The sequence below is a fragment of the Somniosus microcephalus genome, chromosome 12, assembly GCF_052327205.1.
Source record: "Somniosus microcephalus isolate GS21.2 chromosome 12, FLI_Smic_1.0, whole genome shotgun sequence".
Classification (NCBI taxonomy): domain Eukaryota; kingdom Metazoa; phylum Chordata; class Chondrichthyes; order Squaliformes; family Somniosidae; genus Somniosus; species Somniosus microcephalus.
In genome coordinates this window covers 77,747,913-77,892,091 of record NC_140998.1, presented here as the reverse complement: position 1 = coordinate 77,892,091, position 144,179 = coordinate 77,747,913, and the positions used below count along the sequence as shown (strand labels likewise).

Here is a 144,179-nt window from a genome sequence, read left to right as displayed (position 1 = left end):
GAATAATTAAGGACAATGTGCACAAAGCCTTGGGAGGTGAAATAAGAAGAACAGCAAACATTTGCATTATATAGCACCTTTAACATAGAAAAACATCTCAAGGCACTTCACAGAAGCATAATCGGACAAAAATCAACAGTGAGTCAAAGAAGATATTAGGGGGGGAAAATTCAGATGATTTGCCCCTAAGAGGGCACTAATGGGATGCAAAGCAACTAGCGCCTGGGTGCGGCATCACTAACGCCTCCCACGAAATTCAGCGGGAGGTTAACAGCAGCGGTAACCGTTAGTGCTGCGCCTCTGGTGATGACATCATCACCATGCGCAGCGCCTCGCTCACGCCCCAGCCGCGATCTTCGGTAGCGCCCCCTGACTTACCGCCGGACGCTATGTCCGACAGGGTGAAGGGGGCCTACCTGCGGCAGGGGCGGCGCAAAGTAAATGGAGGTGCTGGGTGGCCATTTTTGTTGCTGGCCGCCTGGCAGCACCTGCCCCCTCTGCCGTCTCCCCCTACGGGGTGCCGGCTGCCTTCCATGAGCCCGGCACGTCTCGAGTGCCGGGCTTGTTTGCCGGCACGCCGATCTCCTGTGGCCCAGCTGGGCCCCGGGTCATGCTGCGCCAGGCCCCTCCCCTTTAATAAGGGGACGAAGGCCTGCAGTACCGCGGCGTGGTGCTGCGGCACGTTGCGCCGTGATATTCACTCACAGCGCCCCAAGAGGGAGGCAGGGCGCTTCCAGTAGCACCCCGCCTCCCTCTTGGTGCGCTACCAATGAATTTCGGGCGCGGGGACGCTAACTTTTTCGGGGCGCTAAAAGTAGTGCCCTGGCGAAGTTAGCACCCCAAAGGGGGGTAACTAAAAGCTTGGTCTAAGAGGTGAGTTTTAAGGACAGTCTTAAATTAGGAGAGGTGGAGAGGCAGAAAAGTTTAGAGAGGTAATTCCAGAGCTTAGGGACCAGACAGCTGAAGGCACAGTCTCAAATGGTGGGACAAAGTGAGAGGGGGATGCACAAGAGGCCAGAGTTAGAGAAACACAGCGTTCTCAGAGGGCTGTAGAGTTGCAGAAGGTTACAGAAATAGAAAGGCGACAAGGCCAGGAAAGGGATTTAAACACAAGGAGGAGAGTTTTAAATTTGAGACTGGGAGCCACTACAGATCAGCGAGGACAGGGGTGATGGGTGAGTGGCACTTGGTGTGGGATAGAATACTGGCAGCAGAGTTTAACATGATCTGAATTTTATGGAAGGTGGAGAATGGGAGGCTAGCCTGGAAAACATCGGAAAAGTCGAGTCTGGAGGTGGCAAAGGCATGTATGAGGGTTTTAGCAGCAAATGGGCTAAGGCGGGGCGGAGATGGGTAATGTTACAGAGGTGGAAGCAGGCGGTCTTTGTGATAGAGAGCATATGGGGTTGCAAGCCCAGCTCAAGGTCAAATAGGTTGCAAATGGTCTGGTTCAACTTAACACAGTGGCCTGGGAAAGGGCTGGAAGCAAGGGTACGATGTTTAAGTAAAAAAAGAAATAACTTGTTTTTATATAGCGCCTTTAATTATCTCAGGACGTCCCAAAGTGCTTTACAACTAATGAAGCACTTTTGAAGTGTAGTCACTGTTGTAATGTAGGAAATGCTGCAGCCAATTAGCACACAGCAAGGTCATACAAACAGCAAGGAGATAAATGATCGGATAATCTATTTTACCGATATTGGTTGAGGGATAAATATTGGCCAGGACACTGAGGAGAACTCCCCTGCTTTTCTTTGAATCATACCATAAGATCTTTTACATCTGCCTGAGAGAGCAGACAGGGCCTCAGTTTAACATTTTATGTGAAAAATGGCATCTCTGATACTGCAGCACTGTCTCAGTACTGCAATGAAGTGTGAGCCTAGATTTATGTGTTCAGCTCTTAGAGTGGGACTTGAACCTACACCTTTTGACTCAGAGGTGAGAGTGCTACCACTGAACTGAGGCTGATAACTGATTATCTAGATAGTTATTGTTTCAACTGTATTTCTTTTCTATGCTTATGTAACTAAAACAGTTCTTCTAACTATTTCAAAAAGTAATGATCTGAATCACTTCCCTTTGTCATAAATCCATGGAACTCGGATTTGGACTCTACTAATTACTTTAGTTACATATTTAAAGCTTTGTTCCAGCGATTGCATCTAGACCATTGAATATAAGGATAATTATGAAAGATACAAAGAAACAAAATATCTGCTGTAGTTAATGGTGACAAGTGAGACTGAGTGAACTAATGGTACAGTAAAATTGTACAGTGCCATTAGAGTACCATTATTTTACTATCAGTGTATCATTAATGTAGTTTACTATTAATGTGCCATTATTGTACCATTAAAAAAAATGAAAAAATAGACTTGCATTTATATAACGCTTTTCACGACCTCAGGTCATCCCAAAGCACTTTACAGCCAATGAAGTACTTTTTGAAAGTGTAGTCACTTGTAATGTAGGAAACACAGCAGCCAATTTGCGCACAGCAAGCTCCCACAAACAACAATGAGATAATGACCAGATTACCTGCTTTAGTGATGTTGATTGAGGGATAAATATTGGCCAGGGCACCTGGGAGAATGCTCCTGCTCTTCTTCAAAATAGTGCAATGGGATCTTTAAAGTCCACCTGAAAGAGCATACAGGGCCTTCGGTTTAACACCTCATCCAAAAGATGGCACCTCCGACAGTGCAGCACTCCCTCAGTACTGCAACAGAGTGTCAACTTAGATTTTTGTGCTCAAGTTTCTGGAGTGGGACTTGAACCCATTACCTTCTGACGCAGAAGCAAGGGTGCTACCAACTGAGCCACAGCCGACACATGTACATTAGTCTATCATTAGTCTACCATTAGAGTACCATTAGTTCACAATGCTGATTTGCATGTGCAGAGCTTCTCGCCCATGATCAACCCAAAAAGTGTGAAGCTACCTTCTCCAGTGAGACTCCCACTTCTTATCGTCAGAGTCAGGTTGGACCTGACTCTAGTTATACTAAGCTAAGGACGCTGGGGAAATGGTGCTGGTAGCACTATCGATGAAAATAGGGGGAAAAGTCTTTCCCTGTGATTTTTGGGGCCCAACTGCTCAGTTTCTGCCAGGTGTGAGGCCTCAGAATACAGCCCTTGATATCTGTAGGGGGTTTCTCTTGCTTGTTCTGGTCTCCTGCCAGGTTTCGTGCAATAATTACCCTTGAGTGGTTCGACCCACTCCCCCCTACGGTTCTAGACCTTGGACTTAGATGCAGAGAACAGTAGTGCAGAGAAAGAACTCAATAGACCAGGTTAAATAGCACGAAATGGATGCTTTTATTTTTAAACAGTTTGAAGCATTACAAAATACCTGTCATAGGCACAGATTAAAGTTACTACAATCATACACAAATTTATGAACTTAACTCTATGGAAATGGGGAACACACGGCACATCGAAAAGGGGGAAACACATTACGATTACCCTTACTCCCTCCCCTATACCTAAACTAAGTTTCGACCTGGGGAACTTGGGATCATGCTCACCACTCTCGAAATCGCGAAAAAGGGGGTTCGCAGCCTTTTGGCACCGCTTTCGTCGTCACGTGATTTGGAAGCTTCTGGCGCAGTCGATGATTTTCTCTCCCTCGAGGCGGTGGGGTAGACACAGCCTTGATGAGCGCATGGTTGAATCAGCTTGATGAGCCTCGTCATGGTGAGATCTTTGGTCATGGCAGAGCTGCTGAAGAAGGCTGCTGATGCACATGGGAGAATCTTTTGGCCTGGATCGCCGGTCCTCCAGAGGGTTCCTTCTCCGTCGGCCTGGGTCGTCTTCTCGTCGTGGCCGAGCCTTGTTTGGCTGAACACCGACCACGTTGTCTTTTCACCGAAACCGTCCGTCTTTAAAAAGACGAAAACGTTTTCATCGATTCTGCATCTGCCGAAGTGGAAGAGGCGCCGATCCTGGCACCGTCCGTCCTTCGTTCGTTCCTTGTAGGAGAAGTCCTTGAAGAAAAGTCAAGTTCGAAGTTGTTCCGAGTAGAAGCGAAGTAACGTAGAAATCGAAGAAGTAGCCACGTAGATGGACTTTCAATCCATAGTTATACTCTTTTGGGACAGTCTTATCTCCCACCAAATCATAGTCCTGTCTTTGTATTAATTTTGGCGGGCAGAAATCTCTGCAGGGGCGCTTTGTCTTGTAACGGAGCCGGTGATAACTTAAACTGGCCTTCCTGGCCGATAATGTCTTTTAATGTCTTTTTCATTGTCACCGCGGCTCGGTTCGCATATTGATCGGTCCGGAGATTTTCCTTGATGGCTGCTAAACGGTTTTTCCTTTGTACAATAAATGGGTATAAGTGTTTTTGCATTGTCTGCCCATATCTTGATGGGCCCCATCCTGTACTTAGAATCCATTGAATATGTATGCTGTTTCTCTGAGTTTCAGTTCCCAGATACTGGCTTTCGCGGGCTTACTGTCTTCAATCCACAAGCCTGTCTGGCTTGCAGTAACAGAAATAAAATGGTTCAGAAACTGATCACGGGGCCTGGCGGCCATTTTGTATGCCCTTTTATCAAAGGTTTTTCTGTGCAAGCTTACTTTGGTCAATAAACAGTCTTATTTTATCCAGTTTTCTTGTGTGATTTTTGCTGAAAATTTCGAATCTTACATATCAGAGGTCAAGTATGAAAAGTGAGTTAAATTGGTTATGCTGAGACCTTAAGGTAAATCTGTGCTGTTCATGTATGAATAATTAACATACTTGTGCAGCATTCCTGTGTGCATTATTTTTATACAAGGCTCAACCTGTTTGAAGTAAACAGGTTAAGATTTGCATAAAAATAAGGTAATGCATGCACGTTAAGCATTTATACATGTATTTGCAGATCAGTTGATCTTACTGCTGCTGTGTCATAAACCCAAAAGCATCACTGTGTTGGACACAGATTAATAACGTGTTGAAATGATAAAACAAAAATCAAAATACTGCAGATGCTGGAAATCAGAAACAAAAATTGAAAATTCTGTAAACACACAAGAGTTTGGGCAGCATCTATGGAGAAAGGAAAAAAGTTAACGAAAGTGATCCCTTCGTCAAAGCTGAAAGCTTAGAAGAAGGAATAGAGCAAGGGAAGGAGGAAGATCACATACACATAAATGATTTTTAAAATGACAAAGTGATTAGATAGACAGCAGGAGATGATAATCACAGAAGTGATAATAACGTAAGACAAAAGGAGCCATAATGAGAGAAATTAGAGAAATAAAAGACATATTCGAGGCTCAGAGAAGGTGTGAATAGTTATACATATATCACAGTGAAATGATATATGATTGAGTGAAAGTTCAGAACAGTCTCAGGCAAACAACTATAGGGAACATTTTGATGTCAGCTGGTCTTAATTTGACTTTTTTTCAGTATGCACAGTTGTTTTGCTTCTGTGGAATTCCTCCCACAATATAAACAAGACAGTATTCATTGCACTGGGATCCTCAGGCAACATTGCAGCACTGCTTCATGAAGAGACCGTGGGACTGAATTTTCATGTGGGTTCTCCCGCTCATCCACACTGCAGTTTGCCCTCTATTGACTACACTCCTGAATGTAAATAGCTGAATGTTCAGAGAACCAGTATCAGCATAGATCCACAAAATCACAGGACTATGAATCTGCCATTGAGTTAATGATGTCCATTTCTGCACAGTAAACGTGGGCAGTCGGTCCCCAACATTTGCACGCAATCATATCTCCATATTACACAGCAGAGGCCAATAGCACTACACTGAATGGCACTGACTAAAATGTTTAAGCCAGGACAGCAGTACATGGAGGTGTCAGTTCCTATACAATTTAACCTACTTTTATATTTTGTTTAGTAGGGTATTTGGGCTGCTGGCTGAACAAAACCCATGCATTGGGAGATGGCAACAACTCCAGGTTAAACCGCAATGCATTTATTAAGACTGGATGCTGGGAAGACATGTTTTTTACCAGGTCTTCAGAGTGTCCAACCTTAGTGAATCTTGTAAGTTTACTCTGGGGTTGTCTCCCGCTGCGTAAGGCCTGTGTGTTGGGAGCCCGCGGCCAAAGCACTGAACAAATCTAATCTAAAGACAGTTTAGTAATAGGAAAGCTTAAAAGCATCTCAGAACTGCCCTCCATATGCAGTGCCCATTAAATTTGTTCAATAGTCTCTATCCCGGTACTTGTGTATTTGTACAGTTAAGATGGATTAAGAACAATGTAACAAAGGTCCCTTCCAGCTGCCAAGTAATGTAGTTTTACCATGGTTAATATCAACTCTGTAGATGGTTAAAGAGCGGAGATGTTTTCTGTTCTGGCTGACTGAAAAATAGAAATTCTATCTCATGAGAGAAGAGTGTCCTATTCCTGGGGCCCAATGAGAAAGATAAGAACATAAGAACATAAGAATTAGAAGCAGGAATAGGCCATACGGTCCCTCGAGCCTGCTCCGCCATACAATAAGATCATGGCTGATCTTCAACCTCAACTCCACTTTCTTGCCCGATCCCCATATCCCTTGATTCCTCTGGAGTCCAAAAATCTATCTATCTCAGACTTGAATATACTCAATGACTCAGCATCCACAGCACATTAGGGCAGAGAATTCCAAAGATTTACAACCCTCTGAGTGAAGAAATTCCTCCTCATCTCAGTCTTAAAAGGCCGGCCCCTTATCCTGAGACTATGGGGGAGGAATTCGGTACCTTAGCACCTCCAGTTAGTGCCTGGCGGGGGCGCTAACAGGGCGCTGAGGCAGTAGCATGTGGTGAGGTGAATCCAGCGCCACATGCCAAATTCGGCCTCCCCCGTAGCGCCGCCGCTACGAGTTAGCGCCGGGGACTTCAGCGCCAGGCAGATTGTGATGTCAGTGAACGTGCAACGCTCACTGGGCGCCCTATCTGCCAAATTGAGTATCGCCCCAGGTCGGTAGCTGGCTCCAAGGTGATATTTAAAGGGATCATGAGTAATGAGTTACAGCTGTCATGTTAATGCTGTTTCACTGCTTCCTTGTCAGTTTGACATTGATTTAAACTGTTGCACAGTCATTTAAAGATTGTTTAGTCTGCGGAGTGTTGTGGCTACTAAAAATTAGTTACATTTATTCTCACAAAATATCAAAGTGCTGCACTTCCTTACATTAATGGGGGCTGTACTGGCAGTCGACCTCGCCCTCCAGGATCTACAGCGGAGGGAGCGCAGGCAGCGAGAAAGATTGGAACATGTGGCCAGAGGGAGGAGGAGGGCCATCAGGGCTCTCAACAGGAAGCCTTACACTCCGAGGGTCTTCCGACAGCAATTCTCCTACCTCCAATTAAGCGAGGATCACTGTCTTAGAAGACTCCGCTTCAGCAAGGAGGTGGTCACAGAACTCTGCCACCTCCTGCAACCAGACCTTGAGCCTCAGATCAGGATGAGGACAGCTCTCTCAGTGGCAGTCAAGGTCACCGTCGCCCTCAATTTCTTCGCCAGCGGATCATTCCAGTCTGCAACAGGAGATATAGGTAACATCTCGCAGTTCGTCGTCCATCGCTGCATCCGGGAGGTCACAGAGGCTCTCTACAGTAGGAGAAGGGACTACATTTCCTTCCCCATCACCAGAGAGAAGCAGGACGAGCGTGCATGTGGCTTTGCAAGGATAGCGGGATTCCCCATGGTGCAGGGTGCCAATGAGTGCACTCACGTGGCTTTGCAGGCACCATATAACAATCCTGAGATCCTCTGTAACCGCAAAGGCTACCATTCACTTAATATCCAGTTGGTGTGCGACCACAGACAGCAAATCCTCAATGTGAATGCCCGTTATCCTGGCAGCAGCCACGATGCCTTCATCCTGCGCCAGGAAGAGTTCCAGCACTCTTCCAGCCACCATATCAAGCTTGCAGCTGGCTGGTCTAAAACTAGAGGTATCTGCTCTCCACCTGGCTCATGACTCCCCTCCGCAACCCCAACACTCCTGCCCAGCACTCATATAATGAGAGCCATGCTGCCACCAGGAACATCATTGAGCAGACCAGCGGGGTGCTCAAGCCACGGTTCCGCTGTCTTGACCGCTCAGGAGGAGCCCTCCAGTGCTCACTGGAGCGGGTGTCCCATTTCATCGTGGTCTGCATAATCTGGCTATCACGAGGGCCCAGCCCTTGCCAGCAGGGATTGCGGGACCACCTCAGGAGGTAGAAGAGGGAGAGGAGGAGGAGAAGGAGGAGGAACAGGAGCGAGGGAGGAGGAGGAGGAGGAACAGGAGCGAGGGAGGAGGAGGAGGAGGAGCGAGGGAGGAGGAGGAGGAGGAACAGGAGCGATGGAGGAGGAGGAGGAGGAGCGAGGGAGGAGGAGGAGGAACAGGAGCGAGGGAGGAGGAGGAGGAGGAGGAACAGGAGCGAGGGAGGAGGAGCGAGGGAGGAGGAGGAACAGGAGCAAGGGAGGAGGAGGAGTGAGGGAGGAGGAGCGAGGGAGGAGGAGGAACAGGAGCGAGGGAGGAGGAGGAGGAGGAACAGGAGCGAGGGAGGAGGAGGAGGAGGAGGAACAGGAGCGAGGGAGGAGGCAGCCACTCAATCGGCCTTCCGGAAGGGCGGTCCATGATCGCCTCATCAGACTGTGGTCCCAATAAATTCAACCCCAGATCCCCATTGTTCACCACATCCCCATCATTCCATCCCTGTCGCAGACCGTATCACAGCGCAAAGCTAAAATGAGAGACAGTACAAAATTTATCAATAATCAGTGAACACATCTTTACAACAACAATATTTACTATTCACCCTTGTGCAATCCCTTAGTGCCTCTTGTTACTGTGCCTTTGCCTACTCTAGCGCTCCTATGAAGTGTTGGCCCAGTGGCTGCAGCCGGGCTGGTGGAAGACTGCTGAGTGTCCGTGTGGGAGACTTCAGATGGCCTTGCAGGATGCCCTCGACCAGCTCTGGATCTGGAAGACCCGGCTGAAGACTGCACCACCTCAGCATGGGCGGCAGCAGTCTGGGCTGGCTGGGTGACAGGCAGCAACAAGGGCAATGGCGGAGTGCCAGTGGTGGGAGCAGGAATGCTGTCATCCTGAGAGAGGACAGCAGCTTCCTGCTTCACTGACCCACTGCCACTCCCCTGGGGCAGCACCTCAGCATCACTAGCAATCTGTTGGAGCACAGATTGCTGGCCTGCTGCGACACCGTGAAAGCCCCGGTTGGTGGTGGTAGACCCAGCCATGATGGCAGCAGTCAGAGCTTGTGTGGCATCAAGCTGAGACTGCATGAGAGCAGTCTGAGATTGAATGCCACCAACCATAGACTGCATTACAGCACTAAGACATTGCGTCACTTCTGCCTGTGCTGCAATGGAAGCTGCCAGATCGCCCATCACACGCAGCATCAGGTCTGGGTCACCACGGTCTCTCTGGGAGTCTACCATCCTTTGCAGCCTGCAAATGATGGGTTCCATGGTGTGCACAGAGCTTTGTGCAATGTTGGGGGTCGACCCCCTCCATTCTTCTTACCATTGCCGACAGGCTCTCGGGCACCCTTGCCATTGCACTCATGATCTCCGTGTGCATGCCCACCACCCTTCTTCTAAAGGCCTCCCTATCGAGGTCCTCATCTGAGTCCTGTGCAGCAGAATTCGCGTGCGAATTCGCCCTCCGGGGAGCTGGTCCCCGAGCTATCCATTCCCCCTGGCCTTGCTGCAGCCCACTCGTCCCCGGTGCACCACCCTGTGCAGATCCCGCTACTGTACTAGCCTCTAAAGAACGCGTAGTGCCAGTGTCTGAGCTGGTGCCTGTGGGTGAGACATGCGGTGACGCGGTGTGTTTCTCCTCCTCCTCTTCTCGCGCATTGCTCTCAACGGTGCCCTCAGGTACAGCCGCTCCGGTGCTTGCTCATTATCTGAAAGCATAAAGACACAAGAGTCGGGTTAAGGTGAGGTGAGGGAAGGGGGGCAGGAAGGGAGAAACGCATGCATACAGCATGATTAGCTGGAAAGTGCGAAAGGCTTGTGGGGTGAGGGGGGAAGTGGGATGTGAGAAGAAGGAATAGGAATGAACATACCGTTGTTGTCCCCAAGGGGGTCAATGTCGCCGGTGGACACGGCGCCCACCACCTGGCGCCCAGTGATTTGCAGCGCTCTATTCTCCAGCTCAGACAGTGGTTGGGTGTCGGCTTGTCCCCCGCCTGTGCGCTCCTGCTCCTTCATGTTGTGAGCCACCTTGGCCTGTAAGAGAAAGGAAAGTGTGTGAGTGAGGGTGGAGCAATGTGATTGGGTGATGTGCCTGCTATAATTGAATAGCTGTCGTTGTGTGCAAGGTGTGAGATGTGGGTGTGAGTTTTGGTAGGTAGAGATTGTTGGTGGGTGAGTGCTGGGCGTGTGGTGCTTTGGCCAGTGTGTGCAGACTGTGATTCAGACGGTGGTATGGAGCATTTGCTGAGGCATTGACTCACCCTGACCAACCGAGTGAGGTCATTAAACTTCTTCCTGCACTGTGTATGGGTCCTGGGGACCACGGTGCTGCCAGAGACCTGATGGGCTACCTCCCTCCACACGGCACGGAAGACTTGCGGCGAGGGCCTCCTGCCACTTGCCAGGTAGAGCACCGCCCGCCATCTCTCCACAGCAAACACCAACTCCTCCAATGCTTGGTCCGAAAATCTGCGGGCTCTCTCCCTGGGGCATGGATCTGCCATCATGAAACCTGCTTGAGTCATCTGGCTCCTTAGGCTAGGCCTGCTCCTGCTTGCTGACACAGGTTCACAGCCAGCAATGCTGAGAATGAGGTTCTGCAGCATGAATGAACCTCCCCTTTAAGAACTGGAAAGAGCCTGTGGCAATGATGACTTGCGATTAGACTGCACCTGATATTGGTTAGCGCTTTGAGTGTAACACTGAGCTAGGCCGTTAGCGCTTGATTTAATGCTCCCATCCTTTCTTTGAGTGATGACACTGAATTTTGCGTGCAGCGAGATTCATTAGCGCCTGGTGCTAAATCTCAAACTTTTCCAAAGTTAACGCCCACTCCTGGGCGATAATTACTTTCTCGCCCTATGCCCCCGAGTTCTAAACTCTCCAGCCAGAGGAAACAATCTCTCAGCATTTATCCTGTCAGAATCTTATATGTTTCAATGAGATCACCTCTCATTCATCTAAACTCCAGAGTATAGGCCCAATCTACTATATCTCTCCTCATAAGACAACCCTCTCATCCCAGGAATCAATCTAGTGAACCTTTGTTGCTCCACCTCTAAGGCAAGTATATCTTTCCTTAAATAAGGAGACCAAAAGTTTGCACAATACTCCAGGTGTGGTCTCACCAGAGCCCTGTACAATTGTAGCAAGACATCCTTACTCTTGTACTCCAACCCTCTAGCACTAAAGTCCAACATAAAGTCCAATTTGTCTTCCTAATTGCTTGCTCTACCTGCATGCTAACTCTCTGTTTCTTGTATGAGGACACCTAAATCTCTCTGAATACCAACATTTAATAGTTTCTCACCATTTAAAAAATATTCTGTTTTTCTATTCTTCCTACCAAAGTGAATAACCTCACATTTCCCCACATTATACTCTATCTGCCGCATTATTGCCTACTCACTTAGCCTGTCTATATCCCTTTGCAGGCTCTTTGTGTCCTCCTCACAGTTTACTTTTCCACCTAGCTTTGTATCATCAGCAAACTTGGATACATGGCACGCAGTCCCTTCATCTAAGTCATTAATATAGATTGTACATAGCTGAGGCCCAAGCACTGATCCTTGTGGCACTCCACAAGTTACAGCCTGCCAATCTGGAAATGGCCAGTTTATCCCTACTCTCTGTTTTCTGTCTGTTAACCAATCCTTTATCCATGCTATTACGTCACCTGCAAATTCATATGCCCTTATCTTGCTTAACAACCTTTTATGTGGCACCTTATCGAATGCCTTTTGGAAATCCAAATATACTACATCCACTGGTTCCCCTTTATCTACCCTGCTAGTTACATCCTCAGAAAACTCTAATAAATTTGTCAAACAAGATTTACCTTTCATAAAACCATGTTGGCTCTGCCTAATCATATTATGATTTTCTAAGTACAGTACCCTGTTACCACTTCCTTAATAATGGAGTTCAGCATTTTCTTAATGACTGATGTCAGACTAACTGGCCTGTAGTTCCCTGTTTTCTCTCTCCCTCCTTTCTTGAATAGCGGGGTTACATTTGCTACCTTCCAATCCGTTGGGACCATTCTTGAATCTAGGCAATTTTGGAAGATCACAACCAATGCATCCACTATCTCTGCTGCCACCTCTTTTAGAACCCTAGGATGCAGACTATCAGATCCAGGGGATTTGTCGGCTTTTAGTCCCATAAGTTTCTCAAGTACTTTTTCTCTACTGATATTAATTACTTTAAGTTCCTCGCTCTCATTAGCCCCTTGTTTCCCCACTATTTTTGGTATGCTTTTTGTGTCTTCCACTAGATGATGTTCTCATTAATATATTGGGAGGAAACAAGGCAGCTCTTTGAATCTGAATACAGCACACTTATTAAAAGCAAAATTAAACTTAGTAATGCTTCCCAGTAAAAAAGGTTTGAACCGTTTAAAACATGAGTGTCAAACTCATGTTACATGGTGGGGCTGTTCCAACCTCCTGGCACTTGGCGAGGGCCACATTAGCAAACTTTATTTGGACACATTAGCCCCGACATTAACTGTGAGATGTGTTGGGAGCGGGGCGGGGGGTCCAATGGGAAATTTGGAAGTTATTTCAGCACATCTGTCTGTAGTATAGCACAGGCAGCTTATTATAATGTTACATCCAGGTTTGGTGTTGAATGCATGGCAGCGGGCATGCTGCGGACCCACATGATGTAATCTCAACTGGTGTATTTAAAGGGCAAATCCTAAGATGGAATTTGGAGGAGTTGGGAGTTGGAAGCAAGAGAGGAAGAATTTTCAGAATGGATTCAGGATAGTCAACGGCTGTGCCCTGCTTTAATGATGCCTACCTTGATGTACTGCTGAGGGCAGTGAGGAGTCACAGATACTCTTCCCCAGCAACGGGAGGGAGAAACCTGCTGCTGCTACAAAGAAGGTGTGGCTGGAGGTGGCCCAGGAAGTCAGCAGCAGGAACATTGTACCACGCTCCTGGCTTCAGTGCAGGAAGTGCTTTAATGACCTAACCAGGTCAGGAAAGATAAGTACAGTTGTACTTTCACCTACATCCTGCTGTGCGCATCACCCCCCACTCTGCCTTGTCAAGCCTACTCCATCATATCACTCCTCACACCCACTTACTTTGCAAGTACAGCCATCCTTCACCTTCTATGCACTTCCTCACATCCCCATCTATCCATTCACCACTGCCACTCACCCTCATCCTTATGCAATTTCATCTCTCTCCCTGATAGTCACCCTCACCTAATTCAGTCCATCTATCGGGTGAACACATGCCATTACAGTCACTCATAGGTTTGCTCTTTCCCCCGTTGCAGGAGGAGAGCACAAAACACTAGGGAGAGGGAGAGAATCAGAGGTGGTCACCCACAGATCTCACAATGACAACTGGTGAGGAGGAAGTGCTGGAGCTCAGTGGCATCTTGGCGTCCCTGGCCATCGAAGCTGGGGAGATGGGGACCTCCCAGCTACCTGGTGACAGGATCAAATGTAATCTCATACACGCTCAGTCAGGTTGACTTGATTTCAGCAGCGAGTGAAATATGATCATTTTCATAATGATCAGTTGCAACATTCTTACTTTGCCAGTACTAATTCATATCTTTTCTCCCCACCACGGCCTTCACATGTACAGCAGTAGTCGATGGACCTTGCGGATGACAGCCAGAGCAGGGATCTGAGCAGCCTGCCTCTACATCTGCTAAAGCCACAGGGGTTGTACTATGTAAGAGCAGTAGGAAAAGAAAGAGTAAAGCTTTGTAGTTTACCAAGGGTATGCACATGGGTGTATGAGAAAATGTTATGTTGTGAAATTGCCATTCTTTAGGAGATTGAATCCCATTTGTACAAAAACATATTGGTCCTCACTGTTTTTAGACATACCTTGGTGGCTGCCTGAAATCATGGTTGGATCAAAGAAGGGTTATGCATGAAAAAACTAGGTGGAGCTTGCGTTGTGCAGCTCTACGGCGAGCTAAACTAAGAAATGGTAGGAATTTGTTTTTCTTTACTTCCTCTTCCGTGGAGCATGGTGGAGTAGGAGTGCTCCTCGCAGTTCCACAGGATTACTGTGGGCCGCTGCCAGCCTGTACTCAGCCCTCCTCCTGCATCTCACTCCTGCATGTATTGGAGCTTGCGATGTAAAATCAGGGCGTGCAGGGAGAGACTCCAGGTTTCACTCACCCCTTTACTGGATGCTCCTCTTTCGTCACCTCTTCCAATCACCATTGCTGCTGCTCCTGGCTCGGCAGGAAATGCTGGTCACAACACCCACACAACCCCACTCCATTTCCCAGTCCTCTTCCCCTGCCCAAGCCCCGATCCCCCAACCCCCAGTTTCCCTCTCACCCCCCAACCGAGCCGCAAGCCCCTGGCTTCCATTACATTGTTTCCTGTTCTCCCCTGAGCCTCCAACCCCAACTCCTATTCCCCAGTCTCCAAGCCCCTCTTCCCCAACACCCAGCCCCATCACCCTCGCCCTCTATCCCCTCGCCAGTCCCAGTCTCACCAATCTCCCTTCCCAAGCCCCAATCACCCGGCACCCACCTCCCTGAGTCCCAATCTCCTGACATCCCCCTCCCTGTCCTAATCTGCCCCCTTCCACCTCCCAGAGTCTCAATCTGCTGCCCTCGCCACCCCAGAGTCCCAATCTCCTGACATCCCCCTCCCTGTCCTAATCTGCCTGCCCTCCACCTCCCAGAGTCTCAATCTGCTGCCCTCGCCACCCCAGAGTCCCAATCTTCCGCACCTACCCAGTCCCTATCTGCTGCCCCCCACCCTGCTGTCCTATTTCTGGTCATTCCTGAGTGGAGGGGAGGCTGCATCTTTGTGCCAGTGGGAAGGGGCGCTGATGTCATGGAGTGGAGCGAAATCTAAAGGCCCAGGTTTGTAAGGAGAAGTACCCGGGAGACTCGCCATAGCTGAATAGAATGACTATGTATGTTTGATATGCCTGGTCTAAATATATGTAAACAGAAAAATCAAAAGTCATTTATTGTTTGTTTTCAAGTTGCTGAATTTATAAAGGAAGTAAATTGCTGATACATGGGTTTTTAAAAATGTATCTTCTGTACACTATGTGGACCTAAACATCTTCCCATGTAAGTATTTGCAGAAAGCCAGCTTTTATTGTGGCCCTTTTGACAGGCTTATGAATTACTAATAAAATTGACAACATAGTAAATGGAAAGGATGTCCCAAGATAGAACAATGGTCGGAAAATTCCTCAAAGCTGCTTCATCTCACCGGCATCACTTCGCCAGAAGTACGGCAGAAACCCCATTTATGGCCTAAACCGGGTTTCCGTTGCACTTCCAACAAAGTAACGCTGAGAGAGTGGGAGCAGCTCCGAGGAATTTCCCAGCCTATGAATCAGAAGAATAAAAAATACAAACGTTTCAAATCGAGATTATTTCTGTAACTAAAAAGCACTCAAAGCATTTACGATGAAATATTAAATAAGTTAAAGTAGAATTAAAATGAACTTGTTTCTGGCTGGGCTGCTTAAAGACATTTAATGGAAATAGGAAGAGTCTGATGATCAGTTATTCCATTAAGACTTTCCAAGAAATGACAAGAAAGGAAGTAGACAGTCTAATAAATTATTAGTATTACTATCTTTTCTAGCTTGACAGTGATGAAAGTGGTACAAATACTTTACAGAAGAGGTAAAATGCAACTTATGAAAGCACTTACATACTGAAACTGTCAGATCATATTTCAGAGTGCAGTGGTGGCACCTCAAGCTGTTTGATGTTTGAAAAATGTAGAATCTACTCATTGTACAGGATAGAAATTTGATTGAATAGTAAAATTGGGTTTGACAGAATGGTGGATTATAGGAGCCAGTTAAGGGGTCTCTGCAGGCACAGCGCTACAGGAGCACTGCTCTTTTGGCATTGCCTGTGCCCTTGCTTTACAGAGCTGAATGTGCACAATCAGCTCATTTAAATTTCCAGCCCTTCTGGACAACAGCATTTAAAAAAAATAAATCCTGGGATGTGGGCGTCGCTGGCAAGGCCAGCATTTATTGCCCATCCCTAATTGCCCTTGAGAAGGTGGTGGTGAGCCGCCTTCTTGAACCGCTGCAGTCCGTGTGGTGAAGGTACTCCCGCAGTGCTGTTAGGGAGGGAGTTCAAGGATTTTGACCCAGCGACGATGAAGGACCGGCGATATATTTCCAAGTCAGGATGGTGTGTGACTTGGAGGGGAACTTGGAGATACTGGTGTTCCCATGCGCCTGCTGCCCTTGACCTTCTAGGTGGTAGAGGTTGCGGGTTTGCCGAAGAAGCCTTGGTGAGTTGCTGCAATGCATCTTGTGAATGGTACACACTGCAGCCACGGTGCACTGGTGGTGGAGGGAGTGAATGTTTAAGGTGGCGGATGTGGTGCCAATCAAGCGGGCTGCTTTGTCTTGGATGGTGTCGAGCTTCTTGAGTGTTGTTGGAGCTGCACTCATCCAGGCAAGTAGAAATTATTCCATCACACTCCTGACTTGTGCCTTGTAGATGGCGGAGAGGCTTTGGGGAGTCAGGGGGTGAGACACTCGCCGCAGAATACCCAGCCTCTGACCTGCTCTTGTAGCCACAATATTTATGTGGCTGATCCAGTTAAGCTTCTGATCAATGGTGACTCCCAGGATGTTGAAGCTGGGGGATTCAGCGATGGTAATGCTGTTGAATGTCAAGGGGCGGTGGTTAGACCCTCGCTTGTTGGAGATAGTCATTGCCTGGCACTCGTATGGCGCAAATGTTACCTGCCACTTATCAGCCCAAGCCTGAATGTCATCCAGGTCTGCATTCAGGCATGGACTGATTCATTATGTGAGGAGTTGTGAATGGAACTGAACACTGCAATCATCAGTGAACATCCACACGTCTGCCCTTATGATGGCGGGAAGGTCATTGATGAAGCAGCTGGAGATGACTGGGCCTAGGACACTGCCCTGAGGAACTCCTGTAGCGATGTCCTCGGCTGAGATGATTGACCTCCCAACAACCACAACCATTTTCCTTTGTGCTAGTTATGACTCCATGCAGTGGAGAGTTTTTCCCCTGATTCCCATTGACTTCAGTTTTACTAGGGCTCCTTGATGCCAGACTCGGTCAAATGCTGCCTTGATGTCAAGGGCAGTCACTCTCACCTCACCTCTGGAATTCAGCTCTTTTGTCCATGTTCGGACCAAGGCTGTAATGAGCTGAGTGGTCCTGGCGGAACCCAAACTGAGCAACGGTGAGCAGGTTATTGGTGAGTAAGTGCTGCTGATAGCACTGTCGACAACACCTTCCATCGCTTTGCTGATGATTGAGAGTAGACTGATGGGGCGGTAATTGGCCGGCTTGGATTTGTCCGGCTTTTTTTGGACAGGACACACCTGAGAGGTTTTCCACATTGTTGGGTAGATGCCAGTGTTGTAGCTCTACTGGAACAGCTTGGCTAGAGGCACGGCTAGTTCTGGAGCACAAGTCTTGAGCACGACAGTCGGGATGTTGTCGGGGCTCATAGCCTTTGCTGAATCCAATGTGTTCAGCCATTTCTTGATATCACGTGGAGTGAATCAAATTGGCTGAAGACTGGCTTCTGTGATGTTGGGGACCTCAGGAGGAGGCCAATATAGATCATCCACTTAGCACTTCTTGCTGCAGATGGTTGCAAACGTTTCAGCCTTGTCTTTTGCACTCACGTGCTGGGCTCCACCATCATTAACGATGGTGATATTCATATATTCATGGCGCCTCCTCTTCCCATTAGTTGCTTAATGGTCCACCACCATTCACAACTGCATATGGCAGGACTGCAGAGCTTTGATCTGATGCATTGATTGTGGGATCGCTTAGCTCTATCTATAGCATGCTGCTTCTGCTGTTTAGCATGCATGTAGTCCTGTGCTATAACTTCCCCAGGTTGGCACCTCATTTTTAGGTATGCCTGGTGCTGCTCCTGGCCTGCTCTTCTGCACTCCTTATTGAACCAGGGTTGGTCCCCTGGCTTGTTGGTAATGGTAGAATAAGGGATATGCTGGGCCATGAGGTTACAGATTGTGGTGGAATACAATTCTGCTGCTGCTGATGGCCCACAGCGCCTCATGGATGTGCAGTTTTTAGCTGCTAGATCTGTACTGAATCTACCCCGTTTAGCACAGTGGTAGTGCCATACAACATGATGGAGGGTGTCCTCAGTGTGAAGACGGGATTTCATCTCCACAAGGACTGTGCGGTGGTCACTACTACCAATGTTGTCATGGACAGATGCATCTGTGACAGGGAGATTGGTGAGGACGCGGTCATGTAGGTTTTTCCCTCGTGTTGGTTCGCTCACCACCTGCCGTAGTCCTAGACTGGCAGCTAAGTCCTTCAGGACTCGGCCCGCTCGGTCAGTAGTGGTGCTACCGAGCCACTCTTGGTGATGGACATTGAAGTCCCCCACCCAGAGTACGTTCTGTGCCCTTGCTACTCTCAGTGCTTCTTCCAACTGGTGTTCAACATGGAGGACTATTGATTCATCAGCTGAGGGAGGGCGGTAGGTGGTAATCAGCAGGAGGTTTCCTTGCCCATACTTGACCTGAAGTCATGAGACTTCATGGAGTCTGGAGTCAATGTTGAGGAGCATATAATGCACTGAGAGAATGCAGGGGTCAGGGTTGGCTTTACTGGTACCAGTGGCTCTTAAAGAGCTTCTGGTCACTCTTAAAGCAAATATAAAAAATGGTCAAAGCAAGTATAGAAGTAGAACAACACCAGTCCAAGATGTTGGAAGTGCAGGAGGTGCTATAGAAGGACAGATGGAATCATAGGATGATACAGCACAGAAGGAGGCCTATATAATTCAATTAGTCCTAATTCCCTCGGGGGTCGAACTCCAAGCCATCGTCAACACCTTCGCCGAAGCGTACGAGAGCATGGGCCTTACACTAAACATCCGTAAGACAAAGGTCCTCTACCAACCTGCCCTCACCACACAGTACTGCCCCCTGATTATCAAAATCCATGACAAGGCCTTGGACAACGTGGACCACTTTCCATACCTCGGGAGCCTACTGTCAACAAGGGCAGACGTCGACGACGAAGTCCAACACCGCCTTCAGTGTGCCAGTGCAGCCTTCGGTCGCCTGAGGAAGAGAGTGTTTGAGGACCAGGACCTCAAACCTGGCACTAAGCTCATGGCCTACGGGGCAACAGTGATGCCCGCCCTGCTGTATGCCTCAGAGACATGGACCATGTACAGCAGGCACCTCAAAGCACTGGAGAGGTTCCACCAACGCTGCCTCCGCAAGATCCTGCAAATCCATTGGCAGGATAGGCGCACCAATGTTGGTGTTCTTGCTCAGGCCAACATCCCCAGCATCAAAGCTTTGGCCACGCTCAATCAGCTCCGATGGACGGGTCACATTGTCCGCATGCCCGATATGAGACTCCCAAAACAAGCACTCTACTCGGTGCTCCGGCATGACAAGAGAGCCCCAGGTGGGCAGAGGAATCGCTTCAGGGATACCCTCAAAGCCTCCTTGAAAAAGTGTAACATCCCCACCAACACCTGGGAATCCCTGGCCCAAGACCGCACAAAGTGGAGGAGAAGCATCTGGGAAGGCGCCGAACACCTCGAGTCTCTTCGCCGAGAGCAAGTGGAAGCCAAGCGCAGGAAGTGCAAGGAGCGCACGTCAACCCAAGCACCCCACCCACCCGCCCCTACAACCACCGTCTGCCCCACCTGTGACAGAGACTGTAGGTCCCACATTGGACTCATCAGTCACCTGCAAACTCATTTTTAATGTGGAAGCAAGTTATCCTCGGTTCCGAGGGTCTGCCTAAGAGAGAGAGAGAGAATTCCCTGCCCTTTCCCCATAGCCCTGCAAATTTTCCCCTTTCAAGTATTTATCCAAATCTCTTTTGAAAGTTACTATTGAATCTGCTTCCACCATCCTTTCAGGCAGAGCATTCCAGATCACAACAACTTGCTGCGTAAAGCAACATTCTCCTCATCTCACCTCTGGTTCTTTTGCCAATTATCTTAAATCTGTGTCCGATACTTCTGCCACTAGAAACAGTTTCTCCTTATTTACTCTACCAAAACCCTTCATGGTTTTGAACACCTCTCTTAAATCTCCCCTTAACCTTCTCTGCTCTAAGAAGAATATCCCTAGCTTCTCTAGTCTCTCCACATGATCTTTTGGGGTCCGAGGGGCAGTCTCTAGTCAAGCGTACTGTCAGAACAGCATGGCTGGAGGTGGCAGAGGGAGTAAGGCTGTGACCCTGAACCTGGTAGCAGATGAAGAAGAACTTTGCTGGGCTATGCATGTTTCCCAGCACATTTCCTTGTGCAAGCTGCCATCCATATCCTACCAATCCCCAAAACATTCAATTACCCTTACTCTTTGCTTTCTGTCCCCTGTCATCCCTCTATCCATGAAGTCAATGGAAAAGAAAATCTGATGGAGAGCACAGCGGGTTGCCAATTCACTATCGCCCCATTTGCACTACCGCCCAAAACAAATTTATACCCCAGTGTGCCTTAGTTTCACGACAAATCGCTTCGCATAATAAGTTTGCTAAGATGCACCTTAGCAAATTCCTTCTGATAATCCATTTATACAATATCCATTGTATTCCCTTTATTCCTTGGACCTGTCTCAATGCAGGCAATAAATGCAACTTCCAATCCAGGCTCTGATTAGCCTTTGCTGCACAGCTGCTGGTGCAAATCTAGCCCCAGGTGCAATAAGCTGGCTGCTCGCTATTTTCTGTCATCAGCTTATTTGAATAATTATTCATAACTGCCTGTGCAGATTTGACCTTTTGGATTGGTCTAACCTATTGGAGGAAGTATAACATTTGGCCATCAGCTCAGATTTAAAGAGTTGTGCACATTTAAAGATTCATACATGAAAATAGGAACAAATATTGTTTCAACCTATATAAAGCTCAAAAAGAATTTTAAATATGAGGCTCAGCACTATGTCTCTTCTTCTCTTCTTCTTAGGCAATAACTCGGAACTGAGGATGACTTGCTTCCACGTTAAAAATGAATTCGCAGGTGACTGGTGAGTCCTATGCGGGACCTACCTTCTCTGTCATAAGTGGGGCAGACAGTGGTTGAAGGGGCGGGTGGGTGGCGTGCTTGGGTTGACGTGCGCTCTTTCCGCTGTTTGCGCTTGGCTTCCGCTTGCTCCCGGCAAAGAGACTCAAGGGGCTGGATTTTCATTCGGCAGTTGGGAAGGAGGCGGGACTACAACTTTTGGGTTTTAGTCCCGCCTCCATCGACGTCCGGCCAATCGATGCAATTTTCCCTTGATTGACCTTGTTGAGCCCGCCCAGCGGGCTCAGCAGGCCAATTAAGGGCCAGCCGGCAACAGGTGACGTCACAGACTGAAATTTCATCTGTCAAGAGTTTTTGACAGATGAAATATCAGTGTTTCACAGCTGTTTGAAGCTGTCAAACACTGACAGTCTGACTTCTAACCTGAGTTCTTCTACGCAGACTCAGTTAGAACTGTCACCGGCACTGAAAGCTGAAGGCTGTCACTTTTGACAGTTCGCAGCCATTTTGCTTTCAGTGTCGGCTGAGTGATGGACTCCCGATGCCTAGAGGAAGAAAAGCTGTTAAGGTAAGTACAGGTAATTTAAACTTCTTTACACACTTTAGACACACCAAACACACTTACCTTTGCACTCATGCACCCATCACTCACCTGAACACCGACATTGCGACCCCTCCAAGTCCTTCAACCCGACGACCCGCCTGCTCTAACCTGGCATGGTTTGGAGCCGTCGGGAATCCCACACGACACCCCTCAAAATAGGGATTAGGCTAAAAACTGCCTGTTAACTACCTGTTAACAGGCAGTTAATTGGCACTAATCCCTTCCCGCCTCGTGTCGGCGGGTCCCAGTGCAGGGCGGGTACCCGCCTCCTCTGAAACTTACCTGGAGGCGGGTTTTGGGCGGGATGGTGTTGGGACCCCCGAATTCAGGATTTTTGCCCCCTGCACGCCTAAAAGCCCACCTCACGGCACACTGAAAATCTGGCTCAAGGTGTTTGGCGCCTTCCCGGATGCTACTCCTCCAATTTGTGCGGTCTTGGGCCAGGGATTCCCAGGTGTCGGTGTATGTACTTTACCTGCAGGACCTGGGAACAGATGCATAAGGAGACAGCACACTTTAAAGAATCTGGCAAGATTAGACTACCTGACAGTGTCATCCATCAGGTAGACTGTCAAGATTGCATGCCACAAATGTTGCCCGTCAATCTCTTCCACGTTCCAAATTTCAAGTCGTCACACAAATTTATGCATACCCATACCTCAATAGGACAAATGGTCAACATACAATTGAAAGCCTTGCCATACTTACATAGTTCAAGGATGAAACTCCTCAAGGCATTGTGAACCAACTAGCTGCATAATGTATAGTCACTTACTGACACCTGGGTGGGCCTGCAGGTTGTACACATTTCATAAAAACCCATCTGGTTCACTAATGTCCTTTAGGGAAGGAAATCTGCTGTCCTTACCTGGCCTATATGTGACTACAGACCCACAGCAATGTGGTAGACTCTTAACTGCCCTCTGAAATGGCCTAGCAAGCCACTCAGTTGTACCAAACTGCTACAAAGAAGTATACCAAAAATAAAACCAGACAGACCACCCGGCATTGACCTAGGCACCTGAAATGACGAAGGCATACCCAGCCCAGTCAACCCTGCAAAGTCCTCCTCTCTAACATCTGGGGACTTGTGCCAAAATTGGGAAAGCTATCCCACAGACTAGTCAAGTCACAGCCTGACATAGTCAAACTCACAGAATCATACCTTTCAGCCAACATCCCAGACTCATCCATCACCATTCCTGGGTATGTCCTGTCCCAACAGCAGGACAGACTCACCAGAGTGGCAGACTAATGGTATACAGTCGAGAGGGGTGGCCCTGGGAGTCCTCAACATTGACTCCAGACCCCATGAATTCTCATGGCATCAGGTCAAACATGGGCATGGAGACCTCCTGTTGATTACCACCTACCGCCCTCCCTCAGCTGATGATTCAGTACTCCTCCATGTTGAACACCAGTTGGAAGAAGCAAGGGCACAGAATTTACTCTGGGTTGGGGGCTTCAATGTCCATCACCAAGAGTGGCTCGGTAGCACCACTACTGACCAAGCTGGCCAAGTCCTGAAGGACATAGCTGCCAGACTAGGACTGCGGCAGGTGGTGAGAGAACCAACACGAGGGAAAAACCTACGTGACCTCGTCCTCCACAATCTACCTATCGCAGATGCATCTGTCCATGACAGCATTGGTAGCAGTGACCACCGTACAGTCCTTGAGGAGACGAAGTCCCATCTTCACACTGAGGACACTCTCCATCATGTTGTGTGGCTGCAGCTACTTGTAGCACGGAGCCTGGGAGGTGAGGAGCCCGGTATAAAAACCGGAGAGCAGCGAGGCCCGAGAGCAGTCGGAGCACGGAGCCAGGGAGGTGAGGAGCCGGTATAAAAACCGGAGAGCAGCGAGGCCCGAGAGCAGTTGGAGCACGGAGCCTGGGAGGTGAGGAGCCCGGTATAAAAACCGGAGAGCAGCGAGGCCCGAGAGCAGTCGGAGCATGGAGCCTGGGAGGTGAGGAGCCGGTATAAAAACCGGAGAGCAGTCGGAGCACGGAGCCTGGGAGGTGAGGAGCCCGGTATAAAAACCGGAGAGCAGCGAGGCCCGAGAGCAGTCGGAGCACGGAGCCTGGGAGGTGAGGAGCCGGTACAAAAACCGGAGAGCAGCGAGGCCCGAGAGCAGTCGGAGCATGGAGCCTGGGAGGTGAGGAGCCGGTATAAAAACCGGAGAGCAGCGAGGCCCGAGAGCAGTCGGAGCACGGAGCCTGGGAGGTGAGGAGCCCGGTATAAAAACCGGAGAGCAGCGAGGCCCGAGAGCAGTCGGAGCACGGAGCCAGGGAGGTGAGGAGCCGGTATAAAAACTGGAGAGCAGCGAGGCCCGAGAGCAGTCGGAGCACGGAGCCTGGGAGGTGAGGAGCCGGTATAAAAACTGGAGAGCAGCGAGGCCCGAGAGCAGTCGGAGCACGGAGCCTGGGAGGTGAGGAGCCCGGTATAAAAACCGGAGAGCAGCGAGGCACGCCAACTCAGCAGCGGGGAGAGAGGTAAAAAGTAATCAGTGTGTGACGTCACCAGGGAGCAGGTAAGTGATTGGTTGGTGAGTATTTCTCTCTTTTCAATACAAGCTTGACTTCTGTGGTGTTAAATTTCTAGGGTCTCTGGTGTAGTGGGGACAGTTGGTAAATAAAGTGCCCTAGAGTATACCTGTAACTGGGGTATTGAATAAATTTTTTAATTAATTAAAGGAGTAAGTCATGGCAGGAGAGTTCAGACCCGTGTTCTGCTCCTCTTGCTCCATGTGGGAAGTCAGGGACGCTGCCAGTGTCCCTGACGACCATGTGTGCGGGAAATGCATCCAGCTGCAGCTACTTGTAGACCGCATTACGGCGCTCGAGCTGCGGGTGGATGAATTTTGGAGCATGCGCGATGCTGAGAGGCTCGTGGATAGCATGTTTAGCGAGTTGTTCACGCCTCAGGGTAGGGCTGCACAGGGGGTGACCATCAGGCGGAGCAACAGAGGCAGGCAGGTAGTGCAGGGAACCCCTGCGGACATCCCCCTTTCAAACAAGTATACCAAGTTGGATACTGTTGAGGGGGATGACTTACCAGGGGAAGGCAGCAGCAGCCAGCTTCCTGGCACCAGGGAAGCTTCTGCTGCTCAGGAAGGGATGAAAAAGAGTGGGAGAGCAATAGTGGTAGGGAATTCTATCGTAAGGGGAACAGATAGGCGTTTCTGTGGCCGCAAACGTGACTCCAGGATGGTTTGTTGCCTCCCTGGGGCCAGGGTCAGGGATGTCACTGAGCGGCTGCAGGGCATTCTTAAGGGGGAGGGGGAGCAGGCAGAGGTCGTGGTCCACATTGGGACCAACGACATAGGAAGGAAGGGAGATGAGGTCCTGCATCAAGAATTTAGGGAGCTAGGTAACAGATTAAAGAGCAGGACCTCAAAGGCTGTAATCTCTGGATTACTCCCAGTGCCACGTGCTAGTGAGTATAGGAATGGGAGGATAGAGCAGATGAATGCGTGGCTAAGGAGCTGGTGTAGTGGGGAGGGTTTTACTTTCCTGGATCACTGGGCCTGCTTCTGGGAAAGGTGGGACTTGTACAAGTCGGACGGGTTGCACCTGAACCAGAGCGGGACAAATATCCTTGCGGGGAGGTTTGCTAGCACTGTTGGGGGGGATTTAAACTAACTTGGCAGGGGGATGGGATACAGAGGGGAGCTGAAATAGGGGGTGATGTGCTGCCAATTATAGAGAAAAAAACAAGTCAGCTTGGTAGACAGGGTAAACATATAAGGGCAAGGCTGGATGGCATCTATTTTAATGCAAGGAGTCTTGCAAATAAGGTGGATGAACTGAAGGTGTTGATAAACACATGGGAGTATGGTATTGTTGCTATCACGGAGACATGGTTGAGGGAGGGGCAAGACTGGCAGCTCAATATTCCGGGGTACAGAATCTTCAGGCGAGACAGAGGGGGAGGTATAAGAGGAGGGGGTGTCGCAATATTAATTAAGGAGTCAATTACTGCAGTAAGGAGGGATGATATATTAGCAGGTTCCTCTAATGAGGCCATATGGGTGGAGCTTAAAAACAAAAAGGGGGCAAGCACTTTGCTGGGAGTGTACTATAGGCCTCCAAACAGTCAGGGGGAGATAGAGGAACAGATATGTAGGCAAATCTCAGAGAAATGTGCAAATAATAGGGTAATAATAATGGGGGATTTCAACTTCCCCAATATTAACTGGGATAGTCAGAGTGTGAAAGGCTCAGAGGGTGTAGAGTTCTTAAAGTGCATCCAGGAGAGCTTTTTGAGCCAGCATGTAGAAAGTCCTACAAGAGAGGGGGCGGTACTGGACCTAATTCTAGGGAATGTGGCTGGCCAAGTGGAAAAAGTGCTAGTAGGTGAGCACTTTGGTGACAGTGACCATAATATGGTAAGATTTAAGGTGGTCATGGAAAAGGACATGGATGGGCCGGAAATAAAGGTTCTAAATTGGGGGGAGGCCGATTTTAATAGGATAAGGCAGGATCTGGCCAAAATGGACTGGGATCAGCTACTTGTAGGAAAATCCGCATCGGAGCAATGGGAGGCTTTCAGAAGGGAGATTGAGATCATACAATGGCAACATGTTCCCGTAAAGGTCAAGGGTGGTTCCAAAAACCACAGGGAACCTTGGATGTCAGGGGATATACGAGAATGGATTAGGAAAAAAAGGAGGGCTTTTGGTAGATACAAAAGGCTAAAGACGGAGGAAGCCCTAGAGGAGTACAAAAAGTGCAGGGGGATACTTAAAAAAGAAATTAGGAGATCAAGGAGGGGCCATGAAATAACACTGGCGAGCAAAATAAAGGAAAATCCTAAGATGTTTTATAAGTATATTAAGGGTAAGAGGATAACTGGGGAAAAAATAGGGCCCATTAGGGACAAAAGTGGCAATCTGTGTGTGGAGCCGGAAGATGTAGGAGGGGTTCTAAATGAATTTTTTGCATCTGTTTTCACTATGGAGAAGGACGATGTAGACATAGAAATAGGGCGGGGGGACTGTGATATGCTCGAACATATTAACATCGAGAGGGAGGAGGTATTGGCGGTTTTAGCTGGCCTAAAAATGGATAAATCCCCAGGCCCGGATGAAATGTATCCCAGGCTGCTGTGTGAAGCAAAGGAAGAAATTGCGGGGGCTCTAACACATATATTCAGGACCTCTCTGGCCACAGGGGATGTGCCAGAGGACTGGAGAACCGCTAATGTAGTACCATTATTCAAGAAGGGAAGTAGGGAAAAACCGGGGAACTACAGGCCAGTGAGCCTAACATCAGTGGTAGGAAAATTATTGGAAAAAATTCTGAGGGACAAAATTTGTCTCCACTTGGAGAGGCAAGGATTAATCAGGGATAGTCAACATGGCTTTGTCAAGGGAAGATCATGTCTGACTAATTTGATTGAATTTTTTGAGGGGGTGACTAGGTGTGTGGATGAGGGTAGCGCAGTGGATGTGGTATACATGGATTTCAGTAAGGCCTTCGATAAAGTCCCGCACAGGAGACTGGTCAAGAAGGTAAGAGCCCATGGAATCCAGGGTGCCTTGGCACATTGGATACAAAACTGGCTTAGTGGCAGAAGGCAGAGGGTGATGGTCGAAGGTTGTTTTTGTGACTGGAAGCCTGTGGCCAGTGGGGTACCACAGGGATCGGTGCTGGGTCCCTTGCTGTTTGTGGTCTACATTAATGACTTGGATATGAATGTAAAAGGTATGATCAGTAAGTTCGCGGATGAAGAGAGACTGGGCAGATTGGGTTTGTTTTCCTTGGAGCAGAGGAGGCTGAGGGGGGACATGATTGAGGTGTACAAAATTATGAGGGGCATAGATAGGATGGATGCTGAGGAGCTTTTTCCCTTAGTAGAGGGGTCAATAACTAGGGGGCATAGATTCAAGGTAAAGGGCGGGAGGTTTAGAGGGGATTTGAGAAAGAACTTTTTCACCCAGAGGGTGGTTGGAGTCTGGAACTCACTGCCTGAAAGGGTTGTGGAGGCAGGAACCCTCACAACATTTAAGAAGCATTTGGATGAGCACTTGAAATGCCACAGCATACAAGGCTACGGACCAAATGCTGGAATATGGGATTAGATTAGACAGGGCTTGATGGCCGGCGCGGACACGATGGGCCGAAGGGCCTCTATCCGTGCTGTATAACTCTATGACTCTATGACTACTACCGTGCTAAATGGGATGGATTCAGAACAGATCTATCAGGTCAAAACTGGGCATTCATGAGGCGCTGTGGGCCATCAGCAGCACAGAATTGTATTCCACTGCAATCTGTAACTTCATGGCCCAGTATATCCCTCACTCTACCATTACCATCAAGCAAGGCGACCAACCCTGATTCAATGTGGAGTGTAGAAGAGCATGCCAGCAGCAGCACCAGGCGTACTTAAAAATGAGGTGCCCCAACCCGGTGAAGTTACAACACAGGATTACATGCATGCTAGAAAGCGGAAACAGCATGCTATAGCCAGAGCTAAGTGATCCCACAACCAACGGATCAGATCAATGCTCTGCAATCCTGTCAGATCCAGTCATGAATAGTGGCGGACAAATAAAGAACGAACCTGACATCTGTCGTACTCCCCTTTTTTCTGCTTCATCTTACTCTCTATCTCTCTCGTCATCCAGGGAGCTCTGGCTTTGGTTGCCCTACCTTTCCCCCTCGACTGTACCTGAACCATCTCTTCTTTAAAGGCAGCTCATTGTTAAATCACAGTTTTGCCTGCCAATCTTTGATTCCAATTTACCCGGGCCAGATCCATTTTCAACCCACTGAAATTGGCCTTCCTTCAATTAAGTATTTTTACTCTGGATTGCTCCTTGTCCTTTTCCATAGCTAATCTGAACCTTATGATACTGTGATCACTGTTCCCTTAATGTTCCCCTACTGACACTTGCTCAACTTGACCCACCTCATTCCCCAGAACCAGATCCAGCAATGCCTCCTTCCTCGTTGGGCCGGAAACATACTGATCAAGAAAATTCTCCTGAACACACTTCAGAAATTCTTCCCCCTCTCTGCCCTTTATACTCTTACTTTCCCAGTCTATATTAGGATAGTTCAAGTCCCCCATTATCACTACTCTATAATTCTTGCACACCTCTATATTTTGGCTGCAAATTTGCTCTACTATATCGTTCGCACGAGTTGGCAGCCTATAAAATACACCTGTAGTGTATTGGCGCCTCTATTGTTTCTCAACTCTATCCAAATAGATTCTGTCCTTGACCCGTCCAGAACATTCTCTCTCTCCAGCACTGTAATATTCTCCATAATCAATACAGCCACCCCACCTCATTTCTTTCCTTCCCTATCTTTCCTGAACACCTTATCTAGGAATATATAGGGGGCTAAATTTGGTTGATTTGCGCCTCCCTAATCAACTAGCGCCTGGGCGTGGCACCGCTAATGCCTCCCACAAAATTCAGCAGGAGGTTAGCGGCGGCACTAACCGTTAGCACCGTAGGCGATGACATCATCGCCGTATGCAGCGCCCCGCTCACGCCCCGGTAATATTGGGTGGCTTCCCCCCGACTTACCGCTGGACGCTATGTCCGACAGGGTTAGGGGGGCCTACCTGCGGCTGGGGGTTTGCTAGTTAAAGGGGAAGTGATGGGCGGCCATTTTTGTTGCTGGCTGCCTGCCAGCACCTGCCCCCATTGCTGTCCCCGGCCCCCGTTGAAGCCCCCCTGTGGGGTGCCGGCTGCTCTCCGTGAGCCCGGCACTCCTCTTGAGTGCTGGGCTCGTTTACCAGCACTCCCAACCCCTGGTGGCCCAGCTGGGCTCTGGGACGTGCTGTGCCAGGACCCGTTATCACCATAATCTGGAATAAAAAGCTAGTATCAGTAATGGTAACCATGAAACTATCGGATTGTCGTAAAAACCCATCTGGTTCACCAATGTCCTTTAGGGAAGGAAATCTGCCATCCTTATCTGGTCTGGCCTATATGAGACTCCAGACCCACAGCAATGTGGTTGACTCTTAACTGCCCTCTGAAATGGTCTAGCAAGCCACTCAGTTGTAATAAACTGCTACGAAACACAATAATAAGATTGAAACCAGACAGACCACCCGGCATTGACCTCAGCACCAGCTATGGACACGGCAACGGCACACCCAGCCCAGTCAACCCTGCAAAGTCCTCCTCACCAACACCTGGGGACTTGTGCCAAAATTGGGTGAGCTGTCCCACAGACTAGTCAAGCAACAGCCTGACATAGTCATACTCACAGAATCATACCTTCCAGCTAATGTCCCAATCTCCTCCGTCACCATCCCTGGGTATGTCCTGTCCCACCGGAGGCACAGTGATATACAGTCAGGAAGGAGTGGCCCTGGGAGTCCTCAACATTGACTCCGGACTGCTCGAGGTCACCCTCCAAGTCCATCCGCAGTCTCCTCAATTGAAGGTCAGCAGCCTTCCATGCTGAAGCCACTGGGGAATCACATGGTAGGCGCACTAGGATAGGCGCACTAGGATAGGCAAAGGCACACAGAAGACAGGCACTAAGGGAGTGCACAAGGGCGATTAGTTTATTTTTGTATGCATTATGTAATGATTGCATTTATAAAATTGGATTAGAATGTGCATTTTCTGGTGGAGTTTATTTCTGTGTTGTCAGAAAGAGGACGACGTGATGGTCAGTGATAGAGGAAAGGTAAGGAGTGTGGGACTGCTGGTGAATGGGGAGGTGTAGTTGAGGTTACTCATATCACTCATGAATTATTTGGTCACGTAGAGCCTAGGCAGAAAGTGGCTGTCTATGTTGTAGCCTCCCTTCCTCTTCATGTTCATCCACTTCCTATTGCACTTCCTCCTCCTCCTCCTCCTTTTCCTCCTGCTCCTGCTCCTCAGCTTCTCACCTGATAGGTGGTGGCAAGGGCTGTTCCCTCATACTGGCCAGGTTGTGCAGCATGCAGCATACTACCACAAATAATGATACCCGCTCAACTGAGTTCTGCAGGACTCCTCCAGAGCAGTCCAGGCAGTGAAAGCATTGCTTGAGGCTGCCGATGGTGAGCTCTATAATGTTCCTTGTGGCAGCATAGCTCTCATTGTAGGCCTGCTGTGCACATGTGCATGGGTTCCAGACCGATGTCATGAGCCATGTCATGAGTGGATAACCTTTGTTGCCCAGTAGCCAGCCTTTGACTTGCCGTGCTGGGTCGTTAGAGTATGGGTGAAACCCCCTTTACCAAGATGGTGGCTGGCACACCTCCCATTGGAAGTGTGTGCGCACATCTCAGACTCCATTTTCAAGCGTTAGAAGGCTCTTAAAAAAACAGGCTCTACACAGCCCAATTTCACCCCAATTGACTTGTTGAATTACTGAAATATTCCCACAGTCCATAAAGGATTTGATTATGTATTTTGACTAAACAGACTGCCTGTTAGAGCCATTTTAGATTCCACCAGTTAGAGCAAAAATTGAAAGCAGTTAAATTATGCTGAATAAGGAGATTTTACCGTAACACTATTCTTCCACACCCTCTAGAGGTCAAGACCAGCATAAGGAGCCACTATTTTAGAACAGGTTTGTAGATTTGCAGTCCTTTGTACCATGAATAGCAATCCTAATCAACCTAAATCAATTTTCTAAAAATTATATTTTTTTAATCAAATGTACTGCTGCACCCTAAATTTTCTCCTTAGTTGTAGATTCTGTATTTGAGAACTTTTTTTAAATATCAAAATGCTTCCAGGATTACTGATCAAAGAAATCCTAAAGATGCTTAATTCGGTCTAAAGGTCTCTCCCTAAAGGAAAGGAACAGCCTGAAGATGTTACCGTCCTTCAGATAGCACTTTTAATAAGTTTAGCTAGACTGTAAGGTTCCGGATATTATGAGGGTTCGGAAAACTCCCCCAGAATTCTGCAACTCCTCACCAAAGAGTGTACAGAGATTGAGTTTGTGAGTTTGATACAGAAGTACTATGTGAGACAATTCTAAAAATATATAGATTTATTAAAGAACCAACATGTAATTTACAGTAAGTATTTCAATTGCAGCATTAACAGTTCCAAATACAAAAAGCTTTTACAATCTTATTATCAGAGATCCTTATTCTCAAATCTTAACTTCGTTACATTTTTACATTTCTTAATCTTATTCCAGGATATCCACCAAAATCAAATACAAGTACCTTGATCCCCGAGACTCAAAGAGTTGTAGACTTACAGAGCTTGCCTCTGAAGCCGAGAATCGCTTTGCCCCTTCACAGCGAATCTGTCTTCCCATTTGAAAGTCCAATTTTTATACCCTTTTTGCAGTGGTATTTCCTTTGAAGTTTTCTGCTGATGTAAGCTAATTATCTCTAGTCATTTTTCTGCTGACCCCTGCTATTTTTAGTCAGTTCAGCTGGTAACATTAAGAATCATATCTCTACCTTTAGGTGTTCGAAGCTTATCATAAAAAACGGTGTGGAGCAGATGTTTCTATTTGATGTCATTCTTACCAAAGTCTTCTGTTTGTATCTTTTTACAACGTGTAAATTAAAAACACCTCAACCGGATGCACCATTATCTTCTTAGTTACCTCAACTGGTTGTACACAGACTCGTGTCTCCGTGTTTCATTTGATGTTACTTTTACGAAGGCATATGTTTCTTTAATTTATTTGTTTCTTTCCGAAGTGTTGGTTTAAGACACTGTAACTGGGCGTACCATTGTGTTCTTTCCAAGCCTGCAGACTTTCTAGAACCTCTAACCTTCTGCTTCAATAAGGCTATTGATTCAGTGTCAACAACTTATCTTATCTCAATAGCTTATATGCTGTTTACAGCTTCTCCATTGTTGAGGCTTTTAGATTTTCAAACCTAGTATGTCATGTTTTAATAAAGTCAAAATCTTCATAGAATGGTGTATTTTTCTGAATGGGTATATTGCTTAGTCCTTCACACACTTCCCTTAGTAACCTGGGATGCAAGCCATCTGGACCAGGCGACTTGTCCACTCTAAGCATACCCAGCCTTTCTAGTACATCCTGTCTATCAATTTTCACCCCTTCCATTGCTTCTACCTTTTCTGCTTCTACTGATATTTTGTCAGCATTCACTTCCTTAGTAAACACCGATACAAAGTGCTGATTGAGTATTCTAGCCTTGCTCTGTGCTTCTAAGCATATATCACCTTCTTTGTCCCTAATAGGCCCCATCCCACCTCTTATTACCCGCTTACTGTTTACATGCTGGTAGAAAATTTTTGGGTTCCCTTTTATGTTAACTGCCATTCTACTCTCATATTCTCTCTTTGCCAATCTTATTTTCATCTTCACTTCCCTTTTCAACTTATTGTATTTGGTCTGGTTCTCACTTGAAGAATTTACCTGACATGCACCATACACCCTCTTTTTTGTTTCATCATCTTCTCTATCTCCCTCATCATCCAAGGAGCCCTTGCTTTGGTTCCCTTACCCTTCCCTCTTGTTGGAATGTACCTAGCCTGTACTTGGAACATCTCCTCCTTAAAGATCACCCATTGTTCCGTTACAGTTTTTTCTGTCAGTCTTTGGTTCCATTTTACCCTGGCTAGATACTTTTGCATCCCATTGAAGTTAGCCCTATTCCAGTTTAGAAGATCCACTTTAGATTGTTCCTTGCTCCTCTCCATTGCTAATCTAAATCTTATGATATGATGATCACTCGTACCCAAGTGTTCTCCCACAGACACTCGGTTGACCTGGCCCACCTCATTCCCCAGCACCAAATCCAGCAATGCCTCCTTCCTAGTTGGACCAAGAACATACTGGTCAAGGAAATTCTCCTGAACACATTTCCGAAATTCCTCCCCCTCCTTTCCCTTTACCCTAGCATTATTCCAATCGATATTTGGGTAATTAAAGTCCCCTACTATCATCACTCTATAGCTCTTGCATATCTCTGCGATTTCCCTGCAGATTTGCTCCTCTGACTCCCTCTCACTATTTGGAGGCCAATAGAATACCCCAATAGCGTCATCATACCTTTTTTGCTCCTCAACTCTAACCAAATGGATTCTGTCCTTGCCCCCTGAAGAGCATCCTCCCTTTCCAACACTACAATGTCTTCGTTAATCAGCACTGCCACCCCACCTCCCTTTTCAGGTTGAACCAGACTGTTTGCAACCTTGGGGGCAATTTTAAGCTGACTTTCCCGAGGAAACTGGGTTGGTGGACAGTAAAAATCAGCCAGGTTACTTACCCGCCAAAAAGCCACTGTTCTGAATGCTGACCTGTTCCACTGAGCTGGTGGTAAGGACACCCATCCAAAACTGGTGGCCTGAGTGGGGCTCTGGTTCTGCTACTTCCCATTAACTTCCTGCCCTGTTCTAGATGGGCAGCTGGCGGGATTTATTTAGTTAAAATAGGCCGAGTATCATTTCTCGAGCAGCAGGTGAGTTTCCAAATCACCTTGCTACTCACCCGCCCAAAACGCACTAGGATTCAAAATCTGGGCCCGAGTGATCTATTTGACCCAACGCAGAGCAGTCAGCCCCATAGTCCCTCCATCACAAAGGCTGCCTAATTCTACCTACATATCCTCGCCCGACTCCACCCCTGCCTCAGCCCATCTGCTGCCGAAACCCTCATCCATGCCTTTGACACCTTCAGTTTCAACTATTCCAATGCTCTCATGGCCGGCCTCCCATCCTTCAAGTAAAAAATATTACTTACCTTTTTGTCGGTTGCCTCCAGCGGCCCCTTCAAGGATAAGTTGGGCTGCAGTAGACCCAGAAAAACTGGTTGCCAGTTTCTGGCTAATCGGGGAGTGGGGTTAGAAAACAGGAGTTAAGCCTCTGATAAGCATATTCAAAGTGGCCTAACTTGTTTCAAGCAAGTGCCCTGGAAACTTGAAAGTTGCCGGCTTCCAATTTGGTAGTGGGCACACTTCTGTGAGAATTGGCCACAGTATACGGCAACCCGAAACTGATCCCCCAAACACTGACCCAGAAATCAGGAGTGACATGGGCCAATTTGTCCCCTGAATATATTTTAATGTAGCACACTGTGCTATAAAGGGACCCACTGTGAATCTTAAAGCTTGACAAGGCACTTATCTTCCTGCTCCCTTTCAATGCAGTTTACTTTAAAATTTACATTGTACGTTGCAATGATGTAAGGGTTTCGCAAAATTCCCCTGAAAACAAGAGAAACATTGGTCCACATCGTGGATGAAGATTTATGTGTTTTTGAATTGCCTCTGGGTCAGAGCAATGTTTTGAAGCATGTTCAGAGCCACGAAAGACTGCTGGACTAGACTACAACAGAGTCAAGGAAATTTGGGGAAGTATTCACACACATTGAGAAGGAACATCTTTTAAGGCTTGTGCTTTGGAGCCCGGTCAAACACAGAGGTTTACAGCTTGTAATGTGTTTGTGTGAAAGACCTGTCAATCAAACCAGGGAGGTCAGGAGTTGCCTACCTGACCCGAGGTCGATTATGGCTGGCTATGATTCAACAGCCAATCACAGTCCTTTTTTTGTGTACTGGTCAGACGGAGCGGCACCAGAATGAAAGACCTGTCAATCAAACCAGGGAGGTCAGGAGTTACCTACTTGACCCGAGGTCGATTATGGCTGGCTATGTTTAAACAAGCAATTCAGCGGCCAATCACAGTCCTTTTGTTTGTGTACTGGAACTTTAGGCGGGAATTTTTCCAGACAGAGCGGCAGCAGCAACAAGTATAAAAGATAGCTACTGAGAAGCTATCAGGTCTCTTCTCTTTTTACTTCGCTGGATCACAGGTAAGCAGAGTGTTCTGACTCCTCAAACAAGACAACCTAGCAAGGACTTTGGGGTGGTGATTTAAGGGAATTGCTAAGATTGTTTAAATAACATTGTAGCCACTGTATCCCTCGTTTTTGCCGTGTGTACCCCCTTGTTATATACTTTTGTTGCATTTACTATGTTCGTGTGGTATAGTTTATATTTGATATGGTTTCTTTAGTTTAATAAATTTTGACTTTCTCATATCCAAACCAATTGTCTGCTTTAACATCATTAATTGTAAGTCCTCCAGTCAGAACTGAAAGGTGGGGTAGCGATTCGGAACCACTGTTAAAATTGGTTTACAGTGCAGCAGGCAAAAAGGCTGCTGGCCAGGTATGTTACCATAAACCAGGTAATAGATGCCCCCCCTACAATGAACACGGAAGTACAGCATCAACATCACATTCCAATGAAAGGGACTCTTGAAAGGGGCGGGGCAGCTTTTTTCAAGATACTTCCTTATCACAGTAATGCCATCTGTTTTGATATGTAATGCTGTCAGCTTGGGCAGGAAGCCACATCAATGAGCAGTTTTGTTATGTCTGACATTGGTGATAGGTACTCGATTGCCTTGGCCTGAGCACATGGAGTTTGATAGTGCTGTTATCGTTGTATTGTGTCTAACATTGGATATAGGTATTCGATTGCTTTTGCCTGGGAGAGTGTGTTTGGCTCAGCCATTAAAAGCAACATGAACTGAGCTCTGCATACGGCCTCTGGATTATCTTTGCAAACGCAACATTTGGCGACGAGGATGGGATGAAATCTCTCTTCCGCCACCTCCTCCCTTCCTTGCACTACCCGGTGAGCCCCCGATCCCATGGGTTCGCTGGTTACAGTCCTTTGAAACCTACCTCATTGCTCTTGGACTAGAAAATGTGAGTACAGCATGGAAAAAGGCACTGTTATCCCATTGCTTGGGAGCGGAGGGCCAGCGTGTTCTTGGGACATTATGCACAGCAGACTCAATTCAAACGTATGATGTGGCTGTGGTTCTGTTAAGCATACACTTCTCTGCCCCACAAAGTGCCCTCCTGCGGCGATTCATTTTTAGACAGCGTCACCAACTCCCCGGTGAGTCGGTGCATCAATACGTGGCTAATTTGAGGGGGTTAGCTAGCTCGTGCAAGTTCAGTGCACTACAAGACGAGATGATGCGTGATCAACTAATAGAGCACACCAACAACGCGAGAGTGTGTGAAAGACTGTTACTCGAGTCCGACGATCTGTCGTTGTCACAGGCAGTTAACATTGCCTTTCAAGTGGAGTCTGCAGCCGAATGTGCAGCGAAACTAGCACACACACCCAGTGACGGCACCCTCGGCCCCGACAGCCCTGACACTGTAATGGTCGCGCGACGGCAGCATCGCGCGCTACCACGGCAACAGTGTGGAAACTGCGGATCTCGTTCACATGCTACCAGAGCGCAGAATTGCCCCGCGTGCGGCCAAGCCTGTCGCAATTGTGGAAAACAAAATCACTTTGCCAATGTCTGCTGCTCTGCCCCTGTTGCTACAGATGAACACTCTCAGTCCTCAAGCAGTTGGCCTATAATTCACAACGTGAGCTCTGGGCCAGTAGTGGCTTTCAAGTCATGCACAATTAACCTGAATGATGTGTGCATCCCTCTGTTGTTGGATACCGGTGCCAGCATCTCACTGCTGAATGTGGACACATTCAAACGCTTTTTCAGCTCCCTGCCACTCTCTGCGCCCTCCACTGCCCTTTGCGGGTATGGTCATTCGAAAATTGGACTAGTGGGCTCAGTCAACCTCACTGTACGCTATGGAACAAAAGTTTTGCCAGATTTTAGTTTTCATGTGGCACGCCAAGGAGCTAACCTGATGGGACTGGATCTTTTCACTGACCTGGGTTTTTCTTTCTTGGACACCAGCGGGTCTGCGATTCTGCACGTCTCCTCACCGTGGCGCCAAACATGGCCAGCACTTTGAGGGTCTGGGCTGCCTGACTGCCTTCACCCACCAGCCCATGGTTGACTCCACCGTTACCCCTGTCATTCAGCCACTGTGCCGCATCCCGCTTGCTCTCCGTGATGGGGTCACAGCTGAACTAAAGCAGCTACTGGAAGCTGGCATCATCGAACCAGTTGAGGCCTCCCCATGGGTCGCCAACCTGGTAGTCGCAATGAAAAAGTCAGGTGGTCTACGCGTCTGTGTCGATCTTCGAGCAGTGAATAAGGCCGTAATCCCTGACAAATATCCACTGCCCACGTCAGAGGAACTCACAGCGCAGTTCTATGGTTCCATCCTGTTCTCGAAACTGGACCTTCGACAGGGCTATCTACAGGTTCCCCTCCACCCCAGCAGCAGGGACCTCACTGCTTTTATGACACATGCTGGCGTCTTTCAGTACACCAGGATGCCATATGGACTTAGCTCTGCACCCAGCTGCTTCCAAAAGGTGATGTCCTCTGTGCTCACGGGCATTCCTGGGGTGGCCATCTACCTGGATGACATCGTCGTGCATGGGCCCTCGACCTCCACTCACGACGAACGCCTTCACAGAATTTTCACGGCTCTAGCAAAACACAAGCTCACACTGAATGGCGAAAAGTGTGTCTTTGCTGTTTCAGAGATCGAATTTGTGGGGTTTCGGTTGTCGGCTGACAGTATATCCCCACTCCAGTCAAACGTGGATGCCATTCACAGCATCCCAGAACCCAGCTCTGCAGCACAGGTTGCCTCCTTCCTTGGCATGACTGGGTACTACCTGGAGTTTTTGTCCCAGTACTCAGCCACCACAGCCCCACTGCGCCAGCTCCTGCGAAAGGATGAGCCCTGGGTGTGGTCACAAGCCTGTACGGAAGCTGTTCGCCTCCTCAAATCGCAGCTCACGTCGCCTCCAGTGTTGGCTCACTTTGACGTTGCCAGCCCCACCCTCGTCACCTGCGACGTGTCCGCTGCAGCTGTGGGGGCGGTGTTATCGCAGATACAGAATGGAGTGGAGAAACCAATCGCCTTTGCCTCCCGAGCCCTTAGCCCCACTGAACAGAAGTACTCAGTAGGCGAGCGTGAGGCGCTGGCGTGCGTCTGGGCATGTGAGCGGTGGCACCTGTACACGTATGGCCGTGCCTTCACCCTGCGAACCGATCACCAGGCTCTCACTGCCCTGCTGTCGACATCCAGCACGGGCCACAGACCACTGCGTCTACACCGCTGGTCTGACCGCCTCCGCCAATACAATTTCAGTCTCCAGTTCACACCAGGACATGACAATGTTGTTGCAGATCTGCTCTCCCGCACTGTCTCTGCCCCAGCCCCACTCGTCGGGTCTGAACATGTGGAACAGGATATCGTCCAGATGTTGCACACACCCCTCCAAACCACAGTCTCTCTCCAGGAGCTCAAAGAGGCCTCTGAACAGGATCCGGCCCTCTCCCAGCTGTGCACCTTCATCAGAGATGGCTGGCCTCGCAAGGTGCCTGAGGAACTGTCTACCTACTCCAGAGTTAAAGAGGAGCTCTCCTGCTGGAATGACTCCTGTGTTGCACGTGGGCTCTGCACTGTGGTCCCAAGTGCCCTTCGTGCGCGTGTTTTATCCATGGCGCACGAGGGCCACTTGGGCATAGTGAAGCTCAAACAACGATGCCGAGACCTAGTGTAGTGGCCGGGTATCGACAGGGAAATCGAGGCCCTGGTCAAGGACTGTGCAGCCTGCCTTGTAAGTGGCAAGACTGGCCACCAAGCTCCTCCACCCCTGCAACCCTTTGCCTGGCCCTCTCAGCCCTGGCAGCACCTGCAGCTGGACGTCTGCAGGGAGATCCATGGTGTCCCCCACCATCAACAGTTCCTAGTGGTGACCTATGACCTGCACTCAAAATGGCCAGATGTCACTGCCGTGGGCTCTGTCACCTCTCGGGTCATCATCAATATCCTTGAGTCCCTCTTCTCCCGCTGGGGGCATCCAAAGGCCATCACCACAATGGCCCCCAAATGGTCTCTTCGGAACTCTCCTCTTACCTTGAGAGCAAGGGCATCCGTCACATACGCACAGCGTACTACCACCCCGAGTCAAATGGGGGGGTGGAGCGTTTTAACCAGACACTGAAAAATGGCCTCAGAGCACACCTATCCCAGGGGTGTGTGTTTGACAAGGCCCTCCTCCACACACTGCTGCACTACAGAGCCTCCCAGCATTCCACTACAGGGGTCTCACCCGCATCCCTCATGCTAGGCCGTGAGCTCATGTTGCCCCTTGGCAGGCTTCGCCCTTCGCTAGCTCAGAGCCCTGCTCCATGGGCTCAAGCCACAGTCGCTAGACAGCAGGAGAAGATGAAACTCCAATTCGACCAGTCGAAGAGGGCCAAGGCGCCCAACATCTCAGTCTCCGATTGGGTCAGAGTCCGCAGGCCTCACCGCAACAATAAGATGGCCTCATTCTGGTCCTCCCCTCTCCAAATCAGCCACCAACTTGGACCAGCCACTTTCTGCCTCACTGACGGCTCTCGGTGGCATGCCAGCCGCCTTCGGAAGGTGCCAGCACCCCCTGATGCGGGATTATACGGACCTAATCCCCAAGCTTTATCCCCAGAGTGGCGGGATGCACATGTGGCTCAGCCAGCCAACCCTCAAGCAGATATTGTGCCTCAGCCTGCTCCTCACCAGTCCCCACTTCGGCCTGCTCTTCAGTCCGCACCTCGGCCTGTCTGTACACGTTCTCGCCCTGGACACCTACAGGACTTTGTCACTACATTTCATGTTTGAAATTCTGTTAGGGGGGAGGAAATGTTATGTCTGACATGGGTGATAGGTACTCAATTGCCTTGGCCTGAGCACATGGAGTTTGATAGTGCTGTTATTGTTGTATTGTGTCGGACATTGGATATAGGTATTCGATTGCCTTGGCCTGAGCACATGGAGTTTGATAGTGCTGTTATTGTTGTATTGTGTCGGACATTGGATATAGGTATTCGATTGCTTTTGCCTGGGAGAGTGTGTTTGGATCAGCCATTAAAAGCAACATGAACTGAGCTCTGCATACGGCCTCTGGATTATCTTTGCAAACGCAACAAGTTCATTATAACTGCTCAACACAATTAGACCTGTCCTGGACTCTTTGGGGGGGGGGGGGGAATTGGGTGTCGGCCCTTTTGGGGTGCTAACGTCACCGGGGCACTAATAATTTTCAAGGACACCCTCAAAGCCTCCTTGAAAAAGTGTAACATCCCCACCGACACCTGGGAATCCCTGGCCCAAGACTGCACAAAGTGGAGGAGAAGCATCCGGGAAGGCGCCGAACACCTCGAGTCTCTTCGCCGGGAGCAAGCGGAAGCCAAGCGCAGGTAGCGCAAGGAGTGCACGTCAACCCAAGCACCCCACCCACCCGCCCCTTCAACCACCGTCTGCCCCACCTGTGACAGAGACTGTAGGTCCCGCATTGGACTCATCAGTCACCTGCAAACTCATTTTTAATGTGGAAGCAAGTCATCCTCGGTTCTGAGGGACTGCTTAAGAAGAAGAAGAAGAATCTGGGCAGCACCAGCTCCTACACCAATAAACTTTGCAATGGTGTCAATGTCCTGCCTTGCAGCACTCATCTGGAACTCTGAGCACTTCTTGAGTAAATGGCCGGAATTCTCCCAGTCCCGAGTGTGCGGGTTTGGGGGTAGGTCAGCAGTAACAATCGCCGAAGTTGCCAGCGCGTTGGGAACCCGCCGTCATCCCGCCGACTTCCACATTTAACTCGGGCGCGTTTCCCAGCGTGCCACGGATCCGCTCGGCAGAGGCGGGCGACCTCATTAGATTACTTAAATGTTTATTGAGAGACCATTAAGAGACTTTTTAACAACAGCTTTTGGCTTTAACTTCTTGAGCATGGGATCCACGCACCTCGGGAACCTCGCCTGTGAAGGGGAGGCAGAAGCTCAGTGGCCATTGTGCGAGTCCATTAACTGACAGCCGAGGAAAACACATAAATGCTCCCACATTACTCTAATTTCTCTCCACGGATGTTGCCTGGCCTGCTGAGTTTTTCCAGCATTTTCTGTTGTTATTCCACATTACACCTGATTAGTTGACTAATGGAAAGGCTCTTGCTGACTCCATTTTGTGCAGAGATGTAGCTGTCAGGAGTTTGCAGGTCATTTCTGCAACCTCAGAAGCCATTCTCACCACATTGCTAGTCACTATCACAACATTGAGGGATTGGGCCTCTGATATCCACTTTACCTGCCATCTATTACATCAGCATGGGTGCTGCTTATGCTGTCTCACCTTGGACCTCAGAATCTGACCAAGATGAGCCCAACCACCAACAACACTAGCCACACCAGCAGCAGCAGCAGCAATCACAACAGCAGCCTTCTCCTCAACGACCTGATGCTCCACAGGAGAGAGGGGGTCAGCACAGGGCTACACCGCACTGGAGGCGATACCCCCAACACAGGGTATACAGGCAGAGGATGAGCTTCCTAGACATGACTGAGCAGCAGTGCTTCAGGAGGCTCAGGCTATCGCGCCAGGTCATCGCAGACATTTTTAGCTTGCTGGAACAAGACCTGCTGCCCAGATGGACATGCTTTACCAGTGGCTGTCAAAGTCATCACCATCCTCAACTTTTTTAAAAATTCATTCCTGCGATATGGGCGTCGCTGGCAAGGCCAGAATTTATTGCCCATCCCTAATTGCCCGTGAAAAGGTGGTGGTGAGCCGCCTTCTTGAACTGGTGCAGTCCTTGTGGTGAAGGTACTGTTAGGGAGGGAGTTCCAGGATTTCGAATCAGCGACGATGATGGAACAGCAATATATTTCCAAGTCAGGATGGTGTGTAACTTGGAGGGAAACTTGGGGGTGATGGGGTTCCCATGCGCCTGCTGCCCTTTCCTTCTAGGTGGTAGAGGTCGCATGTTTAGGAGGTGCTGCCGAAGAAGCCTTGGCGAGTTGCTGCAGTGCATCTTGTAGATGGTACACACTGTAGCCACGGCGTGCCGGTGGTGGAGGGAGTGAATGTTTAAGGTGGTGGATGGGGTGCCAATCAAGTGGGCTGCTTTGTCCTCGATGATGTCAAGCTTCTTGAGTGTTGTTGGAGCTGCACTCATCCAGGCAAGTGGAGAGTATTCTATCACACTCCTGACTTGTGCCTTGTAGATGGTGGAAAGGCTTTGGGGAGTCAGAAGGTGAGATACTCGCCACAGAATACCCAACCTCTGACCTGCTCTTGTAGCCACAACATTTATATGGCTGGTCCATTTAAGTTTCTGGTCATTGGTGACCCTCCCAGGACGTTGATGGTGGGGAATTTGGCAATGCTAATACCGTTGAATGTCAAGGGGTGGTGGTTAGACGCAGCGACTTTGCTTCTCCCAGGACGGTGCTATTTACGTTTAATGTTAATGTTATTTGTACTGGACTCATGGGAGCTTGCAAGATCACATTTAGTTGTTCATGTACTTGTGCATTGTACAATGACAATAAAGTTGAATTATTATTATTATTTTACTTGTTGGAGATAGTCATTGCCTGGCACTTGTGTGGCATGAATGTTACTTGCTACTCATCAGTCCAAGCTTGAATGTCATCCAGGTCTTGCTGCATTCGGGCATGGACTGCCTCATTATCTGAGGAGTTGCGAATGGCACTGAACACTGTGCAATCATCAGTGAACATCCCCACTTCTGACCTTATGATGGAGGAAAGGTTATTGATGAAGCAACTGAAGATGGTTGGTCCTAGGACACTGCCCTGTGGAACTCCTGCAGCGATGTCCTGGGGCTGTGATGATTGATCTCCAACAACCACAACCATCTTCCTTTGTGCTAGGTATGAGTCCAGCCAGTGGAGAGTTTTCCCCCTTATTGCCATTGACTTCAATTTTATTCGGGCTCCTTGGTGCCACACTTGGTCAAATGCTGCCTTGATGTCAAGGGCAGTCACTCTCACCACACATCTGGAATTTAGCTCTTTTGTCCATGTTTCGACTAAGGCTGTAATTAGGTCTGGAGCCAAGTGGTCCTGGCAGAACCCAAACTGAGCATCGGTGAGCAGGTTATTGGTGAGTAAGTGCCGCTTGATAGCACTGTCGATGACACCTTCCATCACTTTGCTGATGATTGAGTAGATTGATGGAGTTTGTCCTGCTTTTTGTGGACAGGACATACCTGGGCAGTTTTCTACATTGTCGGGTTGATGTCAGTGTTGTAGCTGTACTGGAACAGCTTGGCTAGAGGCGTGGCTAGTTCTGGAGCACAAGTCTTGAGCACGATAGCTGGGATGTTGTCGGGGCCCAGAGCCTTTGCTGTATCCAATGCACTCAGCCATTTCTTCACATCATGTGGAGTGAATCGAATTGGCTGTAGACTGGCTTCTGTGATAGTGGGGACCTCAGGAGGAGGCCAATATGAATCATCAGATCAGCACTTCTGGCTGAAGATGGTTGCAAACGCTTCAGTCTTGTCTTTTGCACTCACGTGCTGGGCTCCGTGTTCATTGAGGATAGAGCCTCCTCCTCCCGTTAGTTGTTTAATGGTCCACCTCCATTCATGACTGGATGTGGCAGGACTGCAGAGCTTTGATCTGATCCATTGATTGTGGGATCACTTAGCTCTATCTATAGCATGCTGCTTCTGCTGTTTAGCATGCATGTAGTCCTGTGTTGCAGCTTCCCCAGGTTGGCACCTCATTTTTAGGCATGCCTGGTGCTGCTCCTGTCATGCTCTTCTGCACTCCTCATTGAACCAGGGTTGGTCCCCTCGTTTGATGGTAATGGTGGAGTGAGGGATATGCCAAGCCATGAGTTTACAGATTGTGGTGGAATACAATTCTGCTGCAGCTGATGGCCCACAGCACCTCATGGATGCCGAGTTTTGAGCTGCTAGGTCTGTTCTGAATCTATCCCATTTAGCATGGTGGTAGTGCCACACAACATGTCCTCAGTGTAAAGATGAGATTTCGTCTCCACAAGGATTGTGCAGTGGTCATAGCTACCAATACTGTCATGGACAGATGCATGTGTGACAGGTAGATTGGTGAGGATGAGGTCAATAAGTTTTTTTCCTTGTGTTGGTTCTCTCACCACCAGCCGCAGTCCTAGTCTGGCAGCTATGTCCTTCAGGATTTGGCCAGCTCGGTCAGTAGTGGTGCTACTGAGCCACTCTTGGTGATGGACATTGAAGTCCCCCACCCAGAGTACATTCTGTGGCGTTGCTACCCTCAGTGCTTCTTCCAAGTGGTGTTCAACATAGAGGAGTACTGAATCATCAGCTGAGGGAGGGCGGTAGGTGGTAATCAGCAGGAAGTTGCCTTGCCCATGCTTGACCTGAAGCAATGAGACTTCATGAGGTCCGGAGTCAATGTTGAGGAGTCCCAGGGCCATGCCCTGCTGACTGTATACCACTGTGCTGCCACTCCTATTGGGTCTGTCCTGCCGGTGGGACAGGACATACCCAGCGATGGTGATGGAGGAGTCTGGGACATTAGCCCCTTCCAGGGATCTGCAGCAGACATTTTCAGGCTCTTGTAGTCGGCCGCCCACAGATGCATCACCCAGGTGACCGATGCCATGTTTCACAAGTCAGCCTATTATGTAAAGTTTGCCACTGATGAAGCCAGTGTTACTGAGCAGGCGCGCAGCTTTGCGGCTCTGGCTGGCTTCCCACAGGTGCAGGGCATCATCGACTGCACACATGTGGCCATCAAGGCACCCCCACATCACCCAGGAGTGTTTGTGATCATCATGCATCTGTGCGCCAGATTTCCTGGCAGCTGTCATGACCCTTTCGTGCTGTGCCAGGCCACCCTCCCTCAGCTCTTCACACCTTCAAACAGACTTACCGGCTGGCTGCTTGAAACAAGGGCTATCTGCTGATGACGTGGCTCATGACACCTTAAGAAGGAGAAGTACTGAGGTTCAGTAGCGTTATAATGAGAGTCACATGTCCACCAGATGTGTCATAGAGCATGCAATAGACATGCTGAAGATGCGCTTCAGATGCCTTGATAGATCTGGAGGAGCCCTTCAGTATGCACCAGCCAGGGTCTCCAGAATCATCATCGTATGCTGCGCGCTGCACAACATAGTGCAGCAGCGAGGATTGGAGCTGCAGGAGGAGCAAGGCACAGAGTGCACAGCCTGTTCAGAGGAGGAGGAGGAGGGAGAGGAACAGGTGGAAGACGAGGATGAGGAGGAACCGGAGGTGGAGACGGCACCAGCAGCGGTGCATATTGCTGCCCGGGAGTCCCAGGTTGGCCTCATAATGGCCAGATTTACTTAACTTGCTCCAATGCACCCATATGGCTGCCACATGCTGTACTAAGACCCCACCCCCCACCTCAGCAACACCATAAAGCAGTCCTACAATGACCAAGCCATTCCTCTCACCCAAACCCCCATTGCTCGAGGTTAAGTAATGTCTCACCATTCACTTCAAGTGACAAGTCCATTATTGCCTGCTACTTGGGAAGTGGCCAAGACTGGAAAGTGGTGCAAAGAAATACATTTATCTGTGCCATAAATATAATTGAAATTTATTACTAACATTTGTTCATACATCCATGAGCATACCCATGTGCATCTAGGATTGTGTCTTTTTTTTTCTTTTTCGCATGCTTCTACGCGGTGCAACCCCTGTGGCTTCAGCAGAGGTAGAGGCAGGCTGCCCACTTCCCTGCTGTGACTGCTTAGACACTTTTGGTGGGCGTCCTCTGGGTCCTCCTCTGGACAGTGAGGGGGTTACTTGATGGACCTGTGGGAGCGTAATGAGATGAATTAGAAGTGTTATAAGAATGGGTAATGTTACCATTACACACGGGATGACATTTTACTGGCTGCTGACATCAGTCACCATGTGGTTGTATGAGGTGTCATTCTGTTACCAGGTTGCTGGGAGGTCCCCCTCTCTCCGTCTCCCACCGCCAGCAGCTCTGCAACTCCAGCGATCTCCAGGGCCTCCTCCTCTGCTAGAGTCAATTGAGTGAAGACTGGAGGGCCACCTCTGGTTCTCCGCATCTCCCTGTTGTTCTGGGCTCTCTTCTCCTGCAAGGAGAGAAAGAAGCAAACTTCGAGTGAGAATGATGGAATGAGTGTAAGGAATGAATGGGCTACATCTATAGAGGATGACTGAGGGAGTGGCATGACATTGCCAAAAAATGGCCTCCTTCTGTGTTGTTACTTGCTATGATTGCATTGGGATGAAGGTGAGTGCCAGTGGGGATGTGAGTAGGTACATAGACAGAGCGGGATGGGTGGACCTGCAAGGTAGGTTGGTGTGAGGAATGATGTGCAGGAGTAGGCTTGGGAAGGCAGAGGGACGGGTTGTGGTGACAGGCACATCAGGATGTAGGCGAGTGTGGCATTGCACTCACCTTTCCTGACCTCATGAGATGATTGAATCTTTTCCGGCAGTGGATCCACGTCCTCCTGACCATATCCCTGCTACTGACCTTGTCTGCGATCTCCAGCCATGCCCTTTTTGTGTCTTTGGGTGGTCGTTAGCATCGATCGCCAGGGAAGAGGACCTCCCTGCCTGCTCTTACTGCCTGCACCAGAACTTCTTGGGAGGCATCGTTGAATTTTGGCGTGACCCATAATGTTATCACATTTTTCATGTTACTGAGACCTCTGGATACCAACTTATTCACTCCTACATCAATCTTCAAATGAGATGTGTGCTTTAAATCTCCGCGCTGGAAACGAGTCATCAATGACATCATCAGACCCGCTTCATTTAACTGGGCTGGCAAATGCACATGACTGGTTTAATTGGGGCCATTAAGTAAAAGCCACACTGCAGAATACGCTGTTCACATCTTCAGGTTCCCAACCCGCTACGTGGCCCGCACGCATGCACCCCGACTCCAAGGTACAGATTCTGGCCAATGAATTTTTGTGTTGGGTCCTTTGCAGAAGTGCTGTGTTTCCCTCATCATATTTGTGTATCTCACATCGGCAACAGTGAGGACTGATAGTGGGTCACCCACTTGCAGATGGCGCAAGGCTCAGTGGAACTGGAGAATATTTTCCAGACCGGGCTTCTGGTGTGAACATGACTGACACAGAAAGTGGTCTACAAAGAGTTCCTGATCCACTGCGAACCGCTGCTGCGGCCGATATTACTTTAGCGCAAGCGAACATCGCAGCGGTGAAACGGTAAAATCTGGACAGTCACCAGCCGAGACCGGCAAAAATCCACAGCAGCAGCAGTCTTTATCCATCCCTCCTTCTCCTCTTCCTGCAGCGCACAGCTGTTGCTGCCGCCACGGTAACCATTCACCGCCGCATTCAGCAGCGCTCGGCTGCTCCGCACTGGGGCCTAGAAATTCAGTGGCCTGCGCCACCAGTTTGCGCCCAAAGAGGGCTTTTGCGCCACTGTCCAAACCTACCGCGATATTTAGCGGGGCGCTAATGGCGGCGTTAGCCTGTAGTGCTGCGCCACCACCGATGACGTCATCGGTGTGCACAGCGCCCTGCTATCGCCCCGCTGGCCATATTTGGTCGCTGCCGCCTCCTCCACGCCGGCCGCAAACAGCGACCGGTACACAGGGGCCTACCTGTGCCGGTAGTGGGGCGAGTTAAGGTGGAGGTGCGGCCGGCCGCTTTTTCGGCGACCGCCTGCCCGCACCTCCGTCCCCGGCCTCCTACACCCCCCCCCCCGCGGCATTGCCAGCTGTTTCCCGAGAGCCCGGCACTTCTCCTTGGTGCCGGGCTCATTTGCCGGCACTCGCGAGCGGGGATTGCGCTGTTGCAGGCACCTCCCCCTTAAGAGTGAGAGGAAGGCCTGCAGCACCGCAGGCTGCCGTGCCGCAGCGGGTGGCGCTGCGGCACTTTGCACGCCGATATTCAGTTTCAGCGCCCCAAGCGGGGCGCCGAAACCCTTGTTTAGCGGCCGGCTTCCACTTGGGGCGCTGAAACTGAATATCCCGCTGGCGCAAGTGGCTCCGCGCGCAGCGGTAATTCCGGCGCCCAGGCGAGCTGGGTGCCCCAAACTGAATTTCTAGGCCTGGCTCTCTCGCCATCGCCGATTGGGGTTTCTTTCGCAGACCTCCTGGAAAGTCTCTGTGGACACCAGTTTGAGAACTATTGCACTAGGCAGATTCAGCCTGCTTCCTGCAGCACACAGCATTTTCAGAAATGTTAACAGATTTGGCTAAGGCTACTCTGCCATCCAACTGCCATCTCAGGGATAAGTGCCCCATCTCTTCTACCTTTTGCATTTTCACATTGAATCATAGAATCTTACAGGACAGAAGAAGGTCATTTGACCCATCGTGCCTGTGGTGGCTCTTTGAAAGGGCTTTCCAATTAGTCCCACTCCCCTGCTCTTTCCCCATAGCCTTGCAATTTTTTACTTTTCAAATATTTATGCAATTCCCTTTTGAAAGTTACTATTGAGTCTGCTTCCACCACCCTTTCGGGCAGTGCATTCCAGATCATTACAACTCACCGTGTAAAATAAATTCTTCGCTTCCCTGCCTGTGCTTTAATCTTGTTGATAACTTTACTTGCTTTTTTTAGTCTCACTGATGTTATAGTTCCTATCTACCTAGAACTTCTTTTAGGGAAATAGACACTCTGCAGAATGACAGTTGTTTGCATATGCATCTGTGCTAGATCAACGCAGTGGTCCTTTGGACTAGGTGCTATTGCTCTTCCTCTGACACTGGTAGGGCCTGGTTACTTACAGACTGAAGTGTGGCCACTGCTTCTGTCACAGGCACAACGGAAGAGACAGAAAGAACATAACATAAGAAATAGGAGCAGGAGTAGGCCATACGGCCCCTCGAGCCTGCTCCGCCATTCAATAAGATCCTGGCTGATCTTTTACCTCAACTCCACTTTCCTGCCTAATCCCCATATCCCTTGATTCTCTTAGTGCCCAAAAGTCTATCGATATCAGTCTTGAATATGCTCAATGACTGAGCATCTACTGCCCTCTGGGGTAGAGAGTTCCAAAGATTCGCAACCTTTTAGTGAAGAAATGTATCCACATCTCAGTCCTAAATGGCCAACCCCTTATCCTGAGACTATGACTCCTAGTTCTAAACTCTCCAGCCAGGGGAAACAGCCTCTCAGCATCTACCCTGTCAAGCCCTCTAAGATTTTTTAATACATTTCAATGCTATCTCCTGTCACTCTTCTAAACTCCAGAGAATATAGGCCCAATCTATTCAATCTCTCCTCATAGGACAACCCTCTCATCCCAGAAATCAATCTAGTGAACCTTCGTTGCACCACCTCTAAGGCAAGTATATCCTCCCTTGGGTAAGGAGACCAAATCTCTACACAGTACAAAAGCCCTATATAATTGCAGCAAGACTTCCTTACTATAATACTCCAACCCCCTTGCAATAAATGCTAACATACCATTTGCCTTCCTAATTGCTTGCTGTACCTGCATGTTAACTTTCTGTGATTTATGTACAAGGACACCCAGGTCCTTCTGAACACCAACATTTAATAGTCTCTTACCTTTTAAAAAATATTCTGCTTTTCTATTCTTCCTACAAAAGAGGATAATTTCAAATTCACAAAGCCACAATGGCTTCCCCACTTAAGCCACTGGTTAAAACAGCAGTCAGGCCCTGATGATGTCATCAGAGTCTGATTTGCTTATTTAAAGAAGGACCCTACCGGGTTCAGGCAGGCATCCTTGTCACCTGCTCAGAAGAGTAAGCTAAAATTGAAGACTGCAGGAAGTCAGCGGCTAAGTCTTTTGGCTGATTACAGCTTAACCACATATTTTAAATTTTAACTTAACCCAAGACTTAAGTGTGCATTACCTGAGAAAATATTCTAGAGCTGGGAGTAAAGCCGCGATTTTCCCAGCAGAGTCGGATTGAGTGGTCGGTGGCTTCCACTCCCGCTGCTGGCTTCAGCTGCACTGAAATCACAATTTTAATTTAACTGGGCTTATTATCCGGAAGGATAGACAGAAAGGAAATGGAGGTGGGGTGGCTTTGTTGGTAAAGGATGGGATCAGCGCAGTGGTGAGAAGTGATACTGGCTCAAAAGATCAAGATGTTGAATCGGTTTGGGTGGAGATAAAAAATAATAAAGGGAAAAGTCTCTGGTGTGCGTAGTCTACAGGCCCCCAAACAGTAGCATTACTGTTGGACAGAGTATTAATCAACAAATAATGGAGGCCTGTAAAAAAGGTACGGTAATAATCATGGGTGATTTTAATCTCCATATTGATTGGACAAATCAAATTGGCCATGGTAGCCTTGAGGAGGAGGTCATAGACTGCATCCAGGACGGTTTCCTAGAACAGTATGTAATGGAACCAACCAGGGAGCAGGCTACCTTGTATCTAGTACTGTGTAATGAGACAGAATTAATAAATGATCTCATAGGAAAGAATGATCATAGCATGGTTGAATTTCAAATTCAGTTGGAGGGTGAGAAAGTTGTATCTCAAACCAGTGTCCTGATCTTAAACAAAGGCAATTACAATGGCATGAGGGCAGAACTGGCTATGGGGAACTGGTTATGGGGAGTGGGCGGGGAAGTGGCTTTGAGCCCAAGATCAGCCATGATCTTATTGAATGGCGGAGCAGGCTCGAGGGGCCAAGTGACCTATTCCTGATCCTATTTCTTATGTTCTTATGTTCAATCAGTGGGTTCGGGTGTGCTGCTCACCTGCTGACATTTTCCATTCAGGAGCTTTTAAGGGGCCCATGTAGCCTTTGCATTTCATTTGGTTTATGCTGCTCTTGAAAACGGGTCCTCTGAAAATGACTGCTGCAAGATCAAAGGCTGTTCCTAGATTTGATGATGCCTCCCTCCATTCTCTTGTGGAGGGAGTAAGAGGGCACAGGGATGTTCTGTTCCCTCTTGATAGCCAGAGGGAGCCTCCTCAGCAGACAAAGGCAGCCTGGCTGCGAATTGCTGCGGAGTTAAGTGCAAAGTCCTTGTGCTCATGCACCTGGATGCAGTGAAGGAAAAAGTTCAATGATCTGCTATGCTTAGCAAAAATGAGTATAACATCACGCTTACCTTCAATCTGCTTCCCATCTCTTCTCATCACCAGCATTCTGCATTGTCAACCTACTCTTGCACATCCCACTTTACCCTTACTTCCCTTGCTCCCTTACCTATCCCTCTTTCTCTATGTACAGAATCACTTCACCATCCTACTATGCACACCTCACACTCGCTATCACTGTTATGCAATGACAACAACTAACAAGGCACAGGGAATCACCTTGGTTTTGGCACCTCACTCCATCTTTGTCTCCCTCTAAGCTTCAATGTTATGGAATCTTTACACTCACTCCATCAATCTCGCTGAAACTCCACTTGTGTCCCTCATTGCAGGAAAAGAGAGCCCACAATAAGAGGGAGAAAGCGAGGACAGGAGGAGGCCCACCATCATTCGCAACTTGAACAAATGCTGAGGAGGCTGCTCTCAACATAGTCGGAGGTGCAGAGGAGCTGGAAGTGGGAGACAGAGAGGCAGGCACACTAGAGCAAGCTGGTGACAGAATAGATTTGCAACCGTCTCATTTAGATTTTATGAGTGACTGATATGGCATCTGATGTTCATACAGATTGAGTTCTGATCATCTGCACATTAGGATGTTTCTGCTACCTAAATATCACATGTCTAACTCATGCCTTTACTCCCCCACAGGACCATCGAGAGCCCCCCTTCCCACTGTCCAGGAGGAAGAGCCGGACGACTCCTCAGAGGAAGCTGCAACCTCTGAGGGTGCAGTGTCAGGAGAATTGAGCGCACCCAGCACCAGCACCAGCACTGAGACCTCGGTGGGTTGTTCGCGAGATAGAGTAGTGTTGTCACCTGTTGTATCACAGCTCACAAGTGAGCATCAGTAGATGGTGGAGACAGCGACAGCAGTGGGGAGTCCTTGTCAGAGGCCGCAGGGCACTCCAAGCTCTGCTCAGCTGCATGTGGACCCTGTGCCTCTGGGGCCATCCAGAAAGAGAGCGGTGCTGGAACTTCAGCAACAAGTGCAGGAGTCTCTGACAGGGTTTGCATCCACGGTAACTGCGAGTGTGCAGGGAATGGAGGAGTCCATCTCAAACACGAGCAATGCTGTGGTGCACTGAATGGCAAATGTAGGTGCCAATATGGAAAGGATGGCAACCTCCATGGAGGACATAAATCGCCAGACTCAAATGAGCATGGTGACTCTTCTAAATAGATGGTCTGCTATGGAGGATAGATGGGCATCTATTGAGGAGAGGAACCAGAGGTACATGGACATTCCCGTTATGAGGACTGTCAGTACAGAGACGGGTCTCATGGCCCCATTGATGTTCAGCAAGGTGCTCTCCAGCTACTTGCTAGCAGTGAAGTGCGGGTGACCCATGAGAGGGATGTTGGTGGTCAACAATAAGGAAGTGTGGGCTCCTCTCCAAGTGCTCACACTACCATGCCACAGCGGAGCCCTCGGTCAGAGCCGAGATTCCTCACCCAACTGAGATGGCCGTCTCAGCCCCTGCACAGCCGCAAGAGGAGCAGACTGTTGCGGAGCCCTCCTAGGCTTCCAAACCCAGAGGACGCCCACCAAAAGTGTCTAAGCAGGCGCAGCATAGAAGTGAGCATGCTGCCTCTACATCTGCTGAAGCCACAGGGGAAGCACCACATAGAAGTGCCCGTAAGAGAAATTTAACACACAAATAGTCACAAGGGTAGTCACTTGGGTGTTTTCATCTGATACAAACGTTTGTCATCGTTATTATTAATGTATTAAAGAAAAGCGATGGCAAAGATTCAAAGAGTTGGCCTATGCATGCTCAGAAATGGAAGCTGCACAGTGAGGGGTCAGGGCACCCTTCATCTGTAATGATGGTGGTAAGAGTGATAGAAAACCACAGTTTATTGCACAGATGCTGTGCGGTGTGTTAAGAAGGTCAGCCAGTCATTCATTTCCACGTGGCAGCCATATGTGGTTGATGCTTCAAAATACACGAATCTAGCATGGCTAAGTGAATCCTTTGCAACACAGCCAGCAATGTGCTCGCGTGTTGGTGGAAATGGCACATCTGCCCCCGCAAGGCGTCCCTCATCTGCCACCTCCTCCTCCTCTTCTGAGGAGGCTGTGTGCTGAGCCACTTGTTCCTCAGGCAGCGCTAAGCCACACTGCTGTGCAATGTTGTGCAGGGCACAGCAGACCACGATGATTCTGGACACCCTGGCTGGTGCATACTGTAGGACTCCACCAGATCTGTTAAGGCATCAAATCACATTTTGAGCACGCTGATGATTTGCTCAATGATGCTTCTGGTGGAAATGTGGCTCACATTGTAGCGCTCGTCAGCTTCGTTTAATGGCCTGCTCATCGGTGTCATTAGCAACTTTTTCAGGGGATAGCCCTTGTCTCCAAGTAGCCATCCGGAAAGTTGTGTTGCCAGATTGAAGAGCTGAGGCACAGTAGACTGCCGTGGCATGAACAAGTCATGGCAACTGCCAGGGAACTTGGCGCAAACATGCATAATATTCTTCCTGTGGTTACACACCAGCTGGACATTAAGGAAGTGGAAGCCCTTGCGGTTGACAAATACAGCTCGTTTGTGATGGGGTGCCCTAATGGCCACATGTGTGCAGTCTACGATGCCCTGCACCCTTGGGAAGCTTGCCATATTTGCAAAGCCAACCGCACGCGCAGTTACACTTGCTTCATCCGTGGAGAAGTGGATGTAATTGTGCGCCTTTGCAAAGAGGGCATCGGCAACCTGCGTGATGCAAGTGTGTGCGGCCGACTGGGAGATGCCGACTGGGAGATGCCGCTGATGTCTGCTGATGATCCCTGGAAGGACCCCGAAGCAAAGAAGTTGAGGGTGGTGGTGACTTTAACAACCACTGGTAAGAAGTGGCCACCCACTCCTCTGGGCTCCAGGTGTTGGTGCAGCATTGTGCAGATGTCAGCGACTACCTCTCGTGAAAGTCTCAGCCTCCTTTGGCACTGCTTCTCACTCATGTTGAGGAAGTTCATCCTCGCCCTGTAAACCCTGTGTTGGGGGTATCTCCTGCGGCGAGGTGCAGCCCTGTGCTGACGGCCTCTGCCCTGCGCATCATCAGGTGGCTGAGGAGAAGGTTGGCGCTCCTGCTGTTGCTGCTGCTGTTGTGCCTGGTTCTGCTGCTGCCGCGGCTGCTCTTCCTCCGATTCTGAGGACCAGGATGAGAGGGTATAGATGGTTCCCATTCCGCTGGTATATATCTCAGTTAAGGAAGAGATATTATAAGTGCTCAGTCAATGTGGTCAGAGGGTATTCCAAGGAGGTCACAGTGCATATGGATCTCAGCTTAAACACTCACAAGCTCAATAGATCTTCAAAAAGTGTTACAAAACCTCAAAGCACAAAGTTCCGTCATCTGAAAGTCAGCCATGTTGCTCCTCCGTTTTTATGCTGCAGGTGCAGCTGTCAACAATTCAGCTACTTGCTGAACCCGTCACAATCAGCTGGTGTGTTTGGTGCATGACGTGCAACATGCTGACAATTTCTTAAAATGGGAAGAGCCTGTTAAAAAGGGATTAGGTAGACAGTTAACAAGCTGTTAACAGCCTTAAGTGCCTCTCCCGCCGTTTGGTATCGGGTCTGATTGTGACTCGCAGACCCGACACTTTGCAAAGTTGTGTGGAGGTGGGATGGCGACGGGTTAGCAACCCACTGTCAATCACTTGGATTTTTACTCCCGACCCGCCTCCAAACCTGCCCTCTGAGCGCTGGCAAAATCGCGGCCTAAGTGTTCAATATGTGATAATGTCATATGCAAAAATGCATGATGATTTCATTTTTTTTAATTAATTGCGGCAAACATCAGTTTTCTCCAAGTGTCTACAAATAATGTAAACAATATTATTTTTATTTCTCCTGGTGCATGAGGAGAGCTTAATCTCACACTGATCAACCTCAACAGGTTCAAATCAACACATTATTAAAAAGGAAGTCACAACTTACAACTCTTGAGCTATTCATGTCAGCTTAAAGTTGTTACCTACTCAGCTCCTACTGATATCCTCTCTGTGGTGTGATATAAGGTCATTGAATCAATGTACAGCCTGGTGATATACAGTACATACAATTTTGAATATTAATTCTAAGACTGAAGAATTCACAAAAAAACTCAGTGGGATCTAAATTGAACATTGTTGCGCCCATTTTCAAGGCGTGAAACAGGCTCAACAATAACCAATTTACCACGCCCGATCTGCATGGATGTTCGGGCCACTACTAAGTTGGTCAGGGTCTTATATATGGCGGCCTCCTGAAGTGAGGACGGGCCTCAATTCACTGGCCAGTGGCATCACAGACCGAAGAATCACAATTAGTTTTTGGAAACCCTGTGAAAGTGTTTATTGCAGCACTGTTAGTTGCCACCAATGTCCTTAGAAGCTCTTCTTGATGCTGGAATAATCTCCCAGGTTGTCACAGTCCCCAGAGTACTCTACAGGTTATGAGAAACTTCTGCAATATGTTGAAGGTGCGGGTGGAAGACTCCTCCCACTTATCCATCATTTCAATCATATGCATGAAAACTGTCTCCACTGCCCCATATAAGATTGATGCTCCTGAATCATATTTTGAAGACTAGGCCCCTGAGATCTGGATTCCATGTTTCCTCAGCCAAGGGCGGTCATTTCTCCTCCTCCGTGGAGAAGTGGCACTCTCCCATTCTTGCACTTCCCAGTTCTCATTCTCGCTAGTGCTCAGTGATTCTCCCAGTGACAACCTTTCTGACTGTCTAACTAATTTCTCGTGAGTGGGTGGCCCTGTGTTGGTACTTGCACGGGTAAGATGTTACGATAACATTGGTGAGAACGTGACAGTAGCTGGAAGTGGATCTGGAAGTGCCCGGGCAGTCATTGGAGTGTCTGGCTTGTTCCTCCAAGGCACCCACTATGATGTGAAAGATGAAAGAGCTTATTTGTTAGTGAGCACAGCAACTTCTTTGAAGAAATAGTGACGGAGTGCAGCAATACTTTAAAGATGGCACATGAAGCTGAAACTACTTATGATGAGCCTTGCCCAGCCGTTACCAACCTTCTCTTGTCAGCTCACCTCCAACATCACGCTCCCCTACTGGTTCCCCTCTGCATAGAGAGAAAGAAGGAAAGACTTGCATTTATATAGCGCCTTTCATGACCTCAAGACGTCCCAAAGTGCTTTACAACCAATGAAGTACTTTTTGAAGTGTAGTCACTGTTATAATGTAGGAAACATGACAGCCAATTTGCACACAGCAAGCTCCCACAAACAGCAATGTGATAATGACCAGATCATCTATTTATTTTTAGTGATGTTGTTTGAGGGATAAATATTGGCCAGGACAGCAGCTCCTCTTCTTGCAAACTTAAGATTTTAAGTCAAAGTGGTCGTCCCCCGGTTGTCCTTCTGTGGTGTTGCTTGTACGCCATTTTTTCTGTTAGAGGGAGATAAGACAATGTTACAGGCCTGAGTGTCATGGGAAGTTTTCCCTTATGAGGTCATGCATGATATGATGATGAAAGGTGCTGTCTCCCTTTAAATTAAGCTCTTGTGGCAGGCAAAGTGAATTGAGTGGGTGGTTTTAAGTAAAAAAAGGTATTTGTGTATTTTGACAGATTTCATTTTGCAGAAGTGAGTTTCTCCGACACCCAAGTACAGGTACTGGGATAGAAAGCATACGATAGGTAAGTTGTTGAGTGAAGCTGTATGAGTGACAGAGGTTGTATATTGGCTTGACTTACCATGCCACCCTCGTGAGGTTATTTAACTTTTTTCTGCATTGTGTGACATTTCTTGGTTGACGGAGGTTGTAAGGACTGCCTCTTCCACCTCCCTCTAGGCAGACCGCACCACTCTCCAGGTCATCCATTCTGGCCATCAGTTCTGCCAGCAGCATTTTAGATGCTTCACCAGAACTGTATCTCCATCCCACCCTCACTCCCAGAGGTGGTAAACCAATGAAGGGCAGTTTTGTGGCCTCCAAACCACCCTGTATATCTAATGAGGGCGCTGGGAGGAAATGCTCACATCTTTCTTTGAATTTCTTCTTGCACTGGGCGGCCCACATCCTCTGTCCAGTGCTAAAGGTATTCACCTCATCGGCCAAGCTCTTCTGTCCACTGCTTTTTTGAACTGCCACCCTGATGGGGCCAAGAACCTCCCTTCTCCTCTCCACTGCATCCAGCAGGAAGTCAGCAGTATCCTTGTCAAAGCAGGGGGTCCTGCCTTTTCTCCCATTGCTGCCTGCCATTCTTTAAGGCGCAGTGTATGCCAATTTCCAGGCAGCCCCAACAAAGTTCAGCTGAAGGGTTAATGTCAGGCCAGGTACTCTGCGAGTAGCAAAGTAGGTTACTTCAGCCCAGCAATTCTTTGATGAAGAAAGCAGGTCACCTCAGTGCCTGCAAACTGTGTGCCTGACTTAAGCAGCCGCAGGGCTTATATCCTGTTGTTACTGCAGCAGATGACACAGCTGTGTCACAGACTCACTGGTGAAGCAGATCCACTGCATGCACTGCTCCACACTGAACTTGAGATACAGGCCTAGAAATTCAGTTGGCGCCGCGCCAGGGCTTTAGCGCCGGAAATTTAGCGCCGGCGCTAAGTCCCCCTGCGTGCGCCAAAAATTCAGTAGCGCCGCGCCCAAACGGCTGCCGGCGCTACAGGAGGGTGTCAGCGCCTCGAAATGGGCGCTGACTGCCGCATTGCGGCGCAATTCCGGCGCTGCGGCACCCGATGCGGTGCGGCAGGCTGGGGAAGTGCAGGCCTCCTCCTTCAGTTAAGGAGGAGCTGCCTGCACCCGCCCGCTGGCCGTTGAAATCTTGAAAAAAATGAGCCCGGCACCTCGGAGAAGTGCCGGGCTCGCAGGCCAGACGCATCTGTTCCGCGGGGAGGGGGGGTGGAGGAGTCCGGGGAGGGAGGTGTGGGCAGGCGGCTGGCGGGAAAGCGGCCGACCGCCGCGCGACCTTAATGCGCCGGCGCTAACTCGCGTAGGACTCTGCTGAAACATCGTTAGTTGCGGCTGCCACGGGCGAGGCGGCCGCAACTCAATTTCGGCGTTGGGGCCCGTCACCACGGCAACCGGGACGCTGCGCACACCGATGACGTCATCGGTGCCGGCGCAGCGCAACCGGTCTAACGCCGATGGCAGGGCCCCACTGAATTTACAAACCGGCCATAACTCCGGCGCTAGGCCCTCTAGCGCCTCAAATGGGGCGCTAACCCTACTGAATTTTCAGCCCACAGTGTTCTTGTCCTGTACACTCGCAAGGCCTCCTGAGCCTTGCCACTCCTTCGCCCTCTTCTCCCTGCAGCTGCAGATCTCTCCATGCTTACTTGCTGCTCTTTCTCCTCCTGGTTTTCCAGCAACAACCCGTCATCGACCTGAAACATTAACTTTGTTTCTCTCTCTACAGATGAGCATTTCCATCATTTTCTGTCTTTATTTCAGATTTCCAGCATCCGCCGTATTTTGCTTTTGTATTTATATAGCGCCTTTAACGTAGTAAAACTTCCCAAGGGGATTCACAGGAGCAATTATCAGACAAAATTTGACACCAAGCCACATAAGGAGATATTAGGGCAGATAGAAGATAGGAGCAGGAGTAGGCCATTCGGCCCCTCGAGCCTGTTCCACCATTTAATGAGATCATGGCTGATCATTCAAATTCAATACCCTGTCCCTGCTTTCTCCCCATAACCCTTGATCCCTTTAGCCTTAAGAAATATTATCTAACTCCTTCTTGAATATATTTAATGAATTGGCCTCAACTGCCTTCTGTGGTAGAGAATTCCACAGGTTCACCACTCTCTGGGTGAAGAAATTCCTCCTCATCTCAGTCCTAAATGGCTTACCTCTTATCCTTAGACTGTGACCCCTGGTTCTGGACTCCCCCGCCATCGGGAACATCGTTCCTGCCTCTAGTCTGTCTAGTCCTGTTAGAATTTTATAAGTTTCAATGAGTTCCCCTCTCATTCTTCTAAACTCCAGCGAGTATAAGCCCAATCGACCCAATCTCTCCTCATACGTCATTCCTGCCATCCCAGGTATCAGTCTGGTGAATCTTCGTTGCACTCCCTCTATGGCAAGAACATCCTTCCTCAGATAAGGTGACCAAAACTGCACACAATACTCAAGGCGTGGTCTCACCAAGGCCCTGTACAACTGCAGCAAGACATCCTTGCTCCTGTACTCGAATCCTCTTGCTATGAAGGCCAACATACCATTTGCCTTCTTACCCGCCTGCTGCACCTGATAATGATAATGTTAGGGTTGGATCGGAGAGAATGGAGTGCTGCAAGTTCTCTGGAGATCTTGCCTTCTTAACCGCCAACCTCATAGTCCCCCAACTCCACACAGCCCGCTTTTACCTCCTTCCCAAGATCCAGAAACAGGACTGCCCTGGTAGACCCATCGTTTCAGCCTGTTCTTGCCCCACGGAACTTATCTCTTCCTATCTCGACTCTATTTTTTCTCCCCTTGTCCAGTCTCTTCCCACCTACATTCGCGACTCTTCCGACGCCCTCCGTCACTTTAACAGTTTCCAGTTTCCTGGCCCCAACCGTCTCCTTTTCACCATGGACGTCCAATCCCTCTACACCTCCATCCCCCACCAGGACGACCTTCGGGCGCGCCATTTCTTCCTTGAACAGAGGCCCAACCAGTCCCCATCCACCATCACCCTCCTCCGCCTGGCTGAACTTGTTCTCACATTGAACAACTTCTCCTTTGACTCCACTCACTTCCTCCAAAAAGGTGTTGCTATGGGAACCCACATGGGCCCTAGCTATGCCTGCCTGTTCATGAGATATGTGGAACATTCTTTGTTCCAGTCCTACTCAGGTCCCCTCCCTCACCTCTTTTTCTGGTACATCGATGACTGTATTGGTGGCATTTCCTGCTCTCGCCCTGAACTAGATAAGTTCATTCACTTTACTTCCAATTTCCACCCTTCCCTCACCTTCACATGGTCCATCTCCGACTCTTCCCTTCCCTTCCTTGACTTCTCCGTCTCCATTTCTGGCGATCGGCTTTCGACAAACATCCACTACAAGCCCACCGACTCCCACAGCTACCTGGACTACACTCCCTCCCACCCCGCTTCCTGTAAGGACTCTATTCCATTCTCCCAGTTTCTCCGTCTCTGCTGCGTCTGTTCTAACGATGCCACTTCCATACCAGTGCTTCTGACATGTTTTCCTTTGTCCTCAACCGAAGATTCCCCTCTACTGTGGTTGACACGGCCCTTGACCGTGTCCGTTCTATTTCCCGCACTTCTGCTCTCACTCCTTCCCCTCCCTCCCAGAACCACGATAGGGTTCCCCTTGTCCTCACCTTTCACACCACCAGCCTCCACATTCAACGGATCATCCTCCGCCATTTCCGCCACCTCCAACGTGATCCCACCACCAAACACATCTTCCCCTCACCTCCCCTTTCAGCATTCCGAAGGGACTGCTCCCTCCGCGACACCCTGGTCCACTCCTCTATCCCCCCAACACCCCTTCCCCTTCACCCGGCACCTTCCCGTGCAAGCGCAGGAGATGCAACACATGCCCTTTTACCTCCTCCCTTCCCACTGTCCAGGGCCGCAAACACCCCTTCCAGGTGAAACAGCGATTTACTTGTACTTCTTGCAATTTAATATACTGTATTCGCTGCTCACGATGCGGTCTCCTCTACATTGGGGAGACCAAACGCAGATTGTGCGAACACTTTGCGGAACACCTCTGTTCAGTCTGTAAGGGTGACCCTGAGCTTCCGGTCGCCTGTCACTTTAATTCACCGCTTCACTCCCGCTCTAATCTCTCTGTCCTCGGCCTATTGCATTGTTCCAATGAAGCTCAACGTAAGCTCGAGGAACAGCACCTCATCTTTCGATTAGGCACTTTACAGCATTGAGTTCAACAATTTCAGATAATTATCCCTGCCCCCATTTTTCATGCAGTATGATTTTTGCCACTCCCATTTGCAACATTTTATTTTTCCTGCCTCTTACAAAAGTACAGGATGTTCTTTCAATTCCTTCCTCCGCTCCTAACCACCCCCCTCCTATCTATGCACCTGCTTAATATCGGTTACATCTCCAGCTTTTTCCAGTTCTGATGAAGGGTCCCAGACTTGAAACGTTAATTCTGTTTCTCTCTCCACGGATGCTGCCTGGCCTGCTGAGTATTTCCAGCATTTTTCTGTTGTTATTTCAGATTTCCAGCATCCGCAGTATTTTGCTATTATGTCCCTTCAAATAATGCTGGCAAAACATCTCTCCCGACTGTTCCTGCCCAGAACCTGTGGGTGTGTTTTAGAATAGGCAAATCTAGTGCTCAGGAAGTAGAATATGGCAGATGTGTCCTTAAACAGGCACAGGACCCTCATTTACACATATTTATTAAGCGCCTCCTCGACAACTGAAATGTGCCAGACTCAAAATGGTGCCATTGCATTTCTGATGGGCATTGGGTGCGAGAGATCACCATGCAAAATCCGATGGCCTGGCGCCCATTTTACCAGCGCTAAGCAGGCGGCCATGAGTTGAAAATCCCCCCATGGTTTTTGTATTGCACCTCAATTTCACACACAAGAAGTTATTTTAACATGCATTTGCATTTATTCATGTTTGTGAATATGCATCGGTTTTTTCAGTAATTCTGGATTGCTAAATTTAACAGCTAATTCAATTCTGAATCATAAATCATTTCTGTTACACTATACCACAAAGTTCATTTACACATGCACCAAACATGCATTTTATTATATTTTTTAAAAAGTGACAAATAAACCTTGAAGTAAACCAGTCATCCTGCAGAAAAGTGCATTGTTCAGTTTCTGAACCATTTTGAAAAACTGGGAAATACGTATCTTCTGTAGAGACTGATGACATTTTTAGTTCAAGACAATTCTTCCCAATTAATTTTGAAATATGATATAAATGAAAACATTCTGGTTTCTGACTGGGTTTCGCATTACATATCACATTACCCAGCAATGCATGTGTCATAAAGTAATTGTTGCCAGTCACAATGTACTGCTCAGTTTTCAGTTTTAAAACTATCGGCTTAGTAAGTTCCCAACTGGCTCAACAACAGCTTGTATTTATATAGCGCCTTTAATGTAGTAAAACGTCCCAAGGCACTGCACAGGAGTGTTAAAAGCCAAAAAATTTGACACTGAGCCACATAAGGAAAAATTAGGGCAGATGACCAAAAGCTTGGCCAAAGAGGTAGGTATTAAGGAGCATCTTAAAGGAGGAAAGGGAGATAGAGAGGCGGAGAGGTTTAGGGAGGGAATTCCAGAGCTTAGGGCCGAGGCAGCTGAAGGCACGGCCATCAATGGTTGAGCGATTAAAATCAGGGATGCTCAAGAGGGCAGAATTAGAGGTTTACATTGTGTTTAAATGGCTCAGTGGTTTAAATTCACCACATTCTATAGCATTGAGGCTCCTTGGTCTCGTGTCCAGTTAGGCTATCTCAGCTGGAGTGATAGCGGGGATGCTCCAATAAACCTCACTACACCCAGGCTGAGAGAGGAAAATAAACTATTCATGGTTTCTTCTTTTGTTCACTATATAATGCTCTGTTGCAAAATGTCAATGTTGGGTGAGGGCAGGTTTCTCTTCCGCTGCAATCCCCTCACAACCAATGATCAAATATTTGGGCTCACACATGAAGAATGGCCACTTTGGCAAGGTACTGGAAGATTAGTGGCAACCATGGAATTTTACCTCAGCGTGACTCAAAGCCTTCAGGAAGGAAGGAAAGGGCAGGGAAATTGGAGACCGAAAGCAAATGTGTAAGCATAGTGCACACAATACATAATATAGGCAAACGTTCTACAGAAGTATGGAAGTTTTGAGAGATAATATATAATGGGATCTTTAAACCGCATGCAAAGACGTTCATTGTTACCAATTCACAGTATAGCATGTTCACAGATTTGACTAAATGAACAACTTAAACATTAATCTACAGTCAGTTCATTCAATAATCATAGAATCATAGAAATTTACAGCACAGAAAGAGGCCATCGTGTCAATGCCGGCCGAAAAAGAGCTATCCAGCCTAATCCCACTTTTCAGTTCTTGGCCCGTAGCCTTGTAGGTTACAGCACTTCAAGTGCATATCCAAGTACTTTTTAAATGTGATGAGGGTTTCTGCCTCTACCACCCTTTCAGGCAGTGAGTTCCAGACCCCCCACCACCCTCTGGGTGAAAAAAGTTCTCCTCAATTCCCCTCGAATCCTTCTACCAATTACTTTAAATCTATGCCCCCTGGTTATAATATGGTCACTGGTGCAAACGTTTTGAACATTGAGAAGATTTAAGATATCTAGATATCTGACTGCCACCACTGAAAACTGGAGTTCTTGTGACAGAGGAAAATAACTCCAAGGGGCCGATTTACATTGTCTTTGCACCCTGATTTGGGGCACTACTGGGGCAGTAGAGGCTGAGAAAACTTGCAGAAAACTGTTATGCTGGATTCCCACCGCTTTTAGTCCCCACTGAATCTTCCAGATGGGCATGTAAAACTCCCAGTAAAAGCAGGCAAAGGCTTTGATTGTGCATCTAACGTGAATAATTATGTAAATGAGCTTCGACCAGAAAACAGAGTACTATTTGCACTTGAGATTCAGGCAGACTTAAAGCAATGCTAACCAATTTAGAACTGACTTTACATGTGAAGACAAAAATCAGCCCTAAATGGTTTATTCTGGATAGAAATTGTACAACTTCATGCAAATGACGACAACAATCATGCATACCACAGGCACATGCACATATCAGAAAGCAGAATTTGCATATCATAGTTTGTAACTTCCAAGTCGTGTGCAGCAACGATATAAATTAATCTGAATCTTATGTTTCTCTGTTCTGGTTCTAACAGGAAAAGTACCATTCAGAACATTAAGAGCTTTTTAAGTAATCCTGAATGCCTAACAATTTAAAAAGCAATGTCCATTATTATAGGGCTCTATCAATTTGCTGAAAATCAAGCAATAATCATTTAGGCTCCACTTTTTAGTCCTTGGTAGACCTTTCAAATGGAGGGCAAGACAGTAAAATATTTCATCTAAATTAAGAATTATTTTTCAACAGCAGAAATAGTCTCCAAGTGCTGTGTTGCGGAAGAGTATTTGAAACACATAGAAGCTAGTTTCCGAAATACAGATGTCCTGAAAATTATGAAAACCCATGGGTCAACAATCGAATTCACTGATGCAAGCCTTAGAGCAATCAAATCTTCTTCATCTTTGTTGTCAGGAGCAAAGGCACCAATATATGCACGGATCTATAAATATTAAAAAAGGCATTATTTTTGATAAATGTCATACATTCGCTATATTATGCACCAAACTTAAATATGCTTGGTAACAGGAAAAATATTCAAGAGGCTGCTATCTTTCAGACCTTGTAAAATAAAGAAAAGCTGGATTTGGAAACACTTATGAAAATAACAGCAAAATGCAACTCATGGACATGAATAGAGAAAGGTCATAGATTCAGAACATTTTTGCAGTGATATAGGGTAATTGCAGGATTGAGTGTTTTTATTTTTCAACCAGCCTAGGGCTATGGTGAGCTAAAATGAAACAGCTCTCCGTTCTACAAGTGTTACAACAGGCTTTCCAGTACAAATCTAGCAGTTCTTCAGAATGTATTATCTTTCTTCCTCCATGGTGTCTATTTTTGTCTTTCTTTCTCTATCTCAATTGGGCAATGAGTCAGCCAAGTGTTATTAAAAACAAAACCTTGGTTAGACCACATTTAGAATACTGCATCCAGTTTTGGTCCACACCCGTGTTCTGCTCCTCTTGCTCCATGTGGGAAATCAGGGACGCTGCCAGTGTCCCTGACGACCATGTGTGCGGGAAATGCATCCAGCTGCAGCTACTTGCAGACCGCATTGCGGCGCTCGAGCTGCAGGTGGATGAATTTTGGAGCATGCGCGATGCTGAGAGGCTCGTGGATAGCACGTTTAGCGAGTTGTTCACGCCTCAGGGCAGGGCAGCAAAGGGGGTGACCATCAGGCGGAGCAACAAAGGCAGGCAGGTAGTGCAGGGAACCCCTGCGGGCATCCCCCTTTCAAACAAGTATACCGCTTTGGATACTGTTGAGGGGGATGACTCACCAGGGGAAGGCAGCAGCAGCCAACTTCCTGGCACTGGGGGTGCTCCTGCTGCCCAGGAAGGGGGGAAAAAGAGTGGGAGAGCAATAGTGGTAGGGGATTCTATAGTAAGGGGAACAGATAGGCGTTTCTGTGGCCGTAGACGTGAATCCAGGATGGTTTGTTGCCTCCCTGGTGCCAGGGTCAAGGATGTCACTGAGCGGCTGCAGGGCATTCTGGAGGGGGAGGGTGAACAGCCAATGGTCGTGGTCCACATTGGTACCAACGACATAGGTAAAAAGAGGGATGAGGTCCTGCATCAAGAATTTAGGGAGCTAGGTAACAGATTAAAGAGCAGGACCTCAAAGGTTGTAATCTCTGGATTACTCCCAGTGCCACGTGCTAGTAAGTATAGGAATGGGAGGATAGAGCAGATGAATGCGTGGCTAAAGAGTTGGTGTAGGGGGGAGGGTTTTACTTTCCTGGATCACTGGGCCTGCTTCTGGGAAAGGTGGGACTTGTACAAGTCGGACGGGTTGCACCTGAACCAGAGCGGGACAAATATCCTTGCGGGGAGGTTTGCTAGTACTGTTGGGGGGGGTTTAAACTAACTTGGCAGGGGGATGGGATACAGAGGGGAGCTGAAATAGGGGGGGATGTGCTGCCAATTATAGAGAAAAAAACAAGTCAGCTTGGTAGACAGGGCAAATATATAAGGGCAAGGCTGGATGGCATCTATTTTAATGCAAGGAGTCTTGCAAATAAGGTGGATGAACTGAAGGTGTTGATAAACACATGGGAGTATGATATTGTTGCTATCACGGAGACATGGTTGAGGGAAGGGCAAGACTGGCAGCTCAATATTCCGGGGTACAGAATCTTCAGGCGAGACAGAGGGGGAGGTATAAGAGGAGGGGGTGTCGCAATATTAATTAAGGAGTCAATTACTGCAGTAAGGAGGGATGATATATTAGCAGGGTCCTCTAATGAGGCCATATGGGTGGAGCTTAAAAACAAAAAGGGGGCAAGCACTTTGCTGGGAGTGTACTATAGGCCTCCAAACAGTCAGGGGGAGATAGAGGAACAGATATGTAGGCAAATCTCAGAGAAATGTGCAAATAATAGGGTAATAATAATGGGGGATTTCAACTTCCCCAATATTAACTGGGATAGTCAGAGTGTGAAAGGCTCAGAGGGTGTAGAATTCTTAAAGTGCATCCAGGAGAGCTTTTTGAGCCAGCATGTAGAAAGTCCTACAAGAGAGGGGGCGGTACTGGACCTAATTCTAGGGAATGTGGCCGGCCAAGTGGAAAAAGTGCTAGTAGGTGAGCACTTTGGTGATAGTGACCATAATATGGTAAGATTTAAGGTGGCCATGGAAAAGGACAGGGATGGGCCGGAAATAAAGGTTCTAAATTGGGGGAAGGCCGATTTTAATAGGATAAGGCAGGATCTGGCCAAAATGGACTGGGATCAGCTACTTGTAGGAAAATCCGCATCGGAGCAATGGGAGGCTTTCAGAAGGGAGATTGAGATCATACAATGGCAACATGTTCCCGTAAAGGTCAAGGGTGGTTCCAAAAACCACAGGGAACCTTGGATGTCAGGGGATATACGAGAATGGATTAGGAAAAAAAGGAGGGCTTTTGGTAGATACAAAAGGCTAAAGACGGAGGAAGCCCTAGAGGAGTACAAAAAGTGCAGGGGGATACTTAAAAAAGAAATTAGGAGATCAAGGAGGGGCCATGAAATAACACTGGCAAGCAAAATAAAGGAAAATCCTAAGATGTTTTATAAGTATATTAAGGGTAAGAGGATAACTAGGGAAAAAATAGGGCCCATTAGGGACAAAAGTGGCAATCTGTGTGTGGAGCCGGAAGATGTAGGAGGGGTTCTAAATGAATTTTTTGCATCTGTTTTCACTATGGAGAAGGACGATGTAGACATAGAAATAGGGCGGGGGGACTGTGATATGCTCGAACATATTAACATCGAGAGGGAGGAGGTATTGGCGGTTTTAGCTGGCCTAAAAATGGATAAATCCCCAGGCCCGGATGAAATGTATCCCAGGCTGCTGTGTGAGGCAAAGGAGGAGATTGCGGGGGCTCTAACACATATATTCAGGACCTCTCTGGCCACAGGGGATGTGCCAGAGGACTGGAGAACCGCTAATGTAGTACCATTATTCAAGAAGGGTAATAGGGAAAAACCGGGGAACTACAGGCCAGTGAGCCTAACATCAGTGGTAGGACAATTATTGGAAAAAATCCTGAGGGACAAAATTTGTCTCCACTTGGAGAGGCAAGGATTAATCAGGGATAGTCAACATGGCTTTGTCAAGGGAAGATCATGTCTGACTAATTTGATTGAATTTTTTGAGGGGGTGACTAGGTGTGTGGATGAGGGTAACGCAGTGGATGTGGTATACATGGATTTCAGTAAGGCCTTCGATAAAGTCCCGCACAGGAGACTGGTCAAGAAGGTAAGAGCCCATGGAATCCAGGGTGCCTTGGCACATTGGATACAAAACTGGCTTAGTGGCAGAAGGCAGAGGGTGATGGTCGAAGGTTGTTTTTGTGACTGGAAGCCTGTGGCCAGTGGGGTACCACAGGGATCGGTGCTGGGTCCCTTGCTGTTTGTGGTCTACATTAATGACTTGGATATGAATGTAAAGGGTATGATCAGTAAGTTCGCGGATGATACAAAAATTGGTAGGGTGGTAAATAGCGAGGAGGGTAGCCTCAGTCTGCAGGACGATATAGATGGGTTGGTCAGATGGGCGGAACAGTGGCAAATGGAATTTAACCCGGAAAAGTGCGAGGTGATGCACTTTGGGGGGACTAACAAGGCAAAGGAATACACAATGAATGGAAAGACCCTAGGCAAGACGGAGGGTCAGAGGGATCTGGGTGTGCAAGTACACAGATCCCTGAAGGCGGCGGAACAGGTGGATAAGGTGGTAAAAAAGGCATATGGGATACTTGCCTTCATTAGCCGAGGCATTGAATATAAGAGCAAGGAGGTTATGATGGAGCTGTATAAAACACTGGTTAGGCCACAGCTGGAATATTGTGTGCAGTTCTGGTCGCCACACTACAGGAAGGATGTGATCGCGTTAGAGAGGGTGCAGAGGAGGTTCACCAGGATGTTACCAGGGCTGGAGCGCTTCAGCTATGAAGAGAGACTGGGCAGGTTGGGTTTGTTTTCCTTGGAGCTGAGGAGGCTGAGGGGGGACATGATTGAGGTGTACAAAATTATGAGGGGCATAGATAGGATGGATGCTGAGGAGCTTTTTCCCTTAGTAGAGGGGTCAATAACTAGGGGGCATAGATTCAAGGTAAAGGGCGGGAGGTTTAGAGGGGATTTGAGAAAGAACTTTTTCACCCAGAGGGTGGTTGGAGTCTGGAACTCACTGCCTGAAAGGGTTGTGGAGGCAGAAACCCTCACAACATTTAAGAAGCATTTGGATGTGCACTTGAAATGCCATAGCATACAAGGCTACGGGCCAAATGCTGGAATATGGGATTAGATTAGACAGGGCTTGATGGCCGGCGCGGACACGATGGGCCGAAGGGCCTCTATCCGTGCTGTATTACTCTATGGGCTAGATTTTCAGTTGCTTGCGCCAGCAGTTAGCGCCTTAAGAGAAGTGATTTCCGGGCGCTATGCGTGTAGCGCCCGGGCGCAGCGCAGTTTGCGCCCCGCCCCAAATTAAGTTGCCCGTTAGCGCCGGCGCAAAGTTTAGCGCCCGCCCGGATGCGCGCGCAGAAAATGACGTCACATCCTCGTGCAACGCCCTTTGGCCGCCCCGATTGCAAACTTCAGTCGGACCGCCCCATTGTGCGGCGGGCGGCCGGAGCGTTTGGAAAAAGGAACGCAACACAACCAGCGCGGGCCCCGGGGGGCGCTAATTAAAGGGAACGTCCTCTCCAGTATAAAGGCCATCCTTTTTTCAGAAAACAGTCTTGTGCAACGCATTTCTGGAGACACAACAAGGAGGATAGCTAACTGGTTTCAAGCAGCAAGAGCCAGGTATTTTTGGACTCAGGCAACAGCGCTGCAAGTGGCCATTTGGAAATTAGAGTGTTTGCCAGGATTTGATGGGGGTTGCATGGGGTGCCAACGCGGAGCTGCAGCTCCATGTCCGTAGGGCTCGCAGACGCATTGTGAGAGGGGCAGCCCTGGCTAGAGGCAGAGGGGGCTACAGGCGTCGGCCACGTAGGCCTTACCCAGTCAGGCTATACCGCCAGCAGCGCTCCTACCTAAACATGAGTGCCGCGCGATGTGTTAAAAGGCTCCGATTCCGAAAGGGGGTGATTGCAGAGATCTGCCACCTGCTTCGCCGAGATCTGCGGCCAAAGCTCAGGTGCAGGACGTCTCTGTCGGTGGAAGTGAAGGTGACGGTGGCATTGAACTTCTATGCCACCGGCTCCTTCCAATACGCTGCTGGGGACATAGCAAACATCTCCCAGTACGGCGCGCATCGCTGCATCCGCCAGGTGACCGAAGCACTGTTCAGAAGGAGAAGCCAATTCATCTCCTTCCCCATGGCCCTGGAGAGCCAGCATCAGCGCGCATTGGGATTTTCCAGACTCGGGGAATTCCCCTTGGTGCAGGGCGCCATTGACTGTACGCATGTGGCTTTGCGGGCCCCTCTGGAGCATGGCGAGCAGTATCGCAACAGGAAGGGCTACCATTCTCTGAATGTGCAGCTGGTCTGTGACCACAAGCAGCGCATCATGGCAGTCAATGCCAGCTTCCCAGGCAGCAGCCACGATGCCTTTATCCTGCGGCAGAGTACTGTGCATGACATGTTCCAGGCACAGCCTCCCCCAAGAGGATGGCTACTCGGGGACAAAGGCTATCCTTTGTGCACCTGGCTCATGACCCCGCTCCGCGCGCCCAGGACCGCTGCTGAAGAGGCCTACAACGAGAGCCATCAAACCACCCGCAACATCATCGAGCTAACTATTGGGGTCCTCAAGCAGCGGTTCCGCTGCCTTGATCGCTCCGGAGGAGCTCTCCAGTATTCGCCGGACCGGGTCTCCCAATTTGTGGTGGTTTGCTGCATGCTACACAACCTGGCTATCCGCAGGACTCAGGCACTGCCACCTGACGTTGGACCAGCACCTCAGGAGGAGGAGCAGGAGGAGCATGAGGAGGAGGAGGAGGAGGAGGAGGAGGAGCAGGAGTACGTTCCCAGGAGGGAGCGACCAGGGCCAAGGGCCGCACGACGCCACCTTATTACACGGTACTTCTAAGCCCCCTGTCAGGGAATGGCCAGGGGCCATGAGGGAAGATGAATGCAGCCGCTCCGCAAGCCCTCAGCCGGCGAAGCCAACAAACACTAAGAAGAACAACCATGGAGACTGCATGAATAAAGATAATTTTTTATTAAACAAAAATGAAAAGCCCTTCCCACATGAATCCCCAAAAACAATAAATGGGCCCCACAAAAAGCCCAACAAACGACTCACTCCCACAAACTGGGGAGGAGCCACTCCACCTTTATTGAAACCGGGCCTCAACGTCGGCCTAACGCAAAAAAAAAGCCCTCCAAAAGCACAACCATGGGCAAAATAAAGATGGCCACCGCCATATTAAAGGAAAGCTGGCCACACCCTCTACTGAGTGGCCCGCGAGGGCGAGACCTTGGCCAGCATTTTGCCTCCCCTGCCCTGCCTGCTGCTCCTTCGCAAGCTCTGCCCAGTGGCTGCTGCGAGGCTGGGGGAAGGCGCCTGAGGCTCAGATGCCCTTCCGCCAGATGCCGCTGGGGGGCGGCCTACACGGCGTTTGGGCCTCGAGGGGCCGTCTCCTGAGTGGCGCACCTGAGCCTGGCCACCATCAGCTGCAGCCGCTTGCCCTTGACGCCCCAGAGGGGGAATGGCGGCGACGGATGGCGCAATGTGGGCCAGCTGGCGTCTGGGATGCGCTGGCTGGTGCTGTGGCGCGGTGGCACTCGGCCGGGCCCGCACTGCAGGATCCGCAGCAATCAGCCGACGGCCGGCTTGCTGGGATGGTCCAGCGCGGCGCCTGCCCTGGCGATGCCTGCCTGAGACAGCGCGTGTGGCAGCAGTGAGTGGCCCTGTGGTCCTGGTGTGCGCGCGCATCACATCCGCCAGGGTCTTGACGGCATCAGTTAGCATGCGGCCAGTCGCGGCAGTTGCTGCCCCGAACTCGCGCACACTGGTCGCCAGCGACTCGATGGCCTCAGGCATGCGCCCCACCACGCTCATGAGCTCCGTGTGGCGCCGGTCCGAGTCGTCGGCCATCTGATCGAGCTTCCGCACCTCCTCCGAAGTGAAGGTGTCCGGACTGGAGTCGCGACTCTCCCGCTGGGGAGTAGGGGGCCGAACTAGGGGACCCTTGCCGCGTTGGTGACGGCGAGTGTGCCGAGCAGCAGCACTCCCCTCTGATCCTTCCCCCCTTTGGGGGGAAGGCCGCGGGCCACGCGCACGGCTGCTGGGTGGCTGGACGCCACTGGTCCCAGAAGCTGCATTGCCCTGCGACAGTTCCTCCAGGCACTCGTCCAGTGAGGAGGTGTCGAGCATTTCCTCCTCTCCTGCGGGACGTGACTGTTCCCCCGAAGGTCCGGCTTGCTCCTCCTCCTCCTCCTGGTTGGAGGTGCTGTCACTGGCAGCCTCAGGGTCCTGGTCGTCACCAGCTGAAAGCAGGAATGCACAAGAGTAGCTTCAGAGTGAGGAGACGGCGTCAGCGAGGGAGTTAGGACTGGTGGGATTCAGCGCATTGGTGGGACAGTGGCAAAGGAGGTAGCTCGGATGGGCCAGTGCGACGCGAGAGGGCCAAAAGGCGAGGTCCTTACCATTGCCGGGCAGTGGAGGGTCGGATACACCGCACGCTGTGGGGACAATCACACGGGCTCCCATGAGCACACACACGCGCTCCTCCAGCCGAGTGAGCTTCTGCAGCTTGGCGCGGCCACCCCTGGCACGGGCCTGGCGATTAAACGCTACTTTAGCCTGCAAGAGAAAGGACGGGCTGTAAGTGCGCAGTGAAGCCCTGATGTAGTGTGCACTGCCTCCCATGGTGGAATAGCTTGGACAGAGTGAAGCCCTGATGTACTGTCCACTGCCTCCCATGGTGGAATAGCTGGGCCAAAGTGTAGAGTGCCGAATGGCCATTTGATGCTCATGACTGTCCCAATGCTGCTGGCTGAGGGCTGGCCAAAAGGACTTTCAGGTCCCTTTGCCCATCATGTCAGGTGTACATGCAAGAATGAGGAGGAGACTGGAAAGGCTACTCACCCTCACAATCCTGGTCAGATCGTTGTATTTCTTACGGCATTGTGTGTGGGTCCTGGGGGCCTCGCCGGTGAACGTCACCCTCTGGGCGATCTGCTTCCAGGCTTTGGTGTAGTCGTGGTGGGTTGGATTCCTCCCACTCTCTGGAAACAAGATCTTGCGCCTCACCTCCAGAGCTGTGACCATTATGTCCAGATCACCCTCTGAGAAGCGCAGGGCACGCTGACGGGCCTTCTCTGGCGTTGCCATGACTCCCTGGGGCTGAGCAGTAGTGTTGAGGCCTCTTTGCAAGGCTGCAGTGTGCAGGGCGTGGCAGCAGACCAATTCGTCCCTTCCCCCTTTAAGAGCTGGTCGGCACCACGGGGTCTGCTGTCAGTGCAAAAATGACCGCACCCGTGCTGCGCCCCGCCTGGGCGCTATCCCTCTGGACCGCCGGCTTAGCGCCTAAAGAGAGTAGTGGAACGCCTCTTTTAGCGCTCCACCAACCTCTTAGGGCGAAGCCACTGAATTCCCGGCAACGGGGCGCTACTTTGGGGCGGGCGCTAACTTCGGGCGGGCGCTAAGGTTAGCGCCCCAAAACTGCCTATACTGAAAATCTAGCCCTCTGACTCTATGACTCATATGGTGGGTAATATAGAGGCTTTGGAGAAAGTTCAAAGGAGGGCTACAAAAATGATTCCCAGCTTAAGAAACCGTAGTTACTCAGAGAGGCTTAAAAAGCTAGGTCTATTCACTTTAGATATGTATAGACTTAGGGACGATTTGATAGAAGTATATAAAATAAAGGACTAAATTGTGTTCCTATTGATAGATTATTTCCATTTAATAGATTGGAGAAGACCAGAGATCATGCATATAAGTTACGCAAGGGTAGTGCTAGGTTAGATGTTAGGTGATATGGTCTTTTCCCAGAGGATAACAGATGCACTACTTTGGAACAAGTTGCCGGCTTATGTGGCAAGCACTGACTCTGCAAACCTCCAAAAGAGAGCTGGACCATTTACTATACCAGATTTTACTTGAGTAGAGTACCTTTCTGGGTCATACCTCCTTGCCCTCACTTCCTGGTTCATCAGCTCCAGTGTTGCATCATCAAAGCTGGCAGGTTAGGATGTAACATTTTGTTTTAATTTTGCAGCACAAACCCATTCCTCCTACCCCAGATGATAATGCAGCTATTTAAATGGGTGATCTACTGTTCAAATATACAGCTACCCCATTGACCAGCCAGCTGAGCTATTGGGACCTCACTCGAAAGACCAATGCTACACAAATAATGAATATCGGGAATAAAACAGCCTTGCGAGTCTACTTCCAAAACCAATTTGCAATGCAATATTAATCCTTGATTTGTACAAGAATGAGAATTTCCAGACCAAAAGCTACAACTACAGGAGCCTGTTCAGATCACGTTAAACACCTGCAAAACATGAGGCTACAGGGACACCATTATAACCTGGTTGTAAATCTATCAGGTCCTGGGAAGTGTATCCTATTATATTTGATTGGAATCTCAGTAATGTTTAATATCCTCTGACACAACAGTGGACTCCTGTTCACCAGCATCAGAAGGGCAGTTCCAAGGTGGTTCCTGGCATTGTTCTCTGAAATTACTGCAATTTTCTGCCTTCGCATTTAGGAATTCAGCATGACCAGCTGCATTACCATTAGCTAGGCATGGTCAAGAAAGAAAGAAAGAATTGCATTTATATAGCACCTTTCATGACCTGAGATGTCTCAAAACACTTTACAGTCAATGAATTACTTTTCTGATGTATAGTCACTGTTGTAATGTAGGAAACAGGGCAAACAATTTGCACACAGCAAGGCCCCACAAATAGGATAAATGTGATGGTCAGATTGGAGAAAAGCCGATTTTGAAGGGCTGAGAATAGAACTTGGGAAACAAAAATGGGCAACAATATTGGCAAACAATGATGTAGAACAGCAATGGGAAATATTTAAAACGGTGTTCAACAGAGTGCAGGAAAAATATATTCCGCTAAAGGGAAAGAACAAACTAAACAATAATGAGACTCCATGGATGATAAAGCCATAAGGTAACAATTGAGGGTAAGGAAAGAGGCATACATTAAGTACACAGACAGCAGGGGAGTGCATGATAAGAGAGAATACAAAACGATTAGGAGAGAAGTCAAAAAAACAATTAGGGAGGCAAAGATGAATTATGAAATTAAATTATCAAGGAACATAAAACAAAATAATAAAATATTTTATAGGCACATCAATAAAAAAAGGTTGGGATGGGAATAAGGCCATTAACGGATAGTCAGGACAATACCACAGGTAACGATAGAGAGATGGCAGAAATATTAAATAATTATTTTGCTTCAGTATTTACCAGGGAGATAAAACAGGTGGACATGAGATAAGTGCAGTTAAAATGAAAAATGGGGATATATTAAATAAATTAATCAAACTCAAAGAGGATAAAACCCCTGGTTCGGATGGATTGCATCCGCGCATTTTAAAAGAATCTAGGGAAGAGGTAGCAGAGGCATTACTACGCATATTTAATAATTCGTTAGAAAAAGGTGTAGTACCAGAGGACTGGCAGATAGCTAACGTAATACCGATATTTAAGAAGAGGGATAGAACATGTCCAGGGAATTATAGACCAGTCAGCTTAACATCGGTGGTAGGAAAAATAATGGAATCCCTACTAAAGGAGAAAATAGAAGAAAATCTAGAAACCAAAAATATAATAATGAATAGTCAACATGGATTTCAAAAGGGAAAGACTTGCTTGACCAACCTTATTGAATTTTTTGAAGAGGTAACAGAGAGAGTAGACAATGATAATGCAGTAGATGTAATTTATCTGGATTTTCAAAAGGCCTTCGATAAGGTACCCCATAATAGACTGATGAACAAGGTCAGAGAATGCGGAGTCAGGGGACAAGTAGGAGAATGGATTGCTGATTGGCTTCAGGACAGAAAGCAGAGAGTAGGAGTAAAGGGTAGCTGTACACAGTGGCAGAAGGTGGGTAGAGGTGTTCCACAAGGATCAGTGCTGGGACCACTGCTGTTCACAAGTTACATTAATGATTTAGACTTTAGAATCAAAAACACAATTTCTAAATTTGCAGATGACACCAAATTGGGGGGGGGGGGGGGTGATAGTCAATACTGAGGAGGACTGCAACAAATTACAGGAGGACATTAATAAACTTGCAGAATGGGCATATAATTGGCAATAATTTAAAATAAATATATATATATTGAAATGTCCTCAAACTGTGGATAGACTTACTGCAAAACCTGCATTCTCATGCCACTGAAATTGGTTGGGGTTGTTACAGAAACTGACCTTGAATTTTAGGGACCTTGAGGGTATGTTTTCTGCTTCTATATGCTCAATGCAGAGCCTCTCCCGCTGGAAGTGTATATCGGAAAATCACACAGATGCAGCTCTAAAAATTAATGGACTGAAAATCAAGGGTTGCACCTGTGTGATTTCCAGATCTAAACTTCCACAAATTTCCTGCTGAGTGAAGCTCCATGCCAGGTGCACAGAAGAAGAATATGTACACTTCAGTTGCTTGAATTTTTTTCCATAACACACGCTTTCTGACCCCTACAGAGGTTGCAGAGTCTTAGGCCAAAATTACTGGATCTGAACTCAATGAAGATTGATGTAAAGAATGATGACAGAATCATAAAATTGTACAGTACATGCATTCGGCCCATTGTGCCTGTGCCAGCTCTTTGAGCTATCCAATTAGTTCCACTCCCCTGCTCTTTCCACATAGCCCTGCAACTTTTTCCTTTCCAAATATATATCCAATTCCCTTTTGAAAGTTACTATTGAATCTGATTCCACTGCGTAACCAGGCAATGCATAACAACTCGCTGCATAAAAAAAAATTCTCCTCATCTCCCCCCTGGTTCTTTTGCCAATTATCTTAAATCTGTGTCCTCTGATTACCGACCCTCCTGCCAATGGAAACAGTTTCTCCTTATTTACTCTTATCAAAACCCCTCATAATTTTGAAGACCTTTGTTAAATCTCACCTTAACTTTCTCTGCTCTAAGGAGAACAATCCCAGCTTCTCTAGTCGCTCCACATAACTGAAGTCCCTATATGGTCTCAGTCAGTGAGGCTCCCCAGTGGAAGTGCAGAGTTGGAAAATTACCTCTACAGTCTACACTTAAAATGAAACTCTGGCACATCTCTTGACTCGTAATATTGGCTTGTTGCTCTCTTTGTCTTGCTTTTGTTTTGTTTCAGTCATGCAAAGGAGGAGTTCTTTTCAATTCTGACAAAGAATCTTTACCCAAAACTTAGCCTATATTTTCTCCATGACTGGAGCTGAAACTGGAAAATTACCTCGTGTGTATGAAATGTGTAGTCATGTGCTTATATGAAAATAGCCCTGTCTCGATCAAATTGTTATTTTTATCTTAAGAGTTCCACACCTAGATAATTAATTATCATACTGGAAAAACCCGTTTCAAACTGAATGCATTCCATGTTCTCTTTAGTACTAGTTTATAGTGTCACACTATCAACTTATTTAAGCTCAGACACAGAAGCAGAACTGAGGTCTTGATATACCTATCAATTCCTCCAATAAAAGGCGAAGAGTTACGAAGGTGACTAAAGGTTTTATTGACTAAATAACAGCCCACTCTCGTGGGTGATCCGATCCAAGCAGGAGGAATACCAGCCAGTCGCTCACCTTTATACCTGGCCTGGTGGGTGGAGCCAAGGCGGAGTCGGCAGTGGTCATCCCAGGTATAGCAGTGTGGCAAGAGGCGACCTCGTACCGTGATACAATAGTGGTCAGTGATACAGTTATAACGAACAGTGGTGAACAGTGCTAACGATAGTGAACGTGGTTTACCACATTCACCCCTTGTTTAGAATTAAGTCCGGCGGGGTGAAGTGTACTACCAATTCTGGTAGGTCAGTCTGTCCGGAGGCTTCGTAAGCCTCTCCGATCGCCGCAGCGGTGGTGTTGCCTTATCCGGTGCTGGTGCCTTATCCGGTGTTGATGCTGGTGTTTGCGTGGTCGGCGAGGGCTCGTGGGGTTCCGGCATGCCGTCTACCTGGACTGAGGTTGGGGGGGGTGGTGGCGGTGTTTCCGGATCGGCTGAGGGTGCGAGGTCTCGTAGGGAGACAGTGTCCTCCCGCCCGTCTGGGTACGCCACGTAGGCGTACTGGGGGTTGGCGTGCAGGAGGTTCACCCTCTCGACCAGGGGGTCCGTTTTATGGGTCCTCACGTGTTTCCGCAGCCAGACCGGCCCCGGGGCGGTCAGCCAGGTTGGTAGAGTGGTTCCCGTAGTCGACTTCCTGGGGAAAACGAACATTCGTTCATGGGGGGTGGTGTTAGTGGCCGTGCAAAGTAATGACCGGATGGAGTGCAGCGCTGTCGGGAGGACTTCTTGCCAGCGGGAGGTTGGGAGGCCCTTAGACTTTAAGGCTAAGAGGACGGCCTTCCATACCGTCGCGTTCTCTCTTTCCACCTGACCGTTACCTCTGGGGTTGTAGCTGGTGGTCCTGCTTGCTGCAATACCTCTCTCTAGGAGGAATTGCCGGAGTTCCTCGCTCATGAAGGAGGAGCCCCGGTCGCTGTGTATATAGTTCGGGAACCCGAACAAGGCGAAGAGGGCATTCAGGCACTTAATGACCGTGCTACTGGTCATGTCGGGGCAGGGGAAGGCAAAGGGGAAACGGGAGTACTCATCAACGATGTTGAGGAAGTACACATTACGGTCAGAGGACGGGAGGGGCCCCTTAAAGTCGATGCTCAGGCGCTCGAAGGGGCGGGTGGCCTTGATCAGGCTTGCTCGGTCCGGCCTATAGATGTCCGACAACGAGTCACAACCGGCGGAGGAGCCACCAGCGCAGCTCCCAGGAGCACAGCCACACCAGCCAGCTTGGCTGCGAGCCCTCAGACCGCCGTACCTGGACCTGAACCCACGAGCAGCAAACTCAGCCGCAGACTTTAAACACTGGCTGGTCTGCTTCGAATCATACCTGAGAGAATCCAGCGTCCCTCAGGCATCCAAACTAAGTGTCCTGCAGGCACAACTGAGCCCGAGAGTATACACTCTCATCGAGGACATGACTACCTACGAGACCGCCATCAACCTGCTGAAACAGAAGTACCGGACCCCGGTAAACTACATGTACGCTAGGCACCTCCTAAGATCACGGCCGCAACAGCCAGGAGAATCAGTAGCCGAATTCTCACAGGCGCTATATGCACTCGCCAGGAACTGTGACTTTAAATCGGTGTCGGCAGCCGAAAATACTGAAGATAATATCCGCGACGCATTCCTGAAAGGCCTACGGTCCGAGTACTCACGGCAAAGACTGCTGGAAGCTAAAGACCTCAGCATGGAAAAAGCTGAAGCCCTCGCTATCTCCCTGGAAGTGGCCCACCAAGATCAGGAAGCATTCACCAGGTACTGCTCGCGACCCTGGGACTCGGGCCCGACCCCTACCACAGCACCCTTCCCAGCGCCGCCCCCGGGACCTACCTCTGCGTCGGCGTCCCGGACCCGACCGGCCCCGCCACCCCCGGCACCGGCCCCGACATCGGGCATCCGCGATCGGGCCGCCGGCTGTTTTTTTTGTGGCCAGGAGAAGCACCCGAGGTCGCGCTGCCCAGCCAAGAACTCCATATGTAGAACCTGCCTGAAGAAAGGCCACTTCTCCAAGGCCTGCAGGAGCGGATCCTCAGAGGCCAGCAGTGCCGCATGCGAACTATGGGGGCGGCCATCTTCGTTTAGGGCAACTGAGGCCAGCATCCCCACACATGAGTCATGGGGGCGGCCATCTTTGTTTAGGGCAACTGAGGCCAGCATCCCCACACATGAGTCATGGGGGCGGCCATCTTTGATTAAGGCAACCGACCCCAATAGTGCCTCATGGGGCCCTACCTCGTGGGAGACGCCATTTTACTCACCACGCCCGACCGCCTCGCCCGCAGATGACAACGACTCGCTCAGCTACACACTAGCTTCCGTCACCCTGGACCAAGCCCGCCCGCACCATCTGTCCAAGTCAATGATGGACATCAAAGTGAACGGCCACGCCACGACCTGCCTGTTCGACAGCGGAAGCACGGAGAGCTTCATCCACCCAGACACGGTGAGCCACTACTCCCTCTCTGTCCTACCAACGCGCAGCCGAATCTCGATGGCATCGAGGTCCCACGCCACGGACATCAGCGGCTACTGTGTCGTGACCCTGTCGGTTAAGGGCACGGAGTATAAAAACTTTAAACTCCTCGTCCTCCCCCATCTCTGCGCTGCCGTCCTACTAGGGCTGGACTTCCAATCCCACCTCCAAAGCGTAACCCTAGCATACGGTGGACCCCTCCCCCCACTCACAGTCAACAACCAGCAAACGTTAAACCGCCCACCGCGTAACACCTGCAGCCTCTCCACCCTCAAGGTCCCGCCACCCTCTCTGTTTGCTAACCTTACCCCTGACTGCAAACCCGTCGCTACCAAAAGCAGGCGGTATAGCGCCGGGGACAGAGCCTTCATTAGCTCTGAGGTGCTGTTATTTAGTCAATAAAATTGATATACCTATCAATTCCTCCAATAAAAGGCGAAGAGTTACGAAGGTGACTAAAGGTTTTATTGACTAAATAACAGCCCACTCTCGTGGGTGATCCGATCCAAGCAGGAGGAATACCAGCCAGTCGCTCACCTTTATACCTGGCCTGGTGGGTGGAGCCAAGGCGGAGTCGGCAGTGGTCATCCCAGGTATAGCAGTGTGGCAAGAGGCGACCTCGTACCGTGATACAATAGTGGTCAGTGATACAGTTATAACGAACAGTGGTGAACAGTGCTAACGATAGTGAACGTGGTTTACCACAGGTCTTAAATGTTCAGGCACGCCACTTCCAGCTTGAAAAACCCTGCTCAGACTGAAGGATGCTTTCACAAATAGAAAGGAACACATTTATTACCAGGCCATTGCCAGTGTCAGGTCTGACATTGCCTTATTCCAGCTCCCCCAATGTTGCATACAGATCAGTTTCTGTACTTCTACCTACAGAACACACATTTTAGTTAAAGTAAACAACAGTCTGTGTATCATTTAACACCATGCACACATAGAACATATGCTTACATGTTCCAATTTGCCAGATACACAGATGATTTTAATGCATTTCCCACTATTTTAAATTAAGTTTAACACAGTGAGTGAAGAAACACCATGCCCAGGTTAGAGCCTCCAAAACTCCCATGAAGAAAATTGGGACAGTTCTGGCAGGGCAGAACACAGGTGAAATGACATAGTTATTGTGCTTTTACTTAGCCAAAACATTGGCCGTTGGAACCAACCAGCATTAACAATGGCACAGTGCTGCATTTAGATAATCTGGAATAAATGTAACACCAAATTATTAGTTTTTTTTTTAAAAATTGGGTTATTCAGCTGCCATTTGTGACAAGTCCTACTCCTCCTAGTTCCACAGGTAGAATTTCTTTTTCTAAGTTTTTTAAACTTAGAAAAAACTTTAGTTGTGCCTGTTTCACGCCTGGAAAATGGGCAAAACGCATACCAATTTCTACCCCCATGGTTTTAAATATTATATACTCGCCAAGGCTTCTTTGGCAGCACCTCCCAAACCCACGACCTCTACCACCTAGAAGGACAAGGGCAGCAGGTGCATGGGAACACTATCACCACCAAGTTCCCCTCCTAGTTACACACCATCCTGACTTAGAAGTATATCGCCGATCCTTCATCGTCGCTGGGTCAAAATCCTGGAACTCCCTCCCTAACAGCACTGTGAAAGTACCTTCACCACACGGACTGCAACGGTTCAAGAAGGTGGCTCATCACCACCTTCTCAAGGGCAATTAGGGATGGACAATAAAGGCTGGCCTTGCCAGTGATGCCCACATACCACGAACAAATTAAAAAAAATATCAATGTGTGTTTGTTTTTTGTGTGTTTCAAGAATGTAACACATCTTAGAGTTTATATACTATTATTATTAAAGCACTGAAGCTTTATTCTCAGGGGGAGAAATTTGGTATCGCCCCGTTTGGGGCGCAATTATTGGCCGGTCGCAAAGTTTAGCGCCTGGCGCTAATTATCGCCTCCGACTGCAAACTTGGCTTCTATCGCTCCTGGAGCTGATTGGAGCGCTAAATCAGGTGCTACACACCTCTCTTAAGGCACTAAGGCTGAGGAGCGAGGCGTTACCTCAGTGCGCTGGCAAAGCTCATGTGATGACAGTCAGCAATGGAACACAGCAATAGATTGGGAGAAGGGGAAGTGCAACGAGACCTGGGTGTCCTTGTGCACCAGTCGCTGAAGGTAAGCATGCAGGTGCAGCAGGCGGTTAAGAAGGCAAATAGTATGTTGGCCTTCGTAGTGAGAGGGTTAGCGTACAAGAACAAGGATGTCTTGCTGCAGTTGTACAGGGCCTTGGTGAGACCACACCTTGAGTATTGTGTGCAGTTTTGGTCGCCTTATCTGAGGAAGGATGTTCTTGCCATGGAGTGAGTGCAGCGAAGATTCACCAGACTGATACCTGGGATGGCAGGAATGACGTATGAGGAGAGATTGGGTCGATTGGGCTTATACTCGCTGGAGTTTAGAAGAATGAGAGGGGATCTCATTGAAACTTATAAAATTCTAACAGGACTGGACAGACTGGATGCAGGAAGGATGTTCCCGGGGAGTCCAGAACCAGGGGTCACAGTCTAAGGATAAGGGGTAAGCCATTTAGGACAGAGATGAGGAGGAATTTCTTCACCCAGAGAGTGGTGAACCTGTGGAATTCCCTACCACAGAAGGCAATGGAGGCCAATTCATTAAATATATTCAAGAAGGAGTTAGATATATTTCTTAAGGCTAAAGGGATCAAGGGATATGGGGAGAAGGCAGGGACAGGGTTGGATGATCAGCCATGATCTCATTGAATGGCGGAGCAGGCTCGAGGGGCCAAATGGCCTACTCCCGCTCCTATCTTCTATGTTTCTACGTAACACAGGCACACTGGCGCCGGATAGTTCTTAAAGGGGAAAGCCGATCTTGCGCTCCATCCACACCCTGCTCATTGCAGCTTTGAATCTCAGCCTGGAGAGACCTGTACATCAAATCTGCTGGAAAGAACAATGGAGAGACCCAGGGAAAGAGCTCAGAGTGCAGCCCCCGTAGTCTCTTCTAAATCGATGCAAGGAAGGTCAAATCAAAATGAACCTGCAAATTGCTGCTCAGTACCCAAAACTCCTTCACACAGCATTGAATCTCTCCAGAAGTCTCTCTCTCTCTCTCTCTCTCTCTCTCTCTCAGAATGCGTGGTGCAAAAATGTCGCCGATAAAAAAAGGCAGGAAGCGGTCGCCTTTAAATAGCGCTCCCCCAATCCCTTCCCGACTGCTAAACGCTTCCCTCAACCTGTCGTTGCTAGCGGCAGGCGGAAAGGCAGGGGGCGCCACTCAATATCCGGTCCAGGGCGTTGCACACTCGACTGACGTCACGATCTGCGGGCACAGGAGATCGTGGCGGTAGTGTTTAGCGTTGCTGCAAAATGTCTGGTCAATTTCGCGAGCGGCGCAAACATCGCCGCGCCCGGGTGCTAACGGGAGGCGCAAAGCAACCAAATGTTTCCCCCTCAGAGTTTTAAATATCAGCTGAATTCTTTGACGTTTTGCTGCTTTGTAACAGACTCTGGCCTATGTGTTATTTTATACATATTATGCATGAAAGAAGTAGATCTATCATGTAGTGAAAGGAAATTGCTATCTAATAATTTGAGCTATATTTTCCTCTGTTTGAAAAAGAAAGAAAACCCTGTTTTTTTGTTATTTTCAACCCTTTAATAAAAATCACAGAATGTGGGGTTTTGAAATGTGTACTTCTGATTGTGTAATTTCATTAGTAGAAATGAAGAACCCAGAGCCAACCACAATGTGCTTGTAACTATGTGTAAGACTTTTCCAGTACCCAAGAAGCCACTTAATGTAAAATAACAACAGAAAATGCTGGAAAAACTCAGCAAGTCAGGCAACATCCGTGGAGAGAAATTTGAGTTGACGTTTCGGGTTTGACCCTTCTTCAAAACTTAATGTAATTAGCCTTTCCTACTTTGCTGGGCCAACTTTGACCAGATATAATACTGCACATCTGCTTCATGTTGAGGCATCAGAAGCGGAGCACAATTTTTAAATTCTTCAGTGTTAAGTAAACAGACTGCCATTTCAGATATGTGATTGTGTGGTTATCTGTGATTACATCAGTCATTTGAACACGACTCTTTACCTTTCTATTATTTACACCAGTCCTTTCTGCTTTAAAATCGCTCTTCTATAAAACCAAGAATTTACTTGCATCCCTGCCTTGGTTTATTTTTTATTACAGATTCTCCTTCCTTCTATTCTTTAGTTAATGTAATAATTACATCATACTTAGTCTTTGCAGATTTCAAAGTAGACATTAAGTTATCCAGAGGCCGTGAGGGAATTTTTCTCAGGGGCAGGATCACCACCGGAAGTGGGCTGGGGTGGGACTGCTGCCTACTGTTCTGACCCCACTGTGATCCTGTTCCATTTTCCTGGATTAGGCTCCCAGTGGTACGGTATCTCTGTTCTGCACTGGGAATTTATCAGTGCAGGGGAGGGAAATGCTGTGCTGATACAGCGTTGCCCTTGGTGCAGTAAGAGTACATGCCCTCACAAAAATACAGATAGTTCATTCATTTCAGTACCATACCAACCTGGTTTAACCATTCAAGCCTGTATCAAAATTCGAGGTATATGGCAAGAAAAAGATAAGATACAGTGTCATGCCATTTTCTTGGAATGTAATATGATATCCTATGAACTTTTTTTATTCATTCTTGGAATGTGGACGTCACTGGCAAGGCCGACATTTATTGCCCATTCTCTGTTACCTTGAAATGAGTGGCTTGCTTAGCCACTTCAGAGGGCAGTTAAGAGTCATCCACATTGGTTTGCAACTGGAGTCAAATATAGACCAGGTCGGGTAAGGGCGGCAGGTATTCTTCCCTATATATGGACATTAGTGAACCAGTTGGGTTTTTTACGACAATCTTCATAGCTTCATGGTCACTTTTATTTTGAACAGTTATCAGCTTTTTATTTCCAGATTTTTTAAAAACTGAATTCAAATTCTTAAACTGGCATGGTGGGATTTGAGCTCACTAGGTTACTAGCCCAGTGCTCTGGTTTGTTAGTCCAGTAACATAACTGCCACAAAGTCAGGTGATTTTGCAGTATTCAGGAATGATATATAATCTAGAGTTTTGTGAAACCGTTATCACTTTAATGGCCCTCCAGCTGAAGTGGTTTCACAGTTGAGCTCCGTATCATTGTATCAAATCCACCCGATTCATACTGCACAGCAGATTCAACAAGAGCAGGACAGTGAATCTAGTACATGCACAGTTAATCCAAAAATCACATTGTGATATTGCCCATACAACCATAAATCCCCTGGTGTCAGGGAAAGGTAAGTAATACAGAGCAGTAATAGTAGAAGTGAGAAAGTCATCAAAGGGAACTTGCAAAATCACTATTGAAAGAAGGGTTTGGTTCCTCCAACTGGTGCACGATCATTTATAATTTTGTTTATTGGAGATGTGGAAAGAAATGCAACAGTTATAAGTCATATAGCTCATAGGGGGAGAAATTTGGCATGTTAGCGCCTCCTGTTAGCACCGGGGGGCACTAATGGGTTTGCAGAGGGGTGCAGCAAACCTAACGCCGCATGTGACATTCACCCAGGATTTAGCGCTGGCGCTAACAGTTATCACCTAGGTCTTTAGCGGCTGCCAGATCATGACGTCATTGCGCTTGGAACGCCCCACTAATGGCCCAGATGCAAAATTAACTGTCGCCCCCTGCCTTAGCGCCAGGCGTGAACAACGGCAGGAAGAGGAGGCGTGATGCATTCAGATGGCTGCTGTAGGAGCGGTATTTAAAGGGATCAACATCCGGTTTATTTTTAGTGGCCAATCAATGCTGCCTTCTCAGGTTCACATTGCGAAAAAGCCGTTTTCAGTGAGTTAAACATTTTTTACTTTCAGGAGTGGTCTGCCTGCTAAAAATTTGTCAGTTGCATTCTGCTAAGATTTCCAAGTCCTATACTTGGTTACATTAATGGGGGCTGTACTGGCACTCGACCTCACCCTCCAACATCGATGTCGGAGACAGCGGTGGCAGAGACAAAGATTGGATAATATGGCCAGAGGGAGGAGGGCCAACAGGGCTCTCAACAGGAGGCTTTACCCTCCCAGGGTATTCCAGGAGCACTTCTCCTACATAAATTTAACTGAGGAGCAGTGTCTTAGAAGGCTCCGCTTCAGCAAGGAGGTGGTCACAGAGCTCTGCCACCCCCTGCAGGCAGACCTCGAGCCTCAGATCAGGACCACCACGGCTCTGTCAGTGGTCACCGTCGCCCTCAATTTCTACGCCAGTGGATTCTTTCAGTCTGCAGCAGGAGACATATCTAACATCTCGCAATTCGCCATCTATTACTGCGTCCGGGAGGTCACAGAGGTTCTCTACAGAAGGAGAAGGGACTACATTTCCTTCCCCATTCACCAGAGAGAAGCAGAATGAGAGCATGCATGTGTCTTTGCCAGGATAGCGGGCTTCCCCATGGTGCAGGGCACCATTGACTGCACCCACATCACTTAAACCGGCGGGTAAGCCTTCGGCAGCAGGCTGCAGCCGGGGGGCAGAGAGTAGGGAGGGAGAGATCGGGGGTCTGGTGGGGGGACATCGTAGAAGGGGCTGGGAGAGATCAAAAATCAGGGGGGACATCGTGGAAGGGGTCAGGAGAAATTGAAGGTCGGGGGAAGATACCGTGGAAGGGGCCCCGAGAGATCGGTGGAGGAGGGGGGAAGATCGTAGAAGTGGCTGGAGAGATCGGGGGAGGCGGGGGGAAGATTGTGGGGGTCCGTTGAGGACATGCGGGGGTGGTCGAGAGGAAATCGCAGGCCATGGAGGACATCGGATAGTGGGGTGGGATCCAATCACTGGGGACCAATGTTCCTTCTAAGCCGCGCAGCCCGGGACCAGCTTTTCCAATGTTAAATTTCTGTGAAACTGTGAATGGGCCATGCAGCCCCTAAAGGGGCCTTGCACCCAAAGAAAAAATTAGGGGCAACATTGCTGGGGACGTTAACAGGTTTGCTTGGGGGGCCGGAGGGAGCACTCCTGCTCCTCCTAGCCCACAAGCAGTGCTGAAAAAGCACTTACCCATTCCATGCAGCAGTCCTCGCCTCCCTTTAGCTGCCGGATTAAAGCTGGAACAGAGAAGAAATCTGAGGTGCAACCCGCCTCTTGGGAGTGGGTTAGTCACCCGCCCTACCCCGCCCGTCTCGCCTCCGTTAAAACCTGAAATGGGAGAGTTCGAGGCAGGTTCGGGTTTGAGATTTTTTACATTTTTACTTCCCAACCAACCCTTTTTTGGGGTTAAATGTTCGCCCAGTTAACTCTGTTTCTCTCTCCACTCTGCCTGACCTGCTGAGTATTTCCAGCAGGCTTTGTTTTTATTATGACACTCTGATTCATCTAAATTAAGTGTTGCATTCCCAGAAACTATAAGAAAAAGTGAAAGCAGCTGAAGATGATAGATTAACCTCTTGTGGACTGTTTCCATTCTCTTGTACAATATTGCATTGTTTAGTGTTTTATATATGTTTCTGCCTCTGTGAATCACTTTATTTATAACTACTGACAGTAGTTTAACCTATGTAAAATGGTCTAATATAAATATTTTTCTACATTATAAATTGACAGTACATGAGTGGGCATTCTCCAGTAAACAATGTGCCATGATCGCAGTTAGTTATTAGACCTCGCCCGCACTAACTCACTATGACAGAGAGCAAATGATTCATGAGAGGACTCCAAGCCATTTACACGATAAAAGGGGACTGGAAAAAGCCCAAGCCATGACACAGAATCATAGAATTTGCAGCACAGGAGGTAGTGTGGCCCATTACCCATGCGCCCATGGCTAACAGTTATATGTATCCACTTTCTCTATATTTCTCTGAGTGCTGCAGTAATGTTCCCAAGTAAAAGATTGTTTATCAGATTTTAATGCTTCACACTCAGAAAATTCTAATTGCATTCCAAGAATTTTTCATGCTAAGGCACAATTCCATATACTTGTCAATTCTGCTTTGCAATATTATAGCAATAGTGTACGGACAACAGAATTTCTGTACTGGATAGAATAAGGCACTGATCTAACTAAAATGCAACGCTACTCAAACTGACTTTGTTCAAGATCTCCTATTCAATAATACAACTTTATTATATAAAATATATGTTCCCGATGGTGGGGGAGTTCAGAACCAGGGGTCACAGTCTAAGGATAAGGGGTAAGCCATTTAGGACTGAGATGAGGAGGAATTTCTTCACCCAGAGAGTGGTGAATCTGTGGAATTCTCTACCACAGAAGGCAGTTGAGGCCAGTTCATTAAATATATTCAAGAAGGAGTTAGATATATTTCTTAAGGCTAAAGAGATCAAGGGATATGGGGAGAAAGCAGAGACAGGGTACTGAATTTGGATGATCAGCCATGATCTCATTAAATGGTGGAACAGTCTCGAGGGGCCGAATGGCCTACTCCTGCTCCTATCTTCTATGTTTCTATATGTTCCTGCATAGTGGATACTTATAGGAACTTTGGGACCTGCAGCTTAATTGAACATTGTATTGTGTTTAAAAAATTTAACAGATTCACCCAGAATGTTTTAATTTGGAGTGTTTATAGATTTCAGTCAGATTCTTGCTGTGTGCCAACTGGATGTGGTGTTTGCCTATATAATAACCACGGCATTTCAAAATATTATCGGATGAAACACTTTAAGCCATTTCTGAGAGACATGGTAGGGCATTATATAATTTTAAAAAATATATTCTCAGGATATGGGCATTGCTAGCAAGACCGCCATTTTATTATTGCCCATCCCTAGTTGCCCTTCAGAAGGTGCTGGTGAGTCGCCTTCTTAAACTGCGTCAGTTGATGTGGTGAAAGTACTCCCACAATGCTGTTAGGTAGGGAGTTCCAGGCTTTTGACCCAGCGACGATGAAGGAACGGCGATATATGTCCAAGTCAGGAAGGTGTGTGACTTGAAGGGGAACTTGGAGGTGATGGGGTCCCCATCTATCTGCTGCCCTTGTCATTCTAGGTGGTGGTTTGGGAGAATCCCGACCCCCCCTAATCTGGCTGATCGGGATTCATGAATGGATCCTAAATGGATGGAAACTTAGCAGATCCACTCCAAATTCCTGCTCTGCTCCCACAGATGATCTTCCTGAGTTGCACCTTTCCCCATCCCAGTTAAAAGTTTAAAAAAATTATTTCAATTTTTAATTTTTTTTTAAATCTCCAACTATAATTAAATTCTGAAGGAATGGAAGTCCACACTTGTAAAATTTAATTTTCTGTGCCAGAGAGGTTGTTTGGCAGTAATTAAGATTTGTCACACCGTTAAAAATTCACTTACACCTGAATGCACCAGCCCTAACTTATTCTGGCGTGTTTAGGGAGTATCTAGTGGGTAATGTAGAACTTCACGCCTTTACATGGATTTCAATGCCGAGTCTATTGGCGAGGTACCGGAGGTGCAAAGTTTGTGGAGGAGCAGGGCAAATCGGACAGCAACTTCAGGATTTCCGCATTTAACTGCGGATGTGCGGACTCCGGAAGTTGCTTCTGATTCACTCCATAATAACGATGGGCGCTGTTAGCCTCACCGTTATTCTTAACGCAAAATCCGGGCAATTGTAATTATTTTTTCTCAGCGCAAATCACTCGCATAAATCTTTGTATCATCTGTGAGTCGTTCCCTGAATACCTTAGTCCAATTTATTAATAAAGATTGTGAACAGCAAAACAATAGACAAAGGAATTTCTGATGAAGGCAGTAAATGTTCCTATAATAGTATTGCACGCTTTAATTTCAAGGACTTAGAGATTTAGGGGGAAAAATTCGGTATCGACCATTTTCAGCTGCTAACATTGTAGGGCACTAACTAGTGCCTAGCAACTATCTATCAATCTCAGTTTTTAAATTTTCAATTGATCTAGCCTCAACAGATTTTTTGGAGAGAGTTCCAGATTTTCACTACCCTTTGTGTAAAGAAATGCTTTCTGACATCACCCCTGAACAGCCTAGCTCTAATTTTAAGGTTACACCCCCTTGTTCTAGACTCTCCCAGCAGAGGAGATAGTTTCTCTCTATCTCCCCTATCAACTCCTTTAATCATCTTAAACACCTCAATTGGATCACCCCTTAATTTTCTATATTCAAGGAATACAAGCCTAGTCTATGCAACCTGTCCTCATAATTTAACCCTTTTAGCGCTGGTATCTTTCTGGTGAATCTGCACCCCCTCCAAGGCCAACATATCCTTCCTGAGGTGTGATGCCCAGAACTGAATGCTGTACTCCAGATGATGTCTAACTAGAGCTCTGTACAGCTGTAACATGACTTACACCCTTTGTATTCCAGCCCTCTTGAAATAAAGGCCAACATTCCATTAGCCTTTTAAATTATTTTTTGTATCTGTCCATTATCTTTTAGTGATTTCTGTACTTGGACCCCGAAATCTCTCTCCTCCTCCACAGCGCCTAGATTTTCACCATTTGGAAAATACTCTGATCTATCTTTCTTAGGTCCAAAGTGGATGACCTCACACTTTCACACATTGAACTCCATCTGCCACAGTTGTGCCCACTCACTTAATCTATCAATGTCCCTTTGCAACTTTCTGCTCCCATTTACACTATTTATTGTGCCACCTAACAGTGTCATCAGCAAACTTAGATATACGGCTCTCTACATCCGTAGACACTCCCTTATCTACAATGTTTGTTATGTCCTCAAAAAATTCAACTAGGTTCGTTAGACATGACTTACTCTTTACAAATCCATGCTGGCTCTCTGATCAGCTCATATTTATTCAAAAGCTCAGTCACTCTGTCCCTAATAACAGATTCTACTAACTTCCCCACAACTGACGTTAGACTAATAGGCCTATAATTTCCAAGTTTCTCTCTCCTACCCTTTTTAGGTCTGCTGAGTGGGAAAGGGACCTAGGCATTATAATACATTAGTTTCTGAAGGTGCATGATCAGTGCTGCGAAGCAATAACTAAGGCAAATAGAGTACTAGGATGCATAGCTAGGACAATTAGTACAAAACCAAAAGAACTATAGTGTAGTACAAGAACCTAGTTAGGCTTAATTTCGAAGGCTGTGTCCAATTTTGGTCTGCTCACATGGTGGGCGATATTGAAGCCTTGAAAAGGGTTCAGAGGAGGGCTAATAAAATGATCCCTAGTTTAAAAGCCCTTAGTTAGAAAGAAATAACTCACATTTATTTCATCTGTGTGGATAGACTATTTGAGTTAGATGGGTAGATAGGTTAGTGATAATGAGCGACAATGCCTATAAGCTACACAGGCACTGGACTAGGTTAGACAACAGGAGGTTTTTCTGATGAAGGATCATTGACCTGAAACGTTAATTCTGTTTCTCTCTCCACAGATGCTGCCTGACCTGCTGAGTATTTCCAGCATTTTCTGTTTTTATTTTAGGAGGTTTTTCTTTATGGAGAGGGTTGCAGATGCTTGGACTATGTGGCGCATGGAGATTCAATGCAACAAGGAACTGTTGCATTGGAAATTTCCTGTTGTAACTAATATTACTGCGTACAGAAGGTAGATGAGATTGGGGTTTGTACCTTGTAGTGGCGCTTCTTAGTTTCCAAACAGGCAGGCCACTGAGCTGTGGGGCCTTTAACAACGAGTAGACGCGTGTCGAAATAAAACGTTCCCAAACGTAGCTTTGTCTTTTAAACTGTTTACTATAACACTTAACAAACGGAATTACAAAGCAAACACGTATAAATGAACACGGTCAAAAACTGTACTGCTCCAAACCTCACAGCTTCTGCCTCTTTCGACCACGTGCAGTTTAAACTGTAAAATGGCTGCACCCATGTGTGGCTTAAGGACTGTTCCATTGTGGCAAGAATGAAGGGGGTGTCGGACTATACTACTGGAGCAAGAAAATAGGGGGTTTCTTAATACAATAAGTCGGTCAGGTAAATTAACTGTATTATGCCATTTAGCCACTATTTTAAAGTATTTTCTTAAGCTTTTATGGCTCTTACATACCTCATGGCCACTGTGATCTCCTGAAACTTGTTTTTGATCACCTTACCAGATCAGAGAGGAAGCTCTCAGATATTTTTTTCCCTGAATTGGACTAGGGCGTTTTTAGCTTCTTTTTTTAAACCTGTCAATAGATTACATGGCTACTAGTGGAAGGGAACTCTGGGAGTCACAATGCTTTGTTGCGGCATGACTATTTGGGACAGGCTCAATGGAGCCACCATTTTCTGTTTTTGTTTCAGATTTCTAGAATCTGTAGTATTTTGCATCTTACTAATAAAGGCCTTGGTCAGTCAATTGGGTGATGTGTTACATTAGCACACTATACCTATACTTATGAAGTTTATGTTTAATTCCAGATTAAGTGGATCAAATACTCCTTTCTGTCAACTGGAAGGTATACTACCGAGGTTGGAGTTAAGACGCATTATTGGGGAGCTTGACTCTGTATCTGGCTGTGTTACATTTGACTTGGGAATATTTAATTCCAACAGCAGAGGGTAAATTCTTCCTGTCAAAGATTTTAGCTAAAAAGTCCACGCGAGTACAAAACGATATCTCTCATTTTTACTCACCCCAGTTTTTCAGTAAAATTAAGGGTAGAGGATTTTCACCCCTCCCCATGCCCCACAGTAAAGTGTTCCATTCCACAGCACTGGCAAAGTGATCACAAAAATACATCTTAAGTTTTTTTTTAAATGGTGCAACCCAGAAATAGCCCTGCTGAGAAAACGAAAGCTGATTTTGCCAGTGTCCCACAGACTAAAACCTGTCACCATTGGAGAAGTCCCCTTACTGAAAGATCATCCTTGACTTATTATATTAGGTTAATATATTAACTGGCATACACATTATCCTGAAGTTACATGTCAAAAAGCATATACTCGGAAAAGTGCAAAAGACATTCATGGTTAATAGGTTGACTAGTTCTTGCTCACTTCACTGCAAAATTTTCCCCTTCAAATCTTCATCCAACTTGCTTTGAAAGTTATTATTGAATCTGCTTCACAACCCTTTCAGGCAGAGCAATCCATATCATAACAACTCGCTGCATAAAAATGTTTTTCCTCATCTCAACTCTGCTTCTTTTGCCAATTACCTTAAATCAGTGTCCTCTGGTTACTGACCCTTCTGCCACTGGAAACACTTTCTCCTTATTTACTCTATCAAAACCCTTCATGATTATAAACATCTCCCCTTAACCTTCTTTGCTCTAAGGAGAACAATCCCAGTTTCTCTAGTCTCTCTACCAATGAACATAAGAACATAAGAAATAGGAGCAGGAGTAGGCCATTTGGCCCTTCGAGCCATTCAATAGGATCATGGCTGATCTGATCTTGGCCTCAACTCCACTTTCCTGCCCGCTCCCCATAACCCTTGATTCCCCTGTTTTTCAAAAATCTGTCTGACATGAATCTTGTCATTCATGTGGAAATGACTTATGAAATGATACTGGGCGGCCTGCTGGTGGCGCTGTCCAGGGAGAATATAAATACTCGGGCATGGGCCCAGCTTGCTCAGGACATTCTTTAACAGGAACCAGTGAAGGACACAACTAGATCTCCATGTTGAAAAACAGTTGATTAAAGCCTTGTTTAATACTTAGACCAAGTGCCTAGTAGTTTTCTTATGTCACTGCCTATCTCTGCCTTGAATATATTCACTGGCTCAGCCACCACAGCTCTCTGGGGTAGAGAATTCCAAAGATTCATGACCCTCAGAGAAGAAATTCCTCATCTCTGTTTTAAATGGGCGACCCCTTATTCTGAAACTATGCCCCCTAGTTCTAGATTCCGCCACGAGGGGAAACATCCACCTTGCATCTACCCTGTCAAGCCCCCTCAGAATCTTACATGTTTCAATAAGATCACCTCTCATTCTTCTAAACTCCAATGAGTACAGGCCCAACCTGCTCAACCTTTCCTCATAAGACAACCCCTTCAACTCAGGAATCAACCTCCCAAGTTACATCATCACCCCCCAAGTTACATCACCCCCCAAGTTACATCATCACCCCCCAAGTTACATCATCACCCCCCAAGTTACATCACCCCCCAAGTTACATCATCACCCCCCAAGTTACATCACCCCCCAAGTTATATCATCACCCCCCAAGTTACATCATCACCCCACAGGTTACATCATCACCCCACAGGTTACATCATCCCCCCCAAGTTACATCATCACCCCCCCAAGTTACATCATCACCCCCCAAGTTACATCATCACCCCCCAAGTTACATCATCACCCCCAAGTTACATCATCACCCCCCAAGTTACATCATCACCCCCCAAGTTACATCATCACCCCACAGGTTACATCATCCCCCCCAAGTTACATCATCACCCCCCCAAGTTACATCACCCCCCAAGTTACATCATCACCCCACAAGTTACATCACCCCCCCAAGTTACATCATCCCCCCAAGTTACATCATCACCCCCCCCCCAAGTTACATCATCCCCCCAAGTTACATCATCATCCCCCCCACTCACTTAACCTATCTACAGGAAACTCTTTGGTATCCGGCATCTACGGAACCGGGATGGTGCCGTATGATTAAAAATTCCGGATAATGGAGAGGTATACCTACCAAGGTACGAGAGCCCCGTTACACAGCCACAGGTACTGGAGCCCCGGTTACACGGCCACAGGGACAGGAGTCCCAGTTACACGGCCACAGATCCAGGAGTCCCTGTTACACGGCCACAGGTACAGGAGTCCCTGTTACACAGCCACAGGTACAGGAGTCCCTGTTACACAGCCACAGGTACAGGAGCCCCTGTTACACGGCCACAGGTACAGGAGTCCCTGTTATACGGCCACAGGTACAGGAGTCCTGGTTACACGGCCACAGGTACAGGTGTCCCCGTTACACAGCCACAGATGCAGGAGTCCCTGTTACACGGCCACAGGTACAGGAGTCCCTGTTACACGGCCACAGGTACAGGAGTCCCTGTTACACGGCCACAGGTACAGGAGTCCCTGTTACACGGCCACAGGTACAGGAGTCCCTGTTACACGGCCACAGGTACAGGAGTCCCTGTTACACGGCCACAGGTACAGGAGTCCCTGTTACACGGCCACAGGTACAGGAGTCCCTGTTACACGGCCACAGGTACAGGAGTCCCTGTTACACAGCCACAGATGCAGGAGTCCCTGTTACACGGCCACAGGTACAGGAGTCCCAGTTACACGGCCACAGATCCAGGAGTCCCTGTTACACAGCCACAGGTACAGGAGTCCCTGTTACACGGCCACAGGTACAGGAGTCCCTGTTACACGGCCACAGGTACAGGAGTCCTGATTACACGGCCACAAGTGCTGGAGCCCCGGTTACACGACCAGAGGTGCAGGAGCCATGGTTAAACGGCAAAAGGTACAAGAACCCCGGTTACACAGCCGCAAATATACAGTGAAACTTACCTTTGGGTTCCTTTACCTACTCCTGAATTTTGCCGGTTATTAGAGAATTCTGGATAATTAAGTGCCGTTTAAATGAGAGTTTACTGTATATCCTTTTGCAGACTCTTTGTGTCCTCCTCACAACTTGATTTCCCACCTATCTTTGTATCATCAGCAAATTTGGCTACATTACACTCGGTCCCATCATCCAAGTCATTAATATAGATTGTAAATAGTAGATGCCCCAGCACTGATCCCTGTGGCACCCCACTAGTTACAGTTTGCCAACCTGAAAATGACCCATTTATCCCGACTCTCTGTTTTCTGTTAGTTAGCCAATCCTCTATCCATGCTAATATATTACCCCCAACCCCGTGAGCTCTTATCTTGTGCACTACATCTACTGGTTCCCCTTTCTCCACCCTGCTCGTTACATCCTCAAAGAACTCTAGTAAATTTGTCAAACACGATTTCCCTTTCATAAAACCATGTTGACTCTGCTTGATTGTATTATGATTTTCTAAATGTCCTGCTATTACTTCCTTAATAATGGATTCCAGCATTTTCCCAATGACAGATGTTAGGCTAACTGGCCTATAGTTTCCTGCTTTCTGTCTCCCTCCTTTCTTGAATAGGGGCGTTACGTTTGCAGTTTTCCAATCCGCTGGGATCTTTCCAGAGTCCAGGGAATTTTGGTAGATTACGACCATGTTCTCCCTAAGGTGTGTGGCCGCGCGACAATCGCAAGGTCCCATGCAAAGTGCTCACCAGCTGCTGCTGCTGGAAGAGACACTGCACAAGCACGGCTGCGAAGCGGGCATGCAACAAATTTAAAGGGCTCACGCAAGAAAAATTTAGAGGAAACATTGCTCTCCACGTAACTGAAGTCTTTCATCACTAGTACCATTCCACTAAATCTGTTCCGCACCCTCTCTAAGGCATCTCTAAAGTGTGGTGCCCAGAATTGCCCATAATACTCCAGCTCAGGTCTAATCAGCATTTTATAAAGGTTGAGCATAACTTCCTTGCTTTTGTTCTCTCTGCCTCTATTTATAAAGCCAAGGATCCCATATGCCTTTTAACAGCCTTCTCAACTTGTCCTGTCAACTTCAAAGACTTGTGTAGGTACACCCCCAGGTCTCTCTGTTCCTGTACCATTTAGTTCATATTGCCTCTCCTCGTTCTTCCTACCAAAATGAAACACTTCGCACTTCTCTGCATTAAATTTCATCTGCCATGTATGTGTCTGCCCATTTCACCAGTCAGTCTATGTCCTCCTGAAGTGTATCACTATACTTTTTATTGTTTATACTACATTTCCGAGTTTCATGACATCTGCAAACTCTGAAATTGTGCCCTGTATACCCAAGTCCAGGTCATTCATATATGAAAAATGCTGGCTATTAACAGTGTTTCTGCCGAGTATGGGGCAAGGGACCTTTCGCGCTAAGGCGAATGGCAGAACCACCACACTAGGGAAACTAGCGCTCCCCAGTATGAACGGCGTTATTTTTTGCTTATTTTTTTAGTGTTCTGTAAGTAAACTGGATAAAAGAGAGAAACGAGGAACTTACCGTGAGAGGTAGAGAACAAATAAGAAAGATAATGCTCATTAGAACCAGCAGGATGAGATGATCCACCTCCTCGGAGTAAGTGAAGTGCTTGGTCCGGTTGCGGGCGCTCAGGTTTGAATTGCTCCTTTGCCTTTGCCTCCGGTACATTTTGCCCAAGTTTATGGCAACGGAACTGTTGCACAGTAACACGGCGGCGATGAGGAGCGCCATGAGTGTCGCGTACAGCACCGAGAAAGGCGGAGTTCTTTCGGCCGTGGCCATGTTAAAGAAGCACCAGGTCCCCGGGCAGTACTGCTTGTTGCTGCCCAGACCCATCAGGGGCAGGGAGCAAAACAAAAGGCAGAAAATGTAAACGACTGGGAAGATAACGGCCACCCGGCGCCGGGTGAAATGTTGCTGATAAAAGAACGGGTGACTTATTGACAGCCAGCACTCCAGAGCCATGGCGAACAAGATAAACATCGAGGCTAAGCCGAAGAAGGACATGGAGAAGGAGAAGTAGTTACACAGGCTGCTGTTTTCTACCAGAGCTTTCAAGGTGAGGTTGGAGGCGTAAGAGACGAACACAACTGGGCTGATGAGACATTTCCCGAAGAGGTCGGTCAGAACCAGCCCGGTGACTAAAATGTAAAAGACCGACACCTGGCGCCTGCTGTTGCTCTTGTGTTTGCCGAGAATGAGCAGCGCGATGATGTTGCCGAGCAGTCCGGTGGTGAAGAGCAAAGTGCTGCTCACGACATTGCCATCCTTATGCACAGTGCTGGAGTTATCACAAGATGCCATCGTTCAACCAGTTTTAACACAGGCTGGGACAGAAATCTGGAAACCCCCTTATAAAGTTATTTATTTTAAACAGATAGATCCACTCAGGAGGTTGGAGAGAATCCCCCCTGAAGTCCGGCTCCAGTTCCAGCCTCGGCTTCTGCAAGGTCCCAGCGCTTATTGTTAGACTGACCAGGGGTACCCCAGCTCAGCTCAGCTCAGCTCATTCTGAGCCGCCCGCTAGTGCAGCTCTGTTCACTTGGCAAGCTTTTCAACTACGCGAACAGCGCTCAGCCGCACCAGCCTTTTCTACATTTCGCAGCTTTCGATAACGTACTAATCCCGCCAATCAGACCCAACACTGATCGGCTGATGTGTAAGCTTGAGCCACCGGAGCGCTGTGCAAGAGGGAAATGCACCCCTCCCAGTTACTGATGCTCGTCAGTTCGGATCCAAACACACTGCACACCAGCACCTTGTCATCTGATGTCCTGTTCCTTGGTGCCGGACAAAGCGCCCTACCTCCGAGGCTCAGGGAACACACCTTCTGCACTGAGATATCTGTGGGATGCCAGTCTGTTTATACATTACTAGCTGGAGTGCCTGGCGGTGCCGAGGGTTTTTTGAGGGCAGGTTGTTATATAAAGTAGAAATAATTTATATCTATATATATATCTATAATATATACAGGTAGACTACCTTTTATCCGAACTTCCGAAAACCGAAACCCTCTAAAAACCGAAGGTTTTTTCGTTCAGCGTAAGACGTGCGCACGACATGACCAGAGTGGCGCACGACTTACGCTGAGCAGAGGGTCAGCGTAAGTCGTGCGCACGACCCCCCGCGGACCCCCCCCCGCGGACCCCCGCCGACCCCCCCGCCGACCCCGACCGCCGCCGACCCCCCCGTGGACCCCTGCCGAACCCCCGCGGACCCCGACTCCCGCCGACCCCCCCGCCGACCCCCCCGCGGACCCCTGCCAACCCCCCCGCCGACCCCGACTCCCGCTGATCCCCCCGCCGACCCCAACGACCCCCGACCCCCCGCCGACCCCCCTGCGGACCCCCGCCGACCCCCCCCCGCGGACCCCCGCGGACCCCGACTCCCGCCGACCCTCCCGCCGACCCCGACCCCCGCGGACCCCCCCGCCGACCCCCCCGCGGACCCCCCCGCGGACCCCCGCCGACCCCGACTCCTGCCGACCCCCCCGCCGACCCCGACCCCCGCCAACCCCCCCGCCGACCCCGACGACACCCCGACGACACCCCCGCCGACCCACCCCCGACAAATTTCCCAGTCTTATAAAATACCTTCCGAAATCCGAAATTTTCCGAAAACCGAAACACGGCTGGTCCCGAGGTTTTCGGATAAAGGATAGTCTACCTGTATATACATATAAAAGAGTTTGTCTGTCTGTCTGTGTGGGAAGGAGAGAGAGAGAGAGGGAAGAGGAGAGAGAAGGAAGGAGAGAGAGAAGGAGGTGATGCAGGGCTCGCCCATCTCACCGACACTCTTTAATATTTACATAAATGAATTGGCAAAACTACTTGAACAATCTACAGCACCCGGCCTCACCCTATATGAATCCAAGGTTAAATTCCTCCTCTATGCAGATGACCTGGTTCTGCTGTCACCAACTAAGGAGGGTCTACAGCAGAACCTGGATCTGCTGGAGTCGTTCTGCCAGACCTGGGCCCTGACAATAAATCCCCAAAAAACCAAAGTCCTTGTGTTCCAGCAAAGATCCAGACATCAGGGACCCAAAATAAATTTCACACTAGGAACAACCAAAATTGAACAAACCACTAACTACACATACTTGGGCTTAAAAATCAGTTCTATGGGAAATTTTCATCTGGCTGTGAATGAACTGAAAGAGAAAGCAAGAAGGGCTTTCTATGCCATTAAAAAATCAATCCAAATAGAAATCCCAATTAGCATTTGGCTCAAAATTTTTAAATCAGTAATTGAACCAATTGCACTCTATGGCAGTGAGGTGTGGGGACCACTAACACAACAAGAATTTGCAAAATGGGACAAACACCCAATTGAGATCCTACATGCAGAATTCTGTAAAAGTATCCTCCGGACTCAAAGGAAAACCATAAACAATGCATGCAGGGCAGAACTAGGCCAATATCCATTAATAATCACTATCCAAAAAAGAGCCACCAAATTTTGGAAACACCTAGAAATGAGCAACCCCCAATGCTATCATTACGAAGCCCTGAAATGCCAAGAGAGGACCATAAAGAAGAATACCCTCAGTCAACTAGTCCTGGGACTCAGTGAAGTAACTACTAACACTACTAACAATAACCAGCCCCAGGACAGTGACAGCGTAACACAAAGAATTCGACCCAACACAATCGTCGCTAAGCAAAAGGAAAAATATCTGTCATATTGGACAGAAAAAACAAAAACCCAAAGCAAACTCAATTGCTACTTGACCCTAAACAGACAATACAACATGGCTGATTACCTGACCATGGTAAAGGATAGCAAACTGAGAAAAACCTTGACGATGTACAGACTTAGTGAACATAGCCTGGCGATCGAAAAAGGTAGACACAGGCAGACCCGCTACCAAGAGAGGACAGGATATGCTCTCACTGCAGTCAGGGCGTGGTGGAGACAGAGATGCACTTCCTCACAGCTTGTAGAAAATATCAGGGCATAAGGGAGAATTTCTACCCAAAATTCACAAAAATATGCCCGGAATTCAGAAATTTGAATGACGACCAAAAACTCCCATACCTACTAGGGGAAGAGAGAAATTGTGTAACCTTAGCGGCACACTGTTGTGTATGTACCTTTAAGAGAATAACTGGTCTCAGACTGCAGTACCGGCAGTGACCACCCCTGTATAAAAGGCGCAAGTGAGCCTCTGTGTTTTTAGTTTCACTATTGACTTCCACCAGTAAAGACGTGTTTTGTTCCACTCCTGCAGTCCGTGTCTCAATTATTCACGGACGTAATACTGGCGACGAGCAGATACGAACTACAGTCTGCACCACCTCCTGGAATCCATTCCTACAGCAAAGTGAGCAGAGGTCGAGGCCAGAAAGAAAAGAAAGTAAGAGGCAGTAGAAACGGGCATCGACCGTGGGCATCCGCCCTGTGTTGCAGAGTTGAAGATTGCTGGAGAAGCTGTCGGATGCGGGGCCTGGTTCCTGTCGATGGTGCTTCAGCTAATCGGGCTGGTGGCAGGTAGTGCACTGATCTTTCCTGGGCTGCGGCGGTCGCGAACTCGAGCGGGTGGTTTGCAACGGGGCCGAGCAGCGTTGTCGGGAAGAAGAGAGAGAGAGGGTGGAGCACACGGCGCGGCTGGTGCTACGAAGCCAGGCTGCGTATAGACCCGCGAAGAGGGAGGCAAGAGTCCCACAGGGTTGTTCCACGACGGGAAAATAATTTTTTAAAATATATTAAACGCGCAAGAAACCGTGGAAAGCACGCCAACAACAGCGGGGAAGAAGGCAAAGCGCGGGAGGCGCCATCTTAATCAGCGGGGAAGAAGGCAAAGTGTGGGAGGTGCCATTTTAGATTTGCAAGATGCCGAAGACTGGCTGTATCACTGCTTTTGATAATACAATAGAGGACTGGACCACGTATGTGGAAAGAGTCGAGGTATATTTCGAGGCAAACGAAATAGCGGAGGAGAAAAAGGCATCGATATTGCTAAACTTAATGGGCGCTAGAACATACGGCCTATTGCGAGACCTGATTACTCCAGCCAAACCGAAGGCGAAGAGTTTTAACGAAATTGTTGCTGTCCTACAGGAACACCTAAACCCTGCACCGCTGTTGATAGCAGAAAGATTTAAATTCCACAGGAGAACTCAGCACAAAGATGAGAGCAATGCTGAGTATCTTACGGAACTACGCAAGCTATCAAAGCACTGCCAGTTCGGAGCAGGACTGGCAGATACCCTACGGGACAAATTTGTCTGTGGACTCCTGAGTGAAGGAACACAGAAGAAGTTACTCGCAGAGAAAGAGCTGACGCTAGATAAGGCTTTCAGCGTGGCAGTATCTTATGAAGCAGCAGCCAGGGGAGCTGCAGAAATTCAACAAAAACCACAGGAATACAGCACCCACGAAATGACACGGGGATTTGCAAAATGTTAGCGCTGCGGCAGAACTAACCATGACCAGAAGGACTGCTGGTCCAAAGACAAAATATGCAGGCAATGCGGGAAGATGGGACACATTGCATGAGTTTGCAGGTCTGGGAAGAAGACCAGCGACAACAAAAAGGCTACTAAGGAACCGTACAAGAAAGTACAAAAGATGACGGACAGTTGTTCCGAAGACCAGATGAGCGATAGTGAATCCGGGAACAGGAGACTAAGCTGTCTCAAACTTCACAATGTAATCGCAAAAGAGGATCACCGAACCATTTGGGTCACCCTCACGATAGCAGGGTCCCAAGTTAAGATGGAATTGGATACAGGATCAGCGCTAACCGTCATGAATCGACAAGGCTACAAGCGGCTATTTTCACACATACCCTTGAGAGAGACATCCATCGTCTTGACGGCATATACGGGGCAAAAAGTATACCCCAGAGGAAAAATAAGGGTGCCTGTCGAATACAACGGCAAGAAAATACGGAAATTGTATCTCTACATACTGCCAAATGGTGGACCACCGTTATTGGGACGGGAATGGATCAGGAAGATAAACTTAGATTGGCACTCCATTCATGCAATGACGGTGGACGGTAAAAAAGATGAAGACATCACTCCTGGACGATTGTCAACAATCTTAGCTAACGCCAAAGAGGTATTTCAACAAGAACTGGGCACGCTTAAAGGCGTAACCGCCTCGATAAAAATAGAAGAGAATGCAGTTCCCAAGTTTTTCAAAGCAAGACCGGTACCATATGCAATTCGCCCAGCCATCGAGGCAGAGCTGGAGAATCTGGAGAAGGCGGGCGTGTTGTCTAAGGTCAACTGGAGCGAGTGGGCGACACCCATCGTTCCTGTCATGAAGAAAACGTTAAGCAATAAGTCCGGGGAGCCAAGGAAGATTCGCATCTGTGGGGATTTCAAGGTGACGGTGAACCCAGTCCTTCACACAGTACAATATCCTCTTCCAAGGATAGAAGACATCTTCGCCTCACTGTCTGGAGGGAAGCGTTTTACAAAAATTGACCTAGCACAAGCATATTTGCAGATGGATGTTGAAGAGTCCTCTAGGAAGTATCTCACGATAAACACTCACAAAGGTCTTTACCAGTATCATCGATTGGTAGTCGGAGTAGCATCGGCTCCGGCGATATGGCAAAGAGCGATGGAACAAGTCCTGCAAGGGATTCCGGGGACTCAGTGTTACTTGGACGACATCCTTGTGACAGGTGAAGATGACAGTGAACACCTTAACAACCTAGAACAGGTGTTCACTAGACTATGGGAACATGGGCTGCGAGCCAACCGCCCCAAGTGCGAATTTTTAAAGAAACAGATATCGTATTGTGGCCACGTGATTGATGAAGAGGGGTTACATAAGTCCCCTGACAAAATTGAAGCGGTTGTTAAGGCCCCAGCGCCTGAAAATGAGTCGCAACTGAGGTCATTCCTCGGATTGGTGAATTACTATCATAAGTTTTTGCCGAATTTGTCGACAATTCTGCACCCACTGAATGCCCTGCTACGAACGGGGGTAGCATGGAAATGGAGCGATGATTGTAAGCGTGCTTTTCAGAAGAGTAAGGACTTAATCACTTCAAGGGAAGTATCGGCTCACTACAACCCAGCACTGCCGATCAGACTGGCGTGTGATGCATCTCCCTACGGCATTGGGGCGGTACTGTCACATAAATTCCTTGATGGTTTAGAGAGGCCAATAGCTTTTGCGTCACGCTCGTTAAATTGTGCTGAGCGTAACTATGCCCAGATTGACAGAGAGGCCCTCAGCCTAGTGTGGGGGGTGAAGAAGTTCAATCACTACCTGCACGGTCAAAAATTTACTCTACTAACCGATCATCAACCTCTTGTCTCCATTTTCAACCCTCAGAAGGGCGTACCGATAATGACAGCACAAGGGCTGCAGAGATGGTCCCTTTTCCTAGAGGCACACCAATATGACATCGAGTACAAAGGAACTAAACAGCATGGAAATGCTGATGGATTGTCACGCCTACCGTTGCCGACGGTGGAAGAAGAAGACCTTGCAGTGGATCCAATGGAGTTATTCCACTCGACCATAGTCGAACGTCTCCCTGTGACGAATGCAAACATAGAAAAGGAAACACGGAATGACCCGACACTATCACGGGTCTATGATTTAACGGTGAAGGGATGGCCAGCACATGGCGAACCACTGCTGCCAGCATTCTCGCCGAGAAGAGAACAGCTGTCAGTGTGCAGAGGAACCTTGATGTGTGGATCCAGAGTAGTAATTCCACCTAAGTTGACGGACAGAGTGCTCAATGAGCTTCATGAGGGTCATCTGGGTGGGGTAAAAATGAAGAACTTAGCCAGAGCGTTTGTGTGGTGGCCGGGAATCGATAGAGAAATCGAAGAGATGACCAAGAGCTGTGCAGGATGCCAGAAGGTCCAAAACGCCCCACCACAAGCTCCTCTGCATCCATGGGAGTGGCCCTCATCTCCATGGCAAAGGGTGCACATTGATTTTGCTGGTCCCTTCATGGACTCGATGTTTTTAATTGCGGTGGATGCACATTCAAAGTGGCCAGAGGTAATAAAAATGTCCTCAACCACCACGGAAAAAACTATCACAGTTTTACGAACCATATTCGCCAGGAATGGGCTGCCTGAACAGATTTGCTCTGACAATGCACCACAGTTTGTGTCTGAAGAGTTCCGGAGGTTCTTAAAGAACAATGGTGTTAAGCATTACACATCTGCCCCATATCATCCAGCCACTAATGGATTGGCCGAGAGGTTTGTCCAAACATTCAAGAAGGCTATCAAGGCAATGTGTAATGAAGATATACCCCTACAACACAAGGTGGACAACTTCTTGTTTGCCTACTGGAATGCGACACATGCGGTTACCAACCAAACTCCAGCCATGATGTTCTTCAATCGAAGACTACGATGTCGCTTGGATTTGGTTAAGCCAAACATCCGAAGAGATGTGGAGAACAGGCAGTTTCAGAATATGAATGAAAGGCCGACCAGGAGTTTTAAGATAGGTCAACCAGTTTTGGCCCGGGACTACCGCACTGAGAAATGGCAGCCAGGAACGATTTGTACACAAGAAGGACCTCTCATGTATACCGTGGATGTTGGGGAGAGCATTGTAAGACACCATGCTGACCAGATTCTAGAGTCACTGGAAAACGTCAACTCCACACCACGATCTGATACACCTGGTAATAAAATCGACGTTACAATTGCAGCTACCGCAGAACCGGTAATATTGGAAGCAGATGAACCAAACAACGACATTGATCCCGACTCAACATTGCCAGAAGAACCTGATACCCCAAAGAGGCGTTATCCAGACAGAATCAGGAAGCCTCCTCAAAGACTGAACTTATAATTGCTTAAACTTAACCAATGTATCTTGCAACAGTAATTGTGATTGTAATTAGTTATCATTTAGTTGTTAAATGAATGTTATGTACTGTTTATCTAAAAGGGGAGGAATTGTTGTGTATGTACCTTTAAGGGAATAACTGGTCTCAGACTGCAGTACCGGCAGTGACCACCCCTGTATAAAAGGCGCTAGTTAGCCTCTGTGTTTTTAGTTTCACTATTGACTTCCACCAGTAAAGACGTGTTTTGTTCCACTCCTGCAGTCCGTGTCTCAATTATTCACGGACGTAATACACACTATGTTACAGCTTGCCATAAACAGAGGGACAACCACTAAATATAAGAAAAGAGTATATACAAATTATATGAATGTATATTTATACACTCAGGGATATATCTGTTTATACACTGTATGGATAGATCTGTATTTTTGTGTACAACCATGAATGTTTTTCGATGCTTTGGCAACATAAGATGTACCTTGTCATGCCAATAAAGCGATTTGAATTGAATTGAATTGAATTGACAGAGAGGGAGGGAGAGAGAGAGAGAGAGGGAAGGAGAGAGAGAGAGAGAGTGAGAGGGAAGGATGGAGAGAGAGAGAGGGAAGGAGAGAGAGAGAGGGAAGGAGAGAGAGAGGGAGGGAAGGAGAGAGAGAGAGACAGAGCGAGAGGGAAGGAGAGAGAGAGAGGGAAGGAGAGAGAGAGAGAGAGAGAGAGAGGGAAGGAGAGAGTGAGGGAAGGAGATAGAGAAGAGAGGAAGACACATCGGGGAAGGGGCTGGACTCAGAGCCCGGCGGGTGAAGAAGGGCGGCCGCCATTTTGTGAGGTCGGCGGGAAGTTTGAATTGCGGCGGCCGAAGGAAGGAAGAAGGCGAGCTCTCCCTCCCTCTCCCACCCCTTCACTCTTTCCCTCCCTCACCCTCCCTCCCCCTCTCTCTCCCTGCCGCTCTCTCTCTCCCTGCTCTCTCCCCCCCCTCTCTCCCTGCCCCTCTCTCTCCCTGCCCCTTTCTCCCTCCCTCCCTCACCCTCTCTCTCCCCCCTCTCTCGCTCTCCCTGCCTCTCTCTCTCCATCCCCCTCCCTCCCCGCTCTCTCTCCCCCCCTCCCTCCCCGCTCTCTCTCTCTCCCCCCTCCCTCCCCTCTCTCTCCCCCCGTCCCTCCCCACTCTCCCTCCCCCTCCCTTCCCACTCTCTCTCTCTCCCTCCCTCCCCTCTCCTCTCCCTCTCCCTCCGACTCACCTCGGTACCAGAACGGAGTATATCCGACACCGGGAGGCCGTGTGCCCATCGCTCAGAAGCGAGCCCGGGGTTCCTCATGTTTAACCAGGCGGGCCTTTGGACCCGGTTGACCGGGCGGCAGTGGAAGGCCTTTCGCTCCGGACTCCCGTGTCCGATTTAGGTCGGGGACGGCTCGTTGGAAAGCCCCGGTTTTCCCGGTCCCGCACTAACTGCAAGAGAGAGAGGGGGAAGGAGAGAGAGAGAGAGAGGGAAGAGGAGAGAGAGAGAGAGAGGGAAGAGGAGAGACAGAGAGAGAGGGGGGAAGAGAGAGAGAGAGAGAGAGAGAGAGAGAGGGGGCGGAAGGACTTAGAGGCAGGCCGTGGTGACCGTGCGTGGCCTAGCGCTTCAGGCCCGGCCGGGCTCTCGGGCCGCGACTCACCTCAGCTGAGCTCCCGCTTCGGGAGAGAGAGAGAGTGAGAGAGAGAGAGAGAGAGAGAGAGGGGGGGGGAAGGAGAGAGAGAGAGAGAGAGAGAGAGAGGGGGGAAGGAGAGAGAGAGAGCGAGAAATTCCTGAATCAATACTAATGAATCAACAATTTCCTCACCTCCATTACCATTTTTTTAGCTTCAGGCCCGGCCGGTCTTTAATGGCCGCCACTCACCTCAGCTCAGCTCCCACTCGGCAGTTTGAAGGATTAGGCCCCACCCACAAATGCCATGAAATGCCCCCCAATAGGTCAACCATCACGTCACTCAACGCTAATGAGCGGTAGGATTCGTCAACCGCTAATGAGTGGATTTTGAACGTTTTTTGTATACTGTCCGAACAACTTTTGTCTGACCAAAAAGTAAATACGCCTATGAGACTCCCCTAATCATAAGCTTTCTTTTGATATAACATATGTGTAGTTACGCTCTATAACTTGAGTGATGCCCCAGACAGACAGACAGACAGAACGATCCTTTTATATATATATATAAATATGTATATATAGATATAGATAGATAGGTAAAGGTTGGTTGATTTAATTTGTTATTTTTCCCCGCTCCAGGAATGACGTGATGTAAAATGACCAACGTTACCACCTCAAGTTACATTATCACCCCAAGTTACAGTATCACCCCCCCAAAATACATCATCACCCCCAAGTTACATCATCACCCCCCCAAGTTACATCATCACCCCCCAAGTTCCATCATCACCCCCCAAGTTACATCATCACCCCCCAAGTTACATCATCACCCCCCCAAAATACATCATCACCCCCCCAAAATACATCATCACCCCCCAAGTTACATCATCACCCCCCCAAAATATATCATCACCCCCCAAGTTACATCATCATCCCCCAAGTTACATCATCACCCCCCAAGTTACATCATCATCCCCCAAGTTATATCATCACCCCCCAAGTTACAGCATCACCCCCCCAAGTTACATCATCATCCCCCAAGTTACATCATCACCCCCCAAGTTACATCATCATCCCCCAAGTTATATCATCACCCCCCAAGTTACAGCATCACCCCCCAAGTTACATCATCACCCCCCAAGTTACATCATCACCCCCCAAGTTACATCATCACCCCCCAAGTTACATCATCACCCTCCAAGTTACATCATCACCCCCCAAGTTACATCATCACCCCCCAAGTTACATCATCACTCCCCAGGTTACATCATCACCCTCCAAGTTACATCATCACCCCCCAAGTTACATCATCACTCCCCAGGTTACATCATCACCCCCAAGTTCCATCATCACCCCCCAAGTTACATCATCACCCTCCAAGTTACATCATCACCCCCCAAGTTACATCATCACTCCCCAGGTTACATCATCACCCTCCAAGTTACATCATCACCCCCCAAGTTACATCATCACTCCCCAGGTTACATCATCACCCCCAAGTTACATCATCACACCCCAAGTTACAGCATCACCCCCCCAAAATACATCACCCCCAAGTTACATCATCACCCCCAAGTTACATCATCACCCCCCAAGTTACATCATCACCCCCCCAAGTTACATCATCACACCCCCAAGTTACATCATCACCCCCCCAAGTTACATCATCACCCCCCCAAGTTACATCATCACCCCCAAGTTACATCATCACCCCCCCAAGTTACATCATCACCCCCCCAAGTTACATCATCACCCCCCAGTTACATCATCGCCCCCAAGTTACATCATCATCCCAAAATACATCATCATCCCCAAGTTACATCATCTCCCCCAAGTTACATCATCACCCCCCCAAATTACATCATCACCCCAAGTTACATCATCCCCCCAAATTACATCACCCCCAAGTTATATCATCACCCCCCAAGTTCCATCATCACCCCCCCAAGTTACATCGTCACCCCCCAAGTTACATCATCACCCCCAAGTTATATCATCACCCCCCAAGTTACATCATCACCCCCCCAAGTTACATCATCACCCCCCCAAAATACATCACCCCAAGTTACATCGTCACCCCCCAAGTTACATCATCACCCCCAAGTTACATCATCACCCGAAATTACATCATCACCCCCCAAGTTACATCACCACCCCCAAAATACATCATCACCCCAAGTTACATCATCACCCCCCAAGTTACATCACCCCCCCAAAATACATCATCACCCCCCAAGTTCCATCATCACCCCCCAAGTTACATCATCACCCCCCAAGTTCCATCATCACCCCCCAAGTTACATCATCACCCCCCAAGTTCCATCATCACCCCCCAAATTACATCATCATCCCCCAAATTACATCATCACCCCCCAAGTTCCATCATCACCCCCCAAGTTCCATATCAACCCCCAAGTTCCATCATCACCCCCCAAGTTACATCATCAACCCCCAAGTTCCATCATCACCCCCCAAGTTACATCATCACCCCCCAAGTTACATCATCACCCCCCAAGTTCCATCATCACCCCCCAAGTTCCATCATCACCCCCCAAGTTCCATCATCACCCCCCAAGTTCCATCATCACCCCCCAAGTTCCATCATCACCCCCCAAGTTCCATCATCACCCCCCAAGTTCCATCATCACCCCCCAAGTTACATCATCACCCCCCAAGTTACATCATCACCCCCCAAGTTACATCATCACCCCCCCAAGTTACATCATCACCCCAGGTTACATCATCCCCAAGTTACATCATCACCCCCCAAGTTACATCATCACCCCCCCAAGTTACATCATCACCCCCCCAAGTTACATCATCCCCCCAAGTTACATCATCCCCCAAAGTTACATCATCACCCGAAGTTACATCATCACCCCCCCAAGTTACATCATCCCCCCCCAAGTTACATCATCCCCCAAAGTTACATCATCACCCGAAGTTACATCATCACCCCCCAAGTTACATCATCCCCCCAAGTTACATCATCATCCCCCGAAGTTACATCATCCCCCAAGTTACATCATCCCCCAAAGTTACATCATCACCCGAAGTTACATCATCACCCCCCCAAGTTACATCATCACCCCCCCAAGTTACATCATCCCCCCAAGTTACATCATCCCCCAAAGTTACATCATCCCCCAAGTTACATCATCCCCCAAAGTTACATCATCACCCGAAGTTACATCATCACCCCCCCAAGTTACATCATCACCCCCCCAAGTTACATCATCACCCCCCCAAGTTACATCATCCCCCCAAGTTACATCATCCCCCAAAGTTACATCATCCCCCAAGTTACATCATCCCCCAAAGTTACATCATCACCCGAAGTTACATCATCACCCCCCCAAGTTACATCATCACCCCCCAAGTTACATCATCCCCCCAAGTTACATCATCATCCCCCGAAGTTACATCATCCCCCAAGTTACATCATCCCCCAAAGTTACATCATCCCCCAAAGTTACATCATCCCCCAAAGTTACATCATCACCCGAAGTTACATCATCACCCCCCCAAGTTACATCATCCCCCCAAGTTACATCATCATCCCCCAAGTTACATCATCATCCCCAAGTTACATCATCACCCCCCCAAGTTACATCATCACCCCCCCAAGTTACATCATCACCCCCCAAGTTACATCACCCCCAAGTTACATCATGCCCCGAAGTTACATCATCACCCCCCAAGTTACATCATCACCCCAAGTTACATCATCACCCCCCAAGTTACATCATCACCCCCCAAGTTACATCACCCCCCCAAGTTACATCATCGCCCCCCAAGTTACATCATCACCCCAAGTTACATCATCACCCCCCCAAGTTACATCATCATCCCCCCAAGTTACATCATCACCCCCCCAAGTTACATCATCATCACCCCAAGTTAAATCATCACTGACGTAAGAAAACTCACTAAGCACTTGGTTGAGTATAAAACAAGGCTTTAATCAACTGTTTTACAACCATGAGATTCTAGTTACATCACTAGTTCCTGGTTACAAAAACGTCCTGGGCAAGCTGGGCCCACGCCCGAGTATTTATACTCCTTGGACGGTGCCACCAGCTGGCCACCCAGTGTTATTTCATGAGTAATTTCTTCATGAATGATAAGATTCATGACATTCTTCCCGCCCGAAAGATTTGGAAGTCTGACGACTTCCTTCTAGCAGATTAGACAGACCACGAATAGCCGAAGTCTTTTATATCTTTGTTTGTGGCTGGAAGACACATCTCCACGGACCGTGTCTTGGTCTCTGGGTCGCTTGGTCCATACAGGTAGATCGACAGGGCCCGTGAAGCCTTGATCGACCTGAGGGAGACTGGGGAGATCGTGACTCCGGGTGCGGGTCCCCCCAGGCGCAGAGCTGGCTTCATCGTGTTTGGTAGCCGGGGATTGACTGGTGTCCTGGCTTCGGTTGGCCATCCTGTGGGGAGTGCTCGGCTCCCCGAGTTGATCCAGTGGAGTAGCCGGCAGATCCCTTGATGTCCCAGGTAGGGCGTCATCTTCAAAGGAGCGCAGAGTGTCGGCATCATTACTATGGGTCCCTCTATCAGTTGGGTCCGTGGGACCGGTTGGACAGGGAGCCAGATCTCGGAGTGAAACGGTGGACTCCTGGCCATCAGGGTAGCGCACGTGCACATATGTGGGATTAACGTCTGTTAGTTCCACCTCGTCGACGAGGGGATTGTTTTTGGAAGATCGGATGAATCTTCGGAGCAGCACGGGGCCGGGAGCTGCCAACCATGATGGTAGGGACGTCCCATGAGTGGAGTGATGCTGGAACCTGAAGAATCGCTCATGAGGAGTGACATTGGTGGATGTAGAAAGAAGAGACCTGATGGAATGCAACACGTCAGGGAGCACAGTTTCCCACTGCTGGTCTGGTAGCTTGCGTGACCTCAGTGCAAGACGAACAGCATTCCAAATGATAGCATTGTATCTCTCAACCTGTCCGTTACCGATGGGATGATACGGTGTCGTTTTACTTGTGGTGATTCCCCATTGGGAAAGATAACTTTTGAGTTTGCTTGACATGAAGTAGGGACCCCGATCAGAGTGGATGAAATTGGCCGTACCGCAAAGGGAAAAGACTTGATCGAGGCATTTGATCACTGTGGAAGTAAGCATATTGGGACAGGGGAAAGCATGAATACTCGTCCACCATAGTCAGTAAGTAGGTGTTTCGCGTTGAGGAAGGCAATGGCCCTTTAATGTCAATGCTGAGTTGCTGTATAGTGTGTATGAGCGAGTCATCCGATGGACAGAAGAATTGCGGTTTTAATTCCGCATAAATTTTACAGTAGGAGCACGTTCTTTTCACATCTTCCGTAGAAAATGGGAGATTTTTAGATCGCACAAAGTGCAACATACGGGTAACGCCAGGATGGCATAAGTCAGTATGAAGATCCGCAAGAGTCAAAGTTGACATAGAAGAGCAGAATGCATGGGTGAGGGTATCCGGGGCCACATTCTCTTTGCCGGGTCGATAATGTATGGTGTAGCCAAAGGAGGCTAATTCCATCCTCCAGAGTTGTATTTTGTTATTCTTGATCTTAGTGTGTTTCCGGTTATCCAGCATAAAGGCCACGGAGCGCTGATCGGTTATAAGCGTGAAATGACGACGAGCGAGAAAATGACTCCATTTACGCACTGCTTAGATGATAGCCGTAGCCTCCTTCTCGACGGGAGGATAATGGAGCTCGCTACCCTGCAAAGTTCTGGACAGGAATGCAACAGGTCGACCACCTTGATTCAAGGTAGCCGAGATCGCCACCTCCGATGCATCGCACTCGACCACGAAAGGAAGATTTTCATCGATGGAACGAAGTGTGGCTTTTTCCAGTTGTCGCTTGAGGAGGTTGAAAGCTGAAATAGCCGTTGCCTCCAACGGAAATGACTTCGCGTGAAGCAGGGGCTGGACCTTGTCGGAGAAGTGGGGTATCCACTTCGCATAATAGGTGAACATGCCGAGTGCCCAATGAAGAGAGCTGAGATTCGTAGGGGGAGGGAGCTCCTGAAGCAGACGAAGTTCCTCTGGATCCGGTTTGATGACACCGTTGCCCACCCAATAGCCAAGGATGTTGACTGATGGTACTGATTTCACAGATTTGGACTCATTTAAGGTTAAGTTGTGACGACGGAGAACGTCAAAAAATTTCTGGAGTTTGGCATCATGCTCCTTCTGGTCATGACCAGCAATGGTGATATTATCTAGATATGTTAAAGTGTCCGTTAAGTTCTCCTGTTTGACTAGGCTATCCATTGCCCGTTGAAAGACGGCCACCCCATTGGTGACCCCAAATGGAAGGCGACAAAACTGGTAAAGCCGACCATTGGCCTCAAAGGCCGTATACTTTTTGTCAGAGTCCTTTAACGGTACTTGATGGTATGCGCTCTTTAAATCAAAAGTTGAAAATACCTTGTAGTTGTCAAGGTTATTGACCATGTCATCGATGCGTGGTAGTGGGTAGGCATCCAGGTTGGTATATTGGTTAATAGTTTGTGAGTAATCGATGCAAAGACATTTCTTGTGTTGTTTCAGAGGATTTTTAACAACGACAACTTGAGCCCGCCAGGGAGATGAACATGGCTCAATGATACCATCAGCTAGAAGGCGAGAGATCTCTGCCTCGATAAAGGATAGATCATCTTGGCTGAAACGTTGTGATTTAGTGACTATGGGCTTACATCGGGGGGAAAGATTGGCAAACAAGGAGGGCTCGTCGAGCGAAGCCACCGAAAGCGCACAAAACGATACTTTGGAGATAGTAAGCTCTGGCTTTGACCCTCCAAACTCGAAAGTGAGTCTTTTGTGTTGTTTCTGGAAATCCTGTCCCAGGAGCACATCACTGCATAGGTTTTTGAGCACCCCAAGCCGGGTAGAGAAATAAGTGCGGCCATTGAGAATAAGGTCGACAAGACAAAAACCAGAAGAGTTGGTGGTCAGTGTCGTCAGAGCCATTGCAATTTCCTTGTCCGAGGGGTAAATACGCAGTTTTAACGTACTGACAGCCCACTCACTAATGAAGCTGTCAGAGCTGCATGAGTCAATTAGTGCGCTCAAAATGTGTCCATTTACTGAAACCTTCATGGCTGCATGGGACAGACTTTGGGGAAAAACAGCTGTGATGGGAGGAGGAGCAGTTTTACCCTTGACAGCTGTAACCTTAGTAGTGGTTCTTGGAGGAGGAGCAGTTTCATAGATAGCAGCTGCAAAACTAACAGGAGCTCTTGACCAGTATACCTTAGAAAAGTGGCCTTTCTTACTAACAGAGGCTCTTGACTGGCATACCTTAGAAAAGTGACCTTTCTTGCTGCAATGATTGCAGGTTGCGTTATGAGCAGGACAAAATTTCCTATAATGGAATGCACCTCCACAGAAGAAACACTTCCTTTCAGATCACCAAGATGTCACTAGGGCAGGGTCGTCATCAGTGAAGGCTTCTAGGGTAAGGTTGTCATCAGCTGGGTTAGAGTCATCATCAGTGAGGGCTTCCGCCCGAGACCTATCAAAGGGGTCATTAAAAGTGATAGCAGCAGCCCGTGCACATGGTAAAAGACAGGTATCTGCATTCCTCTTTGCTAAGTCCAGGGAACATGCCTGGTCATAGGCAGCCTGTAACTCGAGGGTTTTATTCTCCAACAGACGTTGGCGTATGAAGGGAGACGTAATCCTGTTAATAAAGGAATCACAAATTAGCTCCTTCTGGTACTGCTCAGCTGTGACAGCTTTAAGATTACAATCCTTGCTGAGCCTGCAAAGCTTTTGAAGGAATTCGTCAAGTGATTCCCCAGGTTATTGTCGAGTTGTGGCCAGTAGATGCCGAGCAAACATTTCGTTTGGGGCCTTAACATATAGTCGCTGTAATATTAGGATAGCGGAGTCATAGTCTACACAGTCTTCGATATAGTCAAACACATGAGGAGATACATAATTGGCAAGTACCTCTAATTTATCAGGAACATTCTCACCACACACCCTGAGGAAGTTGCTGAAGGTACGATACCAGTGTTTCCATACCTTAGCAGTTGTAGGTGAATTCGGGCCCAGGTCAAGACGGGCGGGTCTGAGTAGTTTGTCCATGATGGATTGATTACTACATCGGAGTTCCTTTTACAGTTGAAGTCATAGCTGGCTGTTCCTGAAATCACTCAGAGCGTGGAGCCGATATTCAGTTGATTAAATTGATGTAAAAAAACTCACTTGGTTGAGTACAAAACAAGGCTTTAATCAACTGTTTCGCAACCATGAGATTCCAGTTACATACTAGTTCCTGGTTACAAAAACGTCCTGGGCAAGCTGGGCCCACGCCCGAGTATTTATACTCCTTGGACGGCGCCACCAGCTGGCCACCCAGTGTTATTTCATGAGTCATTTCTTCATGAATGATAAGATTCATGACAATCACCCCCCCGAAGTTACATCATCACCCCCCAAGTTACATCATCACCCCCCAACCTGTATCGAACCTTGGTTAGACCACACTTGGTGTACTGTGTACATTTCTCGTTGCCATATTATAAAAAGGATATAAAGGCTCCAGAGAGGGTGCATAGAAGATTTACAAGGATGATACCAGAAATGTGAGGGTATGCAAATCAGGAATGGATGAACTTTTCTCTTGCAAAAAGAAGGCTGAGGGGTGACCTGATAGAGGTCTTTAAAATTATACAAAATTTTGATAGAGTGGATACAGAGTGAATGTTTCCACTTGTGGAGAAGAGCATAACTAGAGGCCATCAATATAAGATAGTCACCAAGAAATCTAATTGGGTAAAAATGTTTCTTCTGAATTACCTAAGAGTGGTGAGAATGTGGAACTCGCTACTACAGGGAGTGGTTGAAGCGAATAGTATAAATGCATTTAAGGGGAGGCTAGACAAGCATATGTGGGAAAAGGGAATAGAGGGTTATGCTGATAGATTTAGATGCGGAAAGACAGGAGAAGGCTCGTGTAGAGCATAAACGCTGGCATGGACTGGTTGGGCCGAAGATTTTTGGGTTCCCTTTTATGTTAACCACCATTCTACTCTCATATTCTCTCTTTGCCAATCTTATTTTCATCTTCACATCCCCTCTCAACTTATTGTATTTGATGTGGTTCTTCCTTGAAGAATTCACCTGACATGCATCATACACCCTCTTTTTTGTTTCATCATCTTCCCTATCTCTGTCCTCATCCAAGGAGCCCTTGCTTTGGTTCCCTTACCCTTTCCTCTTGTTGGAATGTACCTAGCCTGTACTTGGAACATTTCCTCCTTAAAGATGATCCATTGTTCCGTTACAGTTTTTCCTGTCAGTCTTTGGTTCCATTTTACCCTGGCTAAATCCTTTCGCTTCCCATTGAAGTTAGCCCTGTTCCAATTTAGATGTTCCACTCTAGATTGTTCCTTGCTCTTCTCCATTGCTAATCTAAATCTTATGATACGATGATTACTCGTACCCAAGTGTTCTCCCACAGACACTTGGTCGACCTGGCCCACCTCATTCCCCAGCACCAGATCCAACAATGCCTCCTTCCTAGTTGGGCCAAGAACATACTGGTCAAGGAAATTCTCCTGAACACATTTCAGAAATTCCTCCCCCTCCTTTCCCTTTACCCTAGCATTATCCCAATTGATATTTGGGTAATTAAGGTCCCCCAATATCACCACTCTATAGCTCTTGCATATCTTTGATTTCCCTGCGGATTTGCTCCTCTATATCTCTCACTATTTGGAGGCCTATAGAATACCCCCAATATCACAGAAAATCACAGAAACCCCACAGTGCAGATAGAGGCCATTTCAGCCCATCGAGCCTGCACCGACACATATCCCACCCGATCCCCGTAACCCCTACACCAACACATATCCCACCCTATCCCCGTAACCCCGCATATTTAATCCCCCTAACACTAAGGGTCAATTTATCATAGCCAATCAACCTAACCCGCACATCTTTAGACTGTGGGAGGAAACCGGAGCACCCGGAGGAAACCCACGCAAACACGGGGAGGATGTGCAAACTCCACACAGACAGTCACCCGAGGCCGGATTCGAACCCGGGTCCCTGGCGCTGTGAGGCAACAGTGCTAACCACTATGCCACCGTGCTGCCCCAGCGTGACCAAATCCTTTTTGCCCCTCAACTCTAACCAAATGGATTCTGTCTTTGCCCCCTCAAGAACATCCTCCATTTCCAACACTACAATGTCTTCCTTAATCAGCACTGCCACTCCACCTCCCTCTATTCCTTCCCTATTTTTTTTGAACACCTTGTACCCTTGAATATTAAGTGCCCAGTCCTCACCATTTTTAAGCCACATTTCCGTTATTGCCACAACATCATATTGCCACACGGCTAATTGTGCTTGTAGCTCACCAACCTTATTCACCACACTTTGAGCGTTTACGTACATGCATTCTAAACTCATTTTTCATAGTCTTTCTTAATCTGCTCCTATCTAATATGGTATTACTACCGCCTCTAGTACTACTTTCTTCTCTAGTACTACCCAACACACTCACTCTTATGCACCTTATTCCTCTTTTCTACACCTAAATGCTGGTGCCCATCCCCCTGCCAAGCTAGTTTAAACCCTCCCCAACAGCACTAGCAAACCTCCCCGCGAGAATACTGGTCCCGGCTCTATTGAGGTGTAACCCGTCCAGCTTGTACAGGTCCTGCCTTCCCCAGAAATGGTCCCAATGCCTCAGGAATCTAAAGCCCTCTTTCCTGCACCATCTCTCCAGTCACGCATTCATCTGTTCTATCCTCCTATTCCTTTACTCATTAGCACATGGCCCCGGGAGTAATCGGGAGATTACTACTTTTGAGGTCCTGCTTTTTAATCTCTCTCCTAGCTCCCTAAACTCTGCCTGCAGGACCTCATCCCTCTTTCTGCCTATGTCGTTGGTACCATTATGGACAACGACCTCTGGCTGTTCACCCTCCCCCCTCAGAGTGTCCTGCAGCTGCTCAGTGACAGCCTTGACCCTGGCACCAGGGAGGCAACATACCATCCTGGAGTCATGTCTGCGGCCGCAGAAACGCCTGTCTATTCCCCTAACTAACAAATCCCCTACCATTATTGCTCTTCCACTCTTTTTCCTCCCCCCCTGTGCAGCTGAGCCACCCATGGTGCTGTGGACTTGACTCTGGCTGCACTCCCCAGAGGAACCATCACCTCCACCAGTACTCAGAACAGAATACTGGTTGGAGAGTGCGATGCACTCTGGGGACTCCTGCACTACCTGCCTGGTCCTCCTCTTCTGTCTGGCAGTCACCCATTCCCTCTCTGCCTGCATACTCTTAAGCTGTGGGGTGACCACCTCCAGAAACGTACTATCCACGTAACTCTCAGCCTCGTAGATGCATCGCAGTGACTCCAGCTGCCGCTCAAGCTCTGAAACAAGGATCTTAAGCTGCCGTAGCTGGTGACACTTCCTGCACATGTGGTCGTCCAGGCTACGCGAAGGTCATAGGTCATAGAGATAGGAACAGGAGTAGGCCATTCGGCCCTTCGAGCCTGCTCCGCCATTCAATGAGATCATGGCTGATCTTCGTCTGAGATCACAGCTGATCTTACCAGTTCAGTACCCCGTCCCCGCCTTTTCTCCGTAACCCTTAATCCCCTTAGCCTTCAGAAATATATCCAATTCTCTCTTGAAAATATTTATTGAATTAGCCTTCACAGCCCTCTGTGGCAGGGAATTCCACAGGCTCACCACTCTTTGAGTGAAGAAATTCTTCCTCATCTCTGTTTTAAATGATTTGCCCGCTATTTTTAGACTGTGGCCCCTGGTTCTGTGCTCCCCTGCCATTGGAAACATTCTCTCTGAATTCAGCCTGTCCAGGCCTGCCATAATTTTATATGTTTCGATGAGATCCCCTCTCAATCTTCTAAACTCCAGTGAGTACAAGCCCAAACTATTTAATCTCTCTTCGTAGGTCATTCCCGCCATTCCAGGTATCAGCCTGGTGAATCGCCGTTGCACTCTTTCCATGGCAAGAACATCCTTCCGCAGATGGGGCGACCAAAACTGTACACAATACTCCAGATGCGGTCTCACCAGCACCTTGTACAGCTGTAGTAAGGTATCCCTATTCCTATACTCGAACCCCCTTGATATGAAGGCCAACATACCATTTGCCTTCTTAATCGCCTGTTGCACCTGCATGCTCTCCTTCAGTGACTGGTGCACAAGAACACCCAGGTCCCTCTGCACTTCCCCATCTCCCAATCTATTGCCATTTAGATAATAATCTACCCTCCTGTTTTTACCCCCAAAGTGGATAACCTCGCATTTATCCACATTATAGTGCATCTGCCACGTATCCGCCCATTCCCCCAACCTGTCCAAATCGCACTGTAGCCTCCTGACATCCTCATCAGAGCCCACCCCTCCTCCTAGTTTAGTGTCGTCAGCGAATTTGGAAATATTGCATCCAATTCCCTGATCCAGATCATTTATATATATTGTGAACAGCTGGGGTCCCAGGACAGATCCTTGCGGCACCCCGCTGGTCACTGCCTGCCACTCCGAAAACGAGCCGTTTATTCCAACTCTCTGTTTTCTATCCGCCAGCCAGTTCTCTATCCACGTTAATACTTTGCCCCCAATCCCATGAGCCTTAATTTTGCATGATAATCTTTTGTGTGGAACCTTATCGAAGGCTTTCTGGAAGTCAAGGTACACCACATCCACTGGCTCTCCCCCATCTATTTTACCAGTTACTTCCTCAAAAAATTCCAGCAGATTAGTCAAACACGATTTACCCTTTGTAAATCCATGTTGACTCTGTCCGATCCTTTCCCCATTTGTCAAGTGCTCCGCTATTTTATCCTTAATAATGGACTCTAGCATTTTGCCCACAACCGATGTAAGGCTTACTGGTCTATAATTCCCTGCTTTCTCTCTACCCCCCTTTTTAAATATTGGGGTAACATTAGCTACCCTCCAATCCACAGGTACTGTTCCCGAGTCAATGGAGTTCCGGAAGATGATCCTTAGAGCATCTGCTATCTCCAGGGCCACCTCCTTAAGTACCCTAGGATGTAGTTTATCAGGCCCCGGGGATTTGTCGGCCTTCAGTCCCCTCAACTTACCCAACACCATATCCCTAGAGATTCTAATTTCTGTCAGCTCCTCCCTCTCATTAGTCCCTATGTTTGCCGAAATTCCTGGGAGGTTATTTGTGTCCTCCTTTGTGAATACAGAACCAAAGTATGAGTTTAATTGGTCTGCCATTTCCTTATTCTCCATTATATATTCTCCCGAATCGGACTGCAAGGGACCGACTTGGGATTTTACCAGTCTTTTCCTCCTGATATACCGATAAAAGCTTTTGCAGTCTGTCTTTATGTTTGCTGCAAGTTTACTTTCGTATTCTATTTTCCCCTTCCTGATTAATCCCTTTGTCCTCTTTTGCTGTATCCTGTACTGCCCCCAATCTTCCGGTCTGGTGCTTTTTTTTGCCAGTTGATATGCCCTTTTTTTTGATTTTATGCTGTCCCTAATTTCCCTCGTTATCCACGGTTGAGTCACCTTTTTAGGTTTATTTTTATGCCAAACCGGTATAAACATGTTCTGGAATTCTTCCATTCTATCTTTGAATGCTTGCCATTGTCTATCCACTGTCAATCCCCCCAGAAACACCACCCAATCAATCTTACCCAATTCCCGTCTCATACCCTCGTAATTCCCTTTATTTAAGTTCTGGACCTTAGTCTCTGATTCAATTTCCTCACTCTCCATCTCGACTGAGAGCTCGATCATATTATGATCGCTCTGACCCAAGGGGCCTCGTACAAGAAGATTGCTGATAAGTCCCTTCTCATTGCACAATACCCAGTCTAAAATGGCCTGATCCCGAGTCGGCTCCTCGACATATTGGTCCAGATAACCGTCCCGAAAACATTCCAGGAATTCCTCCTCCTCAGAATTTTTACTAATTTGGGTAGTCCAATCAATATGTAAATTAAAGTCACCCATGATGACAGCTGTGCTCTTATCGCACGCTTCTCTAATTTCCCTTTTTATGCCTTCCCTCACCTCCATATTACTATTTGGAGGCCTATATATCACACCCACTAACGTTTTCCTCCCCTTGCTATTTCTCATTTCTACCCATACAGATTCCGTTTCATCCGAGTTAATATCCTTCCTTTCCATTGCATTAATCCCCTCCTTTACCAGCAATGCTACCCCACCTCCCCTACCTTTTTGCCGATCCTTCCTAAATATTGTATATCCCTGGATGTTAAGTTCCCAGCCTTGCCCACCCTGCAGCCACGTTTCTGTAATCCCAATCAAATCATACTTGTTTACCTCTATTTCCACAACTAATTCATCCACCTTGTTCCTAATGCTTCTAGCATTAAGATACAAAGCCTTCAGGCTTGCTTTTTTCACACTCTCATTATGAATTAGTTTGGCCCTTTGTGTTTCTCTCCTTTGCTTATTGCTTCTCACCTTTCTACCATCTATTTCTGACTTCATATGAGTTCCCTCTTTTCCACTACCTAGGTTCCCATCCCCCTGCCAAATTAGTTTAAATCCTCCCGAACCGCCCTAGAAAATATTACCCCGAGGACATCGGCTCCCTCACAGTTCAGGTGTAGACCGTCCCCTTGGTACAGGTCACTCCTCCCCAAGAACTGGTTCCAATGCCTCAAGAATTTAAATCCCTCTCCCTTGCACCACTGCTCAAGCCACGTATTTAGCTTATCTATCTTACTCTCTCTAAACTTATTAGCTCGTGGCACTGGTAGCAATCCAGAGATTACTACCTTTGAGGTCCTACTTTTCAATTTAGCTCCTAACTCCCTAAATTCAGCTTGTAGGACCTCCTCCCTCTTTTTACCTACATCGTTGGTACCTACATGTACCACGACAACTGGCTGATCCCCCTCCCCCTTCAGAATGCTCTGCACCCGCTCCGAGACATCCTTGACCCTTGCACCAGGGAGGCAACATACCATCTTGGAGTCTCGGTCTCGGCCACAGAAACTCCTATCTATCCCCCTTACAATTGAATCCCCTATCACTATAGCCCTATCCCTCTTTTTCCCGCCCTTCTGTGCAGCAGAGCCAGTCATGGTGCCCTGAACCTGGCTGCTGGTGCCTTCCCCTGATAAGTCATCTCCCCCAACAGTACCCAAAACGGTAAACCTGTTTTGGAGGGAGATGACCGCAGGTGACTCCTGCACTACCTTCCTGCCTTTACCCTGCCTTTTGGTCACCCATTTACTGTCTGAGCTAGCCTTTACCTGCGGTGTGACCAACTCACTGAATGTGCTATCCACAACATCCTCAGCATCGCGTATGCTCCAGAGTGAGTCCATTCGCAGCTCCAGCGCCGCCATGCGGTCCGCTAGGAGCTGCAGCTGGACACACTTCCTGCACACATAGTTGTCAGGGACAGTGTCCCTGATTTCCCACATGGCACAGGAGGAGCATGACACGGGTCCGAGCTGCCCTTCCATGACTTAACCCTTACAATAGCCTTTTATTTACTACAATTTAGCTTAATTATAGAATTCTACTTAGAATAAGTTTGTGAAAGTACTCACCAACCAGTCACCTACCTGTTTTCTGGTGTTGTATTTTCACTGGCGCCTCCTGTCCTGGGACCTTTTCCACCTAGGTTAGGCTCCTGAAATAAAATAAATTGAACCTACCTTTTCAACTTCCCCTAACCCCTAAAAGGTTAGAGGAGGTGGAAGGGTGGGAGACACTACACTGTAGTGTTTCGGGATTAGCAACAGCTCCACCTATATAAGAGTTACTGCCCTCCTGCTCTCCCGACTGCACCAGCTGTGAAAGAAAAAGCCCGCGAAAGGTGAGCTTTTAAACTCACCAGTTACTGGCCTCCTGCTCTCCCGACTGCCCCAGCTGTGAAAGAAAAAGCCCCCGAAAGGTGAGCTTTTAAACTCACCAGTTACTGGCCTCCTGCTCTCCCGACTGCACCAGCTGTGAAAGAAAAAGCCCGCGAAAGGTGAGCTTTTAAACTCACCAGTTACTGGCCTCCTGCTCTCCCGACTGCCCCAGCTGTGAAAGAAAAAGCCCGCGAAAGGTGAGCTTTTAAACTCACCAGTTACTGGCCTCCTGCTCTCCCGACTGCCCCAGCTGTGAAAGAAAAAGCCCCCGAAAGGTGAGCTTTTAAACTCACCAGTTACTGGCCTCCTGCTCTCCCGACTGCACCAGCTGTGAAAGAAAAAGCCCGCGAAAGGTGAGCTTTTAAACTCACCAGTTACTGGCCTCCTGCTCTCCCGACTGCCCCAGCTGTGAAAGAAAAAGCCCCCGAAAGGTGAGCTTTTAAACTCACCAGTTACTGGCCTCCTGCTCTCCCGACTGCACCAGCTGTGAAAGAAAAAGCCCGCGAAAGGTGAGCTTTTAAACTCACCAGTTACTGGCCTCCTGCTCTCCCGACTGCCCCAGCTGTGAAAGAAAAAGCCCCCGAAAGGTGAGCTTTTAAACTCACCAGTTACTGGCCTCCTGCTCTCCCGACTGCACCAGCTGTGAAAGAAAAAGCCCGCGAAAGGTGAGCTTTTAAACTCACCAGTTACTGGCCTCCTGCTCTCCCGACTGCCCCAGCTGTGAAAGAAAAAGCCCCCGAAAGGTGAGCTTTTAAACTCACCAGTTACTGGCCTCCTGCTCTCCCGACTGCCCCAGCTGTGAAAGAAAAAGCCCCCGAAAGGTGAGCTTTTAAACTCACCAGTTACTGGCCTCCTGCTCTCCCGACTGCCCCAGCTGTGAAAGAAAAAGCCCGCGAAAGGTGAGCTTTTAAACTCACCAGTTACTGGCCTCCTGCTCTCCCGACTGCCCCAGCTGTGAAAGAAAAAGCCCGCGAAAGGTGAGCTTTTAAACTCACCAGTTACTGGCCTCCTGCTCTCCCGACTGCCCCAGCTGTGAAAGAAAAAGCCCCCGAAAGGTGAGCTTTTAAACTCACCAGTTACTGGCCTCCTGCTCTCCCGACTGCACCAGTCTTCCCACATGGCACAGGATGTGCACTCCACGGGCCTGAGCTGCCCTGCCTCTATCTAATAGATTAAGAACTAACCCAGCAGAAATAAATTAAAACTTTAAAAAAACACTCACCAGCTACTCACCAATCAGCTCTTTCCCCTTGTGCTGACGTCACTTTTTCTATTCTGACATCACTCTTTCAGATTCTGCCTCTGTTGAGTTGCTGCCTCTCTCGCTCTGTTCCTGCTCTGGTCTCACCCAGGTCCATTGCCTCCTCTTCCTCTTGCGCTCCTTACAGCGCCGCTGCTCCCGCTCCTCTCGCCGCTGCTCCCACTCCTCTCGCCGCTGCTCCCGCTCCTCTCGCTGGCCTCTCGCTGCTCATCTCGCCGCTGCTCTCGCTCCTCTCTCGCTGCTCATCTCGCCGCTGCTCTCACTCCTCTCTCGCTGCTCATCTCGCCGCTGCTCTTGCATTCTTTACAACGCCGCTGCTCCCGCTCCTCTTGCCGCTGCTCTCGCTTACCACTCGCTGCTCATCTCGCCGCTGCTCTCGCTCCTCTTGCTTGTCTCTCGCTGCTCATCTCACCGCTGCTCTCGCGCTCTTTACAATGCCGCTGCTCCCGCTCCTCACTACACCTTTTTCTAACGAATTATTAAATATGTGTAGTAATGCCTCTGCTATCTCTTCATTGGATTCTTTTAAAATGCCTCAAGAAATATATCCAACTCTTTCTTGAATATATTTAATGAACTGGCCTCCACCGCCCTCTGTGGCAGAGAATTCCACAGGTTCACCACTCTCTGGGTGAAGAAATTCCTCCTCATTTCTGTCCTAAATGGCTTACCTCTTATCCTTAGACTGTGACCCCTGGCACTGAAAATTATCTGTTACAACTGTGGAGTTTCATTCCTTCAGGTATTAAATGATGTTGAAGATTTTTAAAATGCATGGATGCAATCTATCCGGACCAGGGGTTTTATCTTCTTTGAGTTTGATTAGTTTATTTAATATATCCCCTCTTTTTATTTTAAATGCTCCTTTCTGTCTCTTTTTTCTCTCTCTTAATCCAACTTTCTTTCCTTCTCTTTGGCCGGAATTTTGCCTACCTGGGCGTGTCCAGTGCGGGCGATGTCTGTGGCAGGTCCTGACCCCGCTGCTGAAAATGAACTTACCTTAATGGGGCCTATTCAGCCTGCCCATTGCGTTACCCAGCCCAATTAGATGGAGCGGGTCTGGTGACGTCAGCCATGATGCGTTTTCAGCTGGGATCCTTAAAGGGACCCTTGCCACATTACATTTGAATCTATCAAAGTGGGTGTTGAATCTTTTCTTATGGATAATTTCTTTTCAAAGTAGTTTTCCAAGTAAAATCTACACACACTGATAAATATTGGTACAAAATAATGTTTCTTCGATGTTATTTCTTGCAGATATGCCGTACTTTTCATTATTCATTGAGATAGTAAATAAAGAGTTAACAGTGATCGGAAGCAAATGCACACACATTATCAAAGTGCTGTAGTGTTAACTTGCGGAATGCCCATGGTGCAATTTCCTAATGAAACTACAGGACTCGGAACCAACATTGTAACATGCCTTAACCTTATTGCATTTAGGCTTGTTGCACTAACCTAATGGGTTTATGTACTTTCATCGACATAATTAAACAGCATACTGACATTTGCAGAAAAGAAATAACTTGCTGACACACCCAGCATGGCACATTCTTTCATAAATTGGCCCATGTTAAAATATATTACATGTCCAGATATGTTCATACCTGTACACACTGCCAATAAAATCCAGTCTTTTTCTTTAAAAAAAAGTTCCACCCAAAGTGACAGCAGGCCAAAAAAAGGATACTAGCAGGCTTAACACCATTATAATACAGACTCATTCTGAAAAGGAGATAATTATTTCTCAGTAATGTACAGCAACATGATTTGGACATTAGTAATCTGTTTTTCCAGGTTACTCAGTAATAATTTAAAAGGCATCATAACCTCGGCCCCTATCATATTTATATTTTTTATCCACACTTATTGTTTGTGTCTTTTTTTCTCTCTCCCACATGGCAGCTGTCTTTCATTCTGCCAGTGCAATTTACACTTTATCTAGAGCCATCCTTTGTTTCTTAACCTGTCCCATTACCATCTCCTTTTGCCTTGAATATCTTTTAATGTCTCTTAACCTCTCCTGCCTTCTATCCTATCACAGACATTCCCTTTTGTTCTTTCGTCCCCTCCCCCCTTTCCCAGCCCCCACACTTGCTTAAAAATCTGTTCCATTTCCTGCTTTTTTCCAGTTCTGACGAAAGGTCATCGACCTGAAACGTTAACTCTGTTTCTCTCTTCACACATGCTGCCTGACCTGCTGAGTATCTCCAGCATTTTCTGTTTTTATTCCAGATTTCCAGCATCTGCAGTATTTTCTTTTTGTATTAGTGTTTAATTCACTGCCACCCCTCTTCCAGGAATGCCCACTTTGAAGAAGTTCTGCTCTTCTCTCCGACGGGATTTCCTTTTTTCTCTTTTACCTTGTTCATCTTCATTGCTTTCTGCCTCCCTTCTCGTGTTTGATCAGGTATCTACCAAAACTCACTTTCACAGCTACATATCTTTCCTCAGCAACTGTCTCCGGCTCCGACTTACTCCACGTGGATTCCAACTGAAATTCCACCCTTCGTGTTTTGGATCCACCCAGGACTACAGATATCTCCAGGAAATTCAGCGTTCCTCGAACCACTGCTCTCACCGTATCCTGAGATCCACGCTGAATGCCATGCGCCACCACATGAACACTCTCGACCTCTCTTCAGCAGCACTGACTCACTTTATCTCAAAGCTGTCCTGGTCCGCAGTTCCATTTCATCCTTCGCCTCATCCGGCGCTTTAACAAAAAACTTTTTTTCTTCCTTTCAGGTGTCAAGCATCGCAAGCTTCAACAACTCTTGGACACCAACGCCCCTCCCGAACCTTTTTCCCCTTCACTTTCCTCTGACCCCATCCCTTCTCCCAATCTCACCCCCTGCTGCGTTTTCACTATCCCCTCTGACCTTCCCCTCTCTGACCCCAAACGATCAGTCCTTAGCAAAGGCCTGAGCTTCATCCCCTTACACCCCCACCTCAATGAATTTCGAGCTCGGCACGATGCTGAGCTTTCCGCTGCCTTCGTCTCCGTGCCCACTTCTTTGGCCAGGAGTCTTCCCCCCGCACGGCTGACCCTTTCTCCCGTTTTCAGAATTCTTGTTCTACCTGGACCCCTCCCTCTGGCCTCTTAACCTCTCTAGATCTTTTCATTGCAAGCTGCCGGCATGACATCGGCCGTCTCCATTTCTCTGCTCCCCTCACTCACTCCAACCTACCTCCCTCTGAACTTGCAGCATTCCATTCTCTTAGGTCCAACCCCAACATTGTCATTAAACCTGCTGACAAGGGTGGTGCTGTTGTTTGGCGAACCGACCTCTACCTAGCGGAAGCTGAACGCCAACTCTCCGACACTTCCTGCTACCTCCGTCTGGACCATGACCCCACTACCAAACATCAAGCCACCGTTTCCAAGACTGTCACTGACCTCATCTCCTCTGGAGATCTTCTCCCCACGGCCGCCAACCTCATAGTTCCCAAACCCCGCACAGCCCGCTTGTACCTCCTTCCCAAGATCCACAAACAGGACTGCCCTGGTAGACCCATCGTTTCAGCCTGTCCTTGCCCCACGGAACTTATCTCTTCCTATCGCGACTCTATTTTTTCTCCCCTTGTCCAGTCTCTTCCCACCTACATCCGCGACTCTTCTGATGCCCTCTGCCACTTTAACAGTTTCCAGTTTTCTGGCCCCAACCGTCTCCTTTTCACTATGGACGTCCAATCCCTCTACACCTCCATCCCCCACCATGATGGCCTGAGGGCGCTCCGCTTTTTCCTTGAAAAGAGGCCCAACCAGTCCCCATCCACCAGCACCCTCCTCCGCCTGGCTGAACTTGTTCTCACATTGAACAACTTCTCCGTTGACTCCACTCACTTCCTCCAAATCAAAGGTGTTGCTATGGGAACCTGCATGGGTCCTAGCTATGCCTGCCTTTTTGTGAGATATGTGGAACACTCTTTGTTCAAGTCCTACTCATGTCCCCTCCCTCACCTCTTTTACCAGTACATTGATGACTGTATCGGTGCTGTTTCCTGCTCTCGCCCTGAACTAGATAATTTCATCCACTTTGCTTCCAATTTCCACCCTTCCCTCACCTTCACATGGTCCATCTCTGACTCTTCCCTTCCTCAATTTCTCCATCTCCATCTCTGGGGATAGATTATTGACAAACATTCAGTACAAGCCCACTGACTCCCACAGCTACCTGGACTACACTTCCTCCCACCCCGCTTCCTGTAAGAACTCTATTCCATTCTCCCAGTTTCTCCATCTCTGCCGCATCTGCTCTGACGATGCCACCTTCTATACCAGTGCTTCCGACATATCTTCCTTTTTCCTCAACCGAGGATTCCCCTCTGCTGTGGTTGACACGGCCCTTGACCGTGTCCATTCTCTCTCCCACACTTCTGCCCTCACCCCTGCCTCTCCCTCCCGGAACCATGATAGAGTTCCCCTTGTCCTCACCTTTCACCCCACCAGCCTCCACATTCAACGGATCATCCTCCGCCATTTCCGCCACCTCCAGCGTGATCCCACCACCAAACGCATCTTCCCCTCACTCCTTTCAGCATTCCGAAGGGAGCGCGCCCTCCGCAACACCCTGGTCCACTCCTCTATCACCCCCAACACCCCTTCTCCTTCACCCGGCACGTTCCCGTGCAAGCGCAGGAGATGCAACACCTGCCCTTATACCTCCCCCCTTCCCACTGTCCAGGGCCCCAAACACCCCTTCCAGGTGAAACAGTGATTTGCTTGTACTTCTTGCAATCTAGTATACTGTATTCGCTGCTCACGATGCGGTCTCCTCTACATTGGGGAGACCAAACGCAGATTGGGTGACCGCTTTGCGGAACACCTCTGTTCAGTCCGTAAGGGGGACCCCGAGCTTTTGGTCGCATGTCACTTTAATTCTCCGCTCCAATCCTACTCAAACCTCACTGTCCTTGGCCTCTTGCATTGTTCCACTGAAGCTCAGCGTAAGCTCGAGGAACAGCACCTCATCTTTCGATTAGGCACTTTACAGCCTTCTAGACTCAACATAGAGTTCAACAATTTCAGATCATAACCTCGGCCCCGATAGAGTCATAGATAGAGTCATAGAGTTATCCAGCACAGAAAGAGGCCCTTCGGCCCATCGTGTCCGCGCCGGCCATCAAGCCCTGTCTATTCTAATCCCATTTTCCAGCACTTGGTCCGTAGCCTTGTATGCTATGGCGTTTCAAGTGCTCATCTAAATGCTTCTTGAATGTTGTGAGGGTTCCTGCCTCCACCACCCTTTCAGGCAGTGAGTTCCAGATTCCAACCATCCTTTGGGTGAAAAAGTTTTTCCTCAAATCCCCTCTAAACCTCCTGCCCCTTACCTTGAAACTATGTCCCCTGGTTATTGACCCCTCTACTAAGGGGAAAAGTTGCTTTCTATCTACCCTGTCTATACTCCTCATAATTTTGTACACCTCAATCAGGTCCCCCTCAGCCTTCTCTGCTCTAAGGAAAACAAACCTAGCCTGTCCAGTCTCTCTTCATAGCTGAAGCGCTCCAGCCTGGTGAATCTCCTCTGCACCCTCTCCAATGCAATCACATCCTTCCTATACTGTGGCAACCAGAACTGCACACAGTATTCCAGCTGTGGCCTAACTAGCGTTTTGTACAGCTCCATCATAACCTCCCTGCTCTTGTATTCTATGCCTCGGCTAATGAAGGCAAGTATCCCATATGCCTTTTTAACCACCATATCTACCTGTCCTGCTGCCTTCAGGGATCTATGTACATGCACACCAAGGTCCCTCTGATCCTCTGTCCTTCCTAGGGTCCTACCATTCATTGTGCATTCCCTTGCCCTGTTAGTCCTCCCAAAATGCATCACCTCTCACTTTTCAGGGTTAAATTCCATTTGCCACTGTTCTGCCCATCTGACCAACCCATCTATAGCATCCTGTAGCCTAAGGCTTCCCTCCTCACTATTTACCACTCCACCAATTTTCGTGTCATCTGCGAATTTACTGATCATACCTCCTACATTCATATCTAAATCATTAATGTACACTACAAACAGCAAAGGACCCAGCACCGATCCCTGTTGTATACCACTGGACACAGGCTTCCAGTCACAAAAACAAACTTTGACCATCACCCTCTGCCTCCTGCCACTAAGCCAATTTTGGATCCAATGTGCCAAATTGCCCTGGATCCCATGGGCTCTTACCTTCTTGACCAGTCGCCCATGCGGAACTTTGTCAAAAGCCTTACTGAAGTCTATGTAGACTACATCAACTGCACTACCCTCATCCACACACCTAGTCACCCCCTCGAAAAAATTCAATCAAATTGGTTAGACAAGATCTCCCCCTGACAATCCTTGATTAATCCTTGCCTCTCCAAGTGGAGACTAATTCTGTCCCTCAGAATTTTTTCCAATAATTTCCCTACCACTGATGTTAGGCTCACTGGCCTGTAATTCCCTGGTTTGTCCCTACTACCCTTCTTGAATAATGGTACTACGTTAGCTGTCCTCCAGTCCTCGGGCACCTCCCCTGTGGCCAGAGAGGTTCTGAAAATTTGTGTCAGAGCCCCTTGTGGTAAACCACGTTCACTATCGTTAGCACTGTTCACCACTGTTCGTTATAACTGTATCACTGACCACTATTGTATCACGGTACGAGGTCGCCTCTTGCCACACTGCTATACCTGGGATGACCACTGCCGACTCCGCCTTGGCTCCACCCACCAGGCCAGGTATAAAGGTGAGCGACTGGCTGGTATTCCTCCTGCTTGGATCGGATCACCCACGAGAGTGGGCTGTTATTTAGTCAATAAAAACCTTTAGTCACCTTCGTAACTCTTCGCCTTTTATTGGAGGAATTGATAGGTATATCAATTTTATTGACTAAATTTAATGATGTCCGACAACGAGTCACAACCGGCGGAGGAGCCACCAGCGCAGCTCCCAGGAGCACAGCCACACCAGCCAGCTTGGCTGCGAGCCCTCAGACCGCCGTACCTGGACCTGAACCCACGAGCAGCAAACTCAGCCGCAGACTTTAAACACTGGCTGGTCTGCTTCGAATCATACCTGAGAGAATCCAGCGTCCCTCAGGCATCCAAACTAAGTGTCCTGCAGGCACAACTGAGCCCGAGAGTATACACTCTCATCGAGGACATGACTACCTACGAGACCGCCATCAACCTGCTGAAACAGAAGTACCGGACCCCGGTAAACTACATGTACGCTAGGCACCTCCTAAGATCACGGCCGCAACAGCCAGGAGAATCAGTAGCCGAATTCTCACAGGCACTATATGCACTCGCCAGGAACTGTGACTTTAAATCGGTGTCGGCAGCCGAAAATACTGAAGATAATATCCGCGACGCATTCCTGAAAGGCCTACGGTCCGAGTACTCACGGCAAAGACTGCTGGAAGCTAAAGACCTCAGCATGGAAAAAGCTGAAGCCCTCGCTATCTCCCTGGAAGTGGCCCACCAAGATCAGGAAGCATTCACCAGGTACTGCTCGCGACCCTGGGACTCGGGCCCGACCCCTACCACAGCACCCTTCCCAGCGCCGCCCCCGGGACCTACCTCTGCGTCGGCGTCCCGGACCCGACCGGCCCCGCCACCCCCGGCACCGGCCCCGACATCGGGCATCCGCGATCGGGCCGCCGGCTGTTTTTTTTGTGGCCAGGAGAAGCACCCGAGGTCGCGCTGCCCAGCCAAGAACTCCATATGTAGAACCTGCCTGAAGAAAGGCCACTTCTCCAAGGCCTGCAGGAGCGGATCCTCAGAGGCCAGCAGTGCCGCATGCGAACTATGGGGGCGGCCATCTTCGTTTAGGGCAACTGAGGCCAGCATCCCCACACATGAGTCATGGGGGCGGCCATCTTTGTTTAGGGCAACTGAGGCCAGCATCCCCACACATGAGTCATGGGGGCGGCCATCTTTGATTAAGGCAACCGACCCCAATAGTGCCTCATGGGGCCCTACCTCGTGGGAGACGCCATTTTACTCACCACGCCCGACCGCCTCGCCCGCAGATGACAACGACTCGCTCAGCTACACACTAGCTTCCGTCACCCTGGACCAAGCCCGCCCGCACCATCTGTCCAAGTCAATGATGGACATCAAAGTGAACGGCCACGCCACGACCTGCCTGTTCGACAGCGGAAGCACGGAGAGCTTCATCCACCCAGACACGGTGAGCCACTACTCCCTCTCTGTCCTACCAACGCGCAGCCGAATCTCGATGGCATCGAGGTCCCACGCCACGGACATCAGCGGCTACTGTGTCGTGACCCTGTCGGTTAAGGGCACGGAGTATAAAAACTTTAAACTCCTCGTCCTCCCCCATCTCTGCGCTGCCGTCCTACTAGGGCTGGACTTCCAATCCCACCTCCAAAGCGTAACCCTAGCATACGGTGGACCCCTCCCCCCACTCACAGTCAACAACCAGCAAACGTTAAACCGCCCACCGCGTAACACCTGCAGCCTCTCCACCCTCAAGGTCCCGCCACCCTCTCTGTTTGCTAACCTTACCCCTGACTGCAAACCCGTCGCTACCAAAAGCAGGCGGTATAGCGCCGGGGACAGAGCCTTCATTAGCTCTGAGGTGCGGCGCCTCCTGAAAGAGGGCATTATCGAGGGGAGCAGCAGCCCCTGGCGTGCCCAGGTCGTAGTCGTAAAGACCGGCGATAAAAACCGCCTGGTCATCGACTACAGCCAGACCATAAACAGATATACCCAGCTGGACGCATACCCCCTCCCCCGCATATCTGACATGGTCAATCAGATTGCACAGTATAAAGTATTCTCGACCATCGACCTGAAGTCGGCCTACCACCAACTCCCTATCCACCCTGAGGACCGCCAGTATACCGCCTTCGAGGCGAATGGGCGCCTATACCACTTCCTTAGGGTCCCCTTCGGTGTCACTAATGGGGTCTCGGTCTTCCAAAGGGAGATGGACCAGATGGTTGACCAGAACGAACTGCAGGCTACATTCCCCTACCTAGATAACGTCACTATCTGCGGCCGCGACCAGCAGGAACATGACGCGAATCTGGAGAAATTCCTCCGTACGGCCCAACGGCTGAACCTCACCTACAATAAGGAGAAATGCGTGTTTAACACCACGCGCCTTGCCATCCTCGGCTGCGTAGTGGAGAACGGAATCATCGGCCCCGACCCAGAAAGAATGCGCCCCCTCATGGAGCTACCCCTCCCCCACTGCCCTAAAGCACTTAGGAGAACCCTGGGGCTTTTCGCCTACTATGCCCAATGGGTACCCAATTACGCGGACAAAGCCAGACCCCTCCTGAAAGCCACTTCCTTCCCCCTCACGGAGGAGGCGTGCGCGGCCTTCTCCCTCATTAAGGGAGACATAGCCAAGGCCACGATGCACGCAGTGGACGAGTCCATCCCCTTTCAGGTGGAGAGCGACGCCTCCGACTTCGCCTTAGCCGCCACCCTAAACCAGGAGGGGAGGCCAGTGGCCTTCTTCTCAAGGACCCTACAGGGCCCCGAGATCCGACATTCGTCGGTCGAGAAAGAGGCCCAGGCGATCGTGGAGGCAGTACGGCGCTGGAGGCACTACCTGGCAGGCAAACGATTTACCCTCCTCACCGACCAGCGTTCGGTGGCTTTCATGTTTAATAACAAGCTGAAGGGCAAAATCAAGAATGACAAGATTTTGAGATGGAGAATCGAGCTCTCCACCTACGATTATGAGATCTTGTACCGGCCAGGCAAGCTGAACGAATCCCCTGATGCCCTTTCACGAATGACATGCGCCAGCGCGCATATCGATAGGCTTCAGACCCTCCACGACCAGCTCTGCCACCCCGGAGTCACCAGACTCTACCATTTCATTAAGGCCCGCAACCTGACCTACTCCATCGAGGAGGTCAGGACCATGACCAGGAACTGCCAGACCTGTGCGGAGTGCAAACCGCACTTCTATAGGCCGGACCGAGCAAGCCTGATCAAGGCCACCCGCCCCTTCGAGCGCCTGAGCATCGACTTTAAGGGGCCCCTCCCGTCCTCTGACCGTAATGTGTACTTCCTCAACATCGTTGATGAGTACTCCCGTTTCCCCTTTGCCTTCCCCTGCCCCGACATGACCAGTAGCACGGTCATTAAGTGCCTGAATGCCCTCTTCGCCTTGTTCGGGTTCCCGAACTATATACACAGCGACCGGGGCTCCTCCTTCATGAGCGAGGAACTCCGGCAATTCCTCCTAGAGAGAGGTATTGCAGCAAGCAGGACCACCAGCTACAACCCCAGAGGTAACGGTCAGGTGGAAAGAGAGAACGCGACGGTATGGAAGGCCGTCCTCTTAGCCTTAAAGTCTAAGGGCCTCCCAACCTCCCGCTGGCAAGAAGTCCTCCCGACAGCGCTGCACTCCATCCGGTCATTACTTTGCACGGCCACTAACACCACCCCCCATGAACGAATGTTCGTTTTCCCCAGGAAGTCGACTACGGGAACCACTCTACCAACCTGGCTGACCGCCCCGGGGCCGGTCTGGCTGCGGAAACACGTGAGGACCCATAAAACGGACCCCCTGGTCGAGAGGGTGAACCTCCTGCACGCCAACCCCCAGTACGCCTACGTGGCGTACCCAGACGGGCGGGAGGACACTGTCTCCCTACGAGACCTCGCACCCTCAGCCGATCCGGAAACACCGCCACCACCCCCCCCAACCTCAGTCCAGGTAGACGGCATGCCGGAACCCCACGAGCCCTCGCCGACCACGCAAACACCAGCATCAACACCGGATAAGGCACCAGCACCGGATAAGGCAACACCACCGCTGCGGCGATCGGAGAGGCTTACGAAGCCTCCGGACAGACTGACCTACCAGAATTGGTAGTACACTTCACCCCGCCGGACTTAATTCTAAACAAGGGGTGAATGTGGTAAACCACGTTCACTATCGTTAGCACTGTTCACCACTGTTCGTTATAACTGTATCACTGACCACTATTGTATCACGGTACGAGGTCGCCTCTTGCCACACTGCTATACCTGGGATGACCACTGCCGACTCCGCCTTGGCTCCACCCACCAGGCCAGGTATAAAGGTGAGCGACTGGCTGGTATTCCTCCTGCTTGGATCGGATCACCCACGAGAGTGGGCTGTTATTTAGTCAATAAAAACCTTTAGTCACCTTCGTAACTCTTCGCCTTTTATTGGAGGAATTGATAGGTATATCACCCCTGCAATCTTCTCCCTTGCCTCACACAGCAGCCTAGGATACATCTCGTCAGGGCCTGGGGATTTATCCACTTTTAAGCATACTAAAACCGCTAGTACCTCCTCCCTCTCAATACTAATTTGCTCACGTATATCACAATGCCCCTGCCTGATTTCTATGTCTATATCGTCCTTCTCCATAGTGAACACAGATGCAAAATATTCATGTAAAACCTCACCTACATCTTTCGGCTCTACACACAGATTGCCACTTTGGTCCCTAATGGGCCCTACCCTTTCCCTGGTTATCCTCTTGCCCTTAATATACTTATAAAACACCTTGGGATTTTCCTTTATTTTGCCCACCAGTGTTTTTTCATGCCCCCTCTTCGCTTTCCTAATTTCTTTTTTTAAGTACCCCCCTGCACTTTCTATACTCCTCTAGGGCTTCCACTGTTTTTAGTCCTTTGTATCTGCCAAAACCCTCCCTTTTTTTTTCCTATAACCCTTGTATAACCCTTGACATCCAGGGTTCCCTGGGCTTGTTGGTCTCACCCTTGACCTTTACGGGAACATGTTGGCATTGTACTCTCTCGATTTCCTTTCTGAAAGACTCCCACTGCTCTGATGTGGATTTTCCTACAAGTAGCTGATCCCAGTCCACTTTGGCCAGATCCTGCCTTATCATATTAAAATTGGCCTTCCTCCAATTTAGAACCTTTATTTCCGGTCCATCTTTGTCCTTTTCCATGACTATCTTAAATCTCACCGAATTACGGTCACTGTCACCAAAATGCTCTCCTACTACCACTTGCCCAGCTACATTCCCTAGAATTAGGTCCAGTACTGCCCCCTCTCTTGTAGGACTTTCTACTTGCTGGCTCAAAAAGCTCTCCTGGATGCACTTTAAGAATTCCGCACCCTCTAAGCCTTTCACACTCTGACTATCCCAGTTAATATTGGGGAAGTTGAAATCCCCTACTATTATTGCCCTATTATTTCTACACTTCTCTGAGATTTGCCTACATATCTGTTCCTTTATCTGCCCCTGACTGTTTGGGGGCCTATAGTACACTCCCAGCAAAGTGCTTGCCCACTTTTTGTTTTTAAGTTCTACACATATGGCCTCATTAGAGGAACCTGCTAAGATATCATCCCTCCTTACAGCAGTAATTGACTCCTTGATTAATATTGTGACACCCCCTCCTCTTTTACACCCCCCTCTGTCTCGCCTGAAGATTCTATACCCCGGAATATTGAGCTGCCAGTCCTGCTCCTCCCTCAAGCATGTCTCTGTGATAACAACAATATCATACTCCCATGTGTTCATCAACACCTTCAATTCATCTGCCTTACTTGCAAGACTCCTTGCATTAAAATAAATTCCATCCAGCCTTACCATACTCCCTTGTGCCGTTACATATTTGCTGACTTGTTTTTCCCTCTATATTTGGCTGTGCATCACCCCCTACTATAGCTCCACTCTGTATCCCATCCCCCTGCCAAGTTAGTTTAAACCCCCACCCCCCGCAACAGTACTAGCAAACCTCCCCGCAAGGATGGTGGTCCCGTTCCGGTTCAGGTGCAACCCGTCTGACTTGTACAGGTCCCACCTTCCCCAGAAGCAGACCCAGTGATCCAGGAAACTAAAGCCCTCCCTCCTGCACCAACACTTTAGCCACGCATTCATCTGCTCTATCTTCCTATTCCTATACGCACTAGCATGTGGCACCAGGAGTAACCCAGAGATTACAACCTTTGAGGTCCTGCTTTTTAATCTGCTACCTAGCTCTCTAAATTCTTGTTGCAGGACCTCATCCCTCTTTCTACCCATGTTGTTGGTACCAATGAGAAGCACGATCTCTGACTGTTCACCCTCCCCCTTCAGAATGCCCTGCAGCCGTTCAGTGACATCCTTGACCCTGGCACCAGGGAAGCAACATACCATCCTGAAGTCACATCTGCGGCCACAGAAACATCTATCTGTTCCCCTTAAGATAGAATCTCCTATCACTATTGCTCTCCCACTGTTTTTCCTCCCCTTCTGTGCAGCTGAACCACTCGTAGTGCCACGGGCTTGGCTCTTGCTGCATTCCCCTGAGAAACAATCTCCCCCATCAGTGTCCAAAACGGAAAATCTGTTGGAGAGGGAGATGGACCCAGGGGACTCCTGCACTACCTTCCTTTTACTCTGTCTGGCGGTCACCCATTTCCTGTCTGCCTGTGCACTCTTTACCTGTGGCGTGACCACCTCGTTAAACGTGCTATCCACGAAGATCTCAGCTTCGCGGATGCTCCACAGTGACTCCAGCCACAGCTCCAGCTCCAAAACGCGGATTTCGAGTAGCTGCAGCTGGAGACACTTCCTGCACATGTGTTCGCCCTGGACACCGAAAGTGTCCCTGACTTCCCACATAGCACAGGAGGAGCACTCCATGGTGCTGAGCTGCCCTGCCATGTCCTACCCTTAATTTACTCCTTTTACTTCCTTTAAATTAAAGAATATTAAATACACTAGGGACCTTACTTCCCTTTAAACATTACTTACTCTAAACTAGAGACCTTACTTTCACTTTAACGACTGGACTGTAGAAATACTCACCAAGTCCTACTTACCAATCAGCTCCTTCCCTGGTTGTGATGTCACTTTAGCGGTTTCACAGTTGTTGTTGCTTGACTGCTCCCGCTCTCGGACTCTTTCCTTGGTGTACAGTAAGAACCAATTCCTACAGGGTGAAAAGTTAGGAAAAACAAAGGCGAAGCAAGGGAGCTCCTCCTTCCACTCCTCACCTAACTCCCTGACTTACGCAACTTGCAGCACTTTGTTTAAACTGCACTCAGTGCAAAATCGCACAGCAAAGCCTGTTTTTATAGGCCCTGAAACAAAGCAGCTTCCTGGGTTCTGCTACAGGAGAACCAGTTTAATCTAGTTTCCCTAATTAACTGCCTTCAGCTGCTCTGAATTGTAGGCCTTGTATATCCCTTTAATAACCCTGCTTAAAGCTGGGAAATTTAGATTTTAAACAGTAAACAGTCACAGTAAATGTGGAGAGACACACACAGGCTGCGAGATTCTCAGCAGCTCAGCTCTGCTCGGTGCTGTGTGAACGGGCTGCTCCACACCCCGGCTGCTCACGGGGAATGCCAGTGCGGAGGACCCAGTACAGAAGGCCCAGGGTGGAAGACCCAGAGGAGAGTGTCCTAGGCAGGAGGCCCAGCACAAAGGACCCTTGGTGGGGGGCCCAGGGCGGTGCGGCTGGTCAGCAGAAGCGGAGTCGGGAGATGCTGTGGGTGAGCATGCTGTACGGTTTCTAAGGTTGAAGAACGGTCTCGGGCCCGAATGAGTTCCAACGGCCCCGCCTGTGCTCCATCTGGTGGCAGCTGTGAGGCTTTGTTTTGGTGATGGGATAGGGTTTGTGTGCCGCCATTTTGGTGGAGGAAAGACAGAGGCCTAGAAATTCGGTGGGCTGCGCCACCAGTTAGCGCCTAAAGAGAGCACTCAGTGGCTTTAGCGCCACTGGCCACGCCTCCCGCGATATTTAGCTGGGGCGCTAATGGCGGCGTTAGCCTGTTGCGCTGCGCCACCACCGATGACGTCATCGGTGTGCGTAGCGCCCTGATCGCGATATTTGGCAGCGACCACCTCTGTAGCACCACTCGCTAATCGCGCCCGGTTCACGGGGCCTACCTGTGGCGGCAGTGGCGCAAATTAAGGTGGAGGTGCGGGGCGGCCGTTTTTTCGGCGGCCGCCTGCCAGCACCTCCGTCCCCGGCCTCCTGTTCTCCCCCCCACGGCATTGCCGGCTGTTTTCCAAGAGCTCGGCACTTCTCCTCGGTGCCGGGCTCTTATGCCGGCACTCGTGATCGCTCATCGTGCTGGTGCAGGCCCCTCCCCCTTAAGAATGGGAGGAAGGCCTGCAGTACCGCAGCGTGCCGTGCCACAGCGTGTGGCGTTGTGGCACGTTGCGCTGCGATATTCAGTTTCAGCACCCTAAGAGGGACGCGGAGCGCCTCAAGCCTCGCCCCGTGTCCCTCTTGGGGCGCTCAAGCTGAATTTCCGACGATCGCTGCTGCTTCGATCGCAACGCAAAATCTGGCGCCCAGGCGAGCTTGGTGCCCCGTTTGCGGCTCCACCCAATTTCTCCCCCAGAATGTTTCCATCTGTAGCATAGTGCATGAGCGGCCATAAGATGGGAAAAGAGAACGGAATAAAAGTGGGGGAAAAAAAGGAAAATAAAAGGAAGATAAAAGACAAAACAAAGTAATATCGGCAAGGAATACTGAGTATTTTGATGGTTGGGTCCTGTGCGCGATAACAGCAAGTAGAAGAAAATTTGAGTGTACAGTCTTTTTACGGGATTTGAGAAAGTGATTGGCTTTTTTTCCGTGGAAAAGCTGAGGACCGTGGACAAGGATTGTGACATTACATGGTTAGACGGTATCAAGTGTAAATGAGGAGTTATTAGATTGCCAATAGGACTGGTGTAGAACTGGTATTCACTTGTTTTGTTGAAGAAGTTTCTGGTTTTCTGGTTGAAAGCAGTCTACTTGAAGCTTTAATTGATTTCTGATAAGGCTATGGGACTTTGTACATTGTGATGTTAATTAGTGTCTATGTGGAATTTACTTTGAGATTATTGCCTAGTAAATGATAAGTTTTACAAAAGGGAGAAAAATAAGTTAACAGGGGAAAGTTAAAAGGAAGGGGAAAAAATAGATAAAATAAATTATAATGGTAAGAAATCTGAGTACTTCGACGGCTGGGTTCTGGATTGAACGAACGCTCGAGTGAACGCACGCCGCAGACACAAATGATACGCTGGAACTTGCGTCTGACCGAACAAATGAACAAATGGACGAACGCATGCTCGCACGAAGACACAAATGACACGCATGCACGCACAATGGAACTTGCGCTTGAGCGAACAAACGAACGAGTGAACGGATGAACGGATGATTGAACGATTGAATAGGTAAACGATGCCAGTAGGACTGGCTTGATACGGGGGTTTTTTGGGTTATTGAAATAGTGGTAGTTTGTACTGTAAATATTATTGATTTATTTGTAAAAAATTATCATTGCATTTATATTGTTAACCATAAAGCTTTTTTTAAGGCTTTATTCTTTTCTTATTGTGGTCAATGGATTTACTTTGTAATTGATGAGTTGTATAAGTACTGTTGTACTTGAATAAAGAATTTAAAAAACAGTAAATGTGAAACAAACAAAAGTTTGATTTTAGCAAACAGTTAAGACTCCCTGACTCACCCAACTCGCAGCACTCTGTTTAAACCGCACTCAGTCCTTTATATATATATTTTTTATCCACACCTTTTGTTTGTGTCTTTTTTTTCTCTCTCACATGGCAGTTGTCTTTCATTCTGCCAGCGCAATTTACACTTCATCCAGAGCCATCCTTTGTTTCTTAACCTGTCCCATTACCATCTCCCTTTGCCTTGAATATCTCTTAATGTCTCTTAACCTCTCCTGCCTTCTATCCTATCACAGACCTTCCCTTTTGTTCTTTCATCCCCTCCCCCCTTTCCCAGCCCCTACACTTGCTTAAAAATCTGTTCCATTTCCTGCTTTTTTCCAGTTCTGACAAAAGGTCATCGACCTGAAACGTTAACCCTGTTTCTCTCTTCACAGATGCTGCCTGACCTGCTGGAGTATCTCCAGCATTTTCTATTTTAATCTAAAAGGCATTTCTGGTTTAGACGGAGCTGTAAAACGTGTTTATTTTCTCATGAAAACCACAAACTGGGAGTATCTTTAATGAATGCTTTCTCCTGTCTTTGGCTACATAAGTGTTGGGTTCCAAACACCAAGATGCACCCTGCAGGTTTCAACATGCTTGATAAAGAATACAAGCAATCTGGAGACAGTGATTCACAAGTCTCATAGATGCCAATTGTTTTATTCTTAGACAGATATATGGTCATGTTGAGGGGATCCTCCAGCAGGGGCATGCAGGTAGCAGTCAAGGATTAGGCAATTGGTTCTCATGAGGACAACATGTTCAGCCATCAAGCGCAATTGAGAGTAGCTGTGCCAGAAGTAATACAGAACTATTACAAAATTTCCCCAAGGGTTTCCCAATCTCCTACTGTAGCTTTGGCAGAAAATCAACGGAAACTGTGGAAAAAATGGCATAAATGGCTGCAGTTACAGCAGGAGTTTAGATTTTTAAAAACATGGAAATTCCAGGTGATTTGCCACCAACACCTGGAAGTTTGTTGCCACCACAATCCTAGCTGGCAAGGAAGCTGTGCAGCCAGTTAGCACATCTATTGCTGCCATTAAGCAATTACTCAGTTCAGCTAAGAAAATATATCTTAAAAGGGATCACTAAGATTTTCCAGAGCGAGGATGGAAACAATTTAGTCCTGAAAAAAATGACAAGCTGCACCATGAGGCTGCATGATCCAGTGATATTGTTCAACACATGTGGTTTAACAAGAAAGCTTTGCCAACAAAATTTAATGGTGATGATTCCCTTTTATGAACAGTTCAAAAGAAAAAAAGGAAAGACTTGTTGACGTAATAAAACTCACTATGCACTTGGTTTGAGTATAAAGCAAGGCTTTAATCAACTTGTTTCAGAACATGGAGGTCTAGTTGTACTTCACTAGTTCCTGTCTTACAAAATGTCCCTGGGCAAGCTGGACCATGCCCGAATATTTATACCCCGTGGATGGCGCCACCAGCTGGCCGTCCAGTGTTATTTCATGAGTAGTTTCTTTATGATGATGAGACTTATAACACTTGTAACTTTCTTATGAGTTTGTGAAGTTAAATGGAAGCATAAAAGGCTTACAATATGGAACCTCACTCTGAAACCTTTTAACACATAAACCTATGAAAAAGACAGACAGAAAAAGACTTCCTGGTTCATCGAGTCTGTCCCATTCAGTTATGTTGAGATTGGGCAACACAACCCACCCAATACTCCCCACCCACCAGCAGCCATGTCATTTTCGATTTTATTTTAGAATTACAACACATTTATTTGGCGCCGAAAAGGCGCAGTTTAAAAACCAACCTGAAAACAGATGAGTAGTGTAGAGTTTTTAATTTGAAGAATCCCATCAAATTAACAAAATACATTTACCTGTAAAAAGTAATCACAGATTAACCTCATTAAAATTTAAGCATAGCCCTGCGGTGATGCTCCATCGCTGAGTCAACGCTTTACATGGAACTCCAGCTAGTGTTAGGTAATAAACAGCGTGTGAGACTTGAGGGGACCAGCAAAACGTGCTCCCAAATAATTGTGCCCTCATCAGCAACAGACTACATTTGGCAGTCTCTTCTTCATCTGTTGGCTGTGTAAGCACTTTAATGGAGACTTTGGACAATGCCACAGTAGATAGGAGATGGGTCCTTTGGGAATTTGAGCTGCCATGTTGCATGGCGATTTATAGCTCTGCTCAGCCCAATGCTCTTTTAAAGCAATGATTAGTGCAAAGGCAATCAAGTCTGTGAATTGTGGTCCTGTTTTTTCTGTTTCTTTGTTGGTCTTCATAATTACATGGATGATGTTTAAGTAGGATTCCACAACAAGCAGTGAGAATCAACTTAAGGTGAAGAGAAAGTGAGGTCAGTTGTAAAATACATTTTATCCGACACACTCTTCAGAGCAACAGTACACATATCAACATACAGTCAGAGTTCAAACATGGTTCTCATGTCACCCTATCTCTTTCAACTATCAAGAAATTAAAAGAAAGAACAAACTTGCATTTACATAGCATCTTTTACAACTTCACAACTTCCCAGACAATGAAATTGTTTTGAAGTGTGGTCACTGTTGTAATATAGAGAAATTCAGCAGCCAATTTGTGCACAGCAAGATCATACATACAAATCAATGACCACTTAATCTGTTTTAGTAGTGTTAGTTGAGGAATAAACATTAGCCAGAACACAAGGAGAACACACCTGCTCTTTTTCAAAATAGCGCCATGGGATCTTTTATGTCCATCTGAGAGGGCATAAAAGGCCTTGGTTTAAGATCTCACCCAAAAGACAGCACCTCTGACAGCGCAGTATCCCTCAGTACTGCACTGTGTCAGCCCAGATTATGTGCTTAAGGCTCTGGAGTGGGCCTTAAACCTGCAGCCTTCTGATTCAGAGGCAAGGCAGCTACCATTGAATGAAAAATGACATGCATATACCATTAAAACTATATAAACGTCTAATGGTGGTGTGGCACAAGCTGATGTTTCTACTCAGCAGACTAGGTTTAACCTTTATGTTAACCCCTAGCAATGAAGTTCTTCTTTCCTCTAACCCGAACAGTGTCGCTGCCTACTCCACTCGTTTTTTCTGGTAAAGTTCTTTAAAGTGACTGTGCCTGTATAAGCTCTATTTTCAGAGAAAAATAATGAAAGGATGTCAGAAAACGTATACTGTTGAAAAAAAAACATTAGTATTGAATTCATTCTCGACTGTGTGGAATGCACAGAAGGTGTCATTGCTCAGTTTAGAAACATAGAAGATAGGAGCAGGAGTAGGCCATTCGGCCCCTCGAGCCTGCTCCGCCATTCAATGAGATCATGGCTGATCATCCAAACTTAGTACCCTGTCCCTGCCTTCTCCCCACATCCCTTGATCCCTTTAGCCTTAAGAAATATATCTAACTCCTTCTTGAATATATTGAATGAATTGGCCTCAACTGCCTTCTGTGGTAGAGAATTCCACAAGTTCACCACTCTCTGGGTGAAGAAATTCCTCCTCATCTCAGTCCTAAATGGCTTACCCCTTATCTTTAGACTGTGGCCCCTGGTTCTGGACTCCCCTGCCATCAGGAACATCCTTCCTGCACCTAGTCTGTCTAGTCCTGTTAGAATTTTATAAGTCTCAATGAGATCCCCTCTCATTCTTCTAAACTCCAGTGAGTATAAGCCCAATCGACTCAATCTCTCCTTATACGTCATTCCTGCCATCCCAGGTATCAGTCTGGTGAATCTTCGCTGCACTCCCTCCATGGCAAGAACATCCTTCCTCAGATAAGGCGACCAAAATTGCACACAATA

General features: G+C 48.3%; 1 protein-coding gene across 2 annotated transcripts; it reads right to left on the bottom strand.

Annotated features, from left to right (window-relative positions):
• Positions 1–45,992: 45,992 nt before the first annotated feature.
• LOC147109336 (prostaglandin D2 receptor-like) lies at positions 45,993–98,274 on the bottom strand. 2 transcript variants are annotated; one of them, XM_086003179.1, is made up of 3 exons: positions 96,944–98,266; positions 46,359–46,518; positions 45,993–46,228 (listed from the first exon to the last, which is right to left on the bottom strand). In XM_086003179.1, the coding sequence occupies exons 1-3, from the start codon at positions 97,724–97,726 to the stop codon at positions 46,164–46,166; spliced, it is 1,008 nt and encodes a 335-aa protein (XP_085859305.1). In that variant the 5' UTR covers positions 97,727–98,266; the 3' UTR covers positions 45,993–46,163. The 2 variants fall into 2 exon arrangements, with proteins under 2 accessions (XP_085859305.1, XP_085859306.1); XM_086003180.1 differs by lacking the exons at positions 45,993–46,228; positions 46,359–46,518 and adding an exon at positions 62,017–64,719 and having other exon boundaries at positions 96,944–98,274.
• Positions 98,275–144,179: the final 45,905 nt, after the last annotated feature.

What these genes read in the sequence shown, in the direction of transcription:
- LOC147109336 (XM_086003179.1), bottom strand. Translation starts at nt 97,726, where the DNA reads ATGGCATCTTGTGATAACTCCAGCACTGTGCATAAGGATGGCAATGTC. An exon ending in TTTGTTCTCTACCTCTCACG is followed by an intron (nt 46,519 to 96,943) that starts GTAAGTTCCTCG and finishes CTCTCCTTGCAG; the next exon opens with GAGAAGAGAGCCCAGAACAA. An exon ending in GGGGACCTCCCAGCAACCTG is followed by an intron (nt 46,229 to 46,358) that starts GTAACAGAATGA and finishes ACGCTCCCACAG; the next exon opens with GTCCATCAAGTAACCCCCTC.